We start from the raw sequence: 144,179 nt of genomic DNA, 5'->3' as shown, positions 1-144,179 counted from the left end.
AGGGCAGCCTATCTTACGGGGTACCCTCGAGGGCCTATCATATTGATCCTCATGTGGGGTTTCTGGGCAGACTCACGAGGCACTTTTTCTTTCTATGGGGAAGGCAGAGTGCTGCATTGTGGCTCTAAAATTCACTATGAAGAGGGCTTGGGGACCAATAGGGTGAGGATGGAATTGTAAACACAAGCTAGACTTCAATTCAGTGCCAAGCAGAAGGCAGTTCCATTGTGCAGTGGCTAATTTGAGACATCCAGCACCTGAGTAAGGGCATTTGTCAGATGATTGCTCACACTGGAGTTTGTGTCTATCATGACCAACAAATGGAGGGGTGCTGTCAAAGGGCCATGCAGGATTTTCCTTGCTGAGGCTTATGAAATGCTCCAAACAGCAATGTTTCCTTCTAATGGACAGTTGGAGTCTGGTTTGTTTGCTCTAGGGGCCCCCATGTGGAAAGTATAGCTAGCGGAGCTCTCCCACATTAATGCTAGGAAAGGACACCTCCTTTGACCATTGCTGCTGATGAACATGGCAGGCTCATTCTGGTGCCTCTGGGTCGAAGTATCACGACCTTCAGTTGACACTGAATCTCTTTCACATGGGCCACAATGCTGGTTTGTTTCCAGGGAGATCTTAAAATGTGCTGTTGACTAAGTTTCCATGCAGGACTCTCCTACCCTGAGGGTTTGACACAGGTAGAAGAGCACGAATTCCTTGTGGGGACAGGAGATGTTCTTTTGTGTGGCCCAGGGGCCACATGTTGTATCCTAAATTGGTATTCCAGAACAGGCCCCTGTGGAGAGATGCCTGAAATCCTAATCTGTGGTTCCAGCAGTCCTAGGGACATGTCTGTTTCAATCTTCTGACTCAGGATCATTGACTTGGGTGTCTGCCTGGATGTAGGTGATTAGGTTGTTTCAGACTGTGCATTTGCGTCCAGAGCTGCCGCCAATATAGGGTGGGCTCAGAGGCCTTGCAGGATTCTCCTAATCTGGAAGGTTTGGGCAAATGTGATGGGCACAGTTTCCTTGGGGATGGCAGCACAGTCCTGTTGTGTGGCTCTAGAGACCCCATCCTGGAAAGCATGTGAGCCATGGTTTTTGGAGAGAAATCTGCAAACACAAATTTGGGTTAGGTTTAGTGGCATGGTAGTCGCAGGCCTAAAGCATAGACCTGGAGGGCAGCTCGTCAGGAAGTGTAATTGGGGTAATGGGAAGGCAGTAGCACAGGCTTTTCTATGTTGATAATGTGTCCAGTATGGCCTCGGAATGCAGGTGTGGTCTCATGGTTCCATGGGACAATTTTCCTCTCTATGGATCCTGGCTGCTCCCCATAGTTTGGTGGCTTTTTCGGAGAAGGGAACAGTGTTGTTTTCCATCTTAGGAGTGCCCCCAAACTGGGAATCCAGAGACTGATTCTGGGTCTGGGCACCAGCAAAATCCCACCTAGGGTTAGGATTTGGGCCTAGGGGCATACCAGTCCTGCAATACTTGATACTGGTGGCGCAACTGAGAGGGCTTCTTTGAAATCATGCTCAGGCTGAGTGTCACAATGCCTGTTTGTGCCCAGGGGGACCCCTCAGGATTGGACGTGGTCTCATTGGCCATGCACCTAGCTCTGAATTGAAGGTTGTACACCCATCCCAAAGCCACGTTTCCTGCCATGGGAAAGAGAAGTTCTCTATTGTGCATCATGTTCCCCCATTGGCAGGGATTCTAGCAAATGTCTGGGAACAGGTGCCTGAATACCAAGGATGGGTAGAGATGACAGACTTGGCCCATGGCTGGACTCACATGCTGGATATGGGGCCTGCTCTCTGGGTGCCTGACATGACGTCAGGGCTCAGGCTCTGTCAGAAACAGCACTAATAACCAGGGTAGCCTATAAATTGGGGTCCCCTCGAGTTTTGAGCAGATTGATCCTCATGTGGGGATTCTGGGAAGACTCACGAAGCACTTCTTCTTTCTATGGGGAAGGCAGAATGCTGCGTTGTGGCTCCAGAATTCACTTTCAAGAGGGCTTGGGGACCAGTAGGGTGAGGATGGAATTGTAAACACAAGCTATGGTTCATTTCAGTGCCAAGCGGAAAGCAGTTCCAATGTGCAGCTGTTTATTCGAGATACTCTGCACTTGAGAAAGGGCATATGGCAGATGAATGCTGACACTGGAGTTTGTGTCTATGATAATCGACAAATGGAGACGTGGCGTCAGTAGGCCATGGAGGATTTCCAATGCTGAGAATTGTGAGATGCTCAACACAGCAAGGTTTCAATCTACTGAACAGGTGGAGTCTGGTTTGTTTGCCCCAGGTCCCACATGTGGAAAGCTTGGGTAGCAGAGCTCTCCCGCATAGATACCTGGAAAGCACATTTCCATTGACCATTGCAGCTAAGGATCATGTCAGTTTCATTCTGGTGGCTCTGGGCGAAGTACCAAGGCCTTAAATTGATATTGAATTCTTGCAGATGGGTCACAATGCTGGTTTGTTACCAGGGAGATCTTAGAATGTGTTGGTGGCTAAGGTGCCCTGCATGATTCTCCTACCCTGAGGTTTTGGCACAGGTCGAAGCACACGGTTTCTTTCTGGGGACAGGAGATGGTCTGAAGTGTGGCTCAGGAACCACACATGGTATCATAAGTTGGTATTCCAAAACAGGCCTCTGAGGACTGATGACTGAAAACCTAACCTAGGGTTCCAATGAGGCCCTAGGTGCATGTCAGGTTCAATCTTCTGACTCAGGACCATTGACTTGGCTGTCTGCCTGGATGTAGGGGATCAGGGTGCTTCAGACTGTGCAGTTGCATCCTACCACCTGCCAATATTGCGGTGGGTTCAGGGGCCTTGCATGTTTCTCCTAATCTGGAAGGTTTGGGCAACTCTGAGGGGCATAGTTTCTTTGGGGATGACAGGAAAGTCCTGTGGTGTGGCTCCAGAGACCCTATTCTGGAGGGCATGAGAGCCATGGATTTTAGAGAGAAATCTGCAAACACAAATTTGGGCTAGGGTTAGTGGCAATGTGATCACAGGCCCAATGCGTAGACCTGGTGGGCAGCTCGTCAAAAAGTGTAATTAGGGAACTGGAAAGCGGTAGCACAGGCTTTTCTATCTGGATTGTGTGTCCAAGATAGCCTCGGAATACACGTGTGGTCACCTGTGTCCATTGGAGATTTTTGCTCTCTAAGGATTCTGGCAGCTTCCCATAGTTTGGTGGATTTTTCAGGAACGGGAAGACTGCTGTTTTCCATCTTAGGGGTGCCTCAAACTAGGATTCCAGAGATGGGCTCTGGGTCGGGACACCTGGAAAATTCCACTAAGTGCTGGATTTGGGCCTAGGGGTGTAGCAGGTCTGCAGTCCGGCATCCTAGTGGTGCAAATGAGAGGGTTTCTTTGAAATTATGCTCAGGCTGAGTGTCACAATGCATTTTTGTGCCCAGGGTGGCCTTCAGGAGTGGGTGTGATCTCATAGACCATGCAGCTGGCTCTGACTTTGAGGGTTGGACACCCATCACAACAGCCAGGTTTCCTGCCTTGGGGAAGGAGGAGTTCTCTATTGTGTTTCAGGTTACCCTTTGGCAGGAATTCCAGGAAAGTTCTGGGGACAGGTAACTGAATACCAAGGATGGGTAGAGATGACAGACTTGGGACATGGCCGGTTTCACATGCTGGATATACGGCCAGCTGTTTTGGTGGCTGACACTAGGTCGGAGCTCAGGCTCTGTCAGACACAGCACTAATGTCCAGGGCAGCCTATAAATCGGGGTTCCCTCGAGGGCCTATCATATCGCTCCACATGTGGGTTTTCTGGGAAGACTCACGAGGCACTTCTTCTTTCTAAGGGGAAGGCAGAGTGCTGCATTGTGGCTCTAGAATTCCCTATGAAGAGGGCTTGGGGACCAGTAGGGTGAGGATGGAATTGTAAACACAAGATGTGGTTCAACTCACTGCCAAGCAGAAGGCAGTTCCATTGTGCAGTGGCTAATTTGAGATATCCAGCACCTGAGTAAGGGCGTTTGTCAGATGTGTGCTCACACTGTAGAGTGTGTCTACCAAGACTGACAAATGGAGGGTTGCTGTCAAGGGGCCATGTATGATTTCCCATGCTGAGGCTTGTGAAATGCTCTGAACAGCAATGTTTCCTTCTAATGGACAGTTGGATGCTGGTTTGTTTGCTCTAGAAGCCCCCATGTGGAAAGTATGGCTAGCAGAGCTCTCCCACATTAATGCTAGGAAAGAACACCTCCACTGACCATTGCTGCTGAGGAACATGTCAGGTTCGTTCTGGTGCCTCTGGGTCAAAGTATCACGGCCTTGAGTTGACACAAAATCTCTTGCACATGGGCCACAATGCTGGTTTGTTTCCAGGGAGATCTTAAAATGTGCTGTTGACCATGGTTACATGCAGGATTCTCCTACCCTGAGGGTTTGACACAGGTAGAAGAGCACAGTTTCTTCGTGGGGACAGGAGATGTTCTGTTGTGTGGCCCAGGGACCACATGTTGTATCCTAAATTGGTATTCCAGAACAGGCCCCTGAGGACAGATGCCTGAAATCCTAATCTAGGGTTCTAATGTGGTCCAAGGGGCATGACTGTTTCAATCTTCTGACTCAGGACCCTTGACTTGGGTGTCTGCCTGGAAGTAGGTCACCAGGTTGTTTCAGACTGTGCATTTGCGTTCAGAGCCACCACCAATATTGGGGTGGGCGCCGAGGCCTTGTAGATTTCTTCTAATTTCAAGGTTTGGGCCACTTTGATGGGCACAGTTTCCTTGGGGATAGCAGCACAGTCCTGTTGTGTGGCTCCAGGGTCCCCATCCTGGAGAGCATGTGAACCATGGTTTTTGGAGAGAAATCTGCAAACACAAATTTCAGTTAGGGTTAGTGACATGGTGGTTGCAGACCCAGTGCATAGACCTGGTGGGCAGCTCGTCAGAAATTGTTTAGGTTGACCTGATGGCAGAAGCACAGGCTTTTCTGTATTGATTGTGTGTCCAGATGGCCTCGGAATGCAGGTGTGATCTCATGGTTCCATGGGACACTTTTCCTCTCTAAGGATCCTGGCAGTTCCCCATAGTTTGGTGGCTTTTTTGGGGAAGGGAAAAATTTGTTTTCCTCCTTAGGAGGGATTCCAGAGATGGGCTCTGGGTCTGGGCAGCAGCAAAAATCCCACCAAGGTTTAAGATTTGGACCTAGGGGCATACCAGGCCTGCAATATGGGATCCTGATGGGGCAACTGAGAGGGCTTCTTTGAAATCGTGCTCAGGCTGAGAGTCACAATGCCTGTTTGTGCCCAGGGCAACCCTCAGGATTGGGTGTGGTCTTACTGACCATGCAGCTGGCTCCCACTCTGAGGGTTGGACACCCATCCCAACAGCCAGGTTTCCTGCCTTGGGGAAGGAGGAGTTCTCTATTGTGCTTCAGTTTACCCCATTGCCAGGGATTCCAGGAAAGGTCTGGGGAGAGGTTCCTGAATAACAAGGATGGGTACAGCTGAAGGAATTGGGTCATGGCCGGTCTCACATGCTGGATATGGGGCCCACACTCTGAGTGGCTGACACTAGTCGGGGCTCAGGCTCTGTCAGACACAGCTATAGTGGCCAGGGCAGCCTATAAATCGTGGTTCACTCGAGGGCTGAGCAGATTGATCCACAACTGAGGTTTCTGGGCTGACTCACCAGTCATTTCGTTTTACTATGGGGAAGGCAGAATGATGGGTTGTGGGCCCAGAATTCCCTTTCAACAGGGCTTTAGGATCAGTAGGGTGAGGATGGTATTGTAAACACAAGCCAGGGTTCAATTCAGTGCCAAGAAGAAGGCAGTTCGTATGTGAAGCATCTTTTTCGAGATATCCAGCACCTGAGTAAGGGCGGATGTCAGATGTTTTCTCTCATTGGAGTTTGTGTCTATGATGACCAACAAAAGGAGGGGTGGCATCAAGAGGCCATGGAGGACTTCCCACCCTGAGGTTTGTGAGGTACTCCAAACAACAAGGTTTCCTTCAACTGGACAAGTGGAGCCTGTTTTTTGTTTTGTTTGTTTGTTTGTTTGTTTTTGTATTTTTTGTTTGTTTTGCTCAAGTGTCCCCCATGTGGAAAGTTTGGGTAGCATAACTCTCCCGCATGGGTGCCTGGAAAGCACACCTCCATTGACCATTGCAGCTGAGGAACATGTCAGGTTTGTTCTGGAGGATCTGGGGCGAAGTACTAATGCCTTAGTTGACATGGAATCTCTTTCAGATAGGTCATAATGATGGTTTGTTACAAAGGAAGTCTTAGAATGTGCTTGTGGCTAAGGTGCCCTGCAGGATTCTCCTTCCCTGAGGGCTTGGCACTGGTCAAAGAGAACGGCTTCTTTCTGGGGACTGTAGATCTTCTGTTGTGTGGCTCAGGGACAACATGTTGTATCATAAGTTAGTATTCCAGAACAGGCCGCTGAGGACAGATGCCTGAAAACCTAATCAAGGGTTTCAATGTGGTCCTAGGCATATCAGGTTCAATCTTCTGTCTTTGAACCATTCACTTGTCTTTCTCCTTGATGTAGGTGATCAGGTTGTTTCAGACTGTTCATTTGCGTCCAGAGTGGCTGCAAATATTGGGGTGGTCTCAGGCTCCACAAGTTTCTCCTAATCTGGATGGTTTAGGAACTGTGATGATCCTGTGGATCCTTGGGGCAACTGTGACATTCTTGGGGATGGCAGGCACAGTCCTATGGCTGCCACAGTCCTGTGCTGTGGCTCTAGAGACCCCATCCTGGAGAGGATGTGGGCCATGGTTTTGGGAGAGAAGTCTGCAAACACAAGTTCGGGTTAGGGTTGGTGGCGAGGTGAAAGCAGGCCCTATGCATAGAGCTGAGAACAGCACATCAGAAACTGTAATTAGGGTGACTGGAAGGCGGTAGCACTGGCTTTTCTATCTGGATTGTGTGTCCAGGTTGGCCGGGATGCAGGTGTGGTCTCCTGGGTCCATGGGAGATTTTTCTCTCTAAGGATCCTGGCAGCACCCCATAGTTTGGTGGCTTTTTCGCGGGAAAGAAAGAGTGCTGTTTTGCATCTTACAGGTGCCCCAAAACAGGGATTCCATAGACGGGATCAGGGTCTTGGCACCTCAGAATTCCCACCAAGGGTTAGAATTTGGGCATAGGGTCATATCAGGCTTTCAATGGGTGATCCTGGTGGTGCAACTGAGAGGGTTTGTTTGAAAGCATACTCAGACTGAGGGTCACAATGCCTGTTTGTGCCCAGGGTGGCCCTCAGAAGTGGACGTGGTCCTATTGGCTATGCAGCTGGCTCTCACTTTGAGGGTTGGACACCCATCCCAACAGCCAGGTTTCTTGCCAAGGGGAAGGAGGAGTTCTCTATTGTGATACAGGTTCCACCATTGGCAGGGATTCCAGAAAATGTCTGGGGACAGGTGCCTGAATACCAAGGATGGGTAGAGCTGACAGACCTGGGCCATGGCCGGTCTCACATGCAGTATATGGTACCCACTCTCTGAGTGGTTGACACTAGGTCAGTGCTCAGCGTCTCTCAGACATAGCACTTTTGGCATGGTCAGCCTATAAATCGGGGTTCCTCGAGGCCAGAGCAGATTGATCCTCACATGGGCTTTCAGACTCACCAGGCACTTCTTTCAATGGGTAAGGCAGAATGTTGCGTTGTGGCTCCAGAATTCCCTATCAAGGGGTCATAGGAACCAGTAGGGTGAGGATGAAATTGTAAACACAAGCTACAGTTTAATTTTTGCCAAACGGAATTCAATTCCAATTTGAAGTGGCTTATTCAAGATATCCATCACCTGAGAAAGGGCAGATGTCAGATATTCGCTCACAATGGAGTTTGTGTCTATGAAGACAGATAAAAGGAGGGGTGACTTCAAGAGGCCATGGAGGATTTCCCACACTGAGGCTTGTGAGATGCTCCAAACACCAAGGTTTTCTTCTACTGGGCAGGTGGAGTCTCGATTGCTTTCCAGGGTCCCCCATTTGCAAAGTTAGTGTAGCAGAGCTCTCCCACATGGATACCTTGGATTCACACCTCCATTGACGATTGCAGCTGAGGAACATGGGAGGTTCGTTGCAGTGGTACTGGGGTGAAAGACCAAGGCCTTGAGTTGACATGGAGTCTCATGAAGATGGGACACAATGCTGATTTGTTACCAGGGAGATCTTATAATGTGCTGGTGGCTAAGGTGCCATGCAGGAGTCTCTTACACTGAGGGTTTAGCACAGGTCAAAGAGCACGTTTCCTCTGGGAACAGGACATGTTCTTTTGTTGGGCTCAGGGACCACATGTTGTATCATAGGTTGGTATTCCAGAATAGGCCTCTGAGGAGAGAGAGATCCCTAATCTAGGGATCCGTTGAAGTCCTAGGGGCATGTCAGTTCCAATCTTCTGACTCAGGACCATTGGCTTGGGCGTCTTCTGGATGGAGGTGATCAGGGTGTTTCAGAGTGCACATTTGCGTCCATAGCGGCCTCCAATATTGGGGTGGGCGCAGGGGCCTTGTAGATTTCTCATCATCTGGAGGTTTTGGGCAACTATGATGGGCACAGTTTCCTTGGGCATGGCTGGACCGGTCCTGTGGTGTCGCTCCAGAGACCCCATCCTGGAGGGCTTGGGAGCCATGGCTTTGGGACAGGAGTCTACAAACACAAATTCAAGTTATGTTTAGTGGCGAGGTGATAGCTGGCCCAATGCGTAGACCTGGACGACAGCTCATCAGGACTGTTATTAGGGTGGCTGGAAGGCAGAAGCACAGGCTTTTCTATCTGGATTGTTTGGCCAGGATGGCCTCGTAATGCAGGTACGGTCTCGTAGGTCCATGCGAGATTTTTCCTCTCTAAGGGTCTGTGGCTCCCCATAGTTTGGTGGCTTTTTCGGGGAAGGGAAGCATGTTGTTTTCCATCTTAAGGGTTCCCCAGAACAGGGATTCCAGAGACAGGCTTTGGGTCTGGCGACTGGAAAATCCTACCAAGGGTCAAGATTTGGGCATAGGGGCATACCAGACCTGCAATACGGCATCCTGGTGGTGCCACTGGGAGTGTTTGTTTGAAAGCATGCTCAGACTGAGGGTCACAATGTTTTTTTGAGCCTAGGGCTGCCCTGAGGAGTGGGTGTGGTCTCATTGGCCATGCAGCTGGCTCCCACGTTGAGGTTTGGACACCCATCCCAACATCTACGTTTTGTGCCATGGGGATTGAGGAGTTCTCTATTGGACTTCAGGTTCCCCCATTGGCAGGGGTTCCAGCAAAGGTCTGAGGACAGGTGCCTGAATACCAAGGATGGGTAGAGATAATGGACTTGGGCCATGGCCGGGCTCATATGCTCGATATGGGGCCCACTCTCTGGGTGACTGACAGGAGGTCGGGGCTCAGGCTCTGTCAGTCACAGCCCTAGTGGCCAGGGCAGCCTACAAATCATGGTTCCCTGGAGGGCCAAGCAGACTGATCCTCATGTGGGATTTATGGGCAGACTCACGTGGCACTTCATTATTCTATGTGTAAGGCAAAATGCTCCATTGTGGCTTCAGTATTCCTCATCAAGAGGGCTTGGGCACCAGTAGTGTGAGGATGGAATTGTGGACACAAGCTACGGTTCAATTCAGTGCCAAGTTGAAGGCAGTTCCAATGTGTAGTGGTTTATTAGAGATATCCAGCACCTGAGTAAGGATGGATGTCAGATGTTTGCTCACACTGGGGTTTCTGTCTATGATGACCTACAAATGGAGTGGTGGTGTCAAAAGGCCATGAGGATTTCCCACGCTTGGGCTTGAGAGATACTCCAAAAAGCAAGGATTCCTTCTCCTGGACAGGTGGAGTCTGTTTTTTTTTTTTTTTCCTCCAGGATCCCCCATGAGAAAATTTGGGGAGCTGAACTCTCCCACATGGATACCCGGAAAGCACACTTCCATTGACAATTGCAGCTGAGTAGCATGGCAGGTTATTCTGGTGGCTCTGGGGTGAGTACCAAGGCCTTGAGTTGACATGGAGTCTCATGAAGATGGGTCACATTGCTGGATTGTTACCAGGGAGATCTTACAATGTCCTGGTAGCTAAGTTTCCGTGCAGGCATCTCCTACACTGATGGTTTGGCACAGGTCGAAGAGCATGGTTTCCTTCTGGGGACAGGGGATGTTCTATTGTGTGGCTCAGGGACCACATGTTGTATCATAAGTTGGTATTCCAGAAGAGGTCCCTAAGGACAGATGCCTGAAAACCTAATCTAGGGTTCCAATGAGGTCCTAGTGGCATGTCAGTTTCAATCTTCTGACTCAGGACCATTGATTTGGCTGTCTGTCTGGATGTAGGTGATCAGCGTGTTTCAGACGGCACATTTGCGTCCAGAGTGGCCGCCAATATTGGGGTGGACTCAGGGGTCTTGCGGATTTGTCCTATTTTGAAAGGATTTGGCAACTTTGACAGGCGCAGTTTCCTTGGGGATGGCAGGCCTAGTTCCGTGGTGTTGTTCCAGGACACCATCCTGGGGGACATGTGAGCCTGGTTTTGGGAGAGAAGTCTGCAAACAAAAATTTGGGTTAGGGTTATTGGCGATGTGATCAGAGGCCCAATGCGGAGACCTGGAGGGCAGCTCATCAGGAACTGTAATTAGGGTGACTGGAAGGTGGTTGCACAGGCTTTTATATCTGGATTGTTTGTCCAGGATGGCCTCAGAATGCAGGTGTAGTCTTATGGTTCCATGGGCGATTTTTCCTCTCTAAGGATCCAGGCGGCTCCCCATAATTTGGTGCCTTTTTCGGGGAAGGAAAGAGTGCTGTTTTGCATCTTAGGGATACCCAAAAACAGGGATTTAATAGACGGGCTCTCTGTCTCTTGGCCTGGACAATTCCACCAACGGTTAGGATTTAGGCCTAAGGCTGTACCAGGTCTGAAATGTGGTACCAAGCGCACTCAGGCTGAGGGTCATAATGCCTATTTGTGCCCAGGACGGCCCTCAGGAGTGGGCTGGTCTCATTGGCCTTGCAGCTGTCTCCCACATTGATGGTTGGACGACCATACTAATATCCAGGTTTCCTACCATGGGTATGGAGATCTCTATGTGCCTAAGGTTCCCCCATTGGCAGGGATTCTAACAAAAGTCTGGGGAAAGATGACTGAATACCAAGGATGGTTAGAGAAGATGGACTTGTCCCAGGGCGTATCTCACATGATGGATATGGGGCCCGGTCTCTGGGTGGTTGACAGTAGGTCGGGGCTCAGGCTCTGTCGGACACAGCACTAGTGGCCAGGGCAGTGTATACATTGGGGTTCCCTCGAGGGCTGAGCAGATTGATCCTCATATGGGGTTTCTGGGGAGACTCACTGGGCATTTCTTCTTTCTCTGGGAGAGGGAGAAACTGTGCTCTTCAACCTGTGCCAAACCATTAGGGTAGGAGAATCCTGCATGGCACCTTAGGCATCAGCACATTCTAAGATCTCCCTGGTAATAATCCAGCATTGTGACCCATCTGCAAGAGATTCCATGTCAACTCAAGGACTTGGTACTTCGCCCAAGAGCCACCAGAACGAACCTGCCATGTTCTTCAACTGCAATGGTCAATGGAGGAGTGCTTTCCAGGCATCCATGGCGGAGAGCTCTACTACCCAAACTGTCCAGATGGGGGACCCTGGAGCAAACTAACCAGGCTCCACCTGTCCAGTAGAAGGAAAACTTGCTGTTTGGAGCATCTCACAAGCCTCAGTGTGGGAAATTCTCCATGGACACTTGACGCCACCCCTCCATTTGTGGTTCATCATAGACACCAACTCGAGTGTGAGCAAACATCTGACATCCACCCTTAGTCAGATGCTGGATATCTGGAAAAAGCCACTGCACATTGGAACTGCCTTCAGTTTGGCAGAGTTGAAACTTAGCTTGTGTTTACCCTTCCATCCTCACCCTACTGGACCCCAAGCCCTCTTGATGAGGAATTCTGGAACAACAATGGAGCATTCTGCCTTCCCTATAGAAAGAAGTGCCTGGTGAGTCTGCCCCAAAACCCCTCATGAGAATCAATCTGCTCGGCCCCCAAGGGAACCCTGATTTATAGGCTGCCCTGGCCACTACTGCTGTGTCTGACAGAGCCTGAGCCCAGACCTAGTGTTACCCACTCAGAGAGCGGGCCCCATATCCAGCATCTGATACCGGCCATAGCCCAAGGCTATCATCTCTACCCATCCTTGGTATTCAGTCACCTGTCCCTAGACTTTTGATGGAATCCCTGCCAATGGGGGAACCGGAAGCGTAATAGAGAATCCCTCCCTCCCCATGACAGAAAATCTTTTGTTTGGATGGTTGTCCATCCCTCACAGTGGGAGCCAGCAACATGGCCAATGATACCACGTCCACTCCGGGGGGCCACCCTGGGCACAAAAAAGCATTGTGACCATCAGCCTGAGTATGCTTTCAAACAAGCCCTCTCAGTGGCACCACCAGAATCCCACATTGCAGGCCAGGTATGCCCCTACGCTGACATCCTAAGCCTTTTTGGGATTTTCCAGGCGCCTAGACCAAGAGCCCGTCTCTGGAAACCCTGTTATGGGGAAGCCATATGATGGAATACAGCTCTCTTCCCTTCCCCAAAAAAAGCCACTAAACTATGGGGAGCTGCTAGGACCCTTAGAGAGGAAAAAACTCCCATTGACCTATGAGGCCACAGCTGCATTCTGCGGCCATCTTGGACACACAATCCAGATAGAAAAGCCTGTGCTGCTGCCTTCCAGTCACTCTAATTTCAGTTCCTGACAAGCTGCTCTCCAGGTTTATGTATTTGGCCTGAAATCACCTCGCCACTAACCCTAACCCGAATTTGTGTTTGCAGACTTCTCTCCTGAAACCGTGGCTCACATGCCATCCAGGAAGGTGTCTCTGGACCACACCAAGGACTGTGCATGCCATCCCCCAAAAAACTGCCCATCATAGTTGCCCAAACTTCTCAAATTGGGAGATACCTGCTAGGTCCCTTAGCCCACCCCAAAACTGACAGCCGCTCTGGATGCAAATGCACAGTCAGAAACACCCTTATCACCTACATCCAGGCAGATAGCCAAGTAGTTGCTCCTGAGTCAGAAGATAGAATCTGACATGCCCCTAGGACCTCATTGGAACCCTACATTAGGTTTTCAGGCAACTGTCTTCAGAGGCCTGTTCTGGAAGACCAAATTATGATATAAGACACTCAGTGAGCACCTGCCTCCAGGCAAAATTCAAGTCAAAGTCCCAGAGTCAGAAGATTGAATCTGACATGCTACTAGTACTTCATCGATGCCCTAGCTTAGGTTTTCAGGCTCCTGTCCTGAGAAGACTGTTCCCCCATACCATCTTATATGCCAACATGTTTTCCCTGAGCCGTACAACAGATCCCTCCTGTCCCCAGAAGGATACCGTGCTCTTGGTAGCTGTGTCTAAGACTCAGTGTAGGAGAATCTGGCATGGCCCCTGACCACCAAACTTTCCAGCATCTCCCTGGATACAAATCAGCAATGTGTTCCAACAGCATGAAACTCCATGTCAACTCAGCCCCCTTGGAAACTGGCCCCAGAGCCCCAAGATCGAACCTGCCATGTTCCTGAGCTGCCATGGTCAATGGAGGTGTGATTTCCAGGCATCCATGTGGGAGAGCTCTGCTCCCCAAAATTTCCATATGGAGGACCCTGGAGCAAACAAACCAGGATCCCCCATCCAGTAGAAGAAAACCTTGCTTTTCGGAATATCTCACAAGCCTCAACGTGGAAAATCCTCCATGGCCTCTTGATGGAACCCTTCCATTTGTTAGACATCATAGACACAAACTCCAGTGTGAGCAAATATCTGACATTCACCCTTACTCAGGTGCTGGATATCTCCAATCAGCCTCTGCACAATGGAACTGCCTTCCTCTTGGCACTGAATTTAACCTTAGGTTGCGTTGACAATTCTATCCTCTCCCTACTCGTCCCCAAGCCCTCTTGATAAGGAATCCTGGAGCCACAACACAGCATTCTGCTTACTCAATAGAAGGAAGTGCCTGGTGAGTCTGCCTAGTAACCCCACATGAGGATCAACCTCCTTGGCCCTAGAGGGAACCCTGATTTATAAGCTACCATCACCACTAGTGCTGTGTCTGATAGAGCCTGAGCCCCGAACTAATGTCAGCCACACAGAGAGCAGGACCCATATCCAGCATATGAGACTGGCCACAGCCAAAGTCCCTCATCTCTACCCATCCTTGGTATTCAGACAACTGTACCCAGACCTTGCTGGAATCCCTGCCAATGGGGGAACCTGAAGCGCAATAGAGAACTACTATTTTCCATGGCAGGAATCCTGGCTGTTGGGATGGGTGTCCAACCCTCAGAGTGGGAGCCAGCTTCATGGCCATTGAGACCACGCCCACCTCATGAGGTCCTTCCTGGGCAGAAAGAGGCAGTGTGACCCTCAGCCAGAGTATGCTTTCAAACAAGCTCTCTCAGTTGCACCACCAGAATCCTGCATTGCAGGCCTGGTGCACCCTTCGGCCCATATCCTATCACTTGTTGGAATTTTCCACGTGCCCAGACCCAGAGCTCATCTCTGGAATTCCTGTTCTGGGGTACTGCTAAGATGGAAAACAACACTCTTCCCTTTCCCTAAAAAGCCACCAAACTATGGGGAGCCGCCAGGACCCTTAGAGAGGAAAAATCTCCCAAGGACCTAGGAGATCACAGCTGCATTCCGAGGCCATCCTGGACACACAATCCAGATAGAAAAGCATGTGCTACTGCCTTCCATTCACTTTAATTACATTTTCTGAGGAGCTGCCCTCCAGGTGTATGCTTTGGGCCTGCTATCACCTCACCACTAAACCTAACCCCAGTTTGTGTTTGCAGATTTTGCTCCCAAAACTATGGCTCACATGCTCTCCAGGATGGGGTCTCTGGAGCCACACCACAGGACTGTGCCTGTCATCACCAAGGAAACTGTGCCCATCACATTTTTCCCAAACCCTCCAGATTAGGAGAAACCTGCAAGGCCCCTGAGCCCACCGCAATATTGGTGACTGCTCTGGACTCCAATGTGTAGTCTGAAACAGTCTGATCCCGTACATCCAGGCAGATAGCCAAGTCAAAGTTCCTGAGTCAGAAGATTGAACCTGACATGCCCCTAGGACCTCATTGGAACCCTAGATTAGGTTTTAAGGCATCTGTCCTGAGAGGCCTGTTCTGGAATACCAACTTATGAAACAACATGTGGACCCTGAGCCACACAACAGAACATATCCTGTCCTCAGAATGAAACCATACTCTTCGACCTGTGCCAAACCCTCAGTGTAGGAGACTCCTGCATGGCTCCTTAGACATAAGTGCATTCCAAGATCTCCCCGCTTATCAATCAGCATTGTGACCCATCTGCAAGAGATTCCTTGTCAACTCAAGGCCTTGGTACTTCGTTCCCTAGACACCAGAAGGAACCTTCCATGTTTCTCAGATGCAATGGTCAATGGAGGTGTGCTTTCCAGGCATCCATGTGGGAGTGCTCTGCTACCCAAACTTTCCACATGGGTACCCTGGAGCAAACAAACCAGATACCACCTGTCCAGTAGAAGGAAACCATGCAGTTTGGAGCATGTCACAAGCCTCAGCATGGGAAATCCTCCATGGCCTCTTGATGCCACCACTCCATTTATCAGTCATCATATACACACAGTCCAGTGTGAGCAAACATTGGACATCCGCCCTTACTCAGGTGCTGGATATCTCAAATAAGCCAGTGCACATTGGAACTGCCTTCTGCTGGCACTGAATTGAACCCTTGCTTGTGTTTACAATTCCATCCTCACCTACTGGTTCCCAAGCCCTCTTGATAGGGAAGCAAACAAACCAGGATCCGGGAATATGGATCCTGATATTTCCCTTGATAGGGAAATATGGAGCCACAATACAGCATTCTGCCTTCCCCATAGAAGGAAGAAGTGCCTGGTGAGTCTGTCCAGAAACCCCACATGAGGATCGATATGCTCTTCCCACCACGTTCTAAGATCTCCCTGGTAACAAACCAGCATCGTGACCCATCTGCAAGAGATTCCAAGTCAACTCAAGGCCTTGGTACTTCGCCACAGAGCCACCAGAACGAATCTGCCATGTTCCTCAGCTGCAATGGTCAATGGAGGATTGCTTTTCAGGCATTCATGTGGGAGAGCTCTGCTACTCAAATTTTCCACTGGGGGGCACTGGAGCAAACAAATCAGGCTCCAGCTGTTCAGTAGAAGGAAACCTTACTGTTTGGAGCATCTCACAACCCTCACCGTGAGATATCTTCCATGGGTTCTTGACGCCACCACTCCATAAGTTGGTCATCATAGACAGAAACTCCGTATGAGCAAACATCTGGCATCCGTCCTTACTCAGGTGCTGGACATCTCGAATAAGTCACTGCACATTGGAACTGCTTTCCGCCTGAAACTGAATTGAACTCTAGCTTGTGTTTACAATTCCAACCTCACTCTACTTTTCCCCAAGCCCTCTTGATAGGGAATTCTGGAGCCACAACAGATCATTCTTCCTTCCCCATAGAGAGAAGTGCCTGGAGAGTCTGCCCAGAAACACCCCATGAGGATCAATCTGCGTGGTCCTTGAGGGAACCCATATTTATACGGTGCCCTGTCCACTAGTGCTGTGTCTGACAGAGCCTGAGACCTGATCTAGTGTCAGCGAACCAGAGAGAGGGGCCCATATCCAGCATGTGAGACTGGCCATGGCCCATGTCTGTCATTTCACCCATCTTTGGTATTCAGGTACCTGTCCCCAGACCTTTGCTGGAATCCCTGCCAATTGGGGAACCTGAAGTCCAATAGAAAACTCCACAATCCCCATGGCAGTAAACCTGGATGTTGGGATGGTTGTCCAAACCTCAAAGTAGGAGCCAGCTGCTTGGCCAATGAGACCACTTACCCTGAGAGCCACCCAGGGCACAAACAGGCATTGTGACCCTCAACCTGAGCATGCTTTCAACAAGCCCTCTCAGTGGCACCACCAGGTTCCCACATTGAGACTTTTGACAGCACTATGCCCAAATCCTAACACTTGCTGGGATTTTCCAGGTGCCACTACCCAAAGCCCATCTCTGTAATCCCTGTTTTGGGGCACTGCTAAGATGGAAAACAGCACTCTTCCCTTCCCCAAAAAAGCCACCAAACTATTGGCAGCCGCCAGGTTCCTTAGAGGAAAAATCTCCCATGGACCCATGAGAACACACCTGCATCCGGAGGACATCTTGGACACACAATCCAGATACAAAAGCCTTTGCTTAAGCCTTCAAGTCAGCCTAATTACAGTTCCTGATGAGCTGCCATCCAGGTACGCATTGGGCCTGTGATCACCTCGCCACTAACCCTGACCTGAATTTGTGTTTGCAGACTTCTATCCCAAAACCATGGCTCACATGCCCTCAAGGATGGGGTATCTGGAGCCACATGACAGGACTGGGCCTGCCATACCCAAGGAAACTGTGCCCATCACAATTACCCAAACCTTCCAGATTAGGCGAAACCTGCAGGACTCCTGTTCCCACTCCCATACTTGAGGCTTCTCTGGACAGAAATGCGCAGTCTAAAACATCCTGATCACCTCAATCCAGGCAGACAGCCATGTCAATGGTCCTGAGTCAAATGATTGATCCTGACATGCCTCTAGGACCCCATTGAAACCCTAGAATAGCTTTTCAAGCATCTGTCCTCAAGGGCCTGTTCTACAATACCAACTTAGGATACATTATGTGGTCCCTGAGCACAACAACAGAACATCTCATGTCACCATAAGGAAACCGTGCTCTTCAACCTGTGCCAAACCTTCAGGTTTGGAGTATCTTGCATGGAACGTTAGCCACCAGCATAATCTAAGATCTGCCTGGTAACAAACCAGCATTGTGACCCATCTGCAAGAGATTCCATGTCAACTCAAGGCCTTGGTACATGGCCTAAGAGCCACCAGAATGAACCTGCCATGTTCCTCAGCTGCAATGGTCCATGCTGTTGTGCTTAACAGGCATCCACGCCGGAGAGCTCTACTACCCAAACTTTCCACATGGGCGGTGCTGGAGCAAACAAACCAGACTCCACCTGTCCAGTAGAAGGAGACCTTGCTGTTTGGAGCATCTCACAAGCCTCAGCATGGGAAATCCTCCATGACTCTTGACGCCACCCCTCCATTGTCGGTCATCATAGACACAATCTCCAGTGTGAGCAAACACCAACATCTGGCCTAACTCAGGTGCTGGATATCTTGAATAAGACGCTGCACATTGGAACGGCCTTCTGCTATGCACTGAATTGAACCCTAGCTTGTGTTTACAATACCATCCTCACCCACTGGTCTTCAAGCCCGTTTTAAAGGGAATTCTGAAGCTACAACCCACCATTCTTCCTTCCCCGTAGTAAAATGAAGTGCCTGGTGAGTCTACCCAGGTACACCAGTTGAGGATCAGTATGCTTGGGCCTCAAGGGTACCCCAATTGATAGACTGCCCTGGTCACTAGCGCTGTGTCGAACAGAGCTTGAGCCCAGACCCAGTGTCAGCCAAAAAGAGAGTGGACCCCATATCCAGCATGTGACCGGCCATATCCCAAGTCCTTCATCACTACCTATCCTTGATATTCAGGAATCTATCCCCAGACCTTTGCTGGAATCCCTACCAATTGGGGAACCTAAAGCAGAATAGAGAACTCCTCCTTCCCCATGGCAGGAAACTTGGCTATTCGGATGTTTGTCCAACCCTGAACATGGCAGCAAGATTCATGGCCAATGAGACTGTGCCAGTACTGAGGGCTTCCCTGGGCAAAAACAGGCATTGTGACCCTCAGCCTGAGGATGATTTCAAACAAGCCTTCTCAGCTGCACCAACAGGATCCCGCATTGCAGACCTGGTACGTCCCTAGACCCAAATCCTAACCCTTGACGGGAATTTCAAGGCTCCCAGACCCAGAGCCCATCTCTGGAATCCCTGTTCTGGGGCACCCATAAGATGAAAAACAACACACTTCCTTTTCTTAAAAAAGCCACCAAACTATGGGGATCCGCCAGGATCCTTAGAGATGGAAAATCTCCCATGGACCCATGAGATCACAGCTACATTCTGATTCCATCCTGGACACACAATGCAGATAGAAAAGCCTGTCCTACCGCCTTCCAGTAACTGTAATTACAATTCCTTCCAAGCTGCCCTCCAGGTCTACGCATTGGGCCTGCAATCACCTTACCACAAAACCTAACCCGAATTTGTGTTTGCAGACTTCTCTCCCAAAACCCTGGCTCATATGCCGTCCAGGATGTGGTCTCTGGATCCACACCACAGGACTGTGCCTGCCATCCCCAAGGAAATGGGGTCCGTCACAGTTGCCCAAAACTTTCAAATCAGGGAAACCTGAAACGCTCCTGAGACCACCCCAATATTGACGGCCCCTCTGCACGCAAATGCACAGTCTGATACACCCTGATCACCTACATCCACAAGACAGCCAAGTCAATGGTCCTGAGTCAGAAAATTGAACCTGATATGCCCCTAGGACCTCATTGGAATCCTAGATTGGGATTTCAGGCATCTATCCTCAAGGGCGTGTTCTGGAATACCAACTTATGATACAATATGTGGTCCCTGAGCCACTCAACAGAATGTCTCATGTCCTGAGAAGGAAACCGTGCTTTTCGACCTGTGCCAAATCCTCAGGGTAAGAGAATCCTGCATGGCACTTTAGCCACCAGCACATTCTAAGATCTCCCTGGTAACAATCCAGCATTGTGACCCATCTGCAAAGGATTCCATGTCAACTCAAGGCCTTGGTATTCGCCCCAGAGCATCCAGAACAAACCTGCCATATTCCTAACCTGCAATGGTCAATGGAGGTGTGCTTTCCAGGCAACCATGTGGGAGAACTCTGCTACCCAACCTTTCCAGATGGGGGACGCTGGAGCAAATAAACCAGGCTCCACATGTCCAGTAGAAGGAAACCTTACTCTTTTGAGTATCTCACAAACCTCAACGTGGGACATCCTCCATGGCCTCTTGACCTCACCCTGCCATTTGTCGGTCATCATAGACACAAACTCCAGTGTGAACAAACATCTGACATCTGCCCTTAATCAGGTACTGGATATCTCAAATAAGCTGCTTCACATTGGAACTGCCTTTTGCTTTGAACTGAATTTAAGTATAGCTGGTGTTTGAATTCCATCCTCACCCTACTGGTCCCCAAGCCCTCTTTATAGGGAATTCTGGAGCCACAATACAGCATTCTGCCTGCCCCATAGAAAGAAGAAGAGCCTGGTGAATCTGCCCAGAAAACCCACAAGAGAATCAATCTGCTCCGCCCTCAAGGGAACCCCGATTTATAGGCTGCCCTGGCCACTAGTTCTGTGTCTGACAGAGCCCGAGCCCGGACCTAGTGTCAGCCACCCAGAGAGTGGGCCACATATCCAGCATATGAGACCGGCCATGGCTCAAGTCCATCATCTCTACCAATCCTTGGTATTCAGGCAACTGTCCCTAGACTTTTTCTGGAATCCCTGCCAATGGAGAATGGGAAGCAAAGAGAGAACTCGTCCTTCCCCATGTCAGGAAATCTGGCTGTTGGGATGGGTGTCCAATCCACAAAGTTGGAGTCAGCTGCATGGCCAATGAGATCACGCCCACTCCTCAGGCCCTCCCTGGGCACAAACAGGCAGTGTGACCCTCAGACTGAGGATGCTTTCAAACACGCCTTCTCAGTGGCACTACCAGAATCCAGCATTGCAGGCCTGGTTCATCCCTAGACCCAAATACTAAACCTTGGTGTGGTTTTCCAGCCACCCAAACCAAGAGTCCGTCTCTGGAATCCCTGTTCTAAAGCACCCCTAAGATGGAAAACAGCAGCCTTCCATTCCTCGATAAAGCCACCAAACTATGGGGAGCTGTGAATATCCTTAGAGAAGAAAAATCTCCCATGGACCCATGACACCACACCTGCATTCCGAGGCCATCCTAGACACAAAATCCAGATAGAAAAGCATGTTTTACCGCCTTCCAGTCACCCTAATTACAGTTCCTGACGAGTTGCCCTCAGATCTACACATTGGGCCTGCAATCACCTCACCACTAACCATAACCGGAGCTTGTGTTTGAAGACTTCCCTCCCAAAACCATGGCTCACATGCCCTCCACAATGGGGTCTCAGGAGCCACAACACGGTAGTGGTCCTGCCACCCCCACGGAAACTGTGCCCATCACAGTTGCCCAAATCCTCCAGTTTAGGAGAAACCTGCAAGGTCCCTGAGCCCACCCCAATAATGGAAGCTGCTCTGGACACAAATGTGCAGTCTGAAACACCCTGATCACCTCCATCCAGGCAGACACCCAAGTCAATGGGCCTGAGTCAGAAGATTGAAACTGACAAGCCCCTAGGACTTCATTAGAACCCTAGATTAGGTTTTCAGGCATCTGTCCTCATAGGCCTATTCTGGAATACCAACTTATGATACAACATGTGGTCCCTGAGCCCCACAAAAGAACATCTCCTGTTCCAGTAATGAAACCGTGCTCGTGGGCCAGTGTCAAACCCTCAGGGTAGATGAATCCTGCATGGCCCCTTAGCCATCAGCACATTCTAAGATCTCCCTGGTAACAAACCTGCATTGTGACCAATCTTCATGAGACTCCATATCAACTCAAGGCCTTGGTACTTCGCCACAGAGCCACCAGAACGAACCACCTGTGTTCCTCAGCTGCAATGGTCAATGGAGGTGTAAAATCAAGGCATCTATGCGGGAGTTCTCTGCTACAAAAACATTCTTCATGGAGATCCTGTAGCAAGCAAACCAGACTACCCCTGTCCAGTACAAGGAAACCTTGCTTTTTGTAGCATCTCACAAGCCCCAGCATGGAAAATCCTCCATGGCCGCTTGAAGCCACCCCTCCATTTGTTGGTCAACATAGAAACAAACTCCAGTGTGAGCAAACATCAGTGCTCTGATCTTACTCAGGTGCTGGATATCTGGAATCAGCCGCTGTACACTGGAACTGTCTTCTGCTTGGCACTGAATTGAACCGTAGCTTGGTTTTACAATTCCATCCTCACCCTACTGGTCCCTAAGCCCTCTTGAAAGGGAATTCCGGAGCCACAAAGCAGCATTCTGCCTTCCCCATAAAAAGAAGAAGGGCCTGGTGAGTCTGACCAGAAACAACATGAGGATCAATCTGCTCTTCCCTCAAGGAAACCCGGATTTATAGGCTGCCTGGCCACTAGTGCTCTGTCTGACAGAGCCTGAGCTCCGGCCTCATGTCAGCCACCCAGAAAGCGGGGCCCATATCCACCATGTGAGAGCAGCCATTACCCAGTTCCATCATGTCTACCCATCCTTGGTATTCAGGCATCTTTCCCCAGACCTTTGCTGGAATCCCTTCCAATGGGGGATTCTGAAACACAGTAGAGAACTCCTCATTACCCATGGCAATAATGCTGGCTGTTGGTATGGTTGAACAACCCTCAGAGTGCAAGCCAGCTGCATGGCCAAAAAGACAACACCCACTCATAAGGGCCACCCTCGGCATGAGCAGGCATTGTGTCCCTCACCCTAAGCATGCTTTCAAGCATGCTCAAGCCCTCTCTGTTGCACCCAGGATCCCGCCTTGCAGTCCTGGTTCGCACCTAGGCCTAAATCCAAACCCTTGGCGGGATTTTCCAGGCGCAGAGACCCAGAGGCCGCCTCTAGAATCCCTTTTTTGGGGCACCCCTAAGATAGAAAAAAGCAATCCTCCCTTCCCCAAGAAGACACCAAACCATGGGGAGCAACCATGATCCTTAGAGAGGAAAAATCTCCCATGGACCCATGAGACCACACATGCATTTTGAGCCCATCCTACACACAGTCTAGATAGAAGAGACGGTGCTACTGCCTTTGAGTCACCCAATTTACAGATCTTGAGGAGCTGCATTCCAGGTCTATGCATTGGACCTGCAATCACCTTGCCACTAACCGTAACCAGAGCTTGTGTTTGCAGACTTCCCTCCCAAAACCATGGCTTACATGCCCTCCAGAATGGGATCTCAGGAGCCACAACACAGTAGTGGTACTACAACCCCCACGGAAACTGTGCCCATCACAGTTGCCCAAACCCTCCAGAATAGGAGAAACCTGCAAGGCCCCTGAGCCTACCCCAATATTGGAGGCTGCTCTTAATGCAAATGCGCAGTCTGAAACACCATGATCACTTCCATCAAGACAGACACCCAAGTCAATGGTCCTGAATCAGAAGATTGAACCTGACATCTCCCTAGGACTTTAGTGGAACCCTAGATTAGGTTTTCAGGCATCTGTACTCGGAGGCCTGTTATGGAATACCAACTTCTGATACAACATGTGGTCCCTGAGCCACACAATAGAACATCTCCTGTCTCCAGAAGGAAGCCGTGCTCTTGGATCTGTGTCAAACCCTCAGGGTAGATGAATCCTGCAGGACTTTTAGCCACCATCACATTCTAAGATATCCCTGGTAACAAACAGCATTGTGACCCATTTTCATGAGACTCCATGTCAACTCAAGGCCTTGGGATTCGCCCAAGAGACACCAGAACGAACCAGTCATCTTCAGCAGCTGCAATGGTCAATTGTGCTGTGCTTTCTGACATCCATGCAGGAGTGCTCCGTTACCCAACCTTCCCACACTGAGGACCTTAGAGCAAACAAACCAGACTTCCCCTGTCCCGCAGAAGGAAACCTTGCTGCTTGGAGCATCTCACAAGTCCCAGCATGGGATATCCTCCATTGCCTCTTGACACCACCCCTCCATTTGTCGTTCATCATAGACACAAACTCCAGTGTGTGCAAACATCTGACATCTTTCCTTACTCAGGTGCTGGACATTTTGAATCAGCTGCTGCACCTAGGAACTGCCTTCTACTTGGTACCGAATATAACCATAGCTTGGGTTTACAATTTCATCCTCACCCTACTGGTTCACAAACCCCCTTGATAGGGAATTCTGGAGCCAAAACGCAGCATTCTGCCTTTTCCACAGAAAGAAGAAGGGCCTGATGAGTTTGAACAGAAACTCCAGCTGAGGATAAATCTGCTCTGTCCTCGAGGGAACCCCGATTTATAAGCTGCCCTGACCACTAGTTCTGGGTCTGACAGAGACTGAGCCTCGAACTAGTGTCAGCCACCCAGAGAGCGGGGCTCATATACAGCATGTTAGACTGGCCATGGCCCAGGTCTCTCTTCTCTATCCATCCTTGTTATTCAGGCATCTGTCCCTAGAACTTTTCTGACATCCCTGCCAATGGGGGATCCTGAAGCACAATAGAGAACTCCTCTCTCCACCGTGGCAGGAATCCTGGCTCTTTGGACGGGTGTTCATCCCTCAGAGCGGTAACCAGCTGCATGTCCAATGAGACCATGAAACGCTTGAGGGCGGTACTGGACACAAACAGGCATTATGAGATTCAGCCTGAGCATGCTTTCAAACAAGCCCTCTTAGTGGCACCTCCAGGATCCCACATTGCAGGCCTGGTACACCCCAAGGCACAAATCTTAAAACTTGGTGGGGTTTTCTGGCACCAATATCCAGAGCCTATCTCAGTAATCCCTGTTTTGGGGCACCCCTAAGATGAAAAACAACACTCTTCCCTTCCCCACAAAAGCCACCAAACTATTGGGAGCCACCTGGATCCTTAGAGATGAAAAAACTGCCATGGAACCATGAGACCACACCTGCATTCTGAGACCATCCTGAACACAAAATCCAGATACAGAAGCCTGTGGTACCGCTTTTGAGTGTCCCGATTTACAGTTCCTGATGAACTGCCCTCCAGGTCACTGCATTGGGTCTGTGATCACCTCACCACTAACCCTAACCCAAGTTTGTGTTTGCAGAATTCTCCTCCAAAATCATGGCTCACATGCCCTCCAGGATGGGGTCTCTGGAGCCACACTACAGGACTGGGCCTGCCATACACAAAGAAACTGTGCCCATCACAGTTGCCCAAACCCCCCAGATTAGGAAAAACCTGCAAGGCCTTTAAGCCTACCCCAATATTGGAGGCTGCTCTGGATGCAAATGCACAGTCTGAAACACCCTAATCAGCTCCATCCAGGCACACACCCAAGTCAATGGTCCTGGCCAGAAGATTGAATCTGACATTTCACTAGGACTTCATTGGAACCCTAGTTTAGATTTTCATGCATCTTTCCTCAGAGGCCTGTTCTGGAATATCAACTTATGATACAACATGTGGTCCTGAGCCACACAACAGAACATCTCCTGTCCCCAGAAGGAATTCATGCTCTTGGACCAGTGTCAAACCCTCAGGGTAGATTAATACTTCACGGCCCTTAGCCAACAGCACATACTAAGATCTTGCTGGTAACAAACCATAATTGTGACCCATCATTATGAGACTCCATGTCAACTCAAGGCCTTGATACTTCGCCCCAGGTCCACCAGAATGAACCTGCCATGTTCCTCATCTGCAAGAGTCAATGGAAGTGTGCTTTACAGGCATCCAAGCGGGAGAGCTCTGCTACCAATAGTTTCTACATGGGGAACTCTGGAGCAAAAAAATACACTCCCCATCTGATTGAAGGAAACCTTGCAGTTTGGAGCATCTCACAAGCTCCAGCTTTGGAAATCCTCCATGGCTTCTTGAAGCTACCTCTTCATTTGTTGGTCATCATAGACACAAACTCCAGAGTGAGCAAACGTCTGACATCCATCCTTATTCAGGTGCTAGATATCTGGCATCAGCCACTGCACACTGGAACAGCCTTTCACTTGGCACTGAATATGACCGTAACTTGGATTCACAATTCCATCCTCAACCTACTATTTCACAAGCCCCCTTGATAGGGAATTCTGGAACCAAAACACAGCATTCTGCCATCCCCATAAAAAGAAGAAGGGCCTGGTAAGTCTGCCCAGAAAATACAAATGAGGACCCATCTGCTTGGCCCTCGAGGGAACCACGATTTATAGGCGGCCCTGGCCACTAGTGCTGTGTCTGACAGAGCCTGAGCCCCGACCTCGTGTCAGTCACCCAGAGAGCGGGACCCATATCCAGCATGTGAGACCAGCCTGGCACACGTCATCATCTCTAACCATTCTTGGTATTCAGGCGTCTGTCCCCTGATCTTTGCTGGAATCTGTACCAATCGGAATCCTGAAGCACAATAGAGAACTGCTCCTTCTACATGGCAGGAATCCTAGTTGTTGGGAAGGCTGTCCAAACCTCAGAGCGGGAGCCAGCTGCATGGCCAACGAGACCACACCCACTCCTGTGGGCCGCCCTGGCTAGTAGCAGGCATTTTAACCCACAGCCTGAGCATGATTTCAAACAAGCCTTCTCAGTTTCACCTCCAGGATCATGCATTGCACAACTGGTATGCTCCTAGGACCAAATCCTAACCCTTGGTGGCATTTTCCAGGTGCCCAGACACAGAGCCCATCTCTGGTATCCCTGTTTGGGGGCAACCCTAAGAGGGAAAACAGCACTCTTCCCTTCCCCGAGAAAGCCACCAAACTATTGGGAGCCTCCAGAATCCTTATGAAAAATCTCCCATGGACCCATGAGAGCACACCTACATTGCGAAGCCATCCTGGACACACGATCCAGATACAAAAGCCTGTGCTGCCGCCTTCAAGTCACCCGATTTACAGTTCCCGACCAGCTGCCCTCCAGGTCTATGCATTGGGCGTGCGATCATGTCACCACTAACCCTAACCTGAGTTTGTGTTTTCAGACTTCTCTCCAAAAACCAGGGCTCACATGCCCTCCAGGATGGGGTCTTTGGAGACACTGCACAGGAATGGGCCTGCCATCTTCAAGGAAACTGTGCCTGTCACAGTTGCCCAAATCCTCCAGATTAGGAGAAACCTGCAAGGACCCTGAGTCAACCCCAAGATTAGAGTCTGTTCTGTATGCAAATGTGCAGTCTGAACCACCCTGATCAGCTCCATCCAGGCACACACCCAAGACAATTGTCCTGAGTCCGAAGATTGAAACTGACAAGCCCTTAAGACTTCACTGGAAACCTAGATTAGGTTTTCAGGCATTTGTCCTCAGAGGCTTGTTCTGGAATACCAACTTATGATACAACATGTGGTCCTGAGCCACACAACAGTACATCTCCTGTCCCCAGAAGGAAGCCATGCTCTTGGACCTGTGTGAAACCCTCAGGGTAGATGAATCCTGCATGGCCCCTTAGCCAACAGCACATTCTAAGATCTCGCTGGTAACAAAGCAGCATTGTGACCCATCTTCATGAGACTCCATGTCAACTCAAGGCCTTGGTACTTCATAGCAGAACCACCAGAATGAACCTGCCATGTTCCTCATCTGCAATGGTCAGTGGAAGTGTAATTCCAGGTATCCATGTGGGAGAGGTCTGCTACCCAAAGTTTCCACATGGGGAACTCTGGAGTAAAGAAACCAGACTCCCACTGTTGATAGAAGGAAATCATGCTGTTTGGAACATCTCACAAGCCCCAGATTTGGAAATCCTCATGACTTCTTGAAGATACCCCTCCATTTGTTGGTCAACATAGACGGAAACTCCAGAGTGAGAAACATCTGACATCCATTGTTACTCAGGTGCTAGATATCTCAAGTCAGCCACTGCACACTGGAAGAGCCTTTTGCTTGGCACTGAATTTAACCGTAACTTGGGTTTAAAATTCTATCCTCAACCTACTAGTCTGCAAGCCCACTTGATAGGGAATTCTGGAGCCACACCACAGCCTTCTGGCTTCCCCATAGAAAGAAGAAGGTCCTGGTGAGTCTGCCCAGAAAATACACATGAGGACCAATCTGCTTGGCCCTCGATGGAACCACAATTTATAGGCTGCCCTGACCACTAGTACTGTGTCTGACAGAGCCTGAGCCCCGACCTTGTGTCAGTCACCCAGAGAGCGGGACCCATATCCAGCATGTGAGACCTGTTTGGGGGCATCTCTAAGATGGAAAACAGCACTCTTCCCTTCCCCGAGAAAGCCAACAAACTATTGGGAGCCTCCAGGATCCTTACGAAAAATCTCCCATGGACCCATAAGAGCACCCCTGCATTGAGAGGCCATCCCGGACACACAATCCAGATACAAAAGCCTGTGCTACCGCCTTCAAGTCACCCGATTTATAGTTCCCGACCAGCTGCCCTCCAGGTCTATGCATTGGGAGTGTGATCATGTCGCCATTCACCCTAACCTGAGTTTGTGTTTGCAGACTTCTCTCCAGAAACCGTGGCTTACATGCCCTCCAGGATGGGGTCACTGGAGCCACACCACAGGAATGGGGCTGCCATCCCCAAGGAATCTGTGCCTGTCACAGTTGCCCAAACCCTCCAGATTAGGAGAAATCTGTAAGGACCCTGAGCCAACCCCATGATTGGAGGCCGCTCTGGACCCAAATGTGTAGTCTGAACCACCCTGATCAGCTCCATCCAGGCACACATCCAAGACAATGGTCCTGTCAGAAGATTGAAACTAACAAGCCCTTAAGACTTCACTGGAACACTACATTAGGTTTTCAGGCATTTGTCCTCAGAGGCCTGTTCTGGAATATCAACTTAAGGTACAACATGTGGTCCCTGAGCCACAAAACAGAACATCTCCTGTCCCCAGAAGGAATCCATGCTCTTGGACCTATGTCAAACCCCCAGGGTAGATAAATCCTGCACGGCCTCTTAGCCACCAGCACATTCTAAGAACTCCCTGGTAACAATGCAGCATTATGTCCCATCTTCATGAGACTCAATGTCAACTCAAGGCCTAGGTATTTCGCTGCAGAGCCACCAGAATGAACCTGCCATGTTCCTCAGGTGCAATGGGCAATGGAGATGTGCTTTCCAGGCATCCATGCGGGAGAGGTCTGCTACCCTAAGTTTTCACATGAGGAACTCTGGAGCGACCAAACCAGAATCCCCCTGACCAGTAGAAGGAAACATTGGTGTTTGGAGCATCTCACAAGACAAAGTGATGGAAAACCTCCATGGCCTCTTGACACCACCCCTCCATTTGTTGTTCATCATAGACACAAACTCCACTGTGAGCAAATATCTGACATCCCCCCTTACTCAGGTGCTGGATAATTAAATCAGCCACTGCACACGGGAACTGGCTTTAGCTTGGCACTGAATTTAACCCTAGCTTCGGTTACAATTCCATCCTCACCCTCTGTTCCACAAGCCCTCTTGATAGGGAATTCTGAGCGACAACACAGCCTTCTGCCTTCCCCATAGAAAGAAGTAGGGCCTGGCGTGTCTGCCCAGAAACTGCACATGAGGTTGATTCTACTTGGCCCTCGAGGAAACCCAGATTTATAGGCTGACCTGGCCACTAGTGCTGTGTCTGACCGAGCCTGAGCCTCGAACTAGTGTCAGCCCCCACAGGGTGGGGTCCATATCCAGCATGTGAGACCGACCATATCCAAGGGCAGTCATCTCCAGCCATCCTTGGTATTCAGGCATCTGTTCCCAGACCTTTCCTGGAATCCCTACCAATGGGGGAACCTGAAGCACAATAAGGAACCCCTCCTTTCCCATGGAAGGATTCCTGGTTGTTGGGATAGGTGTCCAAACCTCAGAGTGGGAGCCAGCTGCATGGCCAATGAGACCCACTCCTTAGTGCCGCCTTTGCAAAAGCAGGCATTGTGCCCCTCAGCCTGAGCAGGCTTTCAAACAAATGCTTACAGTTGCACCTCCAGGATCACAAAATGCAGGCCTGATACGCCCCTAGGACCAAATCCTAACACTTTGTGGGATTTTCCAGGCACCAAGACCCTGAGCCCCTCTCTGGGATTCCTGTTTGGTGGCACTTCTGTTTCCAACAGAAAGTCTGTCCCCAGAAGGAAGCCGTGCTCTTAGACCTGCGACAAACCCTCAGGGTAGATGATAGATGAATCCTACATGCATTCATCATTCTAAGATCTCCCTGGTAACAAACCAGCATTGTGACCCATCTTTATGAGACTCCATGTCAACTCAAGGCCTTGTTAATTCGCCCCAGAGCCACCAGAACGGACCTATCATGTTCCCCAGCTGCAATAGTCAATGGAGGTGTGCATTCCAGGCATCCATGCAGGAGTGCTCTGTTACCCAAACTTTCTACATGGGGGAACCAGGAGCAAAAAAAAAACAGACCTCCCCTGTCCGGTAGAAGGGAACCATGCTGTTTGTAGCATCTGACAAGCCTAAACGTGAAAAATCCTCCATGGCCTCTTTTTTTTTTTTAATTTTTTTTGATTTATTTATTCTCAGAAAAACAGTATTCATTATTTTTTCACCACACCCAATTCTCCATGCAATCCGTGCCCTCTATAATACCCACCACCTGGTACCCCAACCTCCCACCCCCCCCGCCACTTCAAACCCCTCAGATTGTTTTTCAGAGTTCATAGTCTCTCGTGATTCACCTCCCCTTCCAATTTACCCCAACTCCCTTCTCCTCACTAACACGACTTGTCCTCCATGATATTTGTTATGCTCCACAAATAAGTGAAACCATATGATAGTTGACTCTCTCCACCTGACTTATTTCACTCAGCATAATCTCCTCCAGTCCCATCCATGTTGCCACAAAAGTTGGGTATTCATCCTTTCTGATGGAGGCATAAGACTCCATAGTGTATATGGACCACATCTTCCTTATCCATTCGTCCGTTGAAGGGCATCTTGGTTCTTTCCATAGTTTGGCGACCATGGCCATTGCTGCTATAAACATTGGAGTACAGATGGCCCTTCTTTTCACGACATCTGTAGCCTTGGGGTAAATACCCAGGAGTCCAATAGCAGGGTTATAGGGAAGCTCTATTTTTAATTTCTTGAGGAATCTCCACACTGTTCTCCAAAGATTCTGCACCAACTTGCATTCCCACCAACAGTGGAAGAGTGTTCCCCTTTCTCCACATCCTCTCCAACACATGTTGTTTCCTGTTTTGTTAATTTTGGCCATTCTAACTGGTGTAAGGTGATATCTCAATGTGGCTTTAATTTGAATCTCCCTGAAGGCTAGTGATGATGAACATTTTTTCATGTGTCTGATAGCCATTTGTATGTCTTGATTGGAGAAGTGTCTGTTCATATCTTCTGCCCATTTTTGATATTTTTCCCTGTTTCGTGTGTGTTGAGTTTGAGGAGTTCATTATAGATCCTGGATATCAGACTTTTGTCTGTACTGTCATTTGCAAATATCTTCTCCCATTCCATGGGTTGACTCTTTGTTTTTTTTTTTTTTGACTATTTCCTTTGCTGTGCAGAAGCTTTTGATTTTGATGAAGTCCCAAAAGTTTATTTTCGCTTTTGTTTCCTTTGCCTTTGGAGACATATCTTGAAAGAAATTGCTGTGGCTGATATCGAAGAGATTACTGCCTATGTTCTCCTCTAGCATTCTGATGGATTCCTGTCTCACGTTGAGGTCTTTTATCCATTTTGAGTTTATCTTTGTTTATGGTGTAAGAGAATGGTCGAGTTTCATTCTTTTACTTATAGCTGTCCAGTTTTCCCAGCACCATTTATTGAAGAGACTGTCTTTTTTCCACTGTATATTTTTTGCTGTTTTGTTGAAGATTAATTGACCATAGAGTTGAGGGTCCATATCTGGGCTCTCCACTCTGTTCCAATGGTCTATGTGTCTGTTTTTATGCCAGTACCATGCTGTCTTGGTGATCACAGCTTTGTAATAAAGCTTGAAATCAGGTAACGTGATGCCCCCAGCTTTATATTTGTTTTTTCAACATTTCCTTAGTGATTCGGGATCTCTTCTAATTCCATACAAATTTTAGGATTATTTTCTCCAGCTCTTTGAAGAATACTGGTGGAATTTTTATCGGAATGTCATTAAAAGTATATATTGCTTTAGGCAGTATAGACATTTTAATAATGTTTTTTTTTAAGATTTTATTTATTTATTTGACAGAGAGAGACCACAAGTAGACGGAGAGGCAGGCAGAGAGAAAGGGAGAGAGGGAAGCAGGCTCTCTGCTCGGCAGGGAGCCCGATGTGGGACTCGATCCCAGGACCCTGAGATCATGACCTGAGCCGAAGGCAGCGGCTTAGCCCACTGAGCCACCCAGGCGCCCTTAATAATGTTTATTCTTCCGATCCAAGAGCATGGAATGGTCTTCCATCTATTTGTGTCTTCTTCAATTTATTTCATGAGTGTTCTGTAGTTCCTCGAGTTCAGATCCTTTACCTCTTTGGTTAGGTTTATTCCCAGGTGTCTTGTGGTTCTTGGTGCTATAGTAAATGGAATCGATTCTCTAATTTCCCTTTCTGTATTTTCATTGTTAGTGTATAAGAAATCCACTGATTTCTGCACATTGACTTTGTATCCTGCCACGTTGCTGAATTGCTGTATGAGTTCTAGTAGTTTGGGAGTGGAGTCTTTTGGGTTTTCCATATAAAGAATCATGTCCTCTGCAAAGAGAGAGAGTTTGACTTCTTCATTACCAATTTGGATACCTTTTATTTCTCTTTGTTGTCTGATTGCTGTTGATAGGACTTCTAATACTATGTATGGCCTCTTAACGCCGCCCCTCCATTTGTCAGTCATCATAGACACAATGTCCAGCGAGAGCAAATCTGACATCCACCCTTACTCAGGTGCCAGATATCTCGAATTAGATGTGCTGCACACTGGAAATGCCATTCACTTGGCAATGAATTTAACCGTAGCTTGGATTAACAATTCCATCCTCACCCTACTGGTCCCCACGTACTCTTGATCAGGAATACTGGAGGCACAACGCAGCATTCTGCCTTCCTCATAGAATAAATAAGGTCCTGGTGAGTCTGCCCAGAAATTACAAATGAGTATAGATCTGCTTGGCCCTCGAGGGAACCATGATTTATAGGCTTCTCTGGCCACTAGAGCTGTGTCTGACAGAGCCTGAGCCCCGACCTCGTGTGAGTCACCCAGAGAGAGGACCCCATATCCAGCATTTGAGACCAGCCTGGCCCAGGTCTGTCATCTCTAACCAACCTTGCAATTCAACTATCTATTCCAAGACCTTTTCTGGAATCCCTGCCAATGTGGGATACTGAAGCACAATAGGAACTGCTCCTTCCACATGGCAGGAATCTTTGCTGTTGGGATGGCTGTGCAACCCTCAGAGTGGGAGCAAGTTTGATGGCCAAAGAGACCACACCCACTCCTGTGAGCTTCCCTGGGCACAAACAGGCATCGTGACCCTCAGACTGCGCATGCTTTCAAACAAGCATTCTCAGTTGCACCTCCAGGATCCTGCATTGCACGACTGGTACGCCCCCAGCACAAATCCTAACCCTTGGTGGGATTATCCAGGTGCTGAGACCCAGAGCCCATCTCTGGAATCCCTGTTTTGGGGCACCCCTAAGATGGAATACAGCACTCTACCCTTCTCTGTGAAAGCCACCAAACTATTGGAAGCCTCCAGGATCCTTATGAAAAATCTTCCATGGATCCATGAGAACACACCTGCATTGCGAGGCCATCTTGGACAAACAATCCAGATTCAAAAGCCTGTGCTACAGCCTGATTTACAGTTTGAGTCACCTGATCTACAGTTCCTGACAAGCTGCCCTCCAGGTTGGGAGAAACCTGCAAGGCCCCTGAGCTCACCCCAATATTGGAGCCCGCTCTGAATGAAAATGCGCATTATGAAATGCCTGATCACCTCCACCCTGGCAGACAACGAAGTCAATGGTCCAGAGTAAGAAAATTGACATTCCCCTAGGACCTCATTAGAATGCTAGATTACGTTTTCAGGCATCTGTCCTCAGAGTCCAGTTCTGGAATACCAACTTGTGATACAACATGTGGTCCCTGAGCCCCAAACTGAACATATCCTATAACCAGATGGAAGCCATGCTCTTGAACCTGTGTCAAACCCGCAGGATAGATGAATCCTGCATGGCCTCTTAGCCACCATGACATTCTAAGATCTCCCTGGTAACAAAACCATCATTGTGACCCATCTTCATGTGACTCCATGTCAACTCATGACCTTGGTTCATTGCCCTAGAGCCACCAGAACGAACCTTCCATGTTCCTTAGCTACAATGGTCAGTGGAGGTGTGCTTTCCAGGCTTCCATGTGGGAGTACTCTGCTACCCAATCTTTTCACATGGGGGACCCTGGAGCAAACAACCAGACTGCCCATGTCCAGTAGAATGGAACCTTGCTGTTTGGAGCATCTCACATGCCCCAGCGTGGGAAATCCTCCATGGCTTCTAGACGCCACCCCTTCATTTGTCAATCATCATAGAAACAAACCCCAGCATGAGCAAACATCTGACATCCGTCCTTACTCAAGTTCTGGATATTCGAGTCAGTCGCTTCACACTGGAAATGCCTTTTGCTTGGCACTCAATTTTACCACAGCTTGGGTTTACAATTCCCTCCTCACCCTACTGGTCCACAAGGGAATTCTGGAACCACAACGCAGCATTCTGCCCTCCCATTAGAAAGAAGAAAGGTCTGATGAGTCTGCCCGGAAATTCCACACGAGGTTCAATCTGCTTGGCCATCGAGAAAACCCAGATTTATAGGCTGCCCTGGCCACTAGTGCTGTGTCTGACAGAGTCTGAGCTGCATCCTCATGTCAGCCTACCAGAGGATGGGGCCCATATCCAGCATGTGAGACCGGCCATGGACCAGGGCCGTAATCTCTACCCGATATTGATATTCAAGCATCTGTCCCCAGACCTTTCCTGGAAACCCTACAAATGGGGAAACCTGAAGCATAATAGAGAACTCCACGTTCTCCATGGCAGGATTCCTGGAAGTTAGGATGGGTGTTCAACCTTCAGATAGGGAGCCAGCTGCATGGCCAATGAGACCACGCCTACTCCTGAGGGCTGCCCCGGGCACAAGCAGGCATTGTGACCCTCTGTCTGAGCATGCTTTCAAACAAACACTCTCAGTTGCACCCCCAGGACCCGCATTGCAGAACTGGTTCACCCCTAGGCCCAAATCCTAACCCTTGGTGGGATTTTCCAGGTGCCCAGATCCAGAGCTCAACTCTGGAATCCCTGTTTTGGGGCACCCCTAAGATGGAAAAGAGCACTCTTCCCTTCCCCGAAAAACGAACCAAACTATGGGGAGCCACCAGGATCCTTAAAGACGAAAAATCTCCATGGACCCATAAGACCACACCTGCATTCAGAGGCCATATTTGACACATAATTGAGATACAAATGTCTGTACTACTGCCTTCGAGTCACCTGATTTACAGTTCCTGATGAGCTGCCCTCCAGATTTATGCATTGGGCCTGTGAACACGTTGCCACTAACCCTAACCCGAGTTTGTGTTTGCAGACTTCTCTCCCAAAACCATGGCTCACATTCCCTCCAGGATGGGGTCTCTGGAGTCACACCACAGGAATGGGCCTGCCATCCCCAAGGAACTGTGTCACTTACAGTTGACCAGATTAAGAGGAAGCTTCATGTCCCCTGAGCCCAACACCTATTGGAGGCCTCTATGGACACAAAAGCGCCATCTGAAACAACCTGATCATCTACATCGAGGCAGAACGCCAAGTCAAATATCCTGAGTCAGAAGACTGAAACTGACAGGCCCCAAGAACCTCACTGGAATCCTAGATTAGGTTTTCAGTCATCTGTCCTCCGAGGCCTGTTAGGGAATACCATAAACTTATGTTACAACATGTGGTCCCTGAGCCGCACAACAGAACATCTCCTGTCCCCAGAAGGAAACCGGGCTCTATGACCTGTGCCAAACGCTCATGTTGGGAGAATCCTGCATGGCACCTTAGCCACCAGTACGTTCTAAGATCTCTCTGGTAACAAACCAGCAGTGTGGTCCATCTGCAGGAGATTCCATGTCAACTCAAGGCCTTGGTACGTCACCCCAGAGAAACCAGAACGAACCTGCCATTTTCTTCAACTGCAAGGGTCAATGGAGGTCTGCTTTCCAGGCATCCGTGCCAGAGAGCTCTGCTACCCAAACATTCCACATGGGGGATGCTGGAGCAAACAACCAGACTCCACCTGTCCAGTAGACGGAATCCTTGCTGTTTGCAGCATTTCACAAGCCTCAGCATGGGAAATAATCCATGGCCTCTTGACGCCATGCAACAGCATTTGGTCGTCATCATAGACACAAACTCCAGTGTGAGCGAACATCTGAAAACGGCCTTTACTCAGGCGCTGGATATCTCGAATCAGTCGCTGCACATTGGAACTACCTTTTGCTTGGCACTGAATTGAACCATAGCTTGTGTTTACAATTCCATCTTCACCCTACTAGTCCCCAATCCCACTTGATAGGGAATTCTGGAACTACAATGCAACATTCTGCCTTCCCTATAGACAGAAGAAGTGCCTGATGAGTCTGCCCAGAAAACCCACATGAGGATCAATCTGCTCGGCCATTGAGGGAACCCCGATTTATAGGCTGCCTTGGCCAATAGTGCTGTGTCTGACAGAGCCTGATCCCTGACTGTGTGTTAGCCACCCAGAAAGCGGGTCCCTATCCAGCATGTGAGACCGGCCTAGGCCCAGCTCCTAGGTCCAGGCACCTGTCCCCAGACCTCTGTTGGAATCCCTTCCAATGGGGAACCTGAAGCACAATAGAGAACTCCTCCTTCCCCATGGCAGGAAACCTGGCTGTTGGGATGGGTGTCCAACCCTCTCAGTGGGAAGCAGCTTAATGCCCAATGAGACCACACCCACTCCTGAGGGCCACCCTGGGCACAATCAGACATTGTGGCCCTCAGCCTGAGCATGCATTCAAACAGGCCCTCTCGGTTGCACAACCAGGATCTCACATTGCAGGTCTGGTACTCCACTAGGCCCAAATCCTATCCCTTGGTGAAATTTTCGAGGTGGCCAGACTCAGATCCCATCTCTGGAATCCCTGTTTTGGGGCACCCTTAGATGGAAAGCAGCACTCTTCCCTTACCCTAAAAAGCCAGCAAAGTAAGTAGAGCCACCAGGATCCTTAGAGAGGAAAATTCTCCCATGGACACATGAGACCACACCTGCATTCTGAGGATATTTTGAACACAACATCCAGTTAGAAAAGCCTGTGCTACCAGCTTCCCATCACCCTAATTACAGTTCCTGATGAGCTGGACTCCAGGTCTACGCATTGGGCCTGCAATCACCTCACCACTAACCCTAACCCTAATTTTTGTTTACAGACTTCTCTCCCACAACAATGGCTCACATGGCCTCCAGGATGGGGTCTTTGGATCCACACCACAGGATGGTGCCTGCTATCCCCAAGAAAACTGTCCCATCACAGTTGCCCAAACTTTCCAGATTAGGAGAAACCTGCAAGGCCCCTGAGCCCACAATATTGACGGCCATTCAAATAAAATGCACAGTCTTAACAACCTGATCACATACATCCAGGCAGAAAGCAAAGTCAATGGTCCTAAGACATTGAACCTGACATGCCATTAGTACAACATTGGAACCCCAGATTAGGTTTTCAGACATCTGTCATTAGGAGCATCTTCTGGAATACCCACTTATGGTGCAACATGTGGTCCCTGAGCCACACAACATAATATCTCCTGTCCCCAGAAGGTTACCGTGCATTTCAACCTGTGCCAAACCCTCAGGGTATAAGAATCCTACAGGGCACCTTAGCCACCAGCACATTCTAAGATCTCCCTGGTAACAAACCAGCATTCTGACCCATCTGCAAGAAATTCCATGTCAACTCAAGGCCTTGGTACTTCGCCCCAGAGCCACCGGAATGAACCTGCCTTTTTCCATAGTTGCAATGGTCAATGGAGGTGTGCTTTCAGGGCATCAATGCAGGAGAGCTCTGCAACCCAAACTTTCCACATGGGGGACACTGGAGCAAACAAACCATACTCCATTTGCCCAGAAGAAGGAACCATTGCTGTTTGGAGCATCTCAAAAGCCTCAGCGTGGGTAATCCTCCATGGCCTCTTGACACCACCTCTCCATTTGTCGGTCATCATAGACACAAACCCAGAATGAGCAAACATCTGACATCTGCCCTTACTCAGGTGCTGGATATCTCGAATCAGCTGCTGCACATTTGAACTACCTTCCGCTTGGCAATGAAGTGAACCGATGATTTTGATAACAATTCCATCCTCACCCTACTGATCCTCAAGACCTCTTGATAGGGAATTCTGGAGTCACAACGCAGCATTCTGCCTTCCCCATAGAAAGAAGAAGTTCCTGGAGAGTCTGCCCAGAAACCCCACATGAGGATCTATCCGCTCGGCCCTCTAGGGAACCCCAATTTATAGGTTGCCCTGGCCACTAGTGCTGTGTCTGACAGACCCTGAGCCCTGGCCATGTGTCAGCCACCCAGAGACGGGCCCCATATCCAGCATGTGAGACTGGTCATGGCCCAATTCCATATATTTACCCATCCTTGGTATTCCAGCATCTTTCCCCCGATCTTTGCAAAAATCCCTGCCTATGAGGGAAACTGAAGCACAATAGAGAACTCCTCCTTCCACATGACAGGAAACCTGGTGTTTGTTGGGATGGGTATCCAACCCTGAAATTGGGAGACAGCTGAATGGTCAATGAGACCACGCCCACTCCTGAGGGCCACCCTGGGCACAAACAAGGCATTTTGACAATCAGCCTGAGCATGCCTTCCAATAAGCCCTCTCAGTGGCTCCACCAGGATCCTGCATTACAGACCTGGTATGCCCCTAGGCCCAAATCCTAACCCTTTGTGTGATTTTCCAGGTGCCCAGAAACAGAGGCCATATCTGCAATCCATATTTTGGGGCACCCTTAAGATGGAAAACAGCACTCTTCCCTTCTGTGAAATAGCCACCAAACTATGGAGAGCCACCAGGATCCTTAGAGAGGAAAAGTATCCAATGGACCCAGGAGACCACACCTCTAATCCTAGGCCATTCTGGACACAAAATCCAGATACAAAAGCCTGTGATACACCTTTCAGTCACCCTAATTACAGTTCCTGAAAACTGTATGGAACACACCTCCATTTGTCGGTCATCATAGACACAAACCCCAGAATGAGCAAACATCTGACATCCGCCTTACTCAGGTGGTGGATATCTTGAATCAGCTGCAGCACATTTGAACTGCCTTCCGCTTGGCAATGAAGTGAACCAACGGTTTTGATAACAATTCCATTCTCCGGTCAAATGCATTGGGCTTGTGATCACCTCGCCACTAACCCTGACCTGAATTTGTGTTTGCAGACTTCTCTCCAAAAACCATGGTTCTCATGCCCTCCAGGATGGGGTCTCTGGAGCCACAGCACAGGACTGTGCCTGTAATCCCCAAGGAAAGTGTGCCCATCACAGTTGCACAAACCTTCCAGATTAGGAAAAAAACTGCAAGGCCCCTGAGCCCAGCCCAATATTGACAGCCGCTCTGGACGCAAATGTGCAGCCTGAAACACCCTGATGACCTACATCCAGGTAGATACTAAAGTCAATGGTCCTGAGTCATAAGATTGAAACTGACATGCCCCTAGGACTTCACTGGAACCCTAGATTAGGTTTTCAGGCATCTGTCATCAGGGGCCTGTTCTGGAACTCCAATTTATGATACAGCATGTGGTCACTTAGCCACAGAACAGAACATCTGTCTCCAGAAAAAAGCTGTGCTTTCGTCCTGTCCCAAACATTGAGAGTAGGAGAATCATGCACAGGAGCTTAGCCACAGGTACAATCTAATATCTCCCTGGTAACAAACCAGCACTGTGGCCCGTCTTCAAGAGATTCCATGTCAACTCATAACCTTGGTACTTTGACCCAGACCCACCAGAACGAACCTGCCATGTCCCTCAGCTTCAATGGTCAATGGAAGTATGCTTTCCAGGAATCCATGTGGGAGAGCTCTGCTACCCATATTTTTCACATGGCGGATTCTACCTGTCTAGTATAAGAAAACCTTGCTGTTTGGAGCATCTCACAAGCCTCAGCATGGCAAATACTCATAACCTCTTGACGCCACCCCTCCATTTGTCAGTCAGCATAGACACAAACTCTAGCGTAAGTGAACATCTGACGTCTGCTCTTACTCAGGTGATGGATATCTCGAATAAGCCACTGCACATTGGAACTGCCTTCTCCTTGGCGCTGAATTGAACCATAGCTTGTGTTTACAATTCTATCCTCACCTACTGCTCATCAAGGCCTCTTGATAGGGAATTCTGGAGCCACAGCGCAGCATTCTGCCTTCCCCATAGAAAGATGAAGTGCCATGAGTCTTTCCAGAAACCCCACATGAGGTTCATTCAGCTCGACGCTCGAGGGAACCCCAATTTAAAGGTTGTCCTGGTCACTAGTGATGTGTCTGACACCCTGAGCCCCGACATAGTGTCAGCCACCCAGAGAGTGGGCCCCAAACCAGCATGTGAGAATGGCCATGGCCCAAGTCTGTCATCGCTACCCATCCTTGGTATTCAGGCACCTGTCCCCAGACCTTTGCTGGAATGCCTGCCACTGAACAATCCTGAATCATATAGAAAACTCCTCCTTCCCCATGGTAGGAAACCTGGCTGTTTGGATGGGTGTCCAACCCTCTAAGTGGGAGTCAGCTGCATACCAATGAGATTACTCCCACTCCTGAGAGCCGTCCTGGGCACAAACAGGCAGTGTGACCCTCAGCCTGAGCATGTGTTCAAATAAACCCTCTCACAGGCAATAAAAAGTTTCCCGCATTGCAGGCCTGGTAAGCCCCTAGGCCCAAATACTAACCCTTGGTAGGATTTTCCACTCGCCCAGACCCAGGGTCCGTCTCTGGAATCCCTGCTTGGGGCACTTCTCAGATGGAAAACAACACTCTTCCCTTCCCTGAAAAAGTCACCTAACATAGGGGAGCCGCCTGGATCCTTAGAGAGGAAAAGTCTCCAATGGACCCAGGAGACCACACCTCTAATCAGAGGCCATCCTGGACACACAATACAGATAGAAAAGCCTGTGCTACCACCTCCCAATCACCTAAATACAGTTCCTGACGAGCTACCCTCCAGGTCTAGGCATTGGGCCTGGAATCTCTTCGCCATGAACCCTATCCCGAATTTGTGTTTGCAGACTTCTCTCCCCAAATCTTGGCTCTCATGCCCTCCAGGATGGGGTCTCTGGAGACACACCATAGGACTGTGCCTGCCATCCCCAAGGAAACTACGGCCGTCACAGGTGCCCAAAACACCCAGATTAGGAGAAATCTGCAAGGCCCCTGAGCCCACCCCAATAATGGAGTCTGCTCTGGACACATATGCACAGCCTGAAACACCCTGATCATCTAAAATAGGCAGAGAACCAATTAAATTGTCCTGAGTCAGAAGTTTGGACCTTACATGCCCCTAGGACCTTATTGGAATTCTAGATTAAGTTTTCAGGCATCTGTCCTCAGGGGCCTATTCTGGAATACCAACTTATGATACAACATGTGGATTCTAAGCCACACAACAAAACATCTCCTGTTCCCAGAAGGAACACTTCGACCTGTGCCAAACCCTCTGGTAGGAGAATACTGCACAGGATCTTAGACACTAGCAAATTCTAAGATCTCCCTGGTAACAAATCAGCATTGTGACCCATCTACAAGAGATTCCGTTTCAACTCAAGACCTTGGTACTTTGCCCCAGAACCAGCAGAATGAATCTGCCATGTTCCTCAGCTTAAAGGGTCAATGGAGGTGTGCTTTCCAGGCATCCATGCCAAAGAGCTCTGCTACCCAAACATTCCACATGGGGAACGCTGGGGCTAACAATCCAGACTCCAGCTGTACAGTAGAAGGAATCCTTGCTGTTTGGAGCATCTCACAAGTCTCAGCATGGGAAATCCTCCATTGTCTCTTGACACCACTCCTCCATTTGTCTGTCATTATAGACACCATCTCCAGTGTGAGCTAACATCTGAAATCCACCTGTACTCCGGTGCTTGAATATCTCGAATCAGCCACTGCATATTGGAACCACCTTCCGCTTGGCACTGAATTGAACAGTAGCTTGTGTTTACAATTCCATCCTCATTCTACTATACCCCAAGCCCACTTGATAGGGAATTCTGAAGGCACAATGCAACATCCTGCCTTCCCTATAGAAAGAAGAAGTGCCTGGTGATTCTGCCGAGAAACTCCACATTAGGATCAATCAGATCGGCCCTAGAGGAAACCACGATTGATACGCTGCCCTGGCCACCTAGTGCTGTGTCTGACAGAGCCTGAGCATTGACCGTGTGTCAGCCACCCCAAAAGCTGGCCCCATAACCAGCATTGATACCGGCCATTGTCCAAATCCGTCATCTCTACACATTCTTGGTATTCAGACCCCTGTCCCCAGAACTTTGCTGGAATCCCTGTCAGTGGGGTAACCTGAAGCACAATAGAGAACTCATACTTCCCCAGGGCATGAATCATGGCTGTTGGAATGGGTTTCCAACCCTCAAAGTGGGAGCAAGCTGCATGGACAATGAGACCATGCCCACTCCTGTGGGCCGCCCTGGGCACAAACAGGCATTGTGAATCTCAACCTGAGCATGCTCTCAAAGGATCAATCTGCTTGGCCCTCGAGGATCCCCGATTATAGGCTGCCTTGCCCACTAGTGCTGTGTCTGAGAAAGCCTGAGCCCCGACCTCGTGTCAGTCCCCCAGAAAGCAGGACCCGTATCCAGCATTTGAGACCAGTCATGGCCCATTCCGTCCTCTACCCATGCTTGGTATTCGAGCAACTCTCCCCAGAACTTTGCTGTAATATATGCCAATGGAGTAACCTGAAGCCCAATAGAGAAGTCCTCCTTCCCCATGACATGAAAACTAGCTGTTGGGATGGGTATCCAACCCTCAGGGTTGGAGCCAGATGCATGGGCAATGAGACCATGCCCACTCCTATGAGCCGCCCTAGGAACAAACAGGCATTGTGACCCTCAGCCTGAACATGCTTTCAAACAAGCCCTCTCAGTTGCACCTCCAGGATCCTGTGTTGCAGGTCTTGTACACCCCTAGGCCCAAATCCAAACCCTTGGTGGGAAATTCTTGGCGCCCAGATCCAGAGACCGTCTCTGGAATCCCTGTTTTGTGGCTCCCATAAAATGGAAAATAGCACTCTTCACTTCCCCGAAGAGCTTCCAAACAATTGGGAGCATCCAGGATCCTTAGAGAGGAAAACCTCTCATGGACCCATGAGACCACACCTGAATTCCAAGGCTATCCTGGACACACAATGCAGATAGAAAAGCCTGGGCTACCACCATCAAGTCACCCTAATTACAGTTCCTGACGAGCTGCCCCCCAGGTCGATGCATTGGGCTGCAATCACCATGCCACTAAACCTAAACCTAGTTTGTGTTTGCAGACTTCTCTCCAGAAATCATGGCTCACATGCCCTCCAAGATGCGGTCTCTGGAGCCAAACCACAGGACTGTGCCTGTCATCCCAAGAAAATTTTCCCCATCTCAGTTGCCCAAAACCTCCAGTTTAGAAGAAACCTCCAAGGACCCTGAGCTCACGCCAATATTGGAAGCCATTCAGGACGCAAAATGCAGTCTGAGACACCCTGATCACTAACTTCCAGGCAGACACCCAAGCCAATGTTCCTGAGTCAGATAATTCAAACTGACATTCCCCTAGGACATCATTGGAACCCTAGATTAGGTTTTCAGGCATCTGTCCTCAGAGGCCTGTTCTAGAATACCTAGTTAGGATACAACATGTGGACCCTGAGCTACACAACAGAATATCTCCGGTCTCTAGAAGCAAACTGTGCCCTTGGACCTGTATAAAACCGTCAAGGTGGGAGAAACCTGCATGGCCCCCATGGCCACCAGCACATTCTAAGATCTCTCTGGTAACAAACCAGCATAGTTAAACATCTGCAAGAAATTCCATGTCAACTCCAGGCCTTGATACTTCACCCCAGAGGCAACAGAAGGAACATGCCATGATCCTCAGGTGCAATGAATAATGGATGTGTGCTTTCCAGACATCCATGCGGGAGAGCTCTGTTATCCAAACATTCCATAGGGAGGTGGTGCAGCAGCCAAAGCAGACTCCACCTGTCCAGTAGAAGGAAACCTTGCTGTTTGGAGAATCTCACAAGCCTCAGTGTGGGGAATTCTCTATAACCTCTTGACACCACCCCTCCATTTGTCAGACATCATAGACACAAACTCCAATGTGATCAAACATTTTACATCTGCCCTTACTCAGGTGCTGAATATCTCGAATAAACCCATACACATTGGAACTGCCTTCTGCTTGGCACTGAATTGAACTGTAGCTTGGTTTTACAATTCCATGCTCACCCTACTGGTTTCCAAGCCTTGTTGAGAGGGAAGTCTAGAGCCACAATGCAGCATTCTGCCTTTCCCATAGAAAGAAGATGTGCCTGGTGAGTGCCCAGAAATCCCACATGAGGATCAATCTGCTCAACCCTCAAGGGAAACCCCATTTGTAGGCTGCCCTGGCCACTAATGCTGTGTCTTACAGAGCCAAAAACCCGACCTCGGATCATCCACCCAGAGAGTGAGGTGCATATCCAGCATGCAGACCGGCCATGGCTCATGTCCGTTATATCTACCCATCCTTAGTATTCAGGCATCTGTCCCCAGTCTTCTGTTGGAATCCTTGCCAATGGGGAAACTTGAAGCACAATAGAGAACTCTTCCTTCCCCATGGCAGGAAACCTGGCTGTTTGGATGGGTGTCTAACCATCAGTGTGGGAGCCAGCTGCATTGCCAATGAGACACACCCACTCCTGAGGGCCACCCTGGGATCAAACAGGCATTGTGACCCTCAGCCTGAGCATGCTTTCAGACAAGTGCTCTCAGTTTCACCACCAGGATCCTGCTTTGCCAACATGGTACACCCCTAGGCCCAAATCCTAACCCATGGAGAGATTTTCCAGGTGCCCATACCCAGTTTCCATCTCTGGAACTTTTCTTTTGGGGCACCCTTTAGATGGAAAACAGCACTCTTCTTTTCCCCAAAAAAGCCACCAAAGTATTGGGAGCTGCCAGGATCCTTAGAGAGGAAAAATATCCCATGGACCCATGAGACCACACCTGCAATCCAAGACCATCCTGGACACACAATGCAGATAGAAAAGCCTGTGCTACCTCTTTCGAGTCACCCTAAGTACAGTTCCTGACAACCTGCCCTCCAGGTCAATGCATTGGGCCTATGATCACCTCACCACTAATCCTAGCCCGAGATTATATTTGTAGATTTCTCTCCCAAAACCATGGCTCAAATGCCCTCCAGGATGGGGTCTCTGGAGCCAAACCATAGGACTGTGCCTGTCATCCCAAGGAAAATTTGCCCATTAAAGTTTCCCAAACCCTCCAGATTAAGAGAAACCTGCAAGGCCCCTGAGCCCACCACAATATTGGAGGCAGCTCTGGATACAAATGCATATTCTAAAACACCCTGATTACCTACATCTGGCGACATTCAATTCAATGATCCTGAGTCAGAAGATTGAAACTGACATGCCCCTAGGACCTCACTGGAAGCCTAGATAGGTGTTCAGGCAGCTGTCCTCAGAGGCCTTTTCTGGAATGCCAAATTATGATACAAGATGTGGTTCCTGAGCCACAGAACAGAACATCTTCTGTCCCCAGAAGGAAACCATGCCCTTTGGCCTGTGTCAAACACTCCGGGTGGGAGAATCCTGCATGGCCCAGTAGCCACCAGGACATTCTAAGATTTCGTTGGTAAAAAAACCAGCATTGTGAGTCATCTGAAGGAGATTCCATGTTAATTCCTCGCCCTTGGTATTTCACATCAGAGCCACCAGAACGAACCTTCCATATTCCTCAGCTGCAATGGAAAATGGAGGTCGGCATTCAAGGCAGCCATGGGGGAGAACTCTGCTACCCAAACTATCCACATGGAGGACACTGGAGCAAACAAACCATACTCCCCAACTCCAGTAGAAGAAAGCCTTGCTATTTGGAGAATCTCACAAGCACCAACGTGGGACATCCTCTATGGCTTTTTGACGCCACCCTTCATTTAGTTGGTCATAATAGATACAAACTCCTGTGTGAGCAGACATCTGATATCCACCCTTATTCAGGTGCTGGATATCTCGAATCAGCCACTGCACACTGGAGCTACCTTCCGCTTGACACTGAATTTAACCATAGCTTGTGTTTACAATTCCATCCTCACCCTCAAGGTCTCCATGGCCTCTTGATTGGTAATTCTTGAGCCACGTCAGAGCATTCTGCCTTCCTCATAGAAGGAAGAAGTGCCGGTCAGTCTTGCCAAAATGCCCACATGAGGGTCAATCTGCTCGACACTCGAGGGAGCCCATATTTATAGGCTGCCCTGGCCACTAGTGCTGTGTCTGACAGAGCCTGAGCCCGGACTTCATGTCAGCCACCAAGAGACCGGAGAATATCCAGCATGTGAGACCAGCCATGGCTCAAGTCTGTCATCTCTACCCATCCTTGGTATTCGGGCATCTTTTCCCAGACATTTGCTGTAATCCCAGTCAGTGGGGGAACCTGAAGCACAATAGAGAATTTCTCCTTCCCAATGGTAGGAAACCTGGCTGTTGGGATGGGTACACAACCCTCAGAATGGGAGCCAGCGGTATCAGCAATGAGACCATGCCCACTCCTGAGGGCTGCCATGGGATCAAACAGGCATCGTGACCCTCGGCCTGAGCATGCTTTCAAACAAGCCCTCTCAGGTTCACAACCAGGATCCCGCATTGTAGGCCTGGTATGCCCCTAGGCCAAAATCCTAACCCTTGGTGGGATTTCCCAGGTGCCCTGACCCAGTGCCCGTATATTTAATTTCTGTTGGGCCACCCCTAAGATGGAAAACAGCACTCTTCCCTTCCCCGAAAAAGCCACTAAACTATTGGGAGCTGCCAGGATCCTTAGAGAGGTAAAGTCTCCCATGGACCCATGAGACCATACCTACATTCCGAGGGCTTCCTGCACACACAATCCAGATAGAAAATCCTTTGCTACTGCCTTCGAGTCACCCTCATTACAGTTCATGACGAACTGCCCTCCAGGTCTATGCATTGAGCCTGCAATCACCTTGCCACTAACCCTAACCTGAGTTTGTCTTTGCAGAATTCTCTCCCAAAACCATGGCTCAAATGCCCATGTGGATGGGTTCTTTAGAGCCACATCACAGGACTATGCCTGCCATCGCCAAGGAAAATTTGCCTGTCACAGTTTTCCAAACCCTACAGAATAGGAGAAACCTGCAAGGCCCCTGAGCCCACCCCCTTATTGGAGGATGCTCTGGTCGTAAATGCACAATCTGTAACACCCTGATCACCTACATCCAGGCAGACACCCAAATCAATGTTCCTGAGTGAGACGATTGAACCTGACATGCCCCTAGGACCTCATTGGAACCCTAGATTAGGTTTCCAGGCCATTGTCCTCAGGAATGGGTCATAATGCTGGATTATTACTAGGGAGATCTTAGAATGTGCTGGTGGCTAATGTGCCTGGCAGGATTCTCCTACCCTGAGGGATTGGCACAGGTCGAAGAGCACGGTTTCCCTGGAATACCAACTTATGATAGAACATGTGGTCCCTGAGCCACACGACAGTACATCTCCTGTCCCCAAAAGGATGCTGTGCTCTTGGACCTGTGTCAAACCCTCAGGATAGGAGAATATTGCATGCCCCCTTAGCCACCAGCACATTCTAACATCTCCGTGGTAACAAACCAGCATTTTGACCCATATGCAAGAGATTCAGTGTCAACTCACGGCCTTTGTACTTTGCCACAGAGCCAACAGAAGGATCCTGCCATGTTCCTCAGCTGCAGTGGTCATTGGGGGTGTGCTTTCCAAGCATCCATGCAGAAGAGCTCTGCTCCCAATCGTTCCACATGGGGGAATCTGGAGCTAACAAACCAGACTCCATCTGTACTTTAGAAGGAAGACTTGCTGTTTGGAGCATCTCACAAGCCCCAGCGTGAAAAATCCTCCATCGCCTTCTGACGCCACCCTCCATTTGTTCGTCATCATAGACCCAAACTCTTGTGTGAGCAAATAGCTGACATCCTCCCTTACTCAAGTGTTGGATATCTCCAATCAGCCGCTGCACACTGGAACTGCCTTGGTAATGATTTTAACAGTTGCGTTTGTTTACCATTCCATCTTCATCCTCATGGTCCACAAGCCCTCTTGATAGGGAATTCTGGAGCAACAATGAAGCATTCTGCTGCCCCAAGAAAGAAGAATTGCATGATGAGTCTGCTCGGAAACCCCACATGAGGATCCACCTACAGGGCCCTCGATGACACCCTAATATCTTAGGCCACCATGGGAACTAAGCCTCTCTCTGACACAGCCTGAGCCACGACCTCCAGTCAGCCACTCAGACAGTGGGCCCCATTTCCTAGAGGTGGAACTTGTTGTGGCCCAAAGCCGTCATTTCTATTCAACCTGGATATTCAAGCCTCTGTGCCCAGTCCGTAGCTCAAATCCCAGCCTATGGGGAACCAGATATGGGGTACCTCCTCCTTCCTGATGGCAGGAAATCTGCTGTTGGGATGGATGACCAACCCTCAGAATGGGATCCAGCTGCATGGACATGAGACCACAGCCACACATGGGAGCCACCCCGGACACAAAGAGGTATTGGGACTCTCAGCGTGAACCTGCTCCCAAACGAACCCCCACGGTAGCTGGACCAGGAGGCCGCAGAGTGGGACATCCTGGCCCCTAGGGGCAAATCCTCACCCTCTTTGGTGTTTTTCAATCACCTAGACGCAGAAAATGTCCCTGGAATCCCTCTTGTGGGGGTCCATTGAGATGGAAAACAGCAGTCTTCTCTTCCCCCAGAGATAGCAAATTCTTGGGAGATGGTCAGAATCCCCAGAGATGAACAATGTTCCATGGCCCCATAAAGCCACTCCTACATTTTTCAATCATTCTGGACACACAATCCAGACAGAAAAGTCTGCCCAACTGCCTCGATGACACCTTAATTTCACTACACAATGAGCTGCCCTCAGAGCCTGCAGATCAGGGCTGTGATCACCTCGGGCCTCACCCTATGCTAGTTTGCATTTGCAGATTTCTGTCTACAAAATCCTGTTCCACATGACCTCTAGGAAGGGGCCTCTGGAGCCACACTGGACGACTGTGCCTACACTCCTGAAGGAAACTGCCCTTCAGTGTTGCCCAAACCCTGACGCTTAGGAGCAAAGTACAAAGCCCCTGAGCCCACCTTAATTTCCAAGAACGGTCTGGACCCAAGTGTACATTGTGACACACAGTGAGCACCTGCCTCCTGGCAAACATCCAAGTCAAAGGCCCTGAGAAATAAGATTGAACCTGACATGCTCCTAGGACTTCATTGATGCTGTAGCTTAGGTTTTCAGGTGCCTGTCCCGAGAAGACTGTTCCCCCATACAGTCTTATATTTCAACATGTTGTCCCTAAGCCACACAACAGAACCCTCCTATCCCAGAAGGATACCCTGCTCTTGGTAGCTGTGTCCAAGACTAAGTGTATTAGAATCCTGCATTGCCCTTGACCATCCCAACATTTCAGTGTCTCCCTGGATACAAACCTGCATTGTGATCGAACTGCGTCAAACTCCGTGTCAACTCAGCCCCCTTGGAACTTCGCCCCACAGCCACCAGATATAACCTTCCATGTTCCTGAGCTGCAATAGTCAATGGAGTATTGCTTTCCAGGCATCCATGAGGGAGAGCTCTGTTACCAACCTTTCCATATGAGGGACCCTGGAACAAACAAACCAGACTCCCCTTGTCCAGTAGAAGGAAACCTTACTGTTTGGAGTATCTCACAAGCAGCAGAGTGGGAAATACTCCATGGCCTCTTGACACAAACCCACCATTTGTCCATCATTCCAGACACAAACACCAGTGTGAGCAAATATCTGACATCTCCCCTTACTCAGGTGCTGGATGTCTCGAATAAGCCACTGCACGATGGACGTGCCTTCCATTTGTCACTGATTTGAACTGTAGCTTGTGTTTTTAATTCCATCCTCACCTTCCTTGTCCCCACGCCCTCCTGATAGGGAATTCTGGAGCCACAATGCAGCATTCTGCCTTCCCCATAGAAATAAGAAGTGCCTGGTGAGACTGCAAAGAAACACCACATGAGGATCTATCTGCATGGCCCTCGATGGCACCCCAATATCTTAGGCCTCCATGGGCTCTCAGGCTCTGTCTGACAGAGCCAGAGCCATGACCTCCAGGCAGCCATGCAGACAGTGGGCCCCATATCCTGAAGATGGAACGTGCCATGGCCAGAAGCCATCATCTCTATTCCACCTGGGTATTCAGGCGTCTTTCCCAAACCGTAGCTCCAATCCATGCCTATGGGGGAACGTGAAGCACAAGAGTACACCTCATTCCCGATGGCAGGACACCTGACTGTTGAGATGGGTGTTTAACCCTCAGAATGGGAACCAGCTGCATGGCCCATGAGACCATGGCCACTCATGGGAGCCACTCTGGGAAGAAACTTGCATTTTTACCCTCAGCATGAGGCTGCTTTCAAACAAAACACTTCGGTAGCTGGACCAGGAGCACGCAGAGCACGCCTACCACCTTAGGGCCAAACACTCACCCTCATAGGTGTTTTCCAGGCGCCCACACCCAGAGCCTGTCTCTGGAGTCCCTCCTTTGGGAGATCCCTGAGACAGAAAACAGCAGTGTTCCCTTCTCCCAGAGACAACAAACTCTTGGGAGCTGAGCAGAATCCCCAGAGCCGAAGTATCTCCCATGGCCCCATGAAGCCAACCCTACATTTTGCGAAAGTCCAGGACAAACAATGCAGACAGAAAAGCCTGCACAACCACCTCCATGATACCTTAACTTCAGTACACTATGATCTTCCAACAGGGCCTGCACATCGGGCCGGTGATCACCTCAGCCCTCAACCTAACCCTAGTTCGCGTTTGCAGATTTCTGTCCGAAAGCCCTGGCCTACATGCCCATCAAGATGGGGCCTCTGGAGGCACACCAGACAACTGTGCCTACACACCCGAAGGAAACTCTGCCCTTCACGGTTGCCCAAATCCTGAAGATTAGGAGCAAAGTACAAAGCCCGTGAGCCCACCACAACTTTGATGAAAACTCTGGACCCAAGGGCACATTCTGACACACAATGAGCCCCTGCCTCCAGGCAGACATCCAAGTCAAAGGCCCTGAGCCAGAAGATTGAACCTGACATGCCTCTAGGACTTTATCAATATCTTAGCTTACATTTTCAGGTGCCTGTCCCCAGAGGCCTGTTCTTCAATACCAACTTATATTCCAAAATGTGGTCCCTGAGCCACACAACAGAACCCCTCCCTGTCCCGTAAGGATATCTTGCTCTTGGAAGTTGTGTCCAAGACACAGTGTAAGAGAATCCTGCATGGCTCCTCACTGCCTCAACATTCTAATGTCTCCCTGGATACAAAGCAGCATTGTGATCCAACAGCATGAAACTCCATGTCAACACTGGCGACTTTGAACTTCGCCCCAGCGTCACCAGTACGAAACTGCCATTTCCTCATCTGCAATGGACACTGGAGGTGGTTTTCCCAGGCATCCATGCAGAACTGCTCTGCTCCCCAAACTTTCCACATGGGGGACCCTGGATCATACAAACGAGGCTCCACCAGTCCATTAGAAGGAAACTTGGTGGTTTGGATCATCTCACAAGCCCCAGGGTAGTAAAACCTCCATGGTTTCATGACACCTCCCCTCCATTTGTCGGTCATCATAGACACAAACTCCAGTGTGTGCAAACATCTGACATCTGCCTTTACTCAGGTGCGGGATAACTTGAATCAGCCGCTCCACACTGTAAGTGCCTTCCGCTTGTCACTGAATTTAACCATAGCTTGTGTTAACAATTCTATCCTCACCCTCCTGGTCCCCAAGCCCTCTTGATAGGGAATTCTGGAGCCACAACGCTACATTCTGCCTTCCCCACAGAAAGAAGAAGTGCCTGGTAAGTCTGCCCAAAAACCCCACATGAGGAACCACCTGCATGGGCCTTGACAGCACTATAATATCATAGGCCGCCATGTGCACTAAGACTCTGTCTCACACAGCCGGAGCCACGACCTCCAGGCAGCCACACCGAGAGTGTGCCCCATATCCTGCAGTTGAACCTGCCATGGCCCGAAGCCATCATCTCTACACAACCTGGATATTCAGGCATCTGGCCGCAGACCGTAACTCAAATCCCTGTCTATGGGGGAACCTGAAACACAGGATTATTCCTCCTTTCTGATGGCAGGAAACCTGGCTGTTGAGATGGGTGTCTTACCATCAGAGTGGGAACCAACTGCATGGCCCATGAGACCAGGGCCACTCATGGGAGACGCCCTGGGCACAAACAGGCATTGTGACCCTCAGCGTGAGCCTCCTTTCAAACAAACACTCTCGGTAGCTAGACCAGGAGTCCACAGAGTGGGCCTGCCAACTCCCTAGGGCCAAATTCTCACCCTTATTTGTGCTTCCCAGGCACCCAGCCCCAGAGCATGTCTCGTGAATCCCTCTTTTGGGGGTACCATGAGATGGAAAACAGCAGTCTTCCCTTCTCTTAGAGACACTAAAACCTGGGAGATGAGCTGAATCCCCAGAGACAAAGAATATCCCATGGCCTCATGAAGCTACCCCTACCTTTTGTGACCATCCTGGACACACACCCGACAGAAAAGCCTGTGCTACTGCCTCCATGACACCTTAATTTCAGTACGATATGAGCTTCCCTCAGGACCTGCACATCGCGCCTGTGATCACCTCGGCCCTCACTCTAACCCTAGTTTGCTTTTGCAGATTTCTCTCCCCATAGCGCTGGCCCACATGCCCTCCTGGATGGGGCCTCTGGTGCCACACCAGACTACTATTCCTACACTCCCAAAGGAAACTCTTCCCTTCACAGTTGCCCAAACCCTGGAGATTAGGAGAAAAGTAAAAATCCCCTGAGCCCACCTCAATTTCGAAGAAGGCTCTGGACCCAAATGCGCATTCTGACACACCAGGAGCCCCTGCCTCCAGGCATACATCCACGTCAAAGGCCCTGAATCAGAAGTTTGAACCTGCCATGACTATAGGACTTCATTGATACCCTAGTTTAGATGTTAAGGCGCCTGTCCGCAGACGCATGTTCTCCAATTCCAACTTACATTCCAACATGTGGTCCTTGAGCCACACACAGAACCCCAGATGACCCCAGAAGGATACCTTGCTCTTGGTAGCTGTGTCCATCACTCAGTGTAGGAGAAACCTGCATAGCCCCTGACTTCCCCAACATTCTAACAATCCCTGGATTCAAATCAGAATTGTGATCAAAAAGCATGAAACTTGTCAACTCAGGTCGCTTGGAACTTCGCCCCAGAGCCACCAGATTGAACTTGCCATGTTCCTCGGATTCAGTGGTCAATGGAGTTTTGTTTTTCAGGCATCCATGTAGGAGAGCTCTGCACCCAAACTTTCCATATGGGGGACACTGGAGCAAACAAACCGGACTCCCCCTGTCCAGTAGAAGGAAACCTTGCTATTCGGAGCATCTCATAAGTCCCAGGGTGGGAAATCCTCCGTGGCCTTGTGACGCCACCCCTCCATTTGGCGGTCATTGTAGACACAAGCTCCAGTGTGAGCAAGCTTCTGACATCCTCCCTTACTCAGGTCCTGGATACCTTGCATCAGCCGCTGCACACTGGAATTGCCTTCTGCTAGGCACTGAATTGAACGGTAGCTTGTGTTTACAATTCCATCTTCACCCTCCTCATCACCAAACCTTCTTAAAAGGGAACTTTGGAGCCACAACGCAGTATTCTGCCTACCACAAAGAAAGAAGATGTGCCTGTTGAGTCTGCCTGAAACCCTACATGAGGATCCACCTGCCTGTCCCTCGACAGCACCTTAATATCATAGGTCGCTATGGATATTCAGGCTCTGTCTGATATAGCCTGAGCCATGACCTCCAGAAAGCCACACAGAGGGTGGGCCCCACATCCTGCAGGTGGGACCTGCCATAGCCCAAAACCACCATCACTACCCAACATGGGTATTCAGGAATCCTTCCCAGACCGTAGCTCAAATATCTGCCTATGGGGGAACCTGAAGCACAAGAGTACTCCTCATTCCCAATGGCATGAAAACTGGCTGTTGAGATGGGTGTCCAACCCTCAGAGTGGGAACCAACTGCATGGCCCATGAGAACACGGTCACTCATGGGAGCCAACCTGGGCACAAACAGGCATTGTGATTCTCAGCGTGAGCCTGCTTTCAAACAAACCCCCTCAGTAGCTGGAACAGGAGCCTGCAGAGCGTGCCTGCCATTTTCCTAGGGCCAAATGTTCATCATCGTGTGTGTTTTCCTGGCGCCCATACCAAGAACCTATCTCAGGAATCTCTGTTTTGGGGGTCCCATGAGACTGAAAACAGCAGTCTCCCCTTCTCCAAGAGACACCAAACACTTGGGAGCTGGGCAGAATCCCCAGAGATGAAGAAACTCTCATGGCCTCATGAAGACACCCCTACCTTTTGAGACTGTCCTGGACACACAATCAAGACAGAAAAGCCTGCCCTTACCGCCTGCATGGCACCTTAATTTTAGTACTCTATGAGCTGCCCTCAGGGCCTGCACTTCAGGCCTCTAATCACCACAGCCCTCACCTTAACCCTAGTTTGCATTTGCATATTTCTGTCCCGAAAGCACTGGCCCACATGCCCTCCAGGATGGGGCCTCTGGTGCCACATCAGACGACTGTCCTGTGCACCCAAAGGAAACTCTGCCCTTCATGGTTACCCGAACCCTGAAGATTAGGAGCAAAATATAAATCCCCAGAGCCCACCTCAATTTCGAAGAAGGCTCTGGACCCAAATGTGCATTCTGACACACAAGGAGCACCTGCCTCCAGGCAGACATCCAAGTCGAAGGCCCTGAGTCAGAAGTTTGAACCTGCAATGACTATAGGACTTCATCGATACCCTAGTTCAGATTTTTTAAAACATTTATTTATTTGACAGACAGAGATCACAAATAGGTAGAGAGGCAGGCAGAGAGATAGAGGAAGAGAAGCAGGCATCCAGCGGAGCAGAGAGCCCGATGCGGCGCTGGATCTCAGGATCCTGTGATCATGACCTGAGCCAAAGGCAGATGCTTTCACCCACTGAGCCACCCAGGCTCCCCCCTAGTTTAAATTTTTAGGCTTCTGTCCCCAGAGGCCTGTTCTCCATACAAACTTACATTCCAACATGTGGTCCTTGAGCCACACAACAGAAACCCAGCTGTCCCCAGAAGGATACCTCACTCTTGGTAGCTGTTTCCATGTCTCAGTGTAGGAGAATCCTGCAAGGCCCCTTTGCCAACAGCACATTCTAAGATCTCCCTGGTAACAAACCAGCTTTGTGACCCATGTGCAAGACATTCCATGTCAACTCATGGCCTTGGGGCTTGGCCCCAGAGTCACCAGAATGAACCTGCCATGTTCCTCAGCTACAATGGCCAATGGAGTTGTGCTTTCCAGGCATCCATGTCGAAGAGCTCTTCTACCCAAACTTTCCACATGGGGTACAGTGGAGCAAACAAACCAGACTCCACCTGGCCAGTAGGAGAAAACCTTGCTGTTTCGAGCATCTCACAATCCTCAGCGTGGGAAATCTTCCATGGACTCTTGATGCCACCCCTCCATTTGTTGGTCATCATAGAAACAAACTGTAGTGTGAGCAAACATCTGACATCCGCCCTTACTCAGGTGCCGGATATATCAAAAAAGACGCTTCATATTGGAACAGCATTCCACTTGGCACTGAATTGTACAGTACCTTGTGTTTACAATTCCATCCTCACTATACTGCTCTTCAAGGCCTCTTGATATTGAATTCTGGAGCCACAATGCGGCATTCTCCCTCCCCCATAGAAAGAAGAAGTGCCCAGTTAGTCCGTCCAGAATCCCCACATGAGAATCAATCTGCTCGGCCCTGGAGGGAACCCGGATTTACAGACAGCCCTAGCCACTAGTGTAGTGTTAGAGCGTGAGCCCAGACCTAGTGTCAGTCACCAAGAGAGTGGGACCCATATCTAGCATGTGGGACTGGCCATGGCCCAAGTCTGTCATCTCTACCCATACTTGCTATTCTGACAACTTTCCCAGACTTTGCTGTAATCCTTCCAATGGGGGAACCTGAAGCACTATAGAGTACTACTCCTTCCCCATGAAAGGAAACCTGGCTGTTGGGATGGGTGTCCAGCCCTGAAAGTGGGAGCAAGGTACATGGCCCATGTGACCACGCCAACTCCTGAGGGCGGCCTGGGGCACAAACAGGCATTGTGACCCTCACCTGAGTATGCTTTCAAACAAACCCTCTTAGTTCCAACACAAGGTTCCCACCTGGTATGTCCCTAGGCCCAAATTCTAACCCTTGGTGGGATATTCCAGGCGCCCAGACCCAGAATCTGTCGCTGGAATCCCTATTTTGGGGCACCACTAAGAATGAAAACAGCACTCTTATCTTCCCTGAAAAAGCCACCAAACTAAGGGGAGCTGCCAGGATCCTTAGAGAGGAAAAGTCTCCCATGGACCCATGAGACATTACCTACATTCCGAGCTCATTCTGGAAACACAATACCTATAGAAAAGTCTGTGCTACCGTCTTCCAGTCACCCTAATTACAGTTCCTGACGAGCTGACCACCAGGTCTATGCATTTGGCCTGTGATTGCCTCGCGACTTACCCAAAACTGAATTTGTGTTTGCAGCCTTCTCTCCCAAAACCATGGCTCTCATGCCCTCCAGGATGGGGTCACTCAAGATGCACCACAGGACTGTGGCTGCATTCCCCAAGGAAACTGTGCCTATCACAGTTGCCCAAACCTTACAGATGAAGAGAACCCTACAAGCCCCCTGAGCTCACCCCAATTTTGGCGGCTGCTCTGGATGCAAATGTGCAGTCTTAAACACCCTGTTCAGCTACATTCAGCTAGAAAGCCACGTCAATAGTCCTAATAGTCCTGACTCTGAAGATTGAACCTGACATGCCCTTGGACCTCATTGGAACCCTTGATTAGGTTACAGGCATCTGTCCTCAGGGTTCTGTTCTAGAATACCATCTTATGATACAACATGTGGTCCCTGAGCTACACAACAGAACATTTCCTGTCCCCTGCAGGAAACCATGCTCTTCGACCTGTGCCAAACCCTCAGAAGAGGAGAATCCTTCACCGCACCTTAAACACCAGCACATTCTAAGATCTCCCTAGTAAAAAACCAGCAGTATGACCCATCTGAAAAAGATTCCATGTTAACTCATCGCCCTTGGCACTTCTCACCAGAGCCACCAGAATGAAACTGCCATGTTCCTCAGCTGCAATGGAGAATGGAGGTGTGCTTTCCAGGCACCTACGTCGGAGAGATTTGCTACCTAGAATTTATACATGGGGGACCCTGGAGCAAACAAATCAGATTCCACCTGTCTAGTAGAAGGAAACCTTACTGTTTGGAGCATCTCACAAGCCTCAGCATGGGAAATCCTCCATGGCTTCTTGACGCCACCCCTCCATTTGTTGGTCATCATAGACACAAACTCCAGTGTGAGCAAACATTGGACAACTGCCCTGACTCAGGTGCTGGATCTCTCGAATCAGCTGCTGCACATTGCAAATGCCTTCCGCTTGGCACTGAATTGAACCATAGCTTGTGTTTACAATTCCATCCTCACTCTACTTGTCCCCAAGCCCTCTTAGTAGGGATTCTGGGGGGACAACACAGCATTTTGCCTTCGCCATAGAAAGAATATCTGCCTGGTGAGTCTACACAGATCCCCCACATGAGGATCCACCTGCATGGCCCTCGACAACACCCTAATATCATAGGACACCATGGGCACTAAAGCTCTGACTGACATAGCCTGATCCACGACCTCCAGTCAGCCACCTACACTTTGGGCCCCATATACTGCAGGTGGGACCTGCCGTGGCCCGAAACCATCATCTCTGCTTAACCTGGTTATTCAGGCATCTGTCCCCAGAACTTAGCTCAGATCCCTTCCTATGGGGGAACTTGAGGCTCAAATGTTCTCCTCATTACTGATGGCAGGAAATCTGGCCTGTGAAATGGGTGTCCAACCCTCAGAGTGGGAACCAGTTGCATGGTCCTTGAGACCACGGTCACTCATGGGAGACACCCTCGGCATAAACAGGCATTGTGACCCTCAGCGTGAATCTGCTTCCAAACAAACACCCTCAGTAGCTGCACCAGCAGTTCGCAGAGCAGGCCTACCAGGTTGCTACAGCCAAATCCTCTCCCTCGTTGGTATTTTCCAGGCACCCAGACCCAGAAACTATCTCCAGAATCTTTCTTTTCCAGTTCCCCTGAGACTGCAAACAGCAGTCTTCCCTTCCCTCAGAGATACCAAACTCATGGGAGCTGGGCGGAATACCCAGAGACAAGAATCTCCCATGGCCCCATGAAGCCACACCTATATTTTGCGACCGTCCTGGACACAGAATCCAGACAAAATAGCCTTCACTACCGCCTCCATGACACCTTAATTTCAGCACACTATGAGCTGTCCTCAGGGCCTGCAGATCTGGCCTGTGATCACCTCGGCCCTCACCCTAACCCTAGTTCGCATTTGCAGATCTGTCCCCAAAGCCCTGGCCCACATGCACTACAGGATGGGGACTCTGGTGCAACACCAGATGATTGTGCCAGCCCTCCCAAAGGAGACTCTACACTTCACTGTTGCACAAATCCTGAATATTAAGGGCAAACTAAATGCCCCTGAGCTTATGTCAATTTCAAAGGATGCGCTGGACCAAAATGCCCATTCTGACATACAATGAGCACCTGCCTCCAAGCAGACATCCAAGTCAAAGGCCCTGATTCAGAATATTTGGCGTGATATGCCCATAGGACTTCATCGATACCCTAAATTAGATTTTCAGGTGCCAGGCCCAGAGGTCTGTTCTCCAATACCAACTTATATACCAACATGTGGTCCCTGAGCTACACTACAGAACCCATCCTGTCCCCTGAAGGATACCTTGCTCTTGGTAGCTTTGTCCAAGAATCATGTAGGAGAATCCTGCATGGCCCCGGACCACCCCAGCATTCTAACCATTCCCTGGATACAAACCAGCATTGTGATCCAACAGCATGAAACTCCATGTCAACTCAGGCCGGAAGGAACTTTTCCCCAGAGCCAACAGATCGAACCTGCCATGTTCCTCATCTGCAGTGGTCAACGGAGGTGTGCTTTCCAGGCATCTGTGCAGGAGAGCTCTGTTATTCAAACTTCCATACGGAGAATGGTGGAGCAAAAAAAAAAAAAAAAAAAAAAAAAAAAAACAGACTCGCCCTTTCTAGTAGAAGGAATGCTTGTTGTTTGGAGCATCTCACAAGCCCCAGGGTGGGAAATCCTCCATGGCCTCGTGACGCCACCCCTCCATATGGTGGTCATCATGAACACATACTCCAGTATGAGCAAACATCTGACATCCGCCCTTACTCATGTGCAAGATATCTCGAATCAGACACTGCACACTGAAACTGCCTTCTGCTTGGAACTGAATTTAACCGTAGTTTGTGTTTACAATTCCATCATCACCCTCCTGGCACACAAGCCCTCTTGATAGGGAATTCTGCAGCCACAACACAGCATTCTTCATGCCCCACAGAAAGAAGTAGTGCCTGGTGAAACTGCCCAGAAACCCCACATGAGGATCCACCTGCCTGGCCCTTGACGGCACCCTAATATCATAGGCCACCAAGAGCACTCAGGCTCTGTCTGACACAGCCTGAGCCACGACCTCTAATCTGGCATGCAGACAGTGGGCCCCGTAAACTGCTAGTGGGACATGCCTTGGCCCAAAGCCATGACATCTGCTCAACCTGGATATTCAGGCATTTCTCCCCAGACCATAGCTCTAATCCCAGCCTATGGGGAACCTGAAGCACAGGAGTACTCCTCCTACCTGATGGCAGGAATGAAGGCTGTTTAGATGGGTGTCCAACCCTCAGCGTGGGAAGCAGCTGCTTGGCCCTTGAGACCACAGCCACTCATGGGAGCCCCCTGGGCACAAACAGGCATTGTGACCCTCAGAGTAAGCCTGCTTTCAAACAAACCGCTTTTGTAGCTGGACCAGGAACATACAGGGCAGGCCTGCTATGTCCCCAGGGCCAAATCCTAACCCTCGATGTTTTCCAGAACCCCAGTCCCAGAACCTGTCTCTGGAATCCCTCTTTGGGGGTCCCCTGAGATGGAAAACAACAATCTTCCCTTCCCCCAGACACACCAAAATCTAGGGAGCTGGGCAGAATCCCCAGAGTTGAAGAATCTCCCATGGCCCCATGAAGAATCCCCTACAATTTGCGACTGTCCTAGACACACAGTCCAGACAGAAAAGCAAGTGCTACGGTCTCCATGACACCTTAATTTCAGTACACTATGAGGTGCACTCACGCCCTGCAGATTTGGCCTGTGATCACACTGGCCTTCACCCTAACCGTAGTTGCATTTGCAGATTTCTGTCCCCAAAGCCCTGGCCCACATGCCTTCCAGGATGGGGCTTCTGGTGCCACACCTGACGAGTGTGCTTACACTCCTGAAGAAAACTCTGCCCTTCACGATGGACAAAACCATGAATCTTAGGAGCAAAGTACAAAGCACCTGAGACCAGCTCTATTTCAAAGAATGCTCTGAACCCAAGTGCATATTCTGATACCCAATGAGCACCTGCCTCCAGAGAGACTTCCAAGTAAAAGGCCCTGAGTCAGATGATTGAATCGGACATGCCTCTAGGACTTCATCCATACCCTAGTTTAGGTTTTAAGGCTCCTGTACCCAGAGGCCTGTTCTCCAATACCAACTTATATTTCAACATGTGGTCCCTGAGCCAACAGAACCCCTCCTGTCCCCAGAATGATACCTTTCTCTTGGTAGGTGTGCCAAGACTCACTGCAGGAGAATCTTGCAGGGCCCCGTGACAACCCCAACATCCTAACATCTCCCTGGGTAACAACCAGCATTGTGACCCAACAGCATATAATTCCATGTCAACTAAGGCCTCTTGGAACTTCACCTCAGAGGCACCAGGTCAAACCTGCCATGTTCATAAGCTGCAATGGTCAATGGAGTTGTGCTTTCAGGCATCCACGAGGGAGAGCTCTGCTACACAAACTTTCCATACTGGGGACCCTGGAGCAAACAAAACTGAATCCACCTGTCCAGTAGAAGTAAACATTGCTGTTTGGAGCATCTCACAAGTCACAGTGTGGGAAATCCTCCATGACCTCGTGACACCACCCTTCCATTTGGCAGTCATCATAGACACAAACTCCAGTGTGAGCAAACATCTGACATCCACCCTTACTCAGGTGCTCGATATCTCGTATAAGCCACTGCACGCTGGAACTGCCTTCTGCATGTCACTACATTTAACCTTAGCTTGTGTTTACAATTCCATCATTACCCTCCTTTTGCCCACACCCTCTTGATAGGGAATTCTTGAGCCACAATGCAGCATTCTGCTTGCCCACAGAAAGAAGAGGTGCCTGGTGAGGCTTCCCAGAAACTCCCCATAAGGATCCACCAGCATGGCCCTCGATGGGACCCTCATATCTTAGGCTGCCATGGGCACTCAGGCTCTGTCTGACACAGCCTGAGCTACGACCTTCAGTCAGCCATGAAGACAGTGGACATCATATACTGCAGGTGAGACTTGCCTTGGCCCGAATCCATCACATTTACTCAACTTGGTTATTCAGGCATCTCTCCCAGACCGTAGCTAAAATGGTTACCTATGGAGGAATTTGTAGCAAAGGAGTACTTTTCCTTCCCAATGGCAGGAATCCTGGCTGTTGAGATGTGTGTCCAACCCTCAGAGTGGGAACCAGCTGCATGGCCCATGAGACCACGGTCACTCATGGGAGACGCCCTGGGCACAAACAGGCATTGTGACCCTCAGTGTGAGCCTGCTTTCAAACACACCCCCTCCGTAGCTGGACCAGGAACTTTCACAGCAGGCCTGCCAGGTCCCTAGGGCCAAAGCCTCACACTCGTTCATGTTTTCCAGGCACCCAGACCCAGGAACTGTCTCTGGAATCCCTCTTTTGGCGGTCCCTTGAGACGGAAAACAGCAATATTTCAATCACCCAGAGACACCAAACGCTTGGGAGCTGGGTAGAATCCCCAGAGATGAAGAATCTCCCATGGCCCCATGAAGACTGCATTCCATTTTGCAACAGTCCTGGACAAACTATCCAGACAGTAAAGCCTGTGCCACCGCCGCCATGACTCCTTAATTTCAGTACACTATGAGCTGCCCTCAGGGCCTGCAAATGGGGCCTGTGATCACCTCGGCCCTCACTCTAACCCTAGTGCGTTTGCAGATTTCTGTCCCCAAAGCCCAGGCCCACATGCTCTCCAGGATGGGGTCTCTGGAACCCCGGATAAGTGTGCATACGTTCCCGAAGGAAACTCTGCCCTTCACTGTTGCCAATACCCTGAAGATTAGGAGCGAATTACAAAGCCCCTGAGCCCACCTCAATTCAAAGGAAAACTCTGGACCCAAATGCACATTCTGGCACACTATGAGGACCTGCCTCCAGGTAGACATCCAAGTCAAAGGCCCTGAGTCAGAAGATTGAACGTGACTTGCCTCTGGGACTTCATCTATAACTGAGCTTAGGTTTTCAGGTGCCTGTTGCCCGAGACCTGTTCTCCAATACCAATTTATATTCCAACATGTGGTCCCTGAGCCACACAACAGAACCTCTTCAACCCCAGAAGGATATGTTGCTTTTGGTAGCTGTGTCCAAGACTCAGTGTAGGAGAATCCTGCATGGCCCCTGACCACCCCAACATTCTAACATCTCCCTGAATGCAAACCAGCACTGTGATCCAATAGCATGAAACTCCATGTCAACTCAGGCTGCTTGGAACTTAGCCCCAAAGCCACTAGAACGAATCTGCCATTTCCTCAGCTGCAATGGACCATGGAGGTGTGCTTTCTAGGCATTGACATGGGAGAGCTCGGCTACCTTTCCATATGGGGATCCCTGGAGCAAACAAACCAAAATCCCTCTGTCCAGTAAAAGGAAACCTTGCTGTTCAGAGCATCTCACAAGTCACAGCATGGGAAATCCTCCATGGCCTCTTGTGCCACCCCTCCATTTGTCGGTCATCATAGACACAAACTACAGTGTGAGCAAACATCTGACATCCGCCCTTACTCAGGTGCTGGATAGCTCGAATCACCCTTCTGATTGGCACTGGATTGAACTGTAGTTTGCGTTTACCATTCCATCCTCACCCTCCTGATCCCCAAGGCCTCTTGATAGGGAATTCTGTTGCCATAATGCAGCATTCTGCCTGTCCCACAGAAAGAAGTGCCTGGTGAGTCTGCCAAGAAATCTCACATGAGGATCCACCTGCATGGCCCTTGATGGAACCCTAATATCGTAGGTCGCTGTGGGCACTCAGGCTCTGTCTGACACAGCCTGAACCTTGACCTCCATTGAGCCACGCAGACAATTGGCCCCATATTCTGCAGGTGGGACCTGTTGTGGCCCGAAGCCGTCACATCTACTCATCCTGGATATTCAGGCACCTCTCCCCAGACTATAGCTCAAATCCCTGCCTATGGGGGAAACAGAAGCCCAAGAGTACTCCTCCTGTACAATGGCAGGAAACCTGGCTGTTAGGATGGGTGTTCAACCCTCAGAGTGGGAACCAGCTGCTTGGTCCATGAGGCCATGGTCACTCATGGGAGCCGCCCTGGGCACAGGAGGCATTGTGACCCTCAGCCTGAGCATGCTTTCAAACAAGCCCTCTCAGTTGCACCACCAGGATACAGCATTGAAGGCCAATGCCCCTAGTCCCAAATACTAACCCTTGTTGTGGTCCAGGGTCCCAGACCCGGAGCCTGTTTCTGGAATCCCTGCTTTGGGTCACCCCTAAGATGGAAAACAGCACTGTTCACTTCCCAAAAAAAGCCACCAAACTATTGGGAGCCGCTAGGATCCTAAGAGAGGAAAAATCTCCCATGTACCCATGAGACAACAACTGCATTCCAAGGCCATCCGGGACAACTGTCCAGATATAAAAGCTTGTGCTACTCTCTCGCATCACCCTAATTACAGTTCCTGATGAACTGCCCTCCAGGTCTACGCACTGGGCTTATGATCACATCGCCACTAACCCTAACCCTAGTTTGTATTTGCAGACTTCTCTCTCAAACCATGGATCACATTCCCTCCAGAATGGTGTCCCTGGAGCCACACACAGGACTTTGCCTACCATACCAAAGGAAACTTTGCCCAACCCACTTGCCCAAACCCTCCAGACTAGAAAAACCTGCAAGGCCCCTGAGCCCACCCCAATATTGGAGGCTGCTCTAGACACAAATGCTCAGTCTGAAACACCCCTTGTCTCTACATATAGGCAGAAAATCAATTCAATGGTCCGGAGTCTGAAAATTGAAACACACATGCCCCTAGGACCTCATTGGAACCCCAATTAGGTTATCATGCATCTGTCCTCAGAGTCCTGTTCTGTAATACCAACTTATGATACAACATGTGGTCCCTAAGCTACACAGCAGAAAAACTACTGTCCCCAGAAGGAAAACGTGCTCTTGGACCTGTGTCAAACCATCAAGTTAGGAGACTCCTGAATGGCATTTGAGCCACCAGCACAGTCTAAGATCTCCCTGGTAACAAATAAGCATTGTAGTCCCTGTGCAAGACATTCCATGTCAACTCAAGGCCTTGGTACTTCACCCCAGAGCCACCAGAACAAAACTGCTATGTTCCTCAGCTGCGTGGTCCATTGGGATATGCTTTCCGGGCATCTATGCAGAAGAGCTCTGTTACGCAACATTTCCATATGGGGAACCCTGGGGCTAACACGCCAAACTCCAACTGTCTAGGAGAAAGAAAACTTGCTCTTTGGAGCATCTCACAAAACTTAGCGTGGGAAATCCTCCATGGCCTCTAGATGCCAACCCTCTATTTACGGTCATCATAGACACAAACTCCAGTGTGAGCAAACATCTGACATCCACCCTTACTCACATGCTGGATATCTCACATAAGAAGCAGTCCATTGGAACTGCCTTCAGGCTGGCACTGAATTTAATCATAGTTTGTGTTTACAATTCCATCCTCACCCTACTGGTCCCCAAATCCACTTGATAGGGAATTCCGGAGCCACAACCCAGCATTCTGCCTTCCCCATAAAAAGAAGAAATGCCTGGGGCGCCTGGGTGGCTCAGTGGGTTAAGCCGCTGCCTTCGGCTCAGGTCATGATCTCGGGGTCCTGGGATCGAGTCCCACATCGGGCTCCCTGCTGAGTGGAGAGCCTGCTTCCCTCTCTCCCTTTCTCTCTGCCTGCCTTTCCGTCTACTTGTGATCTCTCTCTGTCAAATAAATAAATTAAAAATTCTTAAAAAAAAAAAGAAGAAGTGTCTGATGAGTCTGCCCAGGAACCCCACATGAGGATCAATCTACTCCTGCCTTGAGAGAAACCTGATTTATAGACTGCCCTCGACACTAGTGCTGTGTCTGACAGAGCCTGAGGCCCGACCTCATGTCAGCCTTCCAGAGAGCGGGGCCCTAATCCATCATGTAAGACCGGCCATGGCCCAAGGCCATCATTTTTATTCATCCTTGGTATTCAGGCATTTGTCCCCAGACCATTGCTGGAATCCCTGCCAAAGGGGGAACCTGAAGCACAATGGAGAACTCCTCCTTCTCCATGGCAGGAAACCTGGCTGTTAGGATGGGTGTCCAACCCTCAAAGTGGGAGCCAGCTGCATGGCCAATGAGACCACGCCCACTCCTGAGAGCCGCCCTGGGCACAAACCGGCACTGTGACCCTAAAGCTGAGCATGCTTTCAAACAAACCCTCTCAGTTACACCACCAGGATACTGCATTGCAGACCTGGGTTGCCCCTAGGCCCAAATCCTTAGCCTTGGTTGGATTATACAGACGCCCAGACACAGAGCCCATCTCTGGAATCCCTGCTTTGGGACACCCCTAAGATTGAAATAGGCACTCTTCCTTTCCCCAAAAAAGCCACCAAACTATTGGGAACTTCCAGGATCCTCTGAGAGGAAAAATCTCTCATTGATTCATGAGACAACACCTGCATTCCGAGGCCATTGTGGACACACAATCCAGATATAAAAGCCTGTGCTACCGCCTAAAGTCACCCTAACTACAATTCCTGACAATCTGTGCTCCAGGTCTACGCACTGGGCTTGCGATCACATCGCCACTAATGCTAACCCAAGTTTGTGTTGGCAGACTTCTATCTCAAAACCATGGCTCACATGCCCTGCAGGATCTGGTTTCTGGAGCTACACCACAGGACTGTGACTCCATCCCCAAGGAAACTTTGGTTGTCACAGTTGTCCAAACCTTCCAGATTAGGAGAAACTTGCAAAGCCCCTGAGCCCACCCCAATATTGGAGGCCGCTCTGGACGCAAATGCACAGTGTGAAACACCCTGGATCCCTACATCCAGTCAGACATCCAAGTCAATGGTTCCGAGTCTGAAGATTGAACCTGACACGCCCCTAGTACCCCACTGGAACTCCAATGAGGTTTTCGGACATTTGTCCTAAGAGGCCTGTTCTGGAATAACAACTTATAATACAACATGTAGACCCTGAGCCACACAACAGAAAACACCTGTACCTAGAAGGAAACCGTGCTCTTGGACCTGTGTCAAACCCTCAGGGTAGGAGAATCCTGCATTGCACCTTAGCCACCAACACATTCTAAGATCTCCGTTGTAACAAACCAGCATGGTGACTCCTTTGTTAGAGATTCCATGTCAACTGAAGGCCTTGGTACTTCATCACAAAGCCACCAGAATGAACCTGCCATGCTCCTAGCTGCATGGTCCATGGAAATGTGCTTTCCAGGCATCCATGTGGGAGAGCTCTGCTACCCAAACTTTCCACATGGGGGACCCTGGAACAATCAAATCAGACTCCACGTGTCCAGTAGAGTAAAACCTTGCTATTTGGAGCATCCCATAAGCTTCAGTGTGGGAAATCCTCCAGGGCCTCTTTATGCCACCTTCCCATTTGTTGCTCATCATAGAGACAAACTCCAATGTAAGCAAACATGTGACATCTACCCTTTCTCACGTGCTGGATATCTCGAATAAGACGCTGCACATTAGACCTGTCTTCGGCCTGGCACACAATTTAACCATGTTTACAATTCCATTCTCACCCTAATCTTCACCATGCCCCCTTGATAGGGAATTCTGGAGCCAAAAAGCAGCATTCTGCCTTCCCCATAGAAAGAAGAAGTACCTGAGAGACTGCCAGGAAATCCCACATGAGGATCTGTCTGCTAAGCCCTGGAGGGAACCCCGATTTATAGGTTCACTGGCAACTAGTGCTATGTGTGACAGAGCCTGAGCCCCGACCTTATTACAGCTACCCAGAGATTGGGCTCATATCCAGCATGTAAGACGGGCCATGGCCAATATCCATCCTCTCTACCCATCCATGGTATTCAGGCATCTGTCCCCAGACCTTTGCTGGAATCCCTGCCAATGGGTGAACCTTGAGCACAATAGAGAACTCCTATTTCCCCAAGAAAGGAAACATGGCTTTTGGGAAGGTTTTTCAACCCTCAGTGTAGGAGCCAGCTACATGGCCAATGAGACCATGCCCACTCGTGGGGGCCACCCTGGGCACAAAAAGGGATGTAGACCCTCAGCCTGAGCATGCTTTCAATCCAGCCCTCTTAGTTGCACCACCATGATCTAGCTTTGAATGCCTGGTATGCCCCTAGCCCAAATCCTAACACTTAGTGGGATGTTCCATGCGCCCAAGCCATAGTCCGTCATGGAATCCCTGTTTTGGGACACCCATAAGATGGAAAAGAGTACTCTTCCATTCCCTGAAAATGCCAACAAAGTATTGGGAACAGCTGGGATCCTTAGAAAGAAAAAATCTCCCAAGGATCCATGGATCCATGAGATCCTGCATTCCGAGCAAACCTGGACACACAATCCAGATAAAACACCCTGTGCTACCACCTTCAAGTCACCGTAATTACAGTTCCTGAGGAGCTGCCCTCCGGGTCTATGCATTGGGCGTGTGATCACCTCACCAATAACCCTAACCCGAGTTTGTGTTTGCAGACATCTCTCCCAAAACCATGCCTCACATGCCCTCCAGGATTGGGTCTCTGTTATCCACACCACAGAACTCTGCCTGCCATTCCCAAGCAAAATGTGCCTGTCACAGTAGCCCAAATGCTCCAGGTTAAAAGAAACCTGCAAGGCCCCTGAGCCCAGCCCAATATTGGAGGCTCAGGAAGCAAATGCCCAGTCTCAGACACCCTGATCACCTACATCCAGACAAACACCCAAGTCAATCTTCCTGATTCAGAAGATTGAACCTGACATGCCACTAGGACCTCATTGGAACCCTAGATTAGGTTTTCAGGCCTCTGTCCTCAAAAGCCTGTTCCAGAATACCAACGTGATACAACATATGGTTCTTTAGCCACACAACAGAACATCTCCTATACCCATGAGGAAACCGTGCTCTTAGACCTGTGTCAAACCCTCAGGGTTTGAGAAAACTGCACGGCCCCATAGCCACCAGGACATTCTAAGATCTCCCTGGTAACAAAACAGCATTTTGACCCATCTGCAAACGATTACCTCTCAACTCAATGCATTGGTACTCGCCCTAGAACCATTAGAATGAACATGGCATGTTTCTCACCTACAGTGGTCAATGGATATGTGCATTCCAGGCATCCATGAGGCAGAGCTCTGCTACACAAACTTTCCACATGGAGGAGAGTGTAGCAAACAAAACATTCTCCACCTGTCCAGTAGGAGGAAAATTTTCTCTTTGGAGCATCTCACAAGCCTCAGCTTGGAAAATCCTCCATGGCCATTTGATGCCACCCCTCCATTTGTTGGTCATCATAGACACAAACTACAGTGCGGGCAAACATCTGACATCCACCCTTACTCAGGTGCTCCGAGTGCCACCAGCTGGCTGGCTGTGGGTCGGGAGGTCAAGGCTCAGTCTGTGTCAGAAAGAGCATTAGTGCCCAGAGCAACCTGTATAATTGGGGTACAGTCTAGTGGCGTGCTGTTTGATCCTCATTTGGGGATTCTGGGTAGCCCCCGAAGGCAATGTTTTTCTTCTGGAGGGCAGGCAGGTTGCTGTATTATAGTTCTGGAATTGCCAGCCTGGAGGGCTTGTGGGCCAGGAGTGTGTGGACGGAAATCTGAGAACACAAGCTAGGCTTAGATTTCTGGCTGAGGGCATGGCAGGCACACTCTGGAGAGCCGAATCGAGATCTCGCGCATCTGAAGTCAGGGCAAGGATCAGACAAACGCCAGGTTGGAGTTTCTGTCCTTGATGGACCCTTCATGATGGCGGGGGAAGGAATCACGAGGCCATGTAGGTTTACCTACAATGGGAGTTGTGAGATGCTCCAAACCGCAATGATTCTTCTGCGGGACCATTGAGACCTGTGGGTTGGCACCAGGAATTCCCAAGCGGAATGATTCTGAGGAGGGTTCTAAGGATGGATGGCAGGGCAGCCCGCCTGTCATTCCAATGGTCTCCTAGCTACAAGACAGTTTAGATCTCCTGGATCTGGGGGAGCAACCGAGGGGGTGAGGTGAAATGGACTCTCCAGCGGATGGGTCCTAATGTGTGTTTGTGTCCATGGACACTTTGGAATGAGGCCGAGGAATCGAGGCCCTGAAGGGTTCTCCTACCCAGAGGCTTTGACACAGCTCCAATGCACAAGTTTCCCATGTGGAGACGAGATTTGTTCTGATGGGTGCCTCAAGAAATAGCCATATGCTGGTATTGGAACCCAGGCCTCTGAGGAGAGATGCCTGCAAACCAAAGCAATGGATCTGATTAGGGCCTAGGGTCCAGTTCATTCCAATTTACCTCTGGGGACATCTGTCTACGGGTCTGAGTGCAGGCAGGTGCTCAGATGGGCTCAGACTGCCCCTGTTTGTCCTGGGCAGCCAACAATACTGGGATAGCCTTGCGGAATTTGGAGGTTTGTCCCACTTTTAGGGTTGTGGCCTAAGTAATGGGCAGAATTCCCTTGGAGAGGGCAGGTACAGGCCTCATGTTTGGCTCCAGGGGCCTGAGCCTGTAGGGTGTGTGGGCCAGGGCTGTGGGGATAGATGTCTGAGAACACAAACTCGGGTTAGGTTTCCGGTTGTAGGTATGGCAGGCCGAATCTACAGACTGAGAACTCGTTGGGATATGATCAAAGGGCAGAGTGAGGCGCTTGCTCAGGCTTTTGTCTCTGGATTTTGTGTCTCCGATGCCTGTGGTATGTCCAGGGGACCTCATGGGCAATGGATGAGTCTTCCTCTCTGGGGATTGGACCTGATACCAAGAGACTGGGGTCATTCTGAGGGATGGGAGGAGTCTGTTTTGTTTTTTAAACTCAGGTGTCCCACCAAAAGAGGGATTGCAGAACAGAGCCCTGGGGAAGGGCGATTGGACAACCAGAAACCTGGTTAAATTTGGGACCTAGGTCCATGGCGAGCGCATTATGACGTCTAATGGTCCAGGCACTGAGAGGACGTACTAGTGGACAGGACTCACGCTACGGTCACAATGCGTGTTTATTCCCTTGCAGCACTCAAGCATGGGTGGGGCCTCAAGGTGGACGCAGGTTTCTCCTACACTGAACGCTGGACAACATGCCAACCACAAGGATTCTTGCCATAAGGAAAGAGCAGTTCTGATTTCTGCATCACCTACACCCTTTGACAGGCTTTGGAGGTAAGGTCTAATTTTGAAGCCTGAAAAGCTAGGTTGGGAAGAGATGACAAGCAAAGGCCATGGCGGGTCCGATGTACCCAGTGTGCGGTCATCTGGATGGGTGTTGGTCATGAGGTCTGGGCACAGGCTGTGTCAGACAGTGTATTAGTGCACTGGTTAGAATATATAATTTGGGAACAGTAGAGTGCCGTGTTGGTCTATCCTCATTAGGGGTGTCTGGGAAGCTCCACTGGGCAACATTTTTCTTCTGGAGGGCAGGCAGAGTGCTTCAATGTGGGTCTGGATTTGCCAAACTTGAGGGTTTGGGGGCCAGGAGTCTTAGGATGGAATTCTGAGAACACAAGCTAAACTTAGGTTTCCTGAGGGCAAGGAAGGCACACTCTGCAGAGCTGAATTGAGATCTTGTGCATCTGAAGTCAGGGCGAGCATCAGACGTTGGCTCAGTTTGGAGTTCCTGTCCATGATTTCCCCTTCATGAGGGTGGGCGGGCGTTACAAAGCCATCGAAGTTTTCCCACGTTGGGAGTTGTGAGATAAGCCAAAATGCAAGGATTCCTTATGCAGGACATTTGAGACCTGTTGGATGGCTCCAGGATGTCCCATATGGAATGACGCCACAGCAGGGTTCTAAGCATGGATTCTAAGGGTTCTAAGGCGGGCCTGGGCAGTCCGCCTTGCATTCCAGTTGTCTCCTAGGGACAAGACAGGTTCGATCTGCTGGCTCTGGGGGAACAACCAAGGGGGCTGAGTTGAAATGGACTCTCCCGCAGATGGGTCTTCATGTGGGTTTGTATCCATGGAGAACTTGGAATCGAGCGGTGTCACCGGGGACCTGAAAGAGTCTCCTAACCGGAGATTTTGAGGCAGCTCCAAAGAGCAAGTTTCCCATGTGGAGACAAGATTTGTTCTAACTGGTGCCTCAGGAAACCCCCATATGCTGGTATTGGAAACCAGGCCTTTGAGGAAAGATACCTGGAAAAGAGAGCAATGGATCCGGTTAGGGACTCGGTACCTGTCCTGTTCAATCATCTTCTCTGACGACATCTGTCTATGGTATGACTGGAGGTAGTTACTCAGCTGGTGTCAGACCTCCCCTCTTTGTCCGGGGGGCCTACACTATTGAGATGGCCGTGGGAACTTTGGAGGTTTCTCCTAATTTGTTTGCGGACAATGGAATGGGAAGAATACCCATAGAGTGGGTAGGCACAGACCTGATGTGTGGCTCCAGGGGCCCCAGCCTGCAGGGTGTGTGGGGCAGGACTGTGGGGACAGATGTCCGAAAACACAAACTGAGCTTAGATTTGGGACGTAGGTATGGCAGGCCCGATCTACAGACCGTGATGAGAACTCTTTGGGATATGAAGAAACGGCGAGTGTGAGGCACTTTCTAAGGCTTTTGTCTCTGGATTTAGTGTCAACGATGGCCATGGAATGTTGCGGCGACCTCACGGGCCATGGACGAGTCTTCCTCTCTGAGGATTTGGCCGGATCCCAGTTGTTTTGGGTCAATCTGTGGAATGGGAGGAGTCCTTTCAGTTTTGTTACCTCAGGTGACCACCAGAAAGGGATTCCAGAGCAGAGCCCTGGGGAAGGGTGACTGAACAACCAGAAATCTGGTTAAAAATTGGAACCTAGGGCCATGGCAAGCCCAATATGCCTTCGAATGATCCAGCCAATGAGAGGCCTTTCTTGAGGACAGAATTCACGTTGAGGGTCATAATGTGTGTTTATGCCTCGTGGTGTGCAGCATGGTCAGGGGCTCATGGTGCACACTGCTTTCTCCTACACTGAACGTTGGGCCGCATTGCAACCACATGTATTCTTGCCATGGGGAAGTAGTAGTTTTGATTTCTGCATATCATTCACCACTGAGCAGTGACTAGAGATGAGATCTAGGTTCTGAAGCCTGAAAATAGAGGCTGGGAAGAGATGATGACCTCAGGCCATGGTGCGTCCAATGTGCTCAGTGTGCCACCACATTGCTGGCTGTGGGTCGAGTGATCTAGGCTCAGTCTGTGTCAGAAAGGGCATTAGTGCCCAGGGCAGCCTGTATAATTGGAGTACAGTCAAGTGCCATGCTGGTTGATCCTCATTTGGGGTTTCTGAGTAGCCACAGAGGGCAATGTTTTTCTTCTGGAAGGCAGGCAGGGTGCTGAATTGCAGTTCTGGAATTGCCAACCTGGAGGACTTGTGGGCCAGGAGTGTTAGGACTGAAATCTGAGAACACAAGCTAGGCTTAATTTTCTAGGTGAGGGCACGGCAGGCACACTCTGGAGAGCAGAACCGAAATCTCGTGCATCTGAAGTCACGTTAAGGATCAGACAATCAATCAGGATGGAGTTTTGTCCCTGATGGACCCAAATAATTTCGGGGGAGGAATCACGAGGCCATGGAGGTTTTCCTACAATGGGAGTTGTGAGATGCTCCAAACCAAAACGATTCTTCAGCGGGAGCATTGAGACATGTGGGTTGACACCAGGAATTCCCATGCGGAATGATTCTGAGGAGGGTTCTAAGGATGGATGACGGGGCAGCCCGCCTATCATTCCAATGGTCTCCTAGCTACAAGACAGTTTAGATCTCCTGGATCTGGGGGAGCAACAGAGGGGGTGAGTTGAAATGGCCTCTCCTGTGGATGGGTCCTAATGTGTGTTTGTGTCCATGTACACTTTGGAATGAGGCGGTGGAACCGAGGCCCTGAAGGGTTCTCCTAACCAGAGGCTTTGACACAGCTCCAATGCATAAGTTTCCCATGTGGAGACTTGATTTGTTCTGATGGGTGCCTCAAGAAATAGCCATATGCTGTATTGGAACCCAGGCTTCTGAGGAGCGATGCCTGCAAACCAAAGAAATGGATCCGATTAGGGCCTAGGGGCCAGTTCGTTCCAATTTACCTCTGGGTATATGTGTCTACGGGTCTGAGTGCAGGCAGGTGCTCAGATGGGCTCAGACTGCCCCTGTTTGTCCTGGGCAGCCACCACTAGTGGGATGGCCTTGGGGAATTTGGAGGTTTGTCCTACTTTTATGCTTGTGGCCGATGGAATGGGCAGAATTCCCTTGGAGAGGGCAGGTACAGGCCTCATGTTTGGACCAGGGGCCTGAGCCTGTAGGGTGTGTGGGCCAGGGCTGTGGGGATAGTAGTCTGAGAACACAAACCCGGGTTAGGTTTCGGGTTGTAGGTACGGCAGGCCGAATCTACAGACCGTGAAAACTCTTTGGGATATGAACAAAGGGCGAGAGTGAGGCGCTTTCTCAGGCTTTTGTCTCTGGATATTGTGTCACCAATGGCTGTGGAATGTCCAGGGTACCTCTTGGGCAATGGATGAGTGTTCCTCTCTGGGGATTGGACCCGATGCCAAGAGACTGGGGTCATTCTGTGGGATCAGAAGAGTCTGTTTTGGTTTTTTACCTCAGGTGTCCCAGCAAAAGAGGGATTGCAGATCAGAACCCTGGGGAAGGGCGACTGGACAACCAGAAACCTGTTTATATTTGGGGTCTAGGTCCATTGCGAACCCATTATGACATCTAATAGTGCAGCCACTGAGAGGACTTACTGGAGGACAGGACTCATGCTAGGGTCACAATGCGTGTTGATTCCCTCGCAGCATTCAAGCATGGGCGGGGTCTCATTGTGGACGCAGGTTTCTCCTACACTGAATGCTGGACAAAATGCCTACCACAAGGTTTCTTGCCTTAAGGAAGGAGCAGTTCTGATTTTTGAATCACCTTCACCCCTTGACAGGCTTTGGAGGTAAGGTCTAAGTTTTGAAGCCTGAAAAGCTAGGTTGGGAAAAGATGACAAGCAAAGGCCATGGCGGGTCCGATGTACCCAGTGTGCATTCAGCTGGATGGGTGTTGGTCAGGAGGTCTGGGCACAGGCTGTGTCAGACAGTGTATTAGTGCCCAGGTTAGAATATATAATTTGGGTACAGTAGAGTGCCGTGTAGGTCTATCCTCATTAGGGGTGTCTGGGAAGCTCCACTGGGCAACATTTTTCTTCTGGATGGCAGGCAGAGTGCTTCATTTTGGGTCTGGAATTGCCAAACGTGAGTGTTTGGGGGCCAGGAGTGTGAGGATGGAAGTCTGAGAACACAAGGTAAACTTAGGTTTCAGGGCGAGGGCAAGGCAGGCACACTCTGCAGAGCTGAATTGAGATCTTGTGCATCTGAAGTCAGGGCGAGCATCAGACGTTGATCAGTTTCGAATCCTGTCCATGATTTTGCCTTCATGAAGGGGGCGGGAGTCACAAAGCCATTGACGTTTCCCCACGTTGGGAGTTGTGAGATACGCCAAAATGCAAGGATTCCTTATGCAGGACATTGGAGACCTGTTGGATGGCTCCAGGATGTCCCATATGGAATGACGCCACAGCAGGGTTCTAAGGATGGATTCTAAGCGTTCTAAGGCGGGCATGGGCAGTCCGCCTTGCATTCCAGTTGTCTCCTAGGGACAAGACAGGTTCGATCTGCTGGCTCTGGGGGAACATCCAAGGGGGCTGAGTTGAAATGGACTCTCCCGCAGATGAGCTTTCATGTGGGTTTGTGTCCATGGAGAACTTGGAATGGGGCGGTGTCACCTGGGACCTGAAAGATTGTCCTAACCGGGGATTTTGAGACAGCTCAAAAGAGCAAGATTCCCATGTGGAGACAAGATTTGTTCTATCTGGTGCCTCAGGAAACCCCCATATGCTGGTATTGGAAACCAGGCCTTTGAGGAGAGATACCTGGAAACTAGAGCAATGGATCCGATTAGGGACTCGGTGCCTGTCCTGTTCAATCTTCTTCTTTGGCGACATCTGTCTATGGTATGCCTGGAGGTAGTTACTCAGCTGGTCTCAGACCTTCCCTCTTTGTACGGGCGGCCTACACTGTACAGATGGCCGCGGGGACTTTGGAGGTTCTCCTATTTGTACGATTGTGGAAAATGGAATGGGGAGAATTCCCGTGGAGTGGGTAGGGTCAGACCTGATGTGTGGCTCCAGGGGCCCCAGCCTGGTGGGTGTGTGGGCCAGGACTGTGGGAACAGATGTCCGAAAACACAGACTCAGCTTAGGGTTGGGTACGTAGTTATGGCAGGCCCGATCTACAGACCGTGAGGAGAACTCTTTGGAATATGAAGAAACGGCGAGTGTGAGGCACTGGCTCAGGCTTTTGTCTCTGGATTTAGTGTCAACAATGGCCATGGAATGTTGGGGAGGCCTCACGGGCCATGGAAGAGTCTTCCTCTCTGAGGATTAGGCCTGAACCCAGTTGTTTGGGTAAATCTGTGGGATTGGAGGAGTCCTTTCAGTTTTGTTACCTCAGGTGTCCACCAGAAGAGGGATTCCAGAGCAGAGCCCTGGGGAAGGGCGTCTGGACAACCAGTAATCTGGTTAAAAATTGGAACCTAGGGACAGGGCAAGCCCAATATGCCTTCTAATGGTCCAGCCAATGAGAGGCCTTCCTTGAGGACAGGAGTCACGTTGAGGGTCACAAGGTGTTTTTATGCTATCGTGGTGTGCAAGCATGATCGGTGACTCATTGTGTACACTGCTTTCTCCTACACTGAACGTTGGATCACATGGCAACCACAGGTATTCTTTCCATGGGCAAGCAGTAGTTCTGATTTCTGCATCTCATTCACCCCTGAGCAGTGACTGGAGATGAGATCTAGGTTGTGAAGCCTGAAAATCGAGGTTGGGAAGAGGTTATGACCTCAGGCCATGGTGGGTCCAATGTGCTCAGTGTGCCACCAGCTGGAGGGCGGTGGGTCGGGAGGTCTAGGATCAGACTGTGTCCCAAAGGGCATTAGTGCACAGGGCAGCCTCTATAATTGGGGTACAGTCAAGTGGCGTGCTGGTTGATCCTCATTTGGGGTTTCTGGGTAGCCCCAGCAGGCAATGTTTTTCTTCTGGAGGGCAGGCAGGGTGCTGCATTGTAGTTCTGGAATTGCCAACCTGGAAGGCTTGTGGGCCAGGAGTGTGAGGACGTAAATCTGAGAACACAAGCTAGGTTTAGGTTTCTGGGTGAGGGCACGGCAGGCACACTCTGGAGAGCAGAATCGAGATCTCGCACATCTGAAGTCAGGACAAGGATCAGACAGTCGCTCAGGTTGGAGTTTCTGTCCCTGATGGACCCTTCATGATGGCGAGGGGAGGAATCACGAGGTCATGGAGGTTTTCCTACAATGGAATTGTGAGATGCTCCAAACCGCAAAGATTCTTCTGCGGGACCATTGAGACCTGTGGGTTGGCTCCAGGAATTCCCAAGCGGTATGATTCAGAGGAGGGTTCTAAGGATGGATGTCGGGGAAGCCCGCCTGTCATTCAAATGGTCTCCTAGCTACAAGACAGTTTAGATCTCCTGGATCTGGGGGAGCAACCGAGTGGGTGAGTTGAAATGGACTCTCCAGAGGATGGGTCCTAATGTGTGTTTGTGTCCATGGACACCATGGATGTGGCAGTGGATCCGAGGCCCTGAAGGGTTCTCCTAACCAGAGGCTTTGACATAGCTCCAATGCACAAGTTTCCCATGTGGAGACGAGATTTGTTCTGATGAGTGCCTCAAGAAATAGCCATATGCTGGTATTGGAACCCAGGCCTCTGCGGAGAGATGCTTGCAAACCAAAGCACTGGATCCAATTAGGGCCTAGGGTACAGTTCATTCCAATTTACATCTGGGTACATCTCTCTACGGGTCTGAGTGCAGGCAGGTGCTCAGATGGGCTTAGACTGCCCCTGTTTGTCCTTGGCAGCCACCACTACTGGGTTGGCCTTGGGGAATTTGGAGGTTTGTCCTACTTTCAAGGTTGTGGACTATGGAATGGGCAGAATTCCCTTGAAGAGGCAGGTACAGGCCTCATGTTTGGCTCCAGGGGCCTGAGCCTATAACGTGTGTGGGCCAGGTCTGTGGGGACAGTTGTCTGAGAACACAAACTCAGGTTAGTTTTCGGGTTGTAGGTATGGCAGGCCGAATCTAAAGACCATGAGAACTCGTTGGGATATGAACAAAGGGCGAGAGTGAGGCGCTTGCTCAGGCTTTTGTCTCTGGATTTTGTGTCACCGATGGCTGTGGTATGTCCAGGGGACCTCATGGGCAATGGAAAAGTCTTCCTCTCTGGGGATTGGAACCGATCCCAAGGGACTGGCTTCATTCTGTGGGATGGGAGGAGTCTGTATTGTTTTTTTTACCTCAGGTGTCCCACCAAAAGATGGATTGCAGAACAGATCCCAGGTTAAGGGCAACTGGACAACCAGAAATCTGGTTAAATTTGGGGCCTAGGTCAATGGCGAACCCATTATGACGTCTAATGGTCCAGCCACTGAGAGGACTTACTAGAGGACAGGACTAACGCTGGGGTCACAATGCGTGTTTATCCCCTTGCAGCACTCAAGCATGGGCTGGGCCTCATGGTGGACGCAGGTTTCTCCTACATTGAATGCTTGACAACATGCCAACCACAAGGTTTCTTGCCATAAGGAAGGAGCAGTTCTGATTTCTGAATCACCTTCACCCCTTGACAGGCTTTGGAGGTAAGGTCTAAGTTTTGAAGCCTGAAAAGCTAGGTTGGGAAGAGATGACAAGCAAAGGCCATGGCGGGTCCGATGTGACCCGTGTGGGGTCAGCTGGATGGGTGTTGTTCAGGAGGTCTGGGCACAGGCTGTGTCAGACAGTTTATTAGTGCCCAGCTTAGAATATATAATTTGGCTACAGTAGAGTGCCTTGTAGGTCTATCCTCATTAGGGGTATCTTGGAAGCTCCACTGGGCAACATTTTTCTTCTTGAGGGCAGGCAGAGTGCTTCATTGTGGGTATGTAATTGTCAAACTTAGGGTTTGGGATCCAGGAGTCTTAGGATGGAGTCTGAGAACACAAGCTAAACTTAGGTTTCAGGGCGAGGGCAAGGGCAGGCACACTCTGCAGAGCTGAATTGAGATCTTGTGCATCTGAAGTCAGGGCGAGCATCAGACGTTGGCTCAGTTTGGAGTTCCTGTCCATGATTTCTCCTTCATGAAGGGGGGCGGGCATCACAAAGCCATCGACGTTTCCCCACGTTGGGAGTTGTGAGATACGCCTAAATCCCAGGAATCCTTATGCTGGACATTTGAGACCTGTTGGATGGCTCCAGGGTGCCCCATATGGAATGACGCCACAGCAGGGTTCTAAGGATGGATTCTAAGGGTTCTAAGGCGGGCCTGGGCAGTCCGCCTTGCATTCCAGTAGTCTCCTAGCGACTAGACTAGTTCAATCTGCTGGCCCTGGGGGAAAAACCAAGGGGGCTGAGTTGGAACGGACCCTCCCGCAGATGGGTCTTAATGTGGGTTTGTGTCCATGGAGAACTTGGAATGGAGCGTTGGCACCGGGGACCTGAAAGAGTCTCCTAACCGGAGATTTTGAGACAGCTCCAAAGAGCAAGATTCCCATGTGGAGACAAGATTTGTTCTAACTGGTGCCTCAGGAAACCCCCATATGCTGGTATAGTAAACCAGGCCTTTGAAGACCGATACCTGGAAACCAGAGCAATGGATCTGATTAGGGCCTCGGTGCCTATCCTGTTCAGTCTTCTTCTCTGGCGACATCTGTCTTTGGTATGACTGGAGGTAGTTACTCAGCTGGTGTTGGACCTCCCCTCTTTGTCCAAGCGGCCTACACTATTGAGATGGCCGCAGGGACTATGGAGGTGTCTCCTAATTTTTACGATTGTGCACAATGGAATAGGCTGAATTCCCGTGGAGTGGGTAGGCACAGACCTGATGTGTGGCTCCAGGGGCCCCAGCCTGGAGGGTGTGTGGGCCAGGATTGTGGGGACAGATGTCCGAAAACACAAACTCAGCTTAGGATTGGGGACTTAGGTATGGCAGCCCCGATCTACAGACCGTGAGGAGAACTCTTTGGGATATGAAGAAACGGCGAGAGTGAGGCACTTGCTCAGGGTTCGGTCTCCGGATTTAGTGTCAAAGATGGCCATGGAATGTTGGGGAGGCCTCACGGGCCATGGACGAGTCTTCTTCTCTGAGGATTTGGCCGGATCCCAGTTGTTTTGGGTCAATCTGTGGGACGGGAGGAGTCCTTTCAATTTTGTTACCTCAGGTGTCCACCAGAATGGGGATTCCAGAGCAGAGCCCTGGGGAAAGGCGACTGGACAACCAGAAATCTGGTTAAAAATTGGAACCTAGGGACAGGGCAAGCCCAATATGCCTTCTAATGGTCCAGCCAATGAGATGCCTTTCTTGAGGACAGAATTCACATGGAGGGTCACAATGTGTGTTTATGCCCTCGTGGTGTGCAATCATGGGCAGGGACTCATGGTGCATACAGCTTTCTCCTACACTGAGCGTTGGACCACATTGAAACGACATGTATTCTTGCCTTGGGGAAGTAATACTTCTGATTTCTGCATCTCATTCACCCCTGAGCAGTGACTGGAGATGAGATCTAGGTTGTGAAGCCTGAAAATCGAGGTTGGGAAGAGGTTATGACCTCAGGCCATGGTGGATCCAATGTGCTCACTGTGCCACCAGCTGGCTGGTGGTGGGTCGTGAGGTCTAGGCTCAGTCTGTGTCCAAAAGGGCATTAGTGCCCAGGGAAGCCTGTGTAATTGGGGTACAGTTAAGTGGCGTGCTGGTTGATCCTCATTTGGGGTTTCTGGCTAGCCCCAGCGGGCAATGTTTTTCTTCGGGAGGGCAGGCAGGGTGCTGCATTGTAGTTCTGGAATTGCCAACCTGGAGTGCTTGTGGGCCAGGAGTGTGAGGACGTAAATCTGAGAACACAAGCTAGGCTTAGGTTTCTGGGTGAGGGCACGGCAGGCACACTCTGGAGAGCAGAATCGAGATCTCGCACATCTGAAGTCAGGACAAGGATCAGACAATCGCTCAGGTTGTAGTTTCTGTCCCTGATGGACCCTTCATAATGGCGGAGGGAGGAATCACGAGGTCATGGAGGTTTTCCTACAATGGGAGTTGTGAGATGCTCCAAACCAAAACGATTCTTCTGCGGGGCCATTGAGACCTGTGGGTGGGCTCCAGGAATTCCCATGCGGTATGATTCAGAGGAGGGTTCTAAGGATGTATGGTGGGGCAGCCCTCCTGTCATTCCGATGGTCTCCTAGCTACAAGACAGTTTAGATCTCCTGGATCTTGGGGAGCAACCGAGTGGGTGAGTTGAAATGGACTCTCCTATGAATTGGTCCTAAAATGTGTTTGTGTCCATGGACACCTTGGACTAGGCGGTGGAACCGAGGCCCTGAAGAGTTCTCCTAACCAGAGGCTTTGACATAGCTCCAATGCACAAGTTTCCCATGTGGAGACGAGATTTGTTCTGATGGGTGTCTCAAGAAATAGCCATATGCTGGTATTAGAACACAGGCCTCTGAGGAGAGATGCCTGCAAACCAAAGCACTGGATCAGATTAGGTCCTAGGGGCCAGTTCATTCCAATTTACCTCTGGGGACATCTTTCTACGGGTCTGAGGGCAGGCAGGTGCTCAGATGGGCTCCGAATGCCCCTGTTTGTCCTAGGCAGCCACCACTACTGTGATGGCCTTCGGGAATTTGGAGGTTTGTCCTACTTTTAGGGTTGTGGCCGATGGCATGGGCAGAATTCCCTTGGAGAGGGCAGGTACAGGCCTCATGTTTGGCTCCAGGGGCCTGAGCCTGTAGGGTGTGTGGGCAAAGGCTGTGGGGACAGTTGTCTGAGAACATAAACTCGGGTTAGGTTTCGGGTTGTATGTATGGCAGACTGAATCTACATACCGTGAGAAATCCTTGGGATACGAACAAAGGGCGAGAGTGAGGCGCTTGCTCAGGATTTTGTCTCTGGATTTTGTGTCACCGATGGCTGTGGAATGTCCAGGGGACCTCATGGGTAATGGATGAGTCTTCCTCTCTGGGGATTGGACCGGATCCCAAGAGACAGGGGTCATTCTGTGGGATGGGAGGAGTCTGTTTTGATTTGTTTTTTTTTTTTTTACCTCAGGTGTCCACTCAAAAGAGGGATTGCAGAACAGAGCCCTGGGGAAGTGCGCCTGACAACCAGAAATCTGGTTAAATTTGGGGCCTAGGTCCATGGCGAACCCCTTATGATGTCTAATGGTCCAGCCACTGAGAAGACTTACTAGAGGACAGGACTCACGGTAGTGTCACAATGCGTGTTTATGCCCTCTCAGCACACAAGCATGGGAGGGGCCTCATGGTGGATGCAAGTTTCTCCTACACTGAATGCTGGATAACATGCCAACCACAAGGTTTCTTGCCATAAGGAAGGAACAGTTCTGATTTCTGCATCACCTTCACCACTTGACAGGCTTTGGAGGTAAGGTCTAAGTTTTGAAGCCTGAAACGTTAGGTTGGGAAGAGATGACAAGCAAAGGCCATGGCATGTCCGATGTACCCAGTGTGCGGTCATCTGGATGGGTGTTCGTCAGGAGGTCTCGGCACAGGCTGTGTCAGAGTGTATTAGTGCCCAGGTTAGAATATATAAACAGTGTACAGTAGAGTGCCGAGTAGGTCTATCCTCATTAGGGGTGTCTGGGAAGCTCCACTGGGCAACATTGTTCTTCTGGAGGGCAGGCAGAGTGCTTCATTTTGGGTCTGGAATTGCCAAACTTGAGGGTTTGGGAGACAGGAGTGTGAGGAAGGAAGTCTGAGAACACAAGCTAAAATAGGTTTCAGGGCGAGGGCAAGGCAGGCACACTCTGCAGAGCTGAATTGAGATCTTGTGCATCTGAAGTCAGGGCGAGCATCAGACGTTGGCTCAGTTTCGAGTTCCTGTCCATGATTTCCCCTTCATGAATGGGGGTGGGCGTCATAAAGCCATCGACGTTTTCCTACGTTGGGAGTTGTGAAATACGCCAAAATGCAAGGATTCCTTACGCAGGACATTTGAGACCTGTTGGATAACCAGGATGCCCCATATGGAATGACGCCACAGCAGGGTTCTAAGGATGGATTCTAAGGGTTCTAAGGCAGGCCTGGGCAGTCCGCCTTGCATATCAGTTGTCTCCTAGGGACAAGACAGGTTCGATCTGCTGGATCTGGGGGAACAACCAAAGGGGCTGTGTTAAAATGGACTCTCCCTCACATGGGTCTTAATGTAGGTTTGTGTCCATGGAGAACTTGGAATGGAGCGGTGGCACCGGGGACCTGAAAGAGTATCATAACCGGATATTTTGAGACAACCCAAAGAGCAAGATTCCCATGTGGGGACAAGATATGTTCTAACTGGTGCCTCAGGAAACCCCCATATGCTGGTATTATAAACTAGGCCTTTGAGGAGAGATACCTTGAAACCAGAGCAATGTATCCGATTAGGGCCTCAGTGCCAGTCCTGTTCAATCTTCTTCTCTAGCGACATCTGTCTATGGTATGACTGAGGTAGTTACTCAGCTGGTAACAGACCTCCCCTCTTTGTCCGTGCAGCCTACACTATTGAGATGTCCGTGGGGACTTTGGAGGTTTCTCCTAATTTATACGATTTTGGACAATGGAATGGGCAGAATTCCCGTGGAGTGGGTAGGAACAGACTTGATGTGTGGCTCCAGGGGCCCCACCCTGGATGGTGTGTCGGCCAGGACTGTGGGACAGATGTCCGAAAACACAAACTCAGCTTAGGATTGGGGACGTAGTTATGGCAGGCCCGATCTATAGACCGTGATGAGAACTCTTTGGGATATGAAGAAACGGCGAGTGTGAGGCACTTGCTCAGGCTTTTGTCTCTGGATTTAGTGTGAACGATGTCCATGGAATGTTGGGGAGGCCTCACAGGCCATAGACGAGTCTTCCTCTCTGAGGATTTGGCCCGATGCCAGTTGTTTTGGGTCAATCTGTGGGATGGGAGGAGTCCTTTCAGTTTTGTTACCTCAGGTGTCCACCAGAAGAGGGTTTCCAGAGCAGAGCTCTGGGGAAGGGCGAATGGACTACCAGAAATCTGGTTAAAATTGGAACCTAGGGGCATGGCAAGCCCAATACACCTTCTAATGGTCCAGGCAATGAGAGGCCTTTCTTGAGGACAGTATTCACGTTGAGGTTCACAATGTGTGTTTATGCCCTCACGGTGTGCAAGCATGGGCAGGAACTCATGGTGCACACTGCTTTCTCCTACACTGAAAGTTGGACCACATTGCGACCACATGTATTCTTGCCATGGGGAAGTAGTAGTTCTGATTTCTGCATCTCATTCACCCCAGCAGTGACTGGAGTTGAGATCTAGGTTCTGAAGCCTGAGAATCGTGTGTGGGAAGCGATGATGACCTAAGGCCATGGTGCGTCCAATATGCTCAGTGTGCCACCACCTGGCTGGCTGTGGGTCGGGAGGTCTAGGCTCAGTCTGTGTCAGAAAGGGCATTAGTGCCCAGGGCAGCCTGTATAGTTGGGGTACAGTCAAGTGGCATGCTTGTTGATCCTCATTTGGGGTATCTGGGTAGCCCCAGAGGGCAATGTTTTTCTTCTGGAGGGCAGGCAGGGAGCTGCATTGTAGTTTTGGTATTGCCAACCTGGAGGGCTTGTGGGCCAGGAGTGTGAGGACGGAAATCTGAGAACACAAGCTAGGCTTAGGTTTCTGGGTGAGGGCACGGCAGGCACACTCTGGAGAGCAGAATCGAGATCTCGTGCATCTGAAGTCAGGGCAAGGATCAGACAATCGTTCAAGTTGGAGTTTCCGTCCTTGTTGACCCTTCATGATGAGGGGGGAGGTATCACGAGGCCATGGAGGTTTTCCTACAATGGGAGTTGTGTGATGCTCCAAACCGCAACGATTCTTTGTGGGACCATTGAGACCTGTGGGTTGGCTCCAGGAATTCCCATGCGGAATGATTCTGAGGAGGGTTCTAAGGATGGATGGTGGGGCAGCCCGCATGTCATTCCAATGGTCTCCTAGCTACAAGACAGTTTAGATCTCCTGGATCTGGGGGAGCAAACGAGGGGGTGAGTTGAAATGGCCTCTCCAGCGGATGGGTCCTAATGTGTGTTTGTGTCCATGGACACCTTGGACTGAGGCGGTGGAACCGAGGCCCTGAAGGGTTCTCCTAAACATAGGCTTTGACACAGCTCCAATACACAAGTTTCCCACGTGGAGACGAGATTTGTTCTGATGGGTGCCTCAAGAAATAGCCCTATTTTGGTATGGGAACACAGGCTTCTGAGGAGAGATGCCTGCAAACCAAAGCAATGGATCATATTAGGGCCTAGGGGCCAGTTCGTTCCAATTTACCTCTGGGGACATCTGTCTACGGGTCTGAGTGCAGGCAGGTGCTGAGATGGGCTCAGACTGCCCCTGTTTGTCCTAGGCAGCCACCACTACTAGGATGGCCTTGGGGAATTTGGAGGTTTGTCCTCCTTTTACGGTTGTGGCCGATGGAATGGGCAGAATACCCTTGGAGAGGGGAGGTACAGGCCTCATGTTTGGCTCCAGGGACCTGAGCCTGTAAGGTGTGTGGGCCAGGGCTGTGGGGACTGTTGTCTGAGAACACAAACTCGGGTTAGGTTTCGGGTTGTAGGTATGGCAGGCCAAATCTACAGACCGTGAGAACTCTTTGGGATATCAGCAAAGGGCGAGAGTGATGCGCTTGCTCAGGCATTTGTCTCTGGATTTTGTGTCACCGATGGCTGTGGAATGTCCAGGGGACCTCATGGGCAATGGATGAGTGTTCCTCTCTGGGGATTTGACCAGATCCCAAGAGACTGGGGTCATTCTGTGAGATGGGAGGAGTATGTTTGTGGTTTTTTTTGTTTGTTTGTTTGTTTGTTTTTTTGTTTTTTTTTACCTCAGGTGTCCCACCAAAAGAGGGATTGCAGAACAGAGCCCTGGGGAAGGGCGAGTGGACAACCAGAAATCTGGTTAAATTTGGGGCCTAGGTCCATGATAAACCCCTTATGACCATTAATGGTCCAGGCACTGAGAGGACTTACTAGAGGAAAGGACTCACGCTAGGTTCACAATGCGTGTTTATGCCCTCGCAACACTCAAGCCTGGGCGGGGCCTCAGGGTGGACGCAAATTTCTTCTACACTGAATGCTGGACAACATGCCAAATGAAAGGTTTCTTGTCATAAGGAAGGAACAGTTCTGATTTCTGCATCACCTTCACCCCTTGACAGGCTTTGGGGGTAAGGTTTATGTTTTGAAGCCTGAAAAGCTAGGTTGGGTAGAGATGACAAGCAAAGGACATGGTGGGTCCAAAATACACAGTGTGCGGTCAGATGGATGGGTGTTGGTCAGTAGGTCTGGGCACAGGCTGTGTCAGACAGTGTATTAGTGCCCAGGTTAGAATATATAATCTGGGTACAGTAGAGTGCCGAGTAGGTCTATCCTCATTAGGGGTGTCTGGGAAGCTCCACTGGGCAACATTGTTCTTCTGGAGGGCAGGCAGTGTGCTTCATTTTGGGTCTGGAATTGCCAAACTTGAGGGTTTGGGGGACAGGAGTGTGAGGATGGAAGTCTGAGAACACAAGCTAAACTTAGGTTTCAGGGCGAGGGCAAGGCAGGCACACACTGCAGAGCTGAAATGAGATCTTGTGCATCTGAAGTCAGGGCGAGCATCAGACGTTGGCTCAGTTTGGAGTTCCTGTCCCTGATTTCCCCTTCATGAAGGGGGGCGGGCGTCACAATGCCATCGACGTTTTCCCACGTTGGGAGTTGGGAGATACGCCAAAATGCAAGGATTCCTTATGCAGGACATTTGAGACCTGTTGGATGGCTCCAGGATGCCCCATATGGAATGACGCCAGAGCAGGGTTCTAAGCATGGATTCTAAGGGTTCTAAGGCGGGCCTGGGCAGTCCGCCTTGCATTCCAGTTGTCTCCTAGGGACAAGACAGGTTCGATCTGCTGGCTCTGGGGGAACAACCAAGGGAGATGAGTTGAAATGGACTCTCCCGCAGATGGGTCTTCATGTGGGTTTGTGTCCATGGAGAACTTGGAATGGAGCGGTGGCACCGGGGACCTGAAAGAGTCTCCTAACCGGAGATTTTGAGACAGCTCCAAAGAGCAAGATTCCTATGTGGAGACAAGATTTGTTCTATCTGGTGCCTCAGGAAACCCCCATATGCTGGTATTGGAAACCAGGCCTTTGAGGAGAGATACCTGGAAACCAGAGCAATGGATCCGATTAGGGCTTCGGTGCCTGCACTGTTCAATCTTCTTCTCTCGCGACATCTGTCTATGGTATGACTGGAGGTTGTGACTCAGCTGGTGTCAGACCTCCCCTCTTTGTCCGGGCGGCCTATACTATTAAGATGGCCGCGGAGACTTTGGAGGTTTCTCCTAATTTGTACGATTGTGGACAATGGAATGGGCAGAATTCCCGTGGAGTGGGTACGCACAGACCTGATGTGTGGCTCAATGGATCCCAGCCTGGAGGGTGTGTGGGCCAGAACTGTGGGGACAGATGTCCAAAAACACAAACTCAGTTTAGGATTGGGGACGTAGGTATGGCAGGCCCGATCTACAGACCGTGATGAGAACTCTTTGGGATATGAAGAAACAGCGAGTGTGAGGCACTTGCTCAGGATATTGTCTCTGAATTTAGTTTCAACGATGGCAATGGAATGTTGGGGAGGCCTCTCGGGCCATGGACGAGTCTTCCTCTCTGAGGATTTGGCCGATCCCAGTGGTTTTTGGTCTGTCTGGGGGATGAGATGAGTCCTTTCAGTTTTGTTACCTCAGGTGTCCACCAGAAGAGGGTTTCCAGAGCAGAGCCCTGGTGAATGGCGACCAGACACCCAGAAATCTGGTTAAAAATTGGAATCTAGGGGCATAGCAAGCCCAATATGCTTACTAATGGTCCAGCCAATGAGAGGACTTTCTTGAGGACATAATTCACGTTGAGGGCCACAATGTATGTTTATGCCCTCGTGCTGTGCAAGCATGGGCAGGGACTCATGGTGCACACAGCTTTTTCCTACATCAACGTTGGACCACATTGCAACCACATGTATTCTTGCCATGGGGAAGTAGTAGTTCTGATTTCTGGATCTCATTCAACCCTGAGCTGTGACTGGAGATGAGATCAAGTTTCTGAAGCCTGAAAATCGAGTTTTGGAAGAGATGATGACCTCAGGTCATGGTGCGTCCAATTGTTCTGTGTGCCACAAGCTGGAGGGCGGTGGGTTGGGAGGTCTAGGCTGAGTCTGTGTCAGAAAGGGTATTAGTGCCCAGAGCAGCCTGTATAATTGGGGTATACTCAAGTGGCGTGCCTGTTGATCCTATTTTGGGGTTTCTGGTTAGCCCCAGATGGCAATGTTTTTCTTCTGGAGGGCAGGCAGGGTGCTGCATTGTAGTTCTGGAGTTGCCAACCTGGAGGGCTTGTGGGCCAGGAGTGTGAGGACGGAAATCTGAGAACACAAGCTAGGCTTAGGTTTCTGGGAGAGGGCACGGCAGGCACACTCTGGAGAGCAGAATCGAGATCTCGTGCATCTGAAGTCAGGCAAGGGTCAGACAATCCCTCAGGTTGGAGTTTCTTTCCCTGATGGGACCTTCATGATGACGGGGGGAGGAATCACGAGGCCATGGAGGTTTTCCTACAATGGGAGTTGTGTGATGCTCCAAACCGCAAAGATTCTTCTGCAGGACCATTGAGACCTGTGGGTTGGCTCCAGGAATTCCCATGCGGAATGATTCTGAGGAGGGTTCTAAGGATGGATGGCGGGGCAGTCCGACTGTCTTTCCAATGGTCTCCTAGCTACAAGACAGTTTAGATCTCCTGGGTCTGGGGGAGCAATCGATTGGGTGAGTTGAAATCGCCTCTCCAGCGGATGGGTCCTAATGTGTGTTTGTGTCCATGGACACCTTGGAATGAGGTGGTGGAATCGAGGCCCTGAAGGGTTCTGCTATCAAGAGGCTTTTTTTTTTTAAAGATTTTATTTATTTATTTGACAGAGAGAGATCACATAGAGACAGGCAGAGAGAGAGGAAGGGAAGCAGGCCCCTGGCTGAGCAGAGAACCCGATGTGGGACTCGATCCCAGGACCTTGAGATCATGACCCGAGCCAAAGTCAGCGGCTTAACCCACTGAGCCATCCAGGCGCCCCTAACCAGAGGCTTTGACACAGCTCCAATGCACAAGTTTCCCACGTGGAGACGAGATTTGTTCTGATGGATGCCTCAAGATATATCCCTAAGCTGGTATTGGAACACAGGCCTCTGAGGAGAGATGCCTGCAAACCAAAGCACTGGATCAGATTAGGGCCTAGGGGCCAGTTCGTTCCAATTTACCTCTGGGGACATCTGTCTACGGGCCTGAGTGCAGGCAGGTGCTCAGATGGGCTTAGACTGCCCCTGTTAGTCCTGGGCAGCCACCACTACTGGGATGGCCTTGGGGAATTTGGAGGTTTGTCCTACTTTTAGGGTTGTGGCCGATGGAATGGGCAGAATTCCTTTGGAGAGGGGAGGTACAGGCCTCATGTTTGGACCCAGGGGCCTGAGCCTGTAGGGTGTGTGGGCCAGGGCTGTGGGGACAGTTGTCTGAGAACACAAACTCGGGTTAGGTTTCGGGTTGTAGGTATGGCAGGCCGAATCTACAGACCTTGAGAACTCTTTGGGATATGAACAAAGGGTGAGAGTGAGGCGCTGGCTCAGGCTTTTTTCTCTGGATTTTGTGTCACCAATGGCTGTGGAATGTCCAGGGGACCTCATGGCCAATCGATGAGTCTTCCTCTCTGGGGATTGGACCCGATGCCAAGAGACTGGGGTCATTCTGTGGGATGGGAGGAGTCTTTTTTTGTTGTTGTTGTTGTTTTTTTACCTCAGGTGTCCAATCAAAAGAGGGATTGCAGAACAGAGCCCTGGGGAAGGGCGAGTGGACAACCAGAAATCTGGTTAAATTTGGGGCCTAGGTCCATGACAAACCCCTTATGACCACTAATGGTCCAGCCACTGAGAGGACTTACTAGAGGACAGGAATCAAATAGGGTCACAATGCGTGTTTATGCCCTCGCAACACTCAAGCCTGGGCGGGGCCTCATGGAGGACGCAAGTTTCCCCTACACTGAACACTGGACAACATGCCAAATGAAAGGTTTCTTGCCTTAAGGAAGGAGCAGTTCTGATTTCTGCATCACCTTCACCCCTTGACAGGCTTTGGAGGTAAGGTCTAAGTTTTGAAGCCTGAAAAGCTAGGTTGGGAAGAGATGACAAGCAAAGGCCATGGCGGGTCCGATGTACCCAGTGTGCGGTCAGCTGGATGGGTGTTGGTCAGGATGTCTGGGAACAGGCTGTGTCAGACAGTGTATTAGTGCCCAGGTTAGAATATATAATCTGGGTACAGTAGAGTGCCGTGTAGGTCTATCCTTTTAGGGGTGTCTGGGAAGCTCCACTGGGCAACATTTTTCTTCTGGAGGGCAGGCAGAGTGCTTCATTGTGGGTTTGGAATTGCCAAACTTGAGGTTTTGGGGGCCAGAAGTGTGAGGATGGAAGTCTGAGAACACAAGCTAAACTTAGGTTTCAGGGCGAGGGCAAGGCAGGCACACTCTGCAGAGCTGAATTGAGATCTTGTGCATCTGAAGTCAGGGCGAGCATCAGACGTTGGCTCAGTTTGGAGTTCCTGTCCCTGATTTCCCCTTCATGAAGGGGGGCGGGCGTCACAAAGCCATCGACTTTTTCCTACGTTGGGAGCTGGGAGATACTACAAAATGCAAGGATTCCTTATGCAGAACATTTGAGACCTTTTGGATGGCTCCAGGATGCCCCATATGAAATAACGCCACAGCAGGTTTCAAAGGATGGATTCTAAGGGTTCTAAGGCGGGCCTGGGCAGTCCGCCTTGCATTTCTGTTGTCTCCTAGCAACAAGACAGTTTCGATCTGCTGGCTCTGGAGGTACATCCACGGGGTCTGAGTTGAAATGGACTCTCCCGCAGATGGGTCTTCATGTGGGTTTGTGTCCATGGAGAACTTGGAATGGAGCGGTGGCACCGGGGACCTGAAAGAGTCTCCTAACCGGAGATTTTGAGACAGCTCCAAAGAGCAAGATTCCCGTGTGGAGACAAGATTTGTTCTAACTGGTGCCTCAGGAAACCCCCATATGCTGGTATTGGAAACCAGGCCTTTGAGGAGAGATACCTGGAAACCAGAGCAATGGATCCGATTAGCGCTTTGGTGCCTGTACTGTTCAATCTTCTTCTCTCGCGACATCTGTCTATGGTGTGACTGGAGGTTGTGACTCAGCTGGTGTCAGACCTCCCCTCGTTGTCCGGGCGGCCTATACTATTAAGATGGCCGCGGAGACTTTGGAGGTTTCTCCTAATTTGTACGATTGTGGACAATGGAATGGGAAGAATTCCCGTGGAGTGGGTACGCACAGACCTGATGTGTGGCTCAATGGATCCCAGCCTGGAGGGTGTGTGGGCCAGGACTGTGAGGACAGATGTCCAAAAACACAAACTCAGTTTAGGATTGGGGACGTAGGTATGGCAGGCCCGATCTACAGACCGTGACGAGAACTCTTTGGGATATGAAGAAACAGCGAGTGTGAGGCACTTGCTCAGGCTTTTGTCTCTGGATTTAGTGTCAGCGATGGCAGTGGAATGTTGGGGAGGCCTCACGGGCCATGGACGAGTCTTCCTCTCTGAGGATTTGTCCCGATCCCAGTGGTTTTGGGACAATCTGGGGGATGGGAGGAGTCCTTTCAGTTTTGTTACCTCAGGTGTCCACCAGAAGAGGGATTCCAGAGCAGGGCCCTGGTGAGTGGCGACCAGACACCCAGAAATCTGGTTAAAAATTGGAACCTAGGGGCATGGCAAGCCCAATATGCCTTCTAATGGTCCAGCTAATGAGAGGCCTTTCTTGAGGACAGAATTCATGTTGAGGGTCACAATGTGTGTTTATGCCCTCGTGCTGTGCAAGCATGGGCAGGGACTCATGGTGCACACTGCTTTCTCCTACACTGAACGTTGGAACACATTGCAACCACATGTATTCTTGCCATGGGGAAGTAGTAATTCTGATTTCTGCATCTCATTCACCCCTTAGCAGTGCCTGGAGATGAGATCTAGTTTCTGAAGCCTGAAAATTGAGGTTTGGAAGCGATGATGACCTAAGGCCATGGTGTGTCCAATGTGCTCTCTGTATAACCAGCTGGAGGGTGGTGGGTTGGGAGGTCTAGGCTGAGTCTGTGTCAGAAAGGGCATTAGTGGCCAGGGCAGCCTGTATAATTGGGGAACAGTCAAGTGGCGTGCTGGTTGATCCTCATTTGGGGTTTCTGGGTATCCCCAGAGAGCAATGTTTTTCTTCTGGAGGGCAGGCAGGGTGCTGCATTGTAGTTCTGGAATTGCCAACCTGGAGGGCTTGTGGGCCAGGAGTGTGAGGACCGAAATCTGAGAACACAAGCTAGGCTTAGGATTCTGGGTGAGGGCACGGCAGGCACACTCTGGAGAGCAGAATCGAGATCTCGTGCATCTGTAGTCAGGGCAAGGATCAGACAATCCCTCAGGTTGGAGTTTCTGTCCCTGATGGACGCTTCATGATGACGGGGGGAGGAATCACGAGGCCATGGAGGTTTTCCTACAATGGCAGTTGTGAGATTCTATAAACCGCAAGGATTCTTCTGAGGGACCATTGAGACCAGTGGGTTGGCTCCAGGAATTCCCATGTGAAATGATTCTGAGGAGGGTTCTAAGGATGGATGGTGGGGCAGTCCACCTCTCATTACAATGGTCTCCTAGCTACAAGACAGTTTAGATCTCCTGGATCTGGGGGAGCAACCGAGGGGGTGAGTTGAAATGGCCTCTCCTGTGGATGGGTCCTAATGTGTGTTTGTGTCCATGGACACCTTGGAATGAGGCGGTGGAACCGAGGCCCTGAAGGGTTCTCTTAACAAGAGGCTTTTTTTTAAAAGATTTTATTTATTTATTTGACAGAGAGAGATAACAGAGAGGCAGGCATAGAGAGAGGAAGGGAAGCAGGCCCCCCGCTGAGCAGAGAGCCCAATGTGGGATTGGATCCCATGACCCTGAGATCATGACCCGAGCCAAAGGCAGCAGCTTAACCCACTGAGCCATCCAGGCGCCCCTAACCAGAGGCTTTGACACAGCTCCAATGCACAAGTTTCCCACGTGGAGACGAGATTTGTTCTGATGGATGCCTCAAGAAATAGCCCTATGCTGGTATTGGAACCCAGGCCTCTGTGGAGAGAAGCCTGCAAACCAAAGCAATGGATCTGATTAGGGCCTAGGGGCCAGTTCGTTCCAATTTACCTCTAGGGGCATCTGTCTACGGGTCTGAGTGCAGGCAGGTGCTCAGATGGGCTTAGACTGCCCCTGTTAGTCCTGGGCAGCCACCACTGCTGGGATGGCCTTGGGGAATTTGGAGGTTTGTCCTACTTTTAGGGTTGTGGCCGATGGAATGGGCAGAATTCCCTTTGAGAGTGCAGTTACAAGCCTCATGTTTGGCTCCAGGGGCCTGAGCCTGTAGGTTGTGTGGGCCAGGGCTGTGGGATCCGTTGTCTGAGAATAGAAACTCGGGTTAGGTTTCAGGTTGTAGGTATGGCAGGCCGAATCTACAGACCGTGAGAACTCTTTGGGATTGAGCAAAAGGCCAGAGTGAGGTGCTTGCTCTGGCCTTTGTCTCTGGATTTTGTGTCACCGATGGCTGTGGTATGTCCAGGGGACCTCATGGGCAATGGATGAGTCTTCCTCTCTGGGGATTGGACCAGATCCCAAGAGACTGGGGTCATTCTGTGGGATGGGAGGAATCTGTTTTGTTTTTTTACCTCTGTTGTCCCACCAAAAGAGGGATTGCAGAACAGAGCCCTGGGGAAGGGCGACTGGACAACCAGAAATCTGGTTAAATTTGGGGCCTAGGTCCATGGCAAACCCCTTATGACGTCTAATACTCCAGCCACTGAGAGGAATTACTAGAGGACAGGACTCACGCTAGGGTCACAATGCGTGTGTATGTCCTCGCCTCACTCAAGCATGGGCGGGGCCTCATGGTGGACGCAGTTTTCTCCTACACTGAACGCTGGACAACATGTCAAACGCAAGGTTTCTTGCCATAAGGAAGGAGCAGTTCTGATTTCTACATCACCTTCACCCTTTGACAGGCTTTGGAGGTAAGGTCTAAGTTTTGAAGCCTGAAAAGCTATGTTGGGAAGAGATGACAAGCAAAGGCCATGGCGGGTCCGATGTACCCAGTGTGCGGTCATCTGGATGGGTGTTGGTCAGGAGGTCTGGGCACAGGCTGTGTCAGATCGTGTATTAGTGCTCAGGTTATAATATATAATCTGGGTACAGTAGAGTGCCGTGTAGGTCTATCCTTTTAGGGGTGTCTGGGAAGCTCAACTGGGCAATATTTTTCTTCTGGAGGTCAGGCAGAGTGATTTATTGTGGGTCTGGAATTGCCAAACTTGAGGGTTTGGGGGCCAGGAGTGTGAGGATGGAAGTCTGAGAACACAAGCTAAACTTAGGTTTCAGGGCGAGGGCAAGGCAGGCACACTCTGCAGAGCTGAATTGAGATCTTGTGCATCTGAAGTCTGGGCGAGCATCAGATGTTGGCTCAGTTTGGAGTTCCTGTCCGTGATTTCCCGTTCATGAAGGGGGGCGGGCGTCACAAAGCCATCGACGTTTTCCCAAGTTGGGAGTTGTGAAATACGCCAAAATGCAAGGACTCCTTATGCAGGACATTTGAGACCTGTTGGATGACTCCAGGATGCCCCATATGGAATGACGCCACAGCAGGGTTCTAAGGATGGATTCTAAGGGTTCTAATGCAGGTCTGGGCAGTCCGCTTTGCATTCCAGTTGTCTCCTAGCGACAAGACAGGTTCGATCTGCTGGCTCTGGGGCACAAACAAGGGGGCTGAGTTGAAATGGACTCTCCCGCAGATGGGTCTTAATGTTGGTTTGTGTCCATGGAGAACTTGGAATGGAGCTGTGGCACCGGGGACCTGAAAGACTCTCCTAACCGGAGATTTTGAGACAGCTCCAAAGAGCAAGATTCCCATGTGGAGACAAGATTTGTTCTAACTGGTGTCTCAGGAAACCCCCATATGCTGGTATTGGAAACCAGGCCTTTGAGGAGAGATACCTGGAAACTAGAGCAATGGATCCGATTAGGGCCTAGGTACCTGTCCAGTTCAATCTTCTTCCCTGGCAACATCTGTCTATGGTATGACTTGAGGTAGTTACTCTGCTGGTTTCAGACCACCCCTCTTTGTCTGGGCGGCCTACACTATTGAGATGGCCGCGGGGACTTTGGAGGTTTCTCCTATTTTTTTACGATTGTGGACAATGGAATGGGCAGAATTTCCATGGAGTGGGTACGCACAGACCTTATGTGTGGCTCCAGGGGCCCCAGCCTGGAGGGTGTGTCGGCCAGGACTGTGGGGACAGATGTCCGAAAACACAAACTCAGCTTAGGATTGGGGACGTAGGTATGGCAGGCCCGATCTCCAGACCGAGCGGAGAACTCTTTGGGATATGAAGAAACCGCGAGTGTGAGGCGCTTGCTCAGGCTTTTGACTCTGGATTTAGTGTCAACGATGGCCAGGGAATGTTGGGGAGGCCTCATGGGCCTTGGACGAGTCTTCCTCTCTGAGGATTTGGCCCGATGCCAGTGGTTTTGGGTCAATCTATGGGATGGGAAGAGTCCTTTCAGTTTTGTTTCCTCAGGTATCCACCAGAAGAGGCATTCCAGAGCAGAGCCCTTGGGAAGGGCGACTGGACAACCAGAAATCTGGTTAAAAATTGGAACCTAGGGACAAGGCAAGCCCAATATGCCTTCTAATGGTCCAGCCAATGAGAGGCCTTTCTTGAGGACAGAATTCACGTTGAGGGTCGCAATGTGTGTTTATGCCCTCGTGGTGTGCAAGCATTAGCAGGGACTCATGGTGCACACTGCTTTCTCCTACACTGAACGTTGGACCACATGGCAATCACATGTATTCTTCCCATTAGGAAGTAGTAGTTCGGATTTCTGCATCTCATTCACCCCTGAGCAGTGACTGGAGTTGAGATCTAGGTTCTGAAGCCTGAGAATCGAAGTTTGGAAGCGATGATGACCTAAGGCCATGGTGCGTCCAATGTGCTCAGTGTGCCACAAGCTGGATGGCGGTGCGTCGGGAGGTCTAAGCTCAGTCTGTGTCAGAAAGGGCATTAGTGCTCAGGACAGCCTGCATAATTGGGGTACAGTCAAGTGGCGTGCTGGTTGATCCTCATTTGGGGTTTCTGGGTAGCCCCAGAGTACAGTGTTTTTCTTCTGGATGGCACGCAGGGTGCTGCATTGTAGGTCTGGAATTGCCAAGCTGGAGGGCTTGTGGGCTAGGAGTGTGAGGACGGATGTCTGAGAACACAAGCTAGGCTTAGGTTTCTGTGTGAGGTCACGGCAGGCACACTCTGGAGAGCAGAATCGAGATCTCGTGCATCTGAAGTCAGGGCAAGGAGGAGACAATCGCTCAGGTTGGAGATTCTGCCCCTGATGGACCCTTCATGATGGCGGGGTGAGGAATCACGAGGCAATGGTGGTTTTCCTACAATGGGAGTTGTGAGATGCTCCACACTGCAACGATTCTTCTGCGGGACCATTGTGACCTGTGGATTGGCTCCAGGAATTCCCATGCGGAATGATTCTGAGGCGGGTTATTAGGATGGATGGCGGGGCAGCCCGCCTGTCATTCCAATGGTCTCCTAGCTACAAGACAGTTTAGATATCCTGGATCTTGGGAGCAACCGAGGGGTGAGTTAAATTGCCTCTCCTGCGGATGGGTCCTAATGTGTCTTTGTGTCCATGGACACCTTGGAATGAGGTGGTGGAACCGAGGCCCGGAAGAGTTCTCCTAACCAGAGGCTTTGACACAACTCCAATGCACAAGTTTCCCATGTGGAGGCAAATATTTGTTCTGATGGGTGCCTCAAGAAATATCCATATGCTGGTATTGGAACCCAGGCCTCTGAGGAGAGATGCCTGCAAACAAAAGCAATGGATCCGATTAGGACCTAGGGGCCAGTTAGTTGCAATTTACCTCTGGGGACATCTGTCTACGGTTCGGAGTGCAGGCAGGAGCTACGTTGGTCTCAGACTGCCCCTGTTTTTCCTGGGTAGCCGACACTACTGGGATGGCCTTGGGGAATTTGGAGGTTTGTCCTACTTTTAGGGTTGTGGCCGATGGAATGGGCAGAACTCCCTTGGAGAGGACAGGAACAGGCCTAATATTTGGCTCCCGGGGCCTGAGCCTGTAGGGTGTGTGTACCAGGGATGTGGGGACAGTTGTCTGAGAACTCAAACTCGGGTTAGGTTTCAGGTTGTAGGTATGGCAGGCCGAATCTACAGACCGTGAGAACTCTTTGAGATATGAGCAAAGGGCGAGAGTGAGGGGCTTTCTCAGGCTTTTGTCTCTTTTTTGTGTCACCGATGGCTGTGGAATGTCCAGGGGACCTCATGGGCAATGGATGAGTCTTCCTATCTGGGGATAGGACCCGATCCCAAAGACTGGGGTCATTCTGTGGGTTGGGAGGAGTCTGTTTTTTTTTTTAAATTCAGGTGTCCCACCACAATAGGGTTTGCAGAACAGAGCCCTGGGGAAGGGCGAATGGACGACCAGAAATCTGGTTAAATTTGGGGCCTAGGTCCATGGCAAACCCCTTACGACGTCTAATGGTCCTGCCACTGAGATGACTTACTAGAGGACAGGACTCACGCTAGGGTCACAATTCGTGTTTATGCCCTCGCCTCACTCAAGCATGGAAGGGGCCTCATGGTGGACGCAGGTTTCTCCTACACTAAACACTGGACAACATGCCACCCGCAAGGTTTCTTGCCATAAGGAAGGAGCAGTTCTGATTTCTGCATCACCTTCACCCTTTGACAGGTTTGGAGGTAAGGTCTAAGTTTTGAAATCTGAAATGCTAGGTTGGGAAGAGATGACAAGCAAAGGCCATGGCGGGTCTGATGTACCCAGTGTGCAGTCAGCTGGATGGGTGTTGGTCAGGAGGTCTGGGCACAGGCTGTGTCAGACAGTGTATTAGTGCACAGGTTAGAATAAATTATCTGGGTACAGTAGAGTGCCGTGTAGGTCTATCCTCATTAGGGGTGTCTGGGAAGCTCCACTGGGCAACATTTTTCTTCTGGAGGGCAGGCAGAGTGCTTCAATGTGGGTCTGGAATTGTCAAACTTGAGGGATTGGGGGCCAGGAGTGTGAGGATGGAAGTCTGAGAACACAAGCTAAACTTAGGTTTCAGGGCGAGGGCAAGGCAGGCACACTCCGCAGAGCTGAATTGAGATCTTGTGCATCTGAAGTCAGGGCGAGCATCAGACGTTGGCTCAGTTTGGAGTTCCTGTCCGTGTTTTCCCCTTCATGAAGGGGGGCGGGCGTCACAAAGCCATCGACGTTTTCCCACGTTGGGAGTTGTGAAATACGCCAAAATGCAAGGACTCCTTATGCAGGACATTTGAGACCTGTTGGATGGCTCCAGGATGCCCCATATGGGATGACGCCACAGCAGGGTTCTAAGGATGGATTCTAAGGGTTCTAAGGCGGGCCTGGGCAGTCTGCCTTGCATTCCAGTTTTCTCCTAGAGACGAGATAGGTTCAATCTGCTGGTTATGAGGGAACAACCAAGGGGGCTGAGTTGAAATGGACTCTCCCACAGATGGCCCTTCTTGTGGGTTTGTTTCCATGGAGAACTTGGAATGGAGCCGTAGCCCCGGGGACCTGAAAGAGTCTCCTAACCGGAGATTTTGAGACAGTTCCAAAGGGCAAGATTCCCATGTAGAGACAAGATTTGTTCTATCTGTTGCCTCAGGAAACCCCCATATGCTGGTATTGGAAACCAGGCATTTGAGGAGAGATACCTGGAAACCACAACAATGGATCCCATTAGGGCCTCAGTGCCTGTCCTGTTCAATCTTCTTCTCTGGTGACATCTGTCTATGGTATGACTAGAGGGAGTGACTCAGCTGGTGTCAGACCTCCCCTCTTTGTCCGGGTGGCCTACACTATTGAGATGACCGCGGGTACTTTGGAGGTTTCTCCTAATTTGTACAATTGTGGACAATGGAATGGGAAGAATTCCCGTGGAGTGGGTATGCACAGACCTGATGTGTGGCTCCAGGGGCTCCAGCCTGGAGGGTGTGTGGGCCAGGACTGTGGGGACAGATGTCCGAAAACACAAACTCAGCTCAGGATTGGGGACGTAGGTATGGCAGGCCCGATCTACAGACCGTGATGAGAACCCTTTGGGATATGAAGAAACGGCGAGTGTGAGGCACTTGCTCAAGCTTTTGTCTCTGGATTTAGTGTCAACAATGGCCATGGAATGTTGTGGAGGTCTCACGGGCCATGGACGAGTCTTCCCCTCTGAGGATTTGGCCCGATCCCAGTTGTTTTGGGTCAATCTGTGGGATGGGTGGAGTCCTTTCAGTTTTCTTACCACAGGTGTCGACCAGAAGAGGGATTCCAGAGCAGAGCCCTGGGGAAGGGCGACTGGACAACCAGAAATCTGGGTAAAAATTGGCACTCGTGAGAACCACCACTACTTCATAGGAAAACTTGTATTGTTCACTCGTTTCCACTTTCCGGTTCATATTTTTTTTATTTTTTTTAATTTTTTTTTTACACATAGGTAATTTTTTTAACCTATTTACCATCACAGCGAGCTATACAGTACATCAAATTCCATAATACCTTTCTAACCTTAACCTTTTGATATATACACCTATGTTTTTCTTTGCATTTTTATTTTTTGAATTCCCTTTTTTTAAAAAAATTAGTTTAGTTTAGTCTAGTATATTCCCTTTTATTTTTATCCTCTAATATTCATATAGAGTTAACTTCGAATTAATCCCCTTTTCCCAATCAATACTACCTCTATAGGTAAACCAATTATAATCCCCTTTATCTTAGGAAAGTTGAGTCCTTTAACAAAGACATCAAGATACATCCAGTAAAAATCAGAACAACCTTCCTCGCACACACTTAGAATTTATAAGAACTCTCCCATCTTCTTCCACCAGTGTTTCTGTGTTTTTTGTGTTTGTCCTGATAGCATATAAATATTACACTTGTGGTTCTTTTTGACGAGGTTCTTTATTTGCAAATTTTTTTTTCTTTCTTTCTCTTGCCATATAATTGTATCAGTCTTTTTATCTCTTTTTGTTTGTCTACTTCATAAATCTTACCTTGGGGCCCATCTGGGCTGAACCTTCTCTTTCATCTTGCCTTTCTTTCCTCTCTCTCTCTCTTTCTCTCTCTCTCTCTTTTCTTTTTTGTTTTTTTTTCTTCTTTTCCTCTTTTTCTTTTCTTTTGTCTCTCGTTTGGGTGGGGAATCCTGATTGCTCAGAAGTGTTCCAGGGTGCACCTTGACTGCACCAGAGTTGATACATCCAGCTACATCTGTTCAGTCTTCTCCCACCAAAATGACTAGGAGGAGGAATGCCCAACAGAAGAAAAATACAGAGGATGGACCCTCTGCAACAGAGCTAACAGCTATCAACATAGACAATATGTTGGAAAGAGAATTCAGGCTAACAATTATCCAGGCAATAGCTAGGTTGGAGAAAGCCATGGATGACCAAACAGAATTGATTAGGGCCGAACTGAAAGCGACCAGACAGGATGTTCACAATGTTAGGGCAGAGCTTAAAGCTACCAGGGAGGAGGGCCACAATGCTCTCAATGAGTTCCAATCTAATCTAAACTCTCTCAAAGCTAGGGTAACTGAGACATAAGATAGAATTAGTTATCTGGAAGACAAACAGATAGAAAGAAAGGATCAGGAGGAAGCCTGGAACAAAAAGCTTAGATCCCACGAAAGCAGAATCAGGGAAATAAATGATTCCATGAAGCGTTCCAATGTCAGAATTATTGGAATCCCTGAAGGGGAGGAGAAAGAAAGAATTCAAGAAGATATCGTGGAACAAGTCCTTCATGAAAACTTTCCGAATCTCACGAATGAAACCAGCGTTCATGTACTAGAGGCTGAACGGTCTCCACCCAAGATTATACATTCCAAAAAAGCATCACGACAGCTGATAGTCAAATTGAGGAATTATAATTGTAGGTATAATCTCTTGAAAGCCGCCAGGGCAAAGAGGCTCCTTACTTACAGAGAGAAGCCCATCAGAATAACGTCAGACCTGTCCACAGAGACCTGGCAAGCCAGAAGAGGCTGGCAAGATATATTCAGGGCACTAAATGAGAAGAACATGCAGCCAAGAATACTTTATCCAGCAAGACTGACATTCAAAATGGATGGAGAGATAAAGAGTTTCCAAGACCGGCAAGGCTTAAAAGACTATGCAACCACCAAGCCGACACTGCAGGAAATATTAAGGGGGGTTCTATAAAAGAGGAAAAATCCCAAGAATAGCATTGAACAGAAATAGACAGTGTACAGAAAGAAAGGCTTCAAAGGTAACTCGATGTCAATAAAAACGTATCTATCAATAATCACTCTCAATGTGAATGGCCTAAATGCACCCATAAAACGGCACAGGGTTGCAGATTGGATAAAACGACAGGACCCATCCATATGCTGTCTACAAGAGACCCATTTTGAACCTAAAGGTACACGCAGACTGAAAGTGAAGGGGTGGAGAAGCATCTTTCATGCCAATGGGACTCAAAAGAAGGATGGGGTAGCGATTCTCATATCAGATAAATTAGACTTCAAACTAAAGACTGTAGTCAGAGATACAGAAGGACACTTCATAATCCTTAAAGGTACTATCCACCAAGATGATCTAACAATTGTAAATATCTGTGCTCCCAATATAGGAGCAGCCAATTACTTAAGAAAACTGTTAATCAAGATAAAGAGTCATATTGATATGAATACACTAATCGTAGGAGATCTTAACACGCCTCTTTCAGAATTAGACAGATCATCGAAGCAGAAAATCAATAAAGAAACAAGAGCATTGAATGACACATTGGACCAGATGGACCTCATAGATATATACAGAACATTCCACCCTAAAACAGCAGAATACTCATTCTTCTCAAGTGCACATGGAACCTTCTCCAGAATAGACCACATACTGGATCACAAATCAGGACTCAACCGATACAAAAAGACTGAGATGATTCCCTGCATATTCTCAGATCACAATGCTTTGAAACTGGAGCTCAATCACAAGGAAAAGTTCCGAAGGAACTCAAACACCTGGAAGCTAAAGGCCACCTTTCTTAAGAATGCTTGGATCAACCAGGAGATCAAAGAAGAACTGAAACAATTCATGGAAACCAATGAGAATGAAGACAATTCGGTCCAAAACCTATGGGATACACCAAAGGGGGTCCTAAGGGGAAAATATATAGCCATCCAAGCCTTGCTCAAAAAAATTGAAAAATCCAGAACACACCAGCTGTCTCTACACCTTAAAGAACTGGAGGATCAACAACAAATCAAACCAACTCCACACATAAAAAGGGAAATCATCAAGATTAGAGCTGAGATCAATGAGGGAGAAACCAGAGATACAGTAGAACGTATCAATGAAACTAGAAGCTGGTTTTTTGAAAGAATCAATAAGATCGATAAGCCACTGGCTACCCTAATCCAAAAGAAAAGAGAGAAAGCCCAAATTCATAAAATTATGAATGAAAAGGGAGAGATCACAACTAACACCAAGGAAGTAGAAACAATCATCAGAAGTTATTACGAACAGTTATATTATGAACAGACGTTTCTGCAAAGAAGACATCCAGATGGCCAACAGACACATGAAAAAGTGCTCCATATCACTCGGCATCAGGGAAATACAAATCAAAACCACAATGAGATATCACCTCACACCAGTCAGAATGGCTAAAATCAACAAGTCAGGAAATGACAGATGCTGGCGAGGATGCGGAGAAAGGGGAACCCTCCTACACTGTTGGTAGGAATGCAAGCTGGTGCAACCACTCTGGAAAACAGCATGGAGGTTCCTCAAAATGTTGAAAATAGAACTGCCCTATGACCCAGCAATTGCACTACTGGGAATTTAGCCTAAAGATACAAACATAGTGATCCAAAGGGGCACGTGCACCCGACTGTTTATAGCAGCAATGTCCGCAATAGCCAAACTATGGAAAGAACCTAGATGTCCATCAACAGAAGAATGGATCAAGAAGAAGTGGTATATATACACAATGGAATACTATGCAGCCATCAAAAGAAAAGAAATCTTGCCATTTGCGACAACATGGATGGAACTAGAGCGTATCATGCTTAGAGAAATAAGTCAAGCGGAGAAAGACAACTATCATATGATCTCCCTGATATGAGGGAGTGGTGATGCAACATGGGGGCTTAAGTAGGTAGGAGAAGAATCCATGAAACAAGATGGGATAGGGAGGGAGACAAACCACAAGTGACTCTTAATCTCATGAAACAAAGTGTGGGTTGCTGGAAGGAGGGGGGTTGGGAGAAGGGGGGTAGTGTTATGGACATTGGGGAGCGTATGTGCTTTTGGGAAAATTGGAAGGGGAGATGAACCATGAGAGACTATGGACTCTGAAAAACAATCTGAGGGGTTTGAAGTGGCGGGGTGGTGGGAGGTTGGGGTACCAGGTGTTGGGTATTATAGAGGGCACAGCTTGCATGGAGCACTGGGTGTGGTGAAAAAATAATGAATACTGTTTTTCTGAAAATAAATAAATTGAAAAAAAAAAAAAAAGGAAGGGCATTAGTGCCCAGGGCAGCCTGTGTAATTGGGGTACAGTCAAGTGGCGTGCTGGTTGATCCTCTTTTGGGGTTTCTGGGTAGCCCCAGAAGAAAATGTTTTTTTCTTCTGGAGGGCAGGCAGGGTGCTGCATTGTAGTTCTGGAATTGCCAACCTGGAGGGCTTGAGGGCCAGGAGTGTGAGGACGTAAATCTGATAACACAAGCTAGGCTTAGGTTTCTGGGTGAGGGCACGGCAGCCACACTCTGGAGAGCAGAATCGAGATCTCGTGCATCTGAAGACAGGTCAAGGATCAGACAATCGCTCAGGTTGGAGTTTCTGTCCCTGATGGACCCTTCATGATGGCGGGGGAGGAATCACGAGGCCATGGAGGTTTTCCTAAATGGGAGCTGTGCGATGCTCCAATCCACAACGATTCTTCTGTGGGACCATTGAGACCTGTGGGTTGGCTCCAGGAATTCCCATGCGGAATGATTCTGAAGAGTGTTCTAAGGACTGATGGCGGGGCAGCCCACCTGTCATTCCAATGGTCTCCTAGCTACAAGACAGTTTAGATCTCCTGGATCTGGGGGAGCAACCGAGTGGGTGAGTTGAAATGGACTCTCCAACGGATGGGTCCTAATGTGTGTTTGTGTCCATGGACACCATGGAATGAGGTGGTGGAACCGAGGCCCTGAAGGGTTCTCCTAACCAGAGGAGTTGACACAGCTCCAATGCACAAGTTTCCCATGTGGAGACGAGATTTGTTCTGATGGGTGCCTCAAGAAATAGCTCTATGCTGATATTGGAACCCAGAACCTCTGAGGAGAGATGCCTGCATACCAAACAATGGATCCGATTTGGGCCTAGGGGCCAGTTCATTCCAGTTTACCTCTGGGGACAACTGTCTACTGGTCTGAGTGCAGGCAGGTGCACAAATGGGCTCAAACTGCCTCTGTTTGTCCTGGGCAGCCACCACTACTGGGATGGCCTTGGGGAATTTGGAGGTTTGTCCTACTTTTAGGGTTATGGCCGATGGAATGGGCAGAATTCCCTTGGAGAGGGCAGGTACAGGCCTCATGTTTGGCTCCAGGGGCCTGAGCCTATAGGGTGTGTGGACCAGGGCTGTGGGGACAGTTGTCTGAGAACACAAACTTGGGTTAGTTTTCGGGTTGTAGGTATGGCAGGCCGAATCTACAGACCGTGAGAACTCTTTGGGATATGAGCAAAAGGCCGGAGTGAGGTGCTTGCTCTGGCCTTTGTCTCTGGATTTTGTGTCACCGATGGCTGTGGAATGTCCAGGGGACCTCATGGGCAATGGATGAGTCTTCCTCTCTGGGGATTGGACCTGATCCCAAGAGACTGGGGTCATTCTGTGGGATGGGAGGAGTCTGTTTTGTTTTTTTACCTCAGGTGTCCCACCAAAAGCTGGATTGCAGAACAGAGCCCTGGGGAAGGGCGACTGGACAACCAGAAATCTGGTTAAATTTGGGGCTTAGGTCCATGGCGAACCCATTATGACGTCTAATGGTCCAGCCACTGAGAGGACTTACCAGAGGACAGGACTCACGCTAGGGTCACAATGCGTGTTTATGCCCTCGGAACACTCAAGCCGGGGCGGGGCCTCATGGTGGACGCAGATTTCTCCTACACTGAACTCTGGACAACATGACAACCACAAGGTTTCGTGGCACGAGGAAGGAGCAGTTCTGATTTCTACATCACCTTCACCTCTTGATAGGCTTTGGAGGTAAGGTCTAAGTTTTGAAACCTGAAAAGCTAGGTTGGGAAGAGATGACAAGCAAAGGCCATGGTGGGTCTGATATACCCAGTGTGCGGTCAGCTGGATGGGTGTTGGTCAGGATGTCTGGGCACAGGCTGTGTCAGACGGTGTATTAGTGCCCAGGTTAGAATATATAATCTGGGTACAGTAGAGTGCCATGTAGGTCTATCCTCATTAGGGGTGTCTGGGAAGCTCCACTGGGCAACATTTTTCTTCTGGAGGGCAGGCAGAGTGCTTCATTGTGGGTCTGAGATTGCCAAACTTGAGGTTTTGTGGGCCAGGCGTGTGAGGATGGAAGTCTGAGAACACAAGCTAAACTTAGGTTTCAGGGCGAGGGCAAGGCAGGCATACTCTGCAGAGCTGAATTGAGATCTTGTGCATCTGAAGTCAGGGCGAGTATCAGTAGTTGGCTCAGTTTGGAGTTCCTGTCCTGGTTTCCCATTCATGAAGGGTGGCGGGCGTTTCAAAGCCATTGACGTTTTCCCACGTAGGGAGTTGTGAGATATGCCAAAATGCAAGGATTCCTTATGCAGGACATTTGAGACCTGTTGGATGGCTCCAGGATGCCCCATATGAAATGACGCCACAGCAGGGTCCTAAGGATGGATTCTAAGGGTACTAAGGTGGGCCTGGGCAGTCTGCCTTGCATTCCAGTTGTCTCCTAGCGACAAGACAGGTTTGATCTGCTGGCTCTGAGGGAACAACCAAGGGGGCTGAGTTGAAATGGACTCTCCCGCAGATGGGTCTTCATGTGGGTTTGTGTCCATGGAGAACTTGGAATGGAGCGGTGTCACGGGCGACCTGAAAGAGTCACCTAACCGGCGATTTTGAGACAGTTCCAAAGAACAAGTTTCCCATGTGGAGACTAGATTTGTTCTAACTGGTGCCTCAGGACACCCCCATATGCTGGTATTGGAAACCAGGCCTTTGAGGAGAGATACCTGGAAACCACAACAATGGATCCGATTAGGGCCTCGGTGCCTGTCCTGTTCAATCTACTTCTCTGGTGACATCTGTCTATGGTATGACTGGAGGGAGGGACTCAGCTGGTGTCAGACCTCCCCTCTTTGTCTGAGCAGCCTACACTATTGAGATGGCCACGGGACTTTGGAGGTTTGTCCTAATTTGTACGATTTTGGACAATGGAATGGGCAGAATTCCCATGGTGTGGCTAGGCACAGACATGATGTGTGGCTCCAGGGGCACCAACCTGGAGGGTGTGAGGGCCAGGACTGTGGGGACAGATGTCCGAAAACACAAACTCAGCTTAGGATCGGGGATGTAGGTATGGCAGGCCCGATCTACTGACCGTGATGAGAACTCTTTGGGATATGAAGAAACGGCGAGTGTGAGGCACTTACTCAGGCTTTTGTCTCTGGATTTAGTGTCAACGATGGCCATGGAATATTGGGGAGGGCTCACGGGCCATGGACGATTATTCCTCTCTGAGGGTTTGGCCCGTCCCAGATTTTTTGGGTCAATCGGTGGGATGGGAGGAGTCCTTTCAGTTTTGTTACCTCAGGTGTCCACCAGAAGAGGGATTCCAGAGCAGAGCCCTGGGGAAGTGCGACTGGAAAACCAGAATTCTGGTGAAATTTGGAACCTAGGGGCATGGCAAGCCCAATATGTCTTGTAATGGTCCAGCCAATGAGAGGCCTTTCTTGAGGACAGAATTCACGTTGAGGGTCACAATGTGTGTTTATGCCCTCGTGGTGTGCAAGCATGGGCAGGGACTCATGGTGCACACTGCTTTTCCTACACTAAAATTTGGACCACATGGCAAACACATATATTCTTGCCATGGGGAAGTAGTATTTCTCATTTCTGCATCTATTCACCCCTGAGCAATGACTGGAGATGAGATCTAGGTTCTGAAGCCTGAAATCGAGGTTGGGATGAAATGATGACCTAAGGCCATGGTATGTTCAATGTGCTCAGTGTGCCACCAGCTGGCTGGCTGTGGGTCGGGAGGTCTAGGCTCAGTCTGTGTAAGAAAGGGCATTACTGCCCAGGGCATCCTGTATAATTGGGGTACAGTCATGTGGAGTGCTGGTTGATCCTCGTTTGGTGTTTCTGGGTACCCCAGAGGGCAATGTTTTTCTTTTGGAGGGCAGGCAGGGTGCTGCATTATAGTTCTGGAATTGCCAACCTGGAGGGCTTGTGGGCCAGGAGTGGGACGATGGAAATCTGAGAACACAAGCTAGGCTTAGGTTTCTGGGTGAGGGCACGGCAGACACACTGTGGAGAGCAGAATCGAGATCTCGTGCATCTGAAGTCAGGTCAAGGATCAGACAATCGCTCAGGTTGGAGTTTCTGTCCCTGATGGACCCTTCATAATGGCAGGAGGAGGTATGACGAGGCCATGGAGGTTTTCCTAAATGGGAGTTGTGCGATGCTCCAATCCACAACGATTCTTTTCGGGACCATTGAGTACTGTGGGTTGGCTCCAGGAATTCCCATGAGGAATGATTCTGAGGAGGGATCTAAGGATGGATGGCGGGGTGGCCCGCCTGTCATTCCAATGGTCTCCTAGATAAAAGACAGGTTAGATCTCCTGGATCCGGGGCAGTAACCGAGGGAGTGAGTTGAAATGGACTCTCCAGTGGATGGGTCCTATGTGTGTTTGTGTCCATGGACACCTTGGAATGAGGTGGTGCAACCGAGGCCCTGAAGAGTTCTCCTAACCAGAGGCTTTGACACAGCTCCAATGCACAAGTTTCCCATGTGGAGTTGAGATTTGTTCTGATGGATCCCTCAAGAAAGAGCCATATGCTGGTATTGGAACCCAGGCCTCTGAGGAGAGATGCCTGCAAACCAAAGCAATGGATCCGATTAGGGCCTAGGGGACAGTTCGTTCCAATTTACCTCTGGGGACATCTCTCAGATCGGCTCAGACTGCCCCTGTTTGTCCTGGGCAGCCACCACTACGGGGATGGCCTTGGGGAATTTGGAGGTTTGTCCTATTTTTATGGCTGTGGCCGATGGAATGGGCAGAATTCCCTTGGAGAGTGCAGGTAAAGGCCTAATGTTTGACTCCAGGGGCCTGAGCCTGTAGGGTGTGTGGGCCAGGGCTGTGGGGACTGTTGTCTGAGAACACAAACTCGGGTTAGGTTTCGGGTTTTAGGTATGGCAGGCCGAATCTACAGACCGTGAGAACTCTTTGGGATATAAACAAAGGGCGAGAGTGAGGCGCTTGCTCCGGCTTTTGTCTCTGGATTTGTGTCACTGATGGCTGTGGAATGTTCAGGGGTCCTCAAGGGCAATGGATGAGTCTTCCTCTCTAGGGATTGGACTCGATCCCAAGAGACTGGGATCATTCTGCGGGATGGAAGGAGTCTGTTTTTTTTTTTTTTTTTTTTTTTTTTACCTCAAGTGTCCCACCAAAAGAGAGATTGCAGAACAGAACCTTGGGGAAGGGCAACTGGACAACCAGAAATCTGGTTAAATTTGGGGCCTAGGTCCATGGCGAACCCATTATGACGTCTAATGGTCCAGACACTGAGAGGTCTTACTAGAGGACAGGACTCACGCTAGGGTCACAATGCGTGTTTATGCCCTCGCAACACTCAAGCATGGGCGGGGCCTCATGGTGGATGCAGGTTTCTCCTACACTGAACGCTGGACAACATGCCAACCATAAGGTTTCTTGCAATAAGGAAGGAACAGTTCTGATTTCAGCATCACCTTCACCACTTGACAGGCTTTGAAGGTAAGGTCTAAGTTTTGAAGCCTGAAAATCTAGGTTGGGAAGAGATGACAAGCAAAGGCCATGGCGGGTCCGATGTACCCAGTGTGCGGTCAGCTGGATGAGTGTTGGTCAGGAGGTCTGGGCACAGGCTGTGTCAGACAGTGTATTAGTGCCCAGGTTAGAATATATAATCTGGGTACAGTAGAGTGCCGTGTAGGTCTATCCTCATTAGGGGTGTCTGGGAAGCTCCACTGGGCAACATTTTTCTTCTGGAGGGCAGGCAGAGTGCTTCATTGTGGGTCTGGAATTGCCAAACATGAGGGTGTGGGGGCCATGAGTGTGAGGATGGAAGTCTGAGAACACAAGCTAAACTTAGGTTTCAGGGCGAGGGCAAGGCTGACACTCTGCAGAGCTGAAATGAGATCTTGTGCATCTGAAGTCAGGGAGAGCTTCAGACGTTGGCTCAGTTTGGACTTCCTGTCCTGATTCCCCTTCATGAAGGGGTGCGTGCGTCACAAGGCCATCGACGTTTTCCACGTTGGGAGTTGTGAGATACGCCAAAATGCAAGGATTCCTTATGCACAACATTTGAGACCTGTTGGATGGCTCCAGGATGCCCCATATGGAATGACGCCACAGCAGGGTTCTAAGGATGGATTCTAAGGGTTCTAAGGCGGGCCTCGGCAGTCCGCCTTGCATTCCAGTTGTCTCCTAGCGACAAGACAGGTTCGATCTGCTGGCTCCAGGGGAACAACCAAGGGGGCTGAGTTCAAATGGACTCTCCCGCACATAGGTCTTCATGTGGTTTTGGGACCATGGAGAACTTGGAATGGAGCGTTGGCACCGGGGACCTGAAAGAGTCTCCTAACCGGAGATTTTGAGACAGCTCCAAAGAGCAAGATTCCCATGTGGAGACAAGATTTGTTCTAACTGGTGCCTCAGGAGACCCCCATATGCTGGTATTGAAAACCAGGCATTTTAGGATAAATACCTGGAAACCAGAGCAAAGGATCCGATTAGGGCCTCGGTCCTGTCCTGTTCAATCTTCTTCTCTGGCGACATGTGTCTATGGTAGGACTGGAGGTAGTTACTCATCTGGTGTCAGACCTCCCCTCTTTGTCCGGGCGGCCTACACTATTGAGATGGCCGTGGGACTTGGAGGTTTCTCAAAATTTGTACGATTGTGGAAAATGGAAGGTGCAGAATTCCCGTGGAGTGGCTAGGCACAGACCTGATGTGTGGCACCAGCCCAAGCTGGGCCCGGACTTGGGGACAGATGTCCAAAAACACAAACTCTGCTAGGATTGGGGACGTACGTATGGCACGCCCGATCAACAGACCGTGAGAAAAAATCTTTGGGACATGAAGAAACGGCGAGTGTGAGGCACTTGCTCAGGCTATTGTCTCTGGATTTAGTGTCATCGATGGCCATGGAATGTTGGGGAGGCCTCACGGGCCATGGACGAGTCTTCCACTCTGACGATTTGGCCCGATCCCAGTTATTTTGGGTCAATCTGTGGGATGGGAGGAGTCCTTTCAGTTTTGTTACCTCAGGTGTCCACCAGAGGAGGGATTCCAGAGCGGAGCCCTGGGGAAGGGCGACTGGACAACCAGAAATCTGGTTAAAAATTGGAACCTAGGGGCATGGCAAACCCAACATGCCTTCGAATGGTCCAGCCAATGAGAGGCCTTTCTTGAGGACAGAATTCACGTTGAGGGTCACAATGTGTGTTTATACCCTCGTGGTCTGCAAGCATGGGCAGGGACTCATGGTACACACTGCATTCTCCTACTCTGAACGTTGGACCACATGGCAACCACATGTATTCTTGCCCTGGGAAAATAGTAGTTTGATTTCTGCATCTCATTCACCCCTGAGCATTGACTGGAGATGAGATCAAGGTTCTGAGCCTGAAAATCGAGGATTTGGAAGAGATGATGACCTAAGGCCATGGTGCGTCCAATATGCTCAGTGTGCCACCAGCTGGCTGGCGTAGGGTCGGGAGGTGTAGGCTTAGTCTGTGTCAGAAAGGGCATTAGTGCCCAGGGCATCCTGTATAATTGGGGTACAGTCAAGTGGCGTGCTCGTTGATCCTCATTTGGGGTATCTGGGTAGGCCCAGAGGGCAATGTTTTTCTTCGGGAGGGCAGGCAGGGTGCTGCATTGTAGTTCTGGAATTGCCAACCTGGAGGGCTTGTGGGCCAGGAGTGTGAGGACGTAAATCTGAGAACACAAGCTAGGCTTAGGTTTCTGGGTAAGGGTACGGCAGCCACACTCTGGAGAGCAGAATCGAGATCTCGTGCATCTGAAGACAGGTCAAGGATCAGACAATCGCTCAGGTTGGAGTTTCTGTCCCTGATGGACCCTTCATGATGGCGGGGGAGGAATCACGAGGCCATGGAGGTTTTCCTAAATGGGAGTTGTGCGATGCTCCAATCCACAACGATTCTTCTGCGGGACCATTGAGACCTGTGGGTTGGCTCCAGGAATTCCCATGCGGAATGATTCTGAAGAGTGTTCTAAGGACTGATGGCAGGCAGCCCAACTGTCATTCCAATGGTCTCCTAGCTACAAGACAGTTTAGATCTCCTGGATCTGGGGGAGCAACCGAGGGGGTGAGTTGAAATGGACTCTCCAGCGGATGGGTCCTAATGTGTGTTTGTGTCCATGGACACCTTGGAATGAGGTGGTGGAACCGAGGCCCTGAAGGCTTCTCCTAACCAGAGGCTTTGACACAGCTCCAATGCACAACTTTCCCATGTGGAGACGAGATTTGCTCTGATGGATGCCTCAAGAAATAGCCATATGCTGGTATTGGAATCCAAGCCTCTGAGGAGAGATGCCTGCAAACCAAAGCAATGGATCCAATTAGGGACTAGGGGCCAGTTCATTCCAATTTACCTCTGGGGACATCTGTCTATGGGTCTGAGTGCAGGCAGGTGCTCAGATAGGCTCAGACTGCCCCTGATTGTCCTGGGCAGCCACCACTACTGGGATGGCCTTGGGGAATTTGGAGTTTTGTCCTACTTTTAGGGTTGTGGCCGATGGCATGTGCAGAATTCCCTTAGAGAGGGGAGGTACAGGCCTCATGTTTGGCTCCAGGGGCCTGAGCCTGTAGGGTGTGTGGGCCAGGGCTGTGGGGACAGTTGTCTGAGAACACATACTCGGGTTAGGTTTCGGGTTGTAGGTATGGCAGGCCGAATCTACAGACCGTGAGAACTCTTTGGGATATGAGCAAAAGGCCGGAGTGAGGCGCTTGCTCTGGCCTTTGTCTCTGGATTTTGTGTCACCGATGGCTGTGGAATGTCCAGGGGACCTCATGGCCAATCGATGAGTCTTCCTCTCTGGGGATTGGACCCGATCCCAAGAGACTGGGGTCATTCTGTGGGATGGGAGGAGTCTGTTTTGTTTTTTTTTACCTCAGGTGTCCCACCAAAAGAGGAATTGCAGAACAGAGCCCTGTGGAAGGACGACTGGACAACCAGAAATCTGGTTAAATTTGGAGCCGAGGTCCATGGTGAACCCATTATGACGTCTAATGGTCCAGCCACTGAGAGGACTTACTAGAGGACAGGACTGACGCTAGGGTCACAATGCTTGTTTATGCCCTCGGAATACTCAAGCATGGGCGGGGCCTCATGGTGGACGAAGGTTTCTCCTACACTGAACGCTGGACAACATGACAACCAGAAGGTTTCGTGCCATGAGGCATGAGCTGTTCTGATTTCTACATCACCTTCGCCCCTTGATAGGCTTTGGAGGTAAGGTCTAAGTTTTGAAGCCTGAAAGTCTAGGTTGGGAAGAGATGACAAGCAAAGGCCATGGCGGGTCTGATGTACCCAGTGTGCGATCAGCTGGATGGGTGTTGATCAGGAGTTCTGGGCACAGGCTGTGTCAGACGGTGAATTAGTGCCCAGGTTAGAATATATAATCTGGGTACAGTCGAGTGCCATGTAGGTCTATCTTCATTACGGGTGTCTGGGAAGCTCCACTGGGCAACATTTTTTTTCTGGTGGGCAGGCAGAGTGCTTCATTGTGGTTCTGCAATTGCCAAACTTGAGGGTTTGTGGGCCAGGCGTGTGAGGATGGAAGTCTGAGAACACAAGCTAAACTCTGGTTTCAGGGCGAGGGCAAGGCAGGCATACTCTGCAGAGCTGAATTGAGATCTTGTGCATCTGAAGTCAGGGCGAGCATCAGTAGTTGGCTCAGTTTGGAGTTCCTGTCCTGATTTCCCATTCATGAAGGGTGGCAGGCGTCACAAAGCCATTGACGTTTTCCCACGTAGGGAGTTGTGAGATATGCCAAAATGCAAGGATTCCTTATGCAGGACATTTGAGACCTGTTGGATGGCTCCAGGATGCCCCATATGGAATGACGCCACAGCAGGGTCCTAAGGATGGATTCTAAGCGTACTAAGGTGGGCCTGGGCAGTCTGCCTTGCATTCCAGTTGTCTCCTAGCAACATCAGAGGTTCAATCTGCTGGCTCTGTGGGAACAACCAAGGGGGCTGAGTTGAAATGGACTCTCCCGCAGATGGGTCTTCATGTGGGTTTGTGTCCATGGAGAACTTGGAATGGAGCGGTGGCACCGGCGACCTGAAAAAGTCTCCTAACCGGAGATTTTGAGACAGCTCCAAAGAACAAGATTCCCATGTGGAGACAAGATTTGTTCTAACTGGTGCCTCAGGAAACCCCCATATGCTGGTATTGGAAACCAGGCCTTTGAGGAGAGCTACCTGGAAACCAGAGTAATGGATCCGATTAGGGACTCGGTGCCTGTCCTGTTCAATCTTCTTCTCTGGAGACATCTGTCTATGGTATGACTGGAGGTAGTTACTCAGCTGGTGTCAGACCTCCCCTCTTTGTCCGCGCAGCCTACACTATTGAGATGGCCACGGGACTTTGGAGGTTCTCCTAATTTGTACGATTGTGGACAATGGAATGGGCAGAATTCCCGTGGAGTGGGTAGGAACAGAACTGATGTGTGGCTCCAGGGGCCCCAGCCTGTCGGGTGTGAGGGCCAGGACTGTGGGGACAGATGTCCGAAAACACAAACTCAGCTTAGGATTGGGGACGTAGGTATAGCAGGTCCGATCTACAGACCGTTAGGAGAACTCTTTGGGATATGAAGAAACGGACAGTGTGAGGCACTTGCTCAGGCTTTTGTCTCTGGGTTTAGTGTCAACGATGGCCATGGAATGTTGGGGAGGCCTCACGGGCCATGGACGATTATTCCTCTCTGAGGATTTGGTCCGATCCCAGTAGTTTTGGGTCAATCTGTGGGGTGGGAGGAGTCCTTTCAGTTTTGTTACCTCAGGTGTCCACCAGAAGAGGAATTCCAGAGCAGAGACCTGGGGAAGGGCGACTGGACAACCAGAAATCTGGTTAAAAATTGGAACCTAGGATCATGGCAAGCCCAATATGCCTTCTAAGGGTCCAGCCAATGAGAGGCCTTTCTTGAGGACAGAATTCACGTTGAGGGTCACAATGTGTGTTTATGCCCTCGTGGTGTGCAAGCATGGGAAGGGCCTCATGGTGCACACTGCTTTCTCCTACACTGAAAGTAGGACCACATGGCAACCACATGTATTCTTCCATGGGGAAGTAGTGGTTCTAATTTCTGCATCTCATTCACCCCTGAGCAGTGACTGGAGATCAGATCTAGGTTCTGAAGCCTCAAAATCGAGGTTGGGAAGAGATGATGACCTAAGGCCATGGTGCGGCCATTGTGCTCAGTGTGTCACCAGCGGGCTGGCGGTGGGTCGGGAGGTCTATGCTCAGTCTGTGTCAGAAAGGGCATTAGTGCCCAGGGCTGCCTGTATAATTGGGGTACAGTCAAGTGGCTTGCTGGTTGATCCTCAATTGGTGTTTCTGGGTAGCCCCAGCGGGCAATGTTTTTCTTTTGGAGGGCAGGCAGGGTGCTGCATTGTAGTTCTGGTATTGCCAACCTGGAGGGCTTGTGGGCCAGGAGTGTGAGGATGGAAATCTGAGATTACAAGCTAGGCTTAGGTTTCTGGGTGAGGGCATGGCAGGCACACTCTGGAGAGCAGAATCGAGATCTCGTGCATCTGAATTCAGGCAAGGATCAGACAATCGCTCAGGTTGGAGTTTCTGTCACTGATGGACCCTTCATCATGGCGGGGGGAGGAATCACGAGGCCATGGAGGTTTTCCTACAATGGGAGTTGTGCGATGCTCCAGAATGCAACGATTCTTCTGCGGGACCATTGAGACCTGTGGGTTGGCTCCAGGAATTCCCAACGGAATGATCTGAAGAGTGTTCTAAGGACTGATGGCGGGGCAGCCCGCCTGTCATTCCAATGGTCTCCTAGCTACAAGACAGTTTAGATCTCCTGGATCTGGGGGAGCAACCGAGGGGGTGAGTTGAAATGGCCTCTCCTGTGGATGGGTCCTAATGTGTGTTTGTGTCCATGGACACGTTGGAATGAGGCGGTGGAACCGAGGCCCTGAAGGCTTCTCCTAACCAGAGGATTTGACACAGCTCCAATGCACAAGTTTCCCATGTGGAGACGAGATTTGTTCTGATGAGTGCCTCAAGATATGGCCATATGCTGGTTTTGGAACCCAGGCCTCTGAGGAGAGATGCCTGCAAACCAAAGCAATGGATCCGATTAGGGACTAGGGGCCAGTTCATTCCAATTTACCTCTGGTGACATCTGTCTACGGGTCTGAGTGAAGGCAGGTGCTCAGATGGGCTCAGACTGACCCTGTTTGTCCTGGGAAACCACCATTACTGGGATGGCCATGAGGAAATTGGAGGTTTGTCCTACGTTTAGGGTTTTGGCCGAAGGAATGGGCTGAATTCCCTTAGAGAGGGCGGGCACAGGCCTCATGTTAGGCTCCAAGGGCCTGAGCCTGTAGGGTGTGTGGGCCAGGGCTATGGGGTCAGTTGTCTGAGAACACAAACTCGGGTTAGGTTTCCGGTTGTAGGTATGGTAGGCCGAATCTACAGACCCTGAGAACTCTTTGGGATATGAACAAAGGGAGAGAGTGAGGCGCTTGCTCAGGCTTTTGTCTCTGGATTTTGTGTCACCTATGGCTGTGGAATGTCCAGGGGACCTCATGGACAATGGATGAGTTTTCCTCTCTGGGGATTGGACACGATCCAAAGAGACTGGGGTCACTCTGTGGGATGGGAGGAGTAGGTTTTGTTTTTTTTACAACAGGTGTCCCACCAAAAGCTGGATTGCAGAACAGAGCCCTGGGGAAGGGCGACTGGACAACCAGAAATCTGGTTAAATTTGGGGCCTAGGTCCATGGTGAACCCATTATGACTTCTAATGGTCCAGCTACTGAGAGGACTTGCTAGAGGACAGGACTCACGCTAGGTTCACAATGCGTGTTCATGCCCTCGCAGCACTGAAGCATGGGCGGGGCATCATGGTGGACGCAGGTTTCTCCTACATTGAACGCTGGACAACATGCAAAACACAAGTTTTCTTGTCATAAGGAAGGAGCAGTTCTGATTTCTGCATCACCTTCAACCCTTGACAGGCTTTGGATGTAAGGTCTATGTTTTGAAGCCTGAAAAGCTAGGTTGGGAAGAGATGACAAGCAAAGGCCATGGCGGGTCCGATGTACCCAGTGTGCGGTCATCTGGATTGGTGTTGGTCAGGAGGTCTGGGCACAGGCTGAGTCAGACAGTGTATTAGTGCCCAGATTAGAATATATAATTTGGGTTCAGTAGAGTGCCGTGTAGGTCTAACCTCATTAGGGGTGTCTGGGAAGCTTCACTGAGCAACATTTTTTCTTCTGGAGGGCAGGCAGAGTGCTCCCTTGTGGGTCTGGAATTGCCAGATGAGGTTTTGGGGGCCAGGAGTGTGAAGATGGAAGTCTGAGAACACATGCTAAACTTAGTTTTCAGGGTGAGGACAAGGCAGGCACACTCTGCAGAGCTGAATTGAGATCTTATGCATCAGAAGTCAAGGCGAGCATCAGACGTTGGCTCAGTTTGGAGTTCCTTTCCATGATTTCCTCTTCATGAAGGGGGACGGGCGTCACAAAGCCATCGACGTTTTCCCACGCTGGGAGTTGTGTGATACTCTAAAATGCAAGGATTCCTTATGCAGGACACGTGAGACCTGTTGGATGGCACCAGGATGCCCCATATGGAATGACGCCACAGCAGGGTTCTAAGGATGGATTCTAAGGGTTCTAAGGCGGGCGTGGTCAGTCCGCCTTGTATTCCAGTTGTCTCCTAGCGACAAGACAGTTTCGATCTCCTGGCTCTTGGGGAACAACCAAGGGGGCTGAGGTGGAATGCACTCTCCCGCAGATGGGTCTTAATGTGGGTTTGTGTCATTGGGAACATGGAATGGAGCGGTGGCCCAGGAGACCTGAAAGAGTCTCCTAACCGGAGATTTTGAGACAGCTCCAAAGAGCAAGATTCCCATGTGGAGACAAGATTTGTTCTAACTGGTGCCTTAGGAAACCCCCATATGCTGGTATTGGAAACCAGGCCTTTGAGGAATGATACCTGGAAACCAGAGCAATGGATCCGATTAGGGCCTCGGTGCCTGTCTTGTTCAATCATCTTCTCTGGTGACATCTGTATATGGTATGACTTGGGGTAGTTACTCAGCTGGTATTGGACCTCCCCTCTTTGTTTGGGCGGGCTACACTATTGAAATGGCCGTGGGGACTTTGGAGATTTCTCCTAATTTGTACGATTGTGGACAATGGAATGGGCAGAATTCCCTTGGAGTGGGTAGGCACAGACTTGATGTGTGGCTCCAGGGCCCCCAGCCTGGAGGGTGTGTTGTTCAGGACTGTGGGGACAGATGTACAGAAACACAAACTCAGCTTAGGATTGGGGACGTAGGTATGGCAGGCCCGATCTACAGACCGTGAGGAGAACTCTTTGGGATATGAAGAAACGGCGAGTGTGAGGCACTTGCTCAGGCTTTTCTCTGGATTTAGTGTCTACGATGGCCATGGAATGTTGGGGAGGCCTCACGGGCCATTAAAGAGTCTTCCTCTCTGAGGATTTGGCCCGATCCCAGTTGTTTTGGGTCAATCTGTGGGATGGGAGGAGTCCTTTCAGTTTTGTTACCTCATGTGTCCAACAGAAGAGCGATTCCAGAGTAGAGCCCTGGGAAAGGGCGACTGGACAACCAGAAATCTGGTTAAAAATTGGAACCTAGGGGCATGGCAAGCCCAATATGCCTTCAAATTGTCCAGCCAATGAGAGGCCTTTCTTGAGGACAGAATTCACGTTGAGGGTCACAATGTGCTTTATGCCCTCGTGGTGTGCAAGCATGGGAAGGGACTCATGGTGCACACTGCTTTCTCCTACACTGATTGTTGGGCCACATTGCAAACAAATGTATTCCTGCCATGGGGAAGTATAGTTCTGATTTTTGCATCTCGTTCACCCCTGAGTAGTGACTGAAAATGAGTTCTAGGTTCAGAAGCCTGAAAATCGAGGTTGGGAAGAGATGAGGCCATGGTGCGTCCAATGTGCTCAGTGTGCCACCCGCTGTCTGGCGGTGCGTCGGGAGGTCTAGGCTCATTCTTTGTCGAAAGGGCATTAGTGCCCAGGGCAGCCTGTATAATTGAGGTACAGTCAAGTGGTGTGCTGGTTGATCCTCGTTTGGGGTTTCTGGGTAGCCCCAGTAGGCAATGTTTTTCTTCTGGAGTGCAGGCAGGGTGCTGAATTGTAGTTCTGGAATTGCCAACCTGGAGGGCTTGTGGTCCAGGAGTGTGAGGATGGAAATCTGAGAACACAAGCTAGGCTTAGGTTTCTGGGTGAGGGCACGGCAGGCACACTGTGGAGAGCAGAATCGAGATCTCGTGCATCTGAAGTCAGGTCAAGGATCAGACAATCGCTCAGGTTGGAGTTTCTGTCCCTGATGGACCCTTCATAATGGCAGGAGGAGGTATGACGAGGCCATGGAGGTTTTCCTACAATGGGAATTTTGAGATGCTCCACACTGCAACGATTCTTCTGCGGGACCATTGAGACCTGTGGATTGGCTCCAGGAATTCCCATGCGGAATGATTCTGAGGAGGGTTCGAAGGATGGATGGCGGGGCAACCTGCCTGTCATTCCAATGATCTCCTAGCTACAAGAGAGTTTAGATCTCCTGGATTTGGGGGAGCAACCGCGGTGTTGAGTTGAAATGGACTCTCCTGCAGATGGTTTCGAATGTGAGTTTGTATCCATGGACACCTTGGAAAGAGGCGGTGGCACCGAGGCCCTGAAGGGTTCTCCTAACCAGAGGCTTTGACACAGCTCCAATGCACATGTTTCTCATGTGGAGACGAGATTTGTTCTGATGGGTGCCTCAAGAAATAGCCCTATGCTGGTATTGGAACTCAGGCCTTTGAAGATAGATGCCTGTAAACCAAAGCAATGGATCCCATTGGGGCCTAGGAGCCAGTTCATTCCAATTTACCTCTGGGGACATCTGTCTACGGGTTTGAGTGCTGACAGGTGCTCAGATGGGCTCAGACTGCCCCTGTTTGTCCTGGGCAGCCACCACTACTGGGACGGCCTTGGGGAATTTGGAGGTTTGTCCTACTTTTAGGGTTGTGGCCGATGGAATGGGCAGAATTCCCTTGGAGAGGGCCGTTACAGGCCTCATGTTTGGCTCCAGGGTCCTTAGCCTGTAGGGTATGTTTCCCAGGGCTGTGGGGACAGTTGTCTGAGAACACAAGCTCGGGTTAGGTTTTGGGTTGTAGATATGACAGGCCGAATCTACAGACCGTGAGAACTCCTTGGGATATGAACAAAGGGCGAGAGTGAGGCGCTTGCTCAGGCTTTTGTCTCTGGATTTTGTGTCACCGATGGCTGTGGAATGTCCAGGGGACCTCATGGCCAATCGATGAGTCTTCCTCTCTGGGGATTGGACCCGATCCCAAGAGACTGGGGCCATTCTGTGTGATGGGAGGAGTCTGTTAATTTTTTTTTTTTTTTACCTCAGGTGTCCCACCGAAATAGGGATTACAGAACAGAGTCCTGTGGAAGGGCGACTGGACAACCAGAAATCTGGTTAAATTTGGGGCCTAGGTCCATGGCGAACCCATTATGACTTCTAATGGTCCAGCCACTGAGAGGACTTACTACAGGACAGGACTCAGGCTAGGGTTACAATGCGTGTTTATGCCCTCGCAGCACTCAAGCATGGACGGGGCCTCATGGTGGACGCGGGTTTCTCCTACACTGAACGCTGGACAACATGCCAACCACAAGGTTTCTTGCTATAAGGAAGGAGCAGTTCTGATTTCTGCATCACCTTCAACCCTTGACAGGCTTTGGAGGTAAGGTCTAAGTTTTGAAGCCTGAAAAGCTAGGTTGGGAAGAGATGACAAGCAAAGGCCATGGCGGGTCCGATGTACCCAGTGTGCGGTCAGCTGGATGGGTGTTGGTCAGGAGGTTTGGTTACAGGCTGTGTCTGAAAGTGTATTAGTGCCCATGTTAGAATTTATAATCTGGGTAGAGTAGAGTGCCGTGTAGGTCTGTCCTCATTAGGGATGTCTGGGAAGCTCCACTGGGCAACATTTTTTTCTGGAGGGCCGGCAGAGTGCTTCACTGTGGGTCTGGAATTGCCAAAACTGAGGGTTTGGGGGCCAGGCGTGTGAGGATGGAAGTCTGAGAACACAAGCTAAACTTAGGTTTCAGGGTGAGGTCAAGGCGGGCACACTCTTCAGAGCTGTATTGATCTTGCGCATCTGAACTCAGGGCGGTCATCAGTCGTTGGCTCAGTTTGGGTTTCCTGTCCATGATTTCCTCTTCATGAAGGGGGGCGGGCGTCACAAAGCCATCAACGTTTTTCCATGTTGGAAGTTGTGAGTTACGCCAAAATGCAAGGATTCCTTATGCAGGACATTTGAGACCTCTTGGATGGCTCCAGGATGCCCCATATGGAATGACGCCTCAGCATGGCTCTAAGGATAGACTCTAAGGGTTCTAAGGCGGGCCCTGGCAGTCCGCCTTGCATTCCAGTTGTCTCCTAGCGACAAGACAGGTTCAATCTCCTGGGTCTGGGCAACAACCAAGGAGGCTGTGTTGAAATGGACTCTCCAGCAGTTGAGCCTTCATGTGGGTTTGTGTCCATGGAGAAATTGGAATGGAGCGGTGGCACCGGGGACCTGAAAGAGTCTCCTAAGCGGAGATTTTGAGACAGCTCCAAAGAGCAAGATTCCCATGTGGAGACAAGATTTGTTCTAACTGGTGCCTCAAGAAAACCCCATATGCTGGTATTGGAAACCAGGCCTTTGAGAAGAGATTCCGGGAAACCAGAGCAATGGATCCGATTAGGGCCTCGGTGCCTGTCGTGTTCAATCTTCTTCTCTAGCGACATCTGTCTATGTTATGACGGGAGGTAGTTACTCAGCTGGTGGCAGACCTCCCTTCTTTGTCCGGGGCCTACACTATTGAGATGGCCGCGGGGACTTTGGAGGTTTCTCCTAATTTGTACGATTGTGGACAATGGAATGGGCAGAATTCCCTGGAGTGGGTAGGCACAGACTTGATGTGTGGCTCCAGGGGCCCCAGCCTGGAGGGTGTGTCGGCCAGGACTGTGGGGACAGATGTCCGAAAACACAAACTCAGCTTAGGATTAGGTACATAGGTATGGCAGGCCCGATCTACAGACCGTGAGGAGAACTCTTTGGGATATGAAGAAACGGCGAGTGCGAGGCACTTGCTCAGGATTTTGTCTCTGTATTTAGTGTCAACGATGGCCATGGCATGTTGGGGAGGCCTCACGGGCCATGGACTAGTCTTCCTCACTGAGGATTCCGCCCGATCCCAGTTGTTTTGGGTCAATCTGTGGGATGGGAGGAGTCCTTTCAGTTTTGTTACCTCATGTTTCCAACAGAGGAGGGATTCCAGAACAGAGCCCAAAGGAAGGGTGACTAGACAACCAGAAATCTGGTTAAAAATTGGAACCTAGGATCATGGCAAGCCCAATACGCCTTCGAATGGTCCAGCCAAGGGAGGCCATTCTTGAGGACAGAATTCACGTTGAGGGTCACAATGTGTGTTTATGCCCTTGTAGTGTGCAAGCTTGGGAAGGGACTCATGGTGCACACTGCTTTCTCCTTCAATGAACGTTGGGCCGCATTGCAAGCACATGTATTCTTGCCATGGGGAAGTAGTAGTTCTGATTTCTGCATCTCATTCACCCCTGAGCAGTGACTGGAGATGAGATCTAGGTTCTGAAGCCTGAAAATCGAGGTTGGGAAGAGATGATGACCTCAGGCCATGGTGCGTCCAATGTGCTCAGTGTGCCACCTGCTGGCTGGCTGTGGGTCGTGATGTCTAGGCTCAGTCTGTGTCAGAAAGGGCATTAGTGCCCAGGGCAGCCTGTATAATTGGGTACAGTCAAGTGGCGTGCTGGTTGATCCTCATTTGGGGATTCAGGGTAGCCCCAGAGGGCAATGTTTTTCTTCTGGACGACAGGCAGCATGCTGCATTGTAGTTCTGGAATTGCCAACCTGGAGGGTTTGTGGGCCAGGAGTGTGAGGCCGGAAACCTGAGAACACAAGCTAGGCTTAGATTTCAGAGCGAGGGCAAGGCAGGCACACTCTGGAAAGCAGAATCGAGATTTCGTGCATCTGAAGTCAGGGCGAGCATTAGACGTTGGCTCAGTTTGGAGTTCCTGTCTAAGATTTCCCCTTCATGAAGGGGGTCGGGTGACACAAAGCTATCGATATTTTCCCACGATGGTAGTTGTGAGATACACCAAAATGCAAGGATTCCTTATGCAGGACATTTGAGACCTGTTGCATGGCTCCAGGATGCCCCATATGGAATGACGCCACAGCAGGGTTCTAAGGATGGATTTTAAGGTTTCTAAGCGGGCCTAGGCAGTCCGCCTTGCATTTCAGTTGTCTCCTAGCGACAAGACAGATTCTATCTGCTGGCTCACGGGGAACAACCAAGGGAGCTGAGTTGAAATGGACACTCCCGCAGATCAGTCTTAATGTGGGTTTGTGTCCATGGAGAACGTGGAATGGAGCGGTGGCACCGGGGACCTGAAAGAGTCTCCTAACCGGAGATTTTGAGACAGCTCCATAGAGCAAGATTCCCATGTGGAGACAAGATTTTTTTCTAACTGGTGCCTCAGGAAACCCCCATATGCTGGTATTGGAAACTAGGTCTTTGAGGAGAGATTCCTGGAAACCAGAGCAATGGATCCGATTAGGGCCTCGGTGCCTGTCTTGTTCAATCTCCTTCTCTGGCGACATCTGTCTATGGTATGACTGGAGGTAGTTACTCAGCTGGTGTCAGACCTCCCCACTTTGTCCGGGCGGCCTACACTATTGAGATGGCCACGGGACTTTGGAGGTTTTTCCTAATTTGTACGATTGTGGACAATGGAATGGGCAGAATTCCCGTGGAGTGTGTAGGCACAGACCTGATGTGTGGCTCCAGGGGCCCCAACCAGGAGGGTGTGTGGGTCAGGACTGTGGAGACAGATGTCCAAAAACACAAACTCAGCTTAGGATTGGGGACGTAGGTATGGCAGGCCCGATCTACAGACCGTGAGGAGAACTCTTTGGGATATGAAGAAACGGCGAGTGCGAGGCACTTGCTCAGGATTTTGTCTCTGGATTTAGTGTCAACGATTGCCATGGAATGTTGGCGAGTCCTCAAGGGTCATGGACGAGTCTTCCTCTCTGAGGATTTGGCCCGATCCCAGTTGTTTTGGGTCAATCTTTGGGATAGGAGGAGTCCTTTCAGTTTTTTTACCTCAGGTGTCCTATAGAAGAGGGATTCCTGAGAAGAGCCCTGGGGAAGGGGGACTGACAACCAGAAATCTGGTTAAAAATTGGAACCTAGAGGCAATGCAAGCCCAAAACGCCTTCAAATTGTCCAGCCAATGAGAGGCCTTTCTTGAGGACAGAATTCACGTTGAGGGTCGCAATGTGTGTTTATGCCCTCGTGGTGTACAAACATGGACAGGGACTCATGGTGCATACTGCTTTCTCCTACACTGAACGTTGGACCACATGACAAGGACATGTATTCTTGCCATGGGGTAGTAGTAGTTCTGATTTCTGCATCTCATTCACCCCTGAGCAGTGACTGGAGATGAGATCTAGGTTCTGAAGCCTGAAAATCGAGGTTGGGAAGAGATGATGACCTAAGGCCATGGTGCGTCCAATGTGCTCAGTGTGCCACCAGCTGGCTGGCGGTAGGTCGGGAGGTCTAGGCTCAGTCTGTGTCAGAAAGGGCATTAGTGCCAAGGGCAGCCTATATAATTGGGGTGCATTCAAGTGGCATGCTAGTTGATCCTCATTTGGGGTTTCTGGGTAGCCCCAAGAGGGCAATGTTTTTCTTCTGGAGGGCAGGCAGGGTGCTGAATTGTAGTTCTGGAATTGCCAACCTGGAGGGATTGAGGTCCAGGAGTGTGAGGACGGAAATCTGAGAACACAAGCTAGGCTTAGGTTTCTGGGTGAGGGCACGGCAGGCACACTCTGGAGAGCAGAATCGAGATCTCGTGCATCTGAAGTCAGGGCAAGGATCAGACAATCGCTCAGGTTGGAGATTCTGCCCCTGATGGACCCTTCATGATGGCCGGAGGAGGAATCACGAGGCCATGGAGGTTTTCCTACAATGGGAGTTGTGAGATGCTCCAAACTGCAACGATTCTTCTGCGGGATCATTGAGACCTCTGGGTTGTCTCCAGGAATTCCCATGCATAATGATTCTGAGGAGGGTTCTAAGGATGGATGGCGGGGCAGCCTGCCTGTCATTCCAACGGTCTCCTAGCTACAAAACAGTTTAGATCTCCTGGATCTGGGGGAGCGACCGAGGCGGTGAGTTGAAATGGACTCTCCTGCGGATGGGAACTAATGTGTGTTTGTGTCCATGGACACCTTGGAATGAGGCGGTGGAACCGAGGCCCTGAAGGGTTCTCCTAACTAGAGTCTTTGACACAGCCCCTAAGAACAATTTTCCCATGTGGAGTCGAGATTTGATCTGATGGGTGCCTCAAGAAATAGCCATATGCTGGTATTGGAACCCAGGCCTTTGCGGAGCGATGCCTGCAAACCAAAGGAATAGATCTGATTAGGGCTTATTTGCCAGTTCGTTCCAATTTACCTGTGGGGACATCTGTCTATGGGTCTGAGTGCAGGCAGGTGCTCAGATGGGCTCAGACTGCCCCTGTTTGTCCTGGGCAGCCACCATTACTGGGATGGCCTTGTGGAATTTGGAGGTTTGTCCTAATTTTAGGGTTGTGGCCGATGGAATGGGCAGAATTCCCTTGGAGGGGGCAGGTACAGGCCTCATGTATGGCTCCAGGGGCCTGAGCCTGTAGGGTGTGTGGGCAAGGGTTGTGGGGACAGTTGTCTGAGAACACAAACTCGGGTTAGGTTTCGTGTTGTAGGTATGGCAGGCCGATTCTACAGACCGTGAGAGCTCTTTGGGATATGAAAAAGGGCGAGAGTGAGGCGCTTGCTCAATCTATTGTCTCTGGATTTTGTGTCACCGTTGCCTGTGGAATGTCCAGGGGACCTCATGGAAAATGGATGAGTCTTCCTCTCTGGGGATTGAACCCGATCCCAAGAGACTGGGGTCATTCTGTGGGATTGGAGGAGTAGGTTTTGTTTTTTTTACCTCAAGTGTCCCACCAAAAGAGAGATTGCAGAACAGAGCCCTGGGGAAGGGCAACTGGACAACCAGAAATCTGGTTAAATTTGGGGCCTAAGTCTATGGTGAACCCATTATGAAGTCTTATGGTCCAGCCACTGAGAGGGCTTGCTAGAGACAGGACTCACGCTAGGGTCACAATGCGTGTTTATGCCCTCGCAGCATTCAAGCATGGGCGGGGCCTCAGGTGGACGCAGGTTTCTCCTACACAGAACACTGGACAACATGCCAACCACAAGGTATCTTGCCATAAGGAAGGTGCAGTTCTGATTTCTGCTTGACCTTCACCTCTTGACAGGCTTTGGAGGTAAAGTCTAATTTTGAAGCCTGAAAAGCTAGGTTGGGAAGAGATGACAAGCAAAGGGCATGGCGGTTCTGATGTACCCAGTGTGCAGTCAGCTGGATGGGTGTTGCGCAGGAGGTCTAGGCACAGACTGGGTCAGACAGTGTATTAGTGCCCAATTTTGAATATATAATTTGGGTACAGTAGAGTGCCCTGTAGGTCTATCCTCATTAGGGGTGTTTGGGAAGCTCCACTGGGAAACATTTTTCTTCTGGAGGACAGGCAGAGTGCTTCCTTGTGGGTCTGGAATTGCCAAACTTGAGGGTTTGGGGGCCAGGAGTGTGAGGATGGACGTCAGAGAACACAAGCTAAACGTAGGTTTCAGGGTGAGGGTAAGGCAGGCACACTCTGCAGAGCTGAATTGAGATCTTGTGCATCTGAATTCAGGGCGAGCATCAGACGTTGGCTCAGTTTGGAGTTCCTTTCCCTGATTTCCCCTTAATCGAGCGGAGCGGGCATCACAAAGCCTTCGACGTTTTCCCACGTTGGGAGTTGTGAGCTACGCCAAAATGAAAGGATTCCTTATGCAGGACATTTGAGACCTGTTGGATGGCTCCAGGATGCCCCATATGGTATGACGCCACAGCAGGGTTCTAAGGATGGATTCTAAGGGTTCTAAGGCGGGCCTGGGCAGTCCGCCTTGCATTCCTTTTGTCTCCTAGGGACAAGACAGGTTCAATCTGCTGGCTCAGGGGGAAAAAACAAGGGGGCTGAATTGAAATGGACTCTCCCGCAGATGGGTCTTAATGTGGGTTTGTGTCCATGGAGAACTTGGAATGGAGCGGTGTCACTGGGGACCTGAAAGAGTCTCCTAACCGGAGATTTTGAGACAGCTCCAAAGAGCAAGATTCCCATGTGGAGACAAGGTTTGTTCTAACTGGTGCCTCAGGAAACCCCCATATGCTGGTATTGGAAACCAGGCCTTTGAGGAGAGATACCTGGAAACCAGAGCAATGGGCCCGATTAGGGCCTCGGTGCCTGTCCTGTTCAATCTCCTTCTCTGGCGACATCTGTCTATGGTATGACTGGAGGTAGTTACTTAGCTGGTGTCAGACCTCCCCACTTTTCCGGGCGGCCTACACTATTGAGATGGCTATGGGACTTTGGAGGTTTCTCCTAAATTGTACGATTTTGGACAATGGAATGGGCAGAATTCCCGTGTAGTGGGTAGGAACAGACCTGATGTGTGGCTCCAGGGGCTCCAGCCTGGAGGGTGTGTGGGCCAGGACTGTGGGGACAGATGTCTGAAAACACAAACTCAGCTTAGGATTGGGGACGTAGGTATGGCAGGCCCGATCTACAGACTGTGAGGAGAACTCTTTGGGATTTGAAGAAATGGCGAATGCGAGGCACTTGCTCAGGCTTTTGTCTCTGGATTTAGTGTCAACGATGGCCATGGCATGTTGGGGAGGCCTCACGGACCATGGACAAGTCTTCTTCTCTGAGGATTTGGCACGATCCCAGTTGTTTTGGGTCAATCTGTGGGATGGGAGGAGTCCTTTCAGCTTTTTTACCTCAGGTGTCCTCCAGAAGAGGGATTCCAGAGTAGAGCCCAGGGGAAGGGCGACTGGACAACGGGAAATCTGGTTAAAAATTGGAACCTATGGGCATGGCAAGGCCAATACCCATTCAAATGGTCCAGCCAATGAGAGGCCTTACTTGAGGACAGAATCCACGTTGAGGGTCACAATGTGTGTTTATGCCCTCGTGGTGTGCAAGCATGGACATTGACTCATGGTCCAAAATGCTTTCTCCTTCAATGAACGTTGGGCCGCATTGCAAGCACATGTATTCTTGCCATGGGGAAGTAGTAGTTCTGATTTCTGCATCTCATTCACCCCTGAGCAGTGACTGGAGATGAGATCTAGGTTCTGAAGCCTGAAAATCGAGGTTGGGAAGAGATGATGACCTAAAGCCATGGTGCGTCCAATGTGCTCAGTGTGCCACCAGCTGGCTGGCGGTGGGTTGGGAGGTCTAGGCTCAGTCTGTGTCAGAAAGGGCATTAGTGCCCAGGGCAGCCTGTATAATTGGGGTACAGTCAAGTGGCGTGCTGGTTGACCCTCATTTGTGATTTCTGGGTAGCCCCAGAAGGCAATGTTTTTCTTCTGGATGGCAGGCAGGGTGCTGCATTGTAGTTCTTTAATTGCCAACCCGGAGGGCTTGTGGGCCAGGAGTGTGAGGACGGAAATCTTAGAACACAAGCTAGGCTTATGTTTCTAGGTGAGGGCACGGCTGACACACTGTGGAGAGCAGAATCGAGATCTCGTGCATCTGAAGTCAGGGCAAGGATCAGACAATCACTTAGGTTGGATTTTCTGTCCCTGATGGACCCTTCATGATGGCGGGGGGAGGAATCACGAGGCCATGGAGGTTTTCCTACAATGGGAGTTTTGAGATGCTCCAAACCGCAACGATTCTTCTGCGGGATCTTTGAGACCTTTGATTTGGCTCCAGGAATTCCCATGCGGAATGATCCTGAGGAGGGTTCTAAGGATGGATGGCGGGGCAGCCAGCCTGTCATTCCAATGGTCTCCTAGCTACAAGACAGTTTATATCTCCTGGATCTGGGGGAGCAACCGAGGGGGTGAGTTGAAATGGACTCTCCTGCGGATGGGTCCAATTTGTGTTTGTGTCCTTGGACACCTTGGATGAGTTGGTGGAACCGAGACCCTGAAGGGTTCTCCTAACCAGAGGCTTTGACACAGTTCCAATGCACAAGTTTCCCATGTGGAGACGAGATTTGATCTGATGGTTGCCTCAAGAAATAGCCTATGCTGGTATTGGAACGCAGGCCTCTGAAGAGAGATGCCTGATCACCAAAACAATGGATCCGATTAGGGCCTAGGGGCCAGTTCTTTCCAATTTCCCTCTGGGGACATCTCTCTACGGGTCTGAGTGCAGGAAGGTGCTCAGATGGGCTCAGACTTCTCCTGTTTGTCCTGGGCAGTCACCAATACGGGGATCGCCTTGGGGAATTTGGAGGTTTGTCCTACTTTCAGGGTTGTGGCCGATGGAATGGGCTGAATTCCCTTGGAGAGGGCAGGTACAGGCCTCATGTTTGGCTCCAGGGGCCTGAGCCTGTAGGGTGTGTGGGCCAGGGATGTGGGGACAGTTGTCTTAGAACACAAACTAGGGTTAGGTTTCGGGTTGTAGATATGACAGGCCGAATCTACAGACCATGAGAACTCTTTGGGATATGAACAAAGGGTGAGAGTGAGGCGCTTGCTCAGGCTATTGTCTCTGGATTTTGTGTCACTGATGGCTGTGGAATGTCCAGGGGACCTCATGGCCAATCGATGAGTCTTCCTCTCTGGGGATTGGACCCGATCCCAAGAGACTGGGGTCATCTGTGGGATGGGAGGAGCCTGTTTTTTTTTTTTTTTACCTCAGGTGTCACACCAAGAGAGGGATTGCAGAACAGAGCCCTGGGGAAGGGCGACAGGACAACCAGAAATCTGGTTAAATTTGGGGCCTAGGTCCATGTGAACCCATTATGACGTCTAATGGTCCAGCCAGTGAGAAGACTTGCTAGAGGACAGGACTCACGCTAGGTTCACAATTAGTGTTTATGCCGTCGCAGCACTCAAGCATTGGCAGGGCCTCATAGTGGATGCAGGTTTCTCCTACACTGAACGCTGGACAACATGCCAACCACAAGGTTTCTTGCCATAAGGAAGGAACAGTTCTGATTTCTGCATCACCTTCACCCCTTGACAGGCTTTGAGGTAAGGTCTATGTTTTGAAGCCTGAAAAACTATGTTTGGAAGAGATGACAAGCAAAGGCCGTGGCGGTACAGATGTAACCCGTGTGGGGTCAGCTGGATGGGTGTTGGTCAGGAGGTCTGTGCACAGGCTGTGTCAGACAGTGTATTAGTGCCCAGGTTAGAATATATAATCTGGGTACAGTAGAGTGCCGTGTAGGTCTATCCTCATTAGCGGTGTCTGGGAAGCTCCACTGGGCAACATTTTTCTTCTGGAGGGCAGGCAGAATGCTTCATTGTGGGTCTGGAATTGCCAGACTTGAGGGTATGTGGGCCAGAGGTGTGATGATGGAAGTCTGAGAACACAAGCTAAATTTAGGTTTCAGGGCGAGGGCAAGGCAGGCACACTCTGCAGAGCTGAATTGAGATCGTGTGCATCTGAAGTCAGGGCGTGCATCAGACGTTGGCTCAGTTTTGAGTTCCTGTCCGTGATTTCCCCTTCATGAAGGGGGGCGGGCGTCACAAAGCCATCGACGTTTTCCCACGCTGGGAGTTCTGAGATACGCCAAAATGCAAGGATTCTTATGCAGGATTTTGAGACCTGTTGGATGGCTCCAGGATGCCCCTTATGGAATGACGCCACACAGGGTTCTAAGGATGGATTCTAAGGGTTCTAAGGCGGGCCTGGGCAGTCCGCCTTACATTCCAGATGTCTCCTAGCGACAAGACAGTTTCGATCTGCTGACTCTGGGGGAACAACCAAGGGGGCTGAGTTGGAACGGACCCTCCCGCAGATGGGTCTTAATGTGGGTTTGTGTCCATGGAGAACTTGAAATAGAGTGGTGGCAACGGGTACCTGAAAGAGTCTCCTAACCGGAGATTTTGAGACAGCTCCAAAGAGCAAGATTCCCATGTGGAGACAAGATTTTTTCTAACTGGTGCCTCAGGAAATCCCCATATGCTGGTATAGGAAACAAGGCCTTTGAGGAGAGATACCTGGAAACCAGAGCGATGGATCCGATTAGGGCCTCGGTGCCTGTCCTGTTCAATCTTCTTCTCCGGCGACATCTGTCTATGGTATGACTGGAGGTAGATACTCAGCTGGTGTCACACCGCCCCTCTTTGTCTGGGCGGCATACACTATTGAGATGGCCACGTGGACTTTGGAGGTTTCCCCTAATTTGTACGATTGTGGACAATGAAATGGGCAGAATTCCCGTGCAGTGGGTAGGCACAGACCTGATGTGTTACTCCACGGTCCCAACCTGGAGGGTGTGTGCGCCAGGACTGTGTGGAGACATGTCCGAAAATACAAACTCAGCTTAGGATTGGGGACCTAGGTATGGCAGGCCCTATCTACAGGCCGTGAGGAGAACTCTTTGGGATATGAAGAAACGGTGAGTGTGAGGCACTTGCTTAGGCTTTTGTCTCTGTATTTAATGTAAACGATGGCCATGGAATGTTGGGTAGGCCTCACGGGCCATGGACGAGTCTTCCTCTCTGATGATTTGGCCCGATCCCAGTTGTTTTGGGTCAATCTGTGGGATGGGAGGAGTCCTTTCAGTTTTGTTACCTCAGGTGTCCACCAGAAGAGGTATTCCAGAGCAGAGCCCTGGGGAATGGCGACTGGACAACACGAAATCTGGTTAAAAATTGGAACCTAGGGTAGGGGCAAGCCCAATACGCCTTATAATGGTCCAATCAATGAGAGGCCTTTCTTGAGGACAGAATTCACTTTGAAGGTCACAATGTGTGTTTATGCCCTCGTGGTGTGCAGGCATGGGGAGGGACCATGGTGAACACTGCTTTCTCCTACACTGAACGTTATACCACATGGCAACCACATGTATTCTTGCCATGGGGAAGTAGTAGTTCTGATTTCTACATCTCATTGATCCCTGAGCAGTGACTGGAGATGAGATCTAGGTTCTGAATCCTGAAAATCGAGGTTGGGAAGAGATGATGACCTAAGGCCATGGTGCGTACAATGTGCTCAGTGTGCCACCAGCTGGCTGGCGGTGGGTCGGGAGATCTAGGCTCAGTCTGTGTCACAAAGGGCATTAGTGCCCAGGGCAGCCTGTATAATTGGGGTACAGTCAAGTGGCATGCTGATTGATCCTCATTTGGGGTTTCTGGGTAGCCCCAGAGGGCAATGTTTTTCCAATGGATGGCAGGCAGGGTGCTGCATTGTAGTTCTGGCATTGCCAACCTGGAGGGCTTGTGGGCCACGAGTTTGAGGACGGAAATCTTAGAAGACAAGCTAGGCTTAGGTTTCTGGGTGAGGGCACGGCAGGCACACTCTGGAGAGCAGAATCGAGATCTCATGCATCTGAAGTCAGGGCAAGGATCAGACAATCGCTCAGGTTGGATTTTCCGTCACTGATGGACCCTTCATGATGGCGGGGGGAGGATTCACGAGGCCATGGAGGTTTTCCTATAATGGGAGTTGTGAGATGCTCCAAACCACAACGATTCTTCTGCGGGACCATTGAGACCTGTGGGTTGGCTCCAGGTATTCCCATGCGTAATCATTCTGAGGAGGGTTCTAAGGATGGATGTCGGGGCATCCGCGGGTCATTCCAATGGTCTCCTAGCTACAAGACAGTTTAAAACTCGTGGATCTGGGGAGCAACCGAGGGGGTGAGTTGAAATGGACTCTCCTGTGGATGGGTCCTAATATGTGTTTGTGTGATTGGACACCTTGGAATGAGGCGGTGTAACCGCGGATCTGAAGGGTTCTCCTAACCAGAGGCGTTGACATAGCTCCAATGCACAAGTTTCCCATGTGGAGACGTGAAGAGGGATTCCAGAGCAGAGCCCTGGGGAAGGGAGACTGGACAGCCAGAAATCTGGTTAGAAATTGGAACCTAGGGACATGGCAAGCCCAATATGCCTTCTAATGGTCCAGCCAATGAGAGGGCTTTCTTTAGGACAGAATTCACATTGAGGGTCACAATGTGTGTTCATGCCCTTATCGTGTGCAAGAATGGGCAAGGACTCATGGTGCACACTGCTTTCTCCTACACTGAACGTTGGACCACATTATAACCACATGTATTCTTGCCAAGGGGAAGTAGTAGTCTGATTTCTGGTAGACGCAGGATTCTCCTACACTGAACGCTGGACAACATGACTGATCCCCAATTATACAGGCTGTCCTGGGCACTAATGCCTTTTCTGACACAGACTGAGATAAGACCTCCCGACCCACAGCCAGCCAGCTGGCGGCACACGGAGCACATTGGACGCACCATGGCCTTAGGTCAACATCTCTTCCCTACCTCGATTTTGAGGCTTCAGAACCTAGATCTCATCTCCAGTCACTGCTCAGTGGTGAATGAGATGAAGAATTCAGAAGTACTACTACCCCATGGCAAGAATACATGTGGTTGCAATGTGGTTCAACGTTCAGTGTAGTAGAAAGCAGTGTGCACCATGAGTCCATGCCCATGCTTGCACACCACGAGGGCATAAACACACATTGTGACCCTCAACGTGAATTCTGTCCTCAAGAAAAGCCTCTCATTGGCTGGACCATTAGAAGGCATATTGGGCTTGCCATGCCCCTAGGTTCCAATTTTCAACCAGTTTCCTGTTTGTCCAGTCGCCCTTCCCCAGGGCTCTGCTCTCGAATCCCTCTTCTGGTGGACACCTGAGGTAACAAAATTGAAAGGACTCCTTCCATCCAATAGATTGACCAAAACAACTGGGATAGGACCAAATCCTCAGAGGAAGACTCGTACATGGCCCGTGAGGCCTCCCCAACATTCCATGGCCATCGTTGAAACTAAATCCAGAGACAAAAGCCTGAGCAAGTGCCTCACACTCGCCGTTTCTTCATATCCCAAAGAGTTCTCCTCACGGTCTGTAGATCGGGCTTGCCATACCTACGTCCCCAATCCTAAGCTGAGTTTGTGTTTCCGTACATCTGTCCCCACAGTCCTGAACAACACACCCTCCAGGCTGGGGCCCCTGGAGCCACACACCTGGACTGTGCCTACCCACTCCACGGAAATTCTGCCCATTCCATTGTCCACAATCGTACAAATTAGGAGAAACCTGCAAAGTCCCCACGGCCATCTCAGTAGTGTAGTCCGTCCGGACAAAGAGGGGAGGTCTGACACCAGCTGAGTAACTACCTCCTGTCAAACCACAGACAGATGTCGCCAGAGAAGTTGTTTGAACAGGACAGGCACCGAGGCCCTAATCAGATCCATTGCTCTGGTTTCCAGTTATCTCTCCTCAAAGGCCTGGTTTCCAATACCAGCATATGGTGGTTTCTTGAGGCACATGTTAGAACAAATCATGTCTCCACATGGGAATCTTGCTCTTTGGAGCTTCTCAAAATCTCCGGTTAGGAGACTCTTTCAGGTCCCCTCTGCCACCACTCCATTCCAAGTTCTCCATGGACACAAACCCACATTAAGACCCATCTGCGGGAGAGTCCATTCCACCTCAGCACCCTTGGTTGTTCCCCCAGAGCCAGCAGATAGAACCTGTCATGTCGCTAGCACACAACTGGAATGCAAGGCGGACTGCCCAGGCCCGCCTAAGAACCCTTAGAATCCATCCTTAGAACCCTGCTGTGGCGTCATTCCATATGGGGCATCCTGGAGCCATTCAACAGGTCTCAAATGTCCTGTATTAGGAAGCCTTGCATTTTGGCGTATTTCACAACTCCCAGCATGGGAAAACATCGATGGCTTTGTGATGCCTGCCCCCCTTCATGAAGGGGAAATCATGGACAGGAACTCCAAACTTAGCAAACGTCTGATGCTAGCCCTGACTTCACATGCACAAGATCTCAGTTCAGCTCTGCAGAGTGTGTGTGCCTTGCCCTCGCCCTGAAACCGAAGTTAAGCTTGTGTTCTCAGACTTCCATCCTCACACTCCTGGCCCCAAACCCTCATTTTTGGCAAGTCCAGACCCACAATGAAGCACTCTGCCTGCCCTCCAGAAGAAAAATGTTGCCCAGTGGAGCTTCCCAGACACCCCAAGGAGGATAGACCTACACGGCACTCTACTGTACCCAAATTATATATTCTAACCTGGGCACTAATACACTGTCTGACACAGCCTGTGCCCAGACCTCCTGACGAACACCCATCCAGCTGACCGCACACTGGGTACATGGGACCCGCCATGGCATTTGCTTGTCATCTCTTCCCAACCTAGCTTTTCAGGCTTCAAAACATAGACCTTTCCTCCAAAGCCTGTCAAGGGGTGAAAGTGTTGCAGAAATCAGAACTGCTCCTTCCTTATGGCAAGAAACATTGTGGTTGGCATATTGTCCAGCGTTCAGTGTAGGAGAAACCTGCGTCCACCGTGAGGCCCCACCGATGCTTGAGTGCTGCGAGGGCATAAACACGCACTGTGACCCTAGCGTGAGTCCTGTCCTCTAGTAAGTCCTCTCAGTGACTCGACCATTAGACGTCATAATGGGTTCGCCATGGAGCTAGGCCCCAAATTTAACCAGATTTCTGGTTGTCCAGTCGCCCTTCCCCAGGGCTCTGTTCTGCAATCCTTTTGGTGAGGCACCTAAGGTAAAAAAACAAAACAGACTCCTCCCATTCCACAGAATGACCCCAGTCTCTTGGGGTCGGTTCCAATCCCCAGAGAGGAAGAATCATCCATTGCCCATGAGGACCCCTGGACATTCCACAGCCATCGGTGACACAAAATCCAGAACCAAAAGCCGGAGCAAGCGCCTCACTCTCGCCCTTTGTTCATATCCCAACGAGTTCTCACGGTCTGTAGATTCGTCCTGCCATACCTACATCCTAAACCCTAACCCGAGTTTGTGACCTCAGACAGCTGTCCCCACAGCCCTGGCCCACACACGCTACAGGCTCAGGCCCCTGGAGCCAAACATGCGGCCTGTACCTGCCCTCTCCAAGGGAATTCTGCCCATTCCATCGGCCACAACCCTAAATGTAGGACAAAACTCCAAATTCACCAAGGCCATCCCAGTAGTGGTGGCTTCCCAGGACAAACATGTTCCGTCTGAGCCCGTCTAGGCACCTGCCTGCACTCAAACCCGTAGACAGATGTCCCCACAGGTTAATTGGAACGAACTGGCCCCTAGGCCCTAATAGGATCCATTGCTTTGGTTTGCAGGCATCTCTCCTCAGTGGCCTGTGTTCCAATACCAGCATATGGCTATTTTTTGAGGCACCCATCAGAACAAATCTCGTCTCCACATGGGAAACATGTGCATTGGAGCTTGTCAAAGCCTCTGGTTAGGAGAACCCTTCAGGGCCTCGGTTCCACCGCCTAATTCCAAGGTGTCCATGGACACAAACACACATTAGGACCCATCCGCAGGAGAGTCTATTTCAAACACCCCTCAGTTGGTTCCCCAGATCCAGGAGATCTAAACTGTCTTGTAGCTAGCAGACCATTGGAATGACAGGCGGCTGCCCCGCCATCCATCCTTAGAACCCTCCTCAGAATCATTCCGCATGGAATTCCTAGAGCCATGCCACAGGTCTCATTGGTCCCGCAGAAGAATCATTGCGGTTTGGAGCATCTCACAACTCCCATTGTAGGAAAACCTCCGTGGACTCGTGATTCCTCCCACCGTCATCATGAAGGGTCCATCAGGGACAGAAACTCCAACCTGACAAATTGTCTGATCCGTGCCCTGACTTCAGATGCACGAGATCTCGATTCTGCTCCACAGAGTGTGCCTGCCATGCCCTCACCCAGAAACCTAAGCCTAGCTTGTGTTCTCAGATTTCCGTCCTCACACTCCTGGCCCACGAGTCCTCCAGGTTGGCAATTAAAGAACTAAAATGCTGCACACTGCCTGCCCTCCAGAAGAAAAACATTGCCCTCTGGGGCTACACAGAAACCCAAAATGAGGATCAACCAGCACGCCACTTGACTGTACACCAATTATACAGGCTGCCCTGGGCACTAATGCACTTTCTGACACAGACTGAGCCTAAACCTCCCGACCCGTAGCCAGCCAGCTGGCGGCACACTGAGCACATTGGACGCACCATGGCCTTAGGACATCATCTCTTCCCAACCTCGATTTTGAGGCTTCAGAACCTAGATCTTATCTCTAGTCACTGCTCAGGGGTGAATGAGTTGCAGAAATCAGAACTAATACTTCCCCATGGCAAGAATACCTGTGGTTGCAATGTGCTCCGACGTTCAGTGTAGGAAAAAGCAGTGTGCACCATGAGTCCCAGCCCATGCTTGCACACCACGAGGGCATAAACACACATTGTGACCCTCAACGTGAATTCTGTCCTCAGGAAAGGCCACTCATTGGCTGAACCATTAGAAGGCATATTGGGCTTGCCATGCCCCTAGGTTCCAATTTTTAACCAGATTTCTGGTTGTCCAGTCGCCCTTCCCCAGGTCTCTGCTTTGGAATCCCTCTTCTGCTGGACACCGGCGGTAACAAGACTGAAAGGACTCCTCCCATCCCACAGAGAGACCCAAACCAACTGGGATCGGGCCAAGTCCTCAGAGAGGAATACTCGTACATGGCCCGTGAGGCCTCCCCAACATTCCATGGCCATCGTTGACACTAAATCCAGAGACAAAAGTCTGAGCATGTGCCTCACACTCGCCGTTTCTTCATATCCCAAAGAGTTCTCCTCATGGTCTGTAGATTGGCCCTGCCATACCTACGTCCCCAATCCTAAACTGAGTTTGTGTTTTCGGACATCTGCCCTCACAGTCCTAGCCAACACAACCTCAAGGCTGGGGCCCCTGGAGCCACACATCAGATATGTGCCTGCCTAATCCATGGGAATTCTGCCCATTCCATTGTGTACAATCATGCAAATCAGGAGAAACCTCTAAAGTCCCTGCAGCCATCTCAATACTGTAGGCCGCCCGGACAAAGAGGGGAGGTCTGACACCAACTGAGTAACTACCTCCAGTCATACCATAGACAGATGTAGCCAGAGAAGAAGATTGAACAGGACAGGCACCGAGGCCCTAATGGGATCCATTGCTCTTGTTTCCAGGTCTCTCTCCTCAAAGGCCTGGTTTCCAATACCAGCATATGGGGGTTTCCTGAGGCACCAGTTAGAACAAATCTTGTCTCCACATGGGAATCTTGCTCTTTGGAGCTGTCTCAAAATCTCGTTTAGGAGACTCTTTCAGGTCCCCGGTGCCACCGCTCCATTCCAAGTTCTCCATGGACACAAACCCACATTAAGAACCATCTGCGGGAGAGTGCATTCCACCCAAGCCCCGTTGGTTCTTCCCCAAGAGCCAGCAGATCTAAAGTTCTTGTCGCTAGGAGACATCTGGAATGCAAGGCGGACTGCCCAGGCCCGCCTTAGAACCCTTAGAATCCATCCTTAGAACCCTGCTGTGGCGTCATTACATATGGGGCATCCTGGAGCCATCCAACAGGTCTCAAGTGTCCTGCATAAGGAATCCTTGCATGTTGGTGTATCTCACAACTCCCAACGTGGGAAAACTTCGATGGCTTTGTGACATCCTCCCCCCTTCATGAAGGGGAAATCATGGAAAGGAACTCCAAACTGAGCCAACGTCTGATGCTCGCCCTGACTTCAGATGCACAAGATCTCAATTCAGCTCTGCAGAGTGTGCCTGCCTTGCCCTCGCCCTGAAATCTAAGTTTAGCTTGTGTTCTCAGACTTCCATCCTCACACTCCTGGTCCCAAATCCTCAAGTTTGGCAATTCCAGACCCACAATGAAGCACTCAACCTGCCCTACAAAAGAAAAATGTTGCTCAGTGGAGCTTCCCAGACACCACTAATGAGGATAGACCTACACGGCACTCTACTGTACTTAAATTATATATTTTAACCTGGGCACTAATACACTGTCTGACAAAGCCTGTGCCCAGACCTCCTGACGAACACCCATCCAGCTGACCGCACACTGGGTACATCGGACTCGCCATGGCCTTTGCTTGTCATGTCTTCCCAACATAGCTTTTCAGGCTTCAAAACTTAGACCTTACCTCAAAGCCTGTCAAGGGGTGAAGGTGATGCAGAAATCAGAACTGCTCCTTTCTTATGGCAAGAAACCTTGTGGTTGGCATGTTGTCCAGCATTCAGTGTAGGAGAAACCTGCGTCCACCATGAGGCCCCGCCCATGCTTGTGTGCTGCGAGGGCATAAACACGCAATGTGACCCTAGCGTGAGTCCTGTCCTCTGGTAAGACCTCCTAGTGGCTAGACCATTAGACGTCATAATGTGTTCGCCATGGACGTTGGACCCAAATTTAACCAGATTTCTGGTTGCCCAGTCGCCCTTCCCCAGGGCTCTGTTCTGCAATTCCTCTTTTGGTGGGACACCTGAGGTAAAAAAAAAAAAAAATACAACAACAACAACAACAAAAAAAAACATACTCCTCCCATCCCACAGAATGACCCCAGTCTCTTGGGATCAGTTCCAATCCCCAGAGAGGAAGACTCATCCATCGCCCATGAGGTCCCCTGGACATTCCACAGCCATCAGTGACACAAAATCCAGAGAAAAATACCTGAGCAAGCGCCTCACTCTCGCCCTTTGTTCATATCCCAAAGAATTCCTACGGTCTGTAGATTCGGCCTGCCATACCTACAACCCAAAACCTAACCCGAGGTTGTGTTCTCAGAGAACTGTCCCCACAGCCCTGGCCCACACACCCTACAGGCTCAGGCCCCTGGAGCCAAACACGAGGCATGCACCAGCGCACTCCAAGGGAATTCTGCCCATTCCATCGGCCACAACTCTAAAAGTAGGACAAATCTCCAAATTCTCCAAGGTCATCCCAATAGTGGTGGCTGCCCAGGACAAACAGGGGCAGTCTGAGCCCATTTGAGGACCTGCCTGCACTCAGACCCGTAGACATGTGTCCCCAGAGGTAAATTGGAACGAACTGGCACATGGGCCCTAATCGGATCCATTGCATTGATTTGCAGGCATCTCTCTTCAGAGGCCTGGGTTACAATACCAGCATATGGCTATATCTTGAGGCACCCATCAGAAGAAATCTCGTCTCCACATGGACAACTTGTGCATTGGAGCTGTGTCAAAGCATCTGGTTAGGAGAACCCTTCAGGGCCTCGGTTCCACCGCCTTATTCCCAGGTGTCCATGGCCACAAACACACATTAGACCCATCGGCAGGAGAGTCCATTTCAACTCACCCCCTCGGTTGCTCAAACAGATCCAGAGATCTAAACTGTCTTGTAGCTAGGAGACCATTGGAATGACCGGGGGGCTTCCCCGCCATCCGTCCTTCGAACCCTCCTCAGAATCATTCCGAATGGGAATTTCTGGAGCCAACCCACAGGTCTCAATGGTCCCGCAGAAGAATCGTTGCGGTTTGGAGCATCTCACAACTCCCATTGTAGGAAAACCTCCATGGCCTCGTGATTCCTCCCCCCGCCATCATGAAGGGTCCATCAGTGACGGAAAATCCAACCTGAGCGATTGTCTGATCCTTGCCCTGACTTCAGATGCACGAGATCGGGTTTCTATTCTACAGAGTGTGCCTGCCGTGCCCTCACCCAGAAACCTAAGCCTAGCTTGTGTTCTCAGATTTCCGTCCTCACACTCCTGGCCCGCAAGCCCTCCAGGTTGGCAATTCCAGAACTACAATGCAGCACCCTGCCTGCCCTCCAGAAGAAAAACTTTGCCCTCTGGGGCTACCCAGAAACCCCAAATGAGGATCGACCAGCACGCCACTTGACTGTACCCCAATTAATCAGGCTGCCCTGGGCACTAATGCCCTTTCTGACACAGACTGAGCCTAGACCTTCCGACCCACCACCAACCAGCTGGCCGCACACTGAGCACATTGGACGCACCATGGCCTTAGGTCATCATCTCTTCCCAACCTCGATTTTCAGGCTTCAGAACCTAGAACTCATCTCCTGTCACTGTTCAGGAGTGAATGAGATGCAGAAATCAGAACTAATCCTTCCCCATGGCAAGAATACATGTGGTTGCAATGTGGTCCAACGTTCAGTGTAGGAGAATGCAGTGTGCACCATGAGTCCCTGCCAATGCTTGCACACCACGAGGGCATAAAGACACTTTGTGACCCTAAGAGTGAATTCTGACCTCAAGAAAGGCCTCTCATTGGCTGGACCCAGAAGGCATATTGGGCTTGCCATGCCCCTAGGTTCCTATTTTTAACCAGATTTCTTGTTGTCCAGTCGCCCTTCAACAGGACTCTGCTCTGGAATCCCTCTTCTGGTGGACACCTGAGGAAACAAAACTGAAAGGACTCCTCCCATCCCAAAGATTCACCCAAAACAACTGGGATCAGGCCAAATCCTCAGAGAGGAAGACTCGTCCATGGCCCTTGAGGACTCCCCAACCTTCCATGGGTAACGTTGACACTAAATCCAGAGACAAAAGCCTGAGCAAGTGCCTCACACTCGCCGTTTCTTCATATCCCAAAGAGTTCTCCTCACGGTCTGTAGATCGGGCCTGCCATATCTATGTCCCCAATCCTAAGCTGAGTTTGTGTTTTCAGACATCTGTCCCCACAGTTCTGGCCCACACACCCTCCAGGCTGGAGCCCCTGGAGCCACACATCAGGTCTGTGCCTACCCACTCCACGGGAATTCTGCCCATTCCATTGTCCACAATCGTACAAATTAGGAGAAACTTCCAAAGTCCCTGAGGCCATCTCAGTACTGTAGGCCGCCGGGACAAAGAGGGGAGGTCTGACACCAGCTGAGTAACTACCTCCAGTCATACCATAGACAGATGTCGCCAGAGAAGAAGATTGAACAGGACAGTAACAAAGGCCCTAATCGGATCCATTGCTCTTGTTTCCAGGTCTCTCTCCTCAAAGGCCTGGTTTCCAATACCAGCATATGGGGGTTTCCTGAGGCACCAGTTAGAACATATCTTGTCTCCACAAGGGAATCTTGCTCTTTGGAGCTGTCTCAAAATCTCCGGTTAGGAGACTCTTTCAGGTCCCCGGTGCCACCGCTCCATTCCAAGTTCTCCATGGACACAAACCCACATTAAGACCCATCTGCGGGAGTGTCCATTCCAAATCAGCCCCCTTGGTTGTTCCCCCAGAGCCAGCAGATCAAACCTGTCTGGTCGCTAGGAGACAACTGGAATGCAAGGGGAATGCCCAGGCCCGCCTTAAAACTCTTAGAATCCATCATAGAACCCTGCTGTGGTGTCATTCCATATGGGGCATCCTGGAGCCATCCAACAGTTCTCAAGTGTCCTGCATAAGGAATCCTTGCATTTTGGCGTATCTCACAACTCCCAACGTGGGAAAACGTCAATTGCTTTGTGACACCCACCCCCCTTCATGAAGGGGAAATCATGGACAGGAACTCCAAACTGAGCAAACGTCTGATGCTCGCCCTGACTTCAGATGCACAAGATCTCAATTCAGCTCTGCAGAGTGTGCCTGCCTTGCCATCGCCCTGAAACCCAAGTTTAGCTTGTGTACTTAGGCTTCCATCCTCACACTCCTGGCCCCCAAGCCCTCAAGTCTGGCACTTCCAGACCCACAATGAAGCACTCTGCCTGCCCTCCAGGAGAAAAATGTTGCCCAGTGGAGCTTCCCAGACACCCCTAATGAGGATAGACCGACACGGCACTCTACTGTACCCAAATTATATATTCTAACCTGGGCATAATACACAGTCTGACACAGCCTGTGCCCAGACCTCATGACCATCACCCACCCAGCTGACCGCACAATGGGTACATCGGACCCGCCATGGCCTTTGCTTGTCATCTCTTCCCAGCCTAGCTTTTCAGGCTTCAAAACTGAGTCCTTACTTCCAAAGCCTGTCAAGGGGTGAAGGTGATGCAGAAATCAGAACTGCTCTATCCTTATGGCAAGAAAACTTGTGGTTGGCATGTTGTCCAGCGTTCAGTGTAGGAGAAACCTGCGTCCACCATGAGGCCCGCCCATGCATGAGTGCTGCGAGGCCATAAACACGCATTGTGACCCTAGAGTGAAACCTGTCCTCTAATAAGTCCTCTCAGTGGCTAGACCATTAGACGTCATAATGGGTTCGCCATGGACCTAGCCCCAAATTTAACCAGATTTCTGGTTGTCCAGTCACCCTTCCCCAGGGCTCTGTACTGCAATCCCTCTTTTGGTGGGACACCTGAGGTAAAAAAACAAATCAGACTCCTCCCATCCCGCAATATGACCCCTGTCTCTTGGAATCGGGTCCAATCCCCAGAGAGGAAGACTCATCCATTGCCCATGAGGTCCCCTGGACATTCCACAGCCATCAGTGACACAAAATCCAGAGACAAAATCCTGAGAAATCGCCGCACTCTCGCCCTTTGTTCATATCCCAAAGAGTTCTCACAGTCTGTAGATTTGGACTGCCATACCTACAACCCGAAACCTAGCCCGAGTTTTTGTTATCTGACAACTGTCCCCACAGCCCTGGCCCACACACCCTACAGGCTCAGGCCCCTGGAGCCAAACATGAGGCCTGTTCCTGCCCTCTCCAAAGGAATTCTGCCCATTCCATCGGCCACAACCCTAAAAGTAGGACAAAGCTCCAGATTCCCCAAGGCCATCCCAGTAGTGGTGGCTGCCCAGGACAAACAGGGGCAGTCTGAGCCCATCTGAGCACCTGCCTCAAGTCAGACCCGTAGACAGATGTCCCCAGAGTTAATTTGAAATGAACTGGCCCCTAGAGCCTAATCGGATCCATTGCTTTGGTTTGCAGGCATCTCTCCTCAGAGGCCTGTGTTCCAATACCAGCATATGGCTATTTCTTGAGGCACCCATCAGAACAAATCTCGTCTCCAATGGGAAACTTGTGCATTGGAGCTGTGTCAAAGCCTCTGGTTAGGAGAACCCTTCAGGGCCTCAGTGCCACCGCCTCATTCCAAGGTGTCCATGGACACAAAAACACATTACGACCCATCCGCAGGAAAGTCCATTTCAACTCACCACCTCAGTTGCTCCCCCAGTTCCAGGAGATCTAAACTGTCTTGTAGCTAGGAGACCATTGGAATGACAGGTGGGCTTCCCCGCCATCCATCCTTCGAACCCTCCTCAGAATCATTCCGAATGGGAATTTCTGGAGCCAACCCACAGGTCTCAATGGTCCCGCAGAAGAATCGTTGCGGTTTGGAGCATCTCACAACTCCCATTGTAGGAAAACCTACATGGCCTCGTGATTCCTCCCCCCGCCATCATGAAGGGTCCATCAGGGACAGAAAGTCCAACCTGAGCGATTGTCTTATCCTTGCCCTGACTTCAGATGCACGAGATCGGGTTTCTATTCTACAGAGTGTGCCTGCCGTGCCCTCACCCAGAAACCTAAGCCTAGCTTGTGTTCTCAGATTTCCGTCCTCACACTCCTGGCCCACAAGCCCTCCGGGTTGGCAATTAAAGAACTACAATGCAGCACCCTGCCTGCCCTCCAGAAGAAAAACATCGCCCTCTGGGGCGACCCAGAAAAACCCAATGAGGATCAACTTGCACTCCACTTGACTGTACCCCAATTATACAGGCTGCCCTGGGCACTAATGCCCTTTCTGACACAGACTGAGCCTAGACCTCCCGACCCACCGCCAGCCAGCTGGCCGCAACTGAGCACTTTGGACGCACCATGGCCTTAGGTCATCATCTCTTCCGAACCTCCTTTTTCAGGCTTCAGAACCTAGATCTCATCTCCAGTCACTGCTCAGGGGCGAATGAGATGCAGAAATCAGAACTACTCCTTCCCCATGGCTAGAATACATGTGGTTGCAATGTCTTCCAACGTTCAGTGTAGGAGAAAGCAGTGTGCACCATGAGTCCCTGCCCATGCTTGCACACCATGAGGGCATAAACACACATTGTGACCCTCAACGTGAATTCTGTCCTCAAGAAAGGCCTCTCATTG

The sequence above is a fragment of the Neovison vison genome, chromosome 3, assembly GCF_020171115.1.
Source record: "Neovison vison isolate M4711 chromosome 3, ASM_NN_V1, whole genome shotgun sequence".
Taxonomy (NCBI): Eukaryota; Metazoa; Chordata; class Mammalia; order Carnivora; family Mustelidae; genus Neogale; species Neogale vison.
Note: the sequence above shows the minus strand (reverse complement) of the source record.